At 36.5% G+C, this 144,179-nt stretch overlaps 1 long non-coding RNA gene across 1 annotated transcript; it reads left to right on the top strand.

Moving 5' to 3' along the window:
• Positions 1-32,478: 32,478 nt before the first annotated feature.
• LOC145694259 (uncharacterized) lies at positions 32,479-114,245 on the top strand. Its single transcript, XR_014132986.1, has 3 exons — positions 32,479-32,665; positions 52,553-52,636; positions 113,440-114,245. It is a non-coding gene; the product is annotated as an uncharacterized LOC145694259 (long non-coding RNA).
• The last annotated feature ends 29,934 nt before the right edge of the window (positions 114,246-144,179 follow it).

The following is a 144,179-nucleotide window of genomic DNA, read 5'->3' as shown; positions in this document are numbered from 1 at the left end:
GTGCTGTTTCCAAATCTAGTAACTAGTCATCAACTACTACAAGTTCGAAAATCATGACTTTCGAGGTCAAAGGTCAACATACTTAAAACCTAATAACACGAAAACTGAGCCACATATTGAGATGCCGTTTCCACATTGAGTAATAGGTCATCAGGTACCACAAGTTCCAAAATAGTGGCCATCGAGGTCAAAGGTCAACATACTTAAAACCTAATAACTCTTAAATGGATCCACATATTGAAATGTTGTTTCCACATTTAGTAATTGGTCATCAGGTACTACAAGTTCCAAAATCATGACCATCGAGGTCAAAGGTCAAAATACTTAAAACCTAATAACTCGAATACGGAGCCAAATATCGAAGTGGTGTTTCCCCATTTAGCAAGAATCATCAACTAGTACAAGTTCCAAAATCGTGATCATCGAGGTCAAATGTCAACATACTTAAAACCTAATAACACGAAAACTGCGCCAAATATCGAAGTGGTGTTTCCACATCTAGTAATTGGTCATCAGGTACTACATGTTCCAAAATAATGATCATCGAGGTCAAAGGTCAAAGTACTTAAAACCTAATAACACGAAAACTGAGCCACATATTGAGATGCTGTTTCCACATTTAGTAATTGGTCATTAACCACTGCAAGTTCCAAAAATAATGAACGCCCAATGAACCAATGAACGCGAATAACTCTTAAACAGAGCAATGTTTTGAGTTGTTGTTTCCAAATCTAGTAATACGTCATCAACTAGTACAAGTTCCAAAATAATGACCATCGAGGTCAAAGGTCAAAACTCGAAAACGGAGCTAAATATCGAAGTGGTGTTTCCACATCTAGTAATTGGTCATCAGGTACTACATGTTCCAAAATAATGATCATCGAGGTCAAAGATCAAGAAACCACATATTGAGATAACGTTTCCTCATTTAGTAAATTTGTGTGATCTATTCAATTTTGTACAAAGCAGAAAAAAAGTGAAGAAGGAATAAATTTGAGAACATAATTTTAACTGGCGCAGAATTTCTGTACCTTTTTGGGCTATTCGAAAGAAAGCAAAGATATGCCATATTAACTAGCTGAGAATTATTTAAGCAAAACGAAGAAAGCGAAGATGGACCATTTTACTCAAATTTGGATGGAGTATTTATATTTGTATGAACCAGAAAAAAATGAAGAAGGTTCGTTTTGACTAGTTCAATATTTCTGTACAATTTTGTACTACCTAAATAATCACAAGAAAATCAAAGAAGGGTCATTTTAACTAGATTAGCATTTTATACCTTTTTGTGCTATTTAAATAATAGAGGCAACAAATTTCAGTGGTCTATTTTATTTTTGTACCAATCAGAAGAAAAGCAAAGATATGCCATTCTCAGACTTTTATACCATTTTGTACTACTCCAATAAACGAAGGAATACCAATCAGAAAAAGGAAGTGAAGATCAGGTGGATTATTTTCTTTTGTACCAACCGGAAAAGAGAAGAAGAGCTATTTTAACTAGCTCATTATGTACTGTTTAAACAAACGAAAATTGAGCATTATGTAACTTTTGAACTACTGAAATGTTCTATTTTTGTATCGATTAGAAAAAACCGAAGAAGGGCCATTTTAACAAGTTCATAATTTCGATGTTCTACTTTTTATACCAACGAGAAAAAATGAACTAGCTGAATATACGAAATAATAAATTTAAGTGACCTATTCAATTTTGTACCCTTGAGAAATGTCATTTTTAACTGGCTTAGAATTTTACTACTCAAATAAACAATGGAGTATTTAGTTTTGTACCACCGAGAAAAAAGAAATTGCACCATTTTGCAGTATTCAAATAAACAAAGGACTTATAATTTGTGTCAAATCTAAAAAGAGTCATTTTAACTAGCTGAGTATTTTATACCATTTTTTATTATTTCAACAAAGAAAGGAAAAAGCAAAAAAGGACCATTTTATATCATTTTAAACTAATCTAATAAACAAAGGCATAAATATGAGTGAGCTATTTTTGTAGCAACCAGAGGATCATTTTATACCATTTTGTATTACTCAAATAAACGAAAGAACAAAATTGTACTCACCAGAAAAAGCGAAGAAGGTATCTTTGTACTAGCCCAACGAACGAAAGAACAAATTTGGTTGTTCTACTTTCCATTTTAGCTAGCTGAGTATTTAATACCATTTTGTACTGCTCAAATAAACGAAAGAAAATGCGAAAAAAAAAACAATTTAACTAGCTCAGAATTTATATACGTTTTGTACTACTCCAATAAACGAAGGAATAGAGTATGTAGTTTTGTACCAAGCAAAATAAGAAAAAGAAGTGAAGAAGGAATAAAATTTAGATGGACTATTTTCTTATGTACCAACAAAAATGGAGCAAATTTGAGTGGTATACATACTTTTGTACCAACGACAAAAGAAGAAACCGAAGGAGTACCTATTCAGTTTTGTACTAAGCGGAAAAAATTTGCACAAAAAAGCGAAGAAGGTAAAATTTAAATAGCTCAGTATTTATGTACATTTTGTACTACTAAAATAAACGAAGGAATAACATTGGATGTTCTACTTTTTATACTAATCAGAAAAAACGGAGAAGGGTCATTTTATTTAATTTTGTAGTACTCAAATATACAAAGGTATAAATCTGTGTGACCCATTGAGTTTTGTACTAAGCAGAAAATTTGTTGCCTCAAATAAAGAAACCTATTCAGATTTGCCGTCTTATTAAAAGCGAATAAATTTCTGTTCTACCTTTTGTGCTCTACAAATAAACGAAGGAAAAGCAAAGAGAGACCATTTTTAACTAGCTTAGAATTTATGTGCCTTTTGTAACGAAGAAACAAATTTGAGTGGTCATTTTAACTAATCCTGCTGCGAGTAGATCAACAGTATGGCATTAACGTAAAACGAAAGAAACGAATTGCGACTTTCATTTTCGAATACATATGGATTAGAGCAGACTCAAGAGGACCAAGCATTATTTTAAACTCGTATTCTAGCCAACAATTAGAAACCCACTAGTAGGGCATCGATTTATCGTTTGCACTAAACCTGTTATGCTTTGGAAAACAAAATCCATATTGGAGTATAACTTTAAAAACATACTCTTATGACCACCTTTTATACAACAAACAAGCTTCTTAGCCTCACTCCAGAAATTAGAAAAGAAATTCTTTCTTCTACGGTCTTTGGTATGCATTTTAGACTAAGAGCAGCAAGATTAATATTTGTATTCCCCTGCTGGATAGAAATTCGATTCTCTCGATCTTCTGTTTTATCCGGCAACTTTACTTGGAAATTATCCCAATAAGTATCAGTTAAATTTATCACATCTTAGAAATCGGAGCATCTGTAAAATATTCTTTGGTGAGTAAAATTGGATCCACTCATCGGTATAGTAGTTAAAGATAATTGCTTCCAATCTCGTAATACCCTGTAAACGCTTGTCTGAACAATGAACCAAATTTGCCAAATAAATTTGTTGTAAATTTTAATGGAAGAATTACCTGTGTTCTATCTAAGACAATTTACACCCACGGAATCATCATTGTTTCAAATAGTGTTAATAGGCTTGTCCTTCCATTTAAAAATTAAAATACCTGCAAAATCATGTGTAATGTTCTGTTTGTAGATGTTCTGAAATTTTTCTATTTGCACATCTGCTAATTCCATCCTAGTACTTCTTACTTATATCTCCCAAATACTGTACACCTCTTCCCCATTTAATTTAACCTTAAATCTGAGAAAGTAGATGGTATAAATGGGTTAAAAGAACTACAAGCTTCCTTCTTAACTCTTTGTCCTTCGTAACATAATTCCCAAGTACATTGTCGCAGAACGGTGGTGCAATTGGTTCACCACTAGCAAATTGTTATCAGGTAAGTTTTATCTTTACCTAATAATTTTCTCAGAGATCATTATTGCTGGTAGACTAGAAATTGTACACTACAATACACATTTAAAACTCTTGTGCAATGTAACCTATTTAAAAAGTTTTAATTTTTTGTAAAACCTACTCTCATTCGAAAAATAAACTGCACTACTACAGACTATTTTTATAAGTACAGTGCAATACCACTATTACACAATATATCGTTCTTGTAAAACCTACTATTAATCGGGGAATTATTGTTATCGAAGTATAATGTAATATCACCTAAATTCTCTTAAGTCTACTCCAAATAAGCATAAGGAGAAAGTAGTATTTCTTGCCATAATGGATTATTCTGTGTGTATAGCTTTATTGTGAGAAAAAAACATTTGTTATTCTTTTTCACAAAGTTTCCAAACACTGCGAGGTCCAGCAAATACGTATCAGGAGATATCGAAAAAAGGTCAGTTTTACAGTGAGGCTAAGAAGCTTGTTTGTTGTATAAAAGGTGGTCATAAGAGTATGTTTTTAAAGTTATACTCCAATATGGATTTTGTTTTCCAAAGCATAACAGGTTTAGTGCAAATAATAAATCGATGCCCTACTAGTGGGTTTCTAATTGTTGGCTAGAATACGAGTTTAAAATAATGCTTGGTCCTCTTGAGTCTGCTCTAATCCATATGTATTCGAAAATGAAAGTCGCAATTCGTTTCTTTCGTTTTACGTTAATGCCATACTGTTGATCTACTCGCAGCAGGATTAGTTAAAATGACCACTCAAATTTGTTTCTTCGTTACAAAAGGCACATAAATTCTAAGCTAGTTAAAAATGGTCTCTCTTTGCTTTTCCTTCGTTTATTTGTAGAGCACAAAAGGTAGAACAGAAATTTATTCGCTTTTAATAAGACGGCAAATCTGAATAGGTTTCTTTATTTGAGGCAACAAATTTTCTGCTTAGTACAAAACTCAATGGGTCACACAGATTTATACCTTTGTATATTTGAGTACTACAAAATTAAATAAAATGACCCTTCTCCGTTTTTTCTGATTAGTATAAAAAGTAGAACATCCAATGTTATTCCTTCGTTTATTTTAGTAGTACAAAATGTACATAAATACTGAGCTATTTAAATTTTACCTTCTTCGCTTTTTTGTGCAAATTTTTTCCGCTTAGTACAAAACTGAATAGGTACTCCTTCGGTTTCTTCTTTTGTCGTTGGTACAAAAGTATGTATACCACTCAAATTTGCTCCATTTTTGTTGGTACATAAGAAAATAGTCCATCTAAATTTTATTCCTTCTTCACTTCTTTTTCTTATTTTGCTTGGTACAAAACTACATACTCTATTCCTTCGTTTATTGGAGTAGTACAAAACGTATATAAATTCTGAGCTAGTTAAATTGTTTTTTTTCGCATTTTCTTTCGTTTATTTGAGCAGTACAAAATGGTATTAAATACTCAGCTAGCTAAAATGGAAAGTAGAACAACCAAATTTGTTCTTTCGTTCGTTGGGCTAGTACAAAGATACCTTCTTCGCTTTTTCTGGTGAGTACAATTTTGTTCTTTCGTTTATTTGAGTAATACAAAATGGTATAAAATGATCCTCTGGTTGCTACAAAAATAGCTCACTCATATTTATGCCTTTGTTTATTAGATTAGTTTAAAATGATATAAAATGGTCCTTTTTTTGCTTTTTCCTTTCTTTGTTGAAATAATAAAAAAATGGTATAAAATACTCAGCTAGTTAAAATGACTCTTTTTAGATTTGACACAAATTATAAGTCCTTTGTTTATTTGAATACTCCAAAATGGTGCAATTTCTTTTTTCTCGGTGGTACAAAACTAAATACTCCATTGTTTATTTGAGTAGTAAAATTCTAAGCCAGTTAAAAATGACATTTCTCAAGGGTACAAAATTGAATAGGTCACTTAAATTTATTATTTCGTATATTCAGCTAGTTCATTTTTTCTCGTTGGTATAAAAAGTAGAACATCGAAATTATGAACTTGTTAAAATGGCCCTTCTTCGGTTTTTTCTAATCGATACAAAAATAGAACATTTCAGTAGTTCAAAAGTTACATAATGCTCAATTTTCGTTTGTTTAAACAGTACATAATGAGCTAGTTAAAATAGCTCTTCTTCTCTTTTCCGGTTGGTACAAAAGAAAATAATCCACCTGATCTTCACTTCCTTTTTCTGATTGGTATTCCTTCGTTTATTGGAGTAGTACAAAATGGTATAAAAGTCTGAGAATGGCATATCTTTGCTTTTCTTCTGATTGGTACAAAAATAAAATAGACCACTGAAATTTGTTGCCTCTATTATTTAAATAGCACAAAAAGGTATAAAATGCTAATCTAGTTAAAATGACCCTTCTTTGATTTTCTTGTGATTATTTAGGTAGTACAAAATTGTACAGAAATATTGAACTAGTCAAAACGAACCTTCTTCATTTTTTTCTGGTTCATACAAATATAAATACTCCATCCAAATTTGAGTAAAATGGTCCATCTTCGCTTTCTTCGTTTTGCTTAAATAATTCTCAGCTAGTTAATATGGCATATCTTTGCTTTCTTTCGAATAGCCCAAAAAGGTACAGAAATTCTGCGCCAGTTAAAATTATGTTCTCAAATTTATTCCTTCTTCACTTTTTTTCTGCTTTGTACAAAATTGAATAGATCACACAAATTTACTAAATGAGGAAACGTTATCTCAATATGTGGTTTCTTGATCTTTGACCTCGATGATCATTATTTTGGAACATGTAGTACCTGATGACCAATTACTAGATGTGGAAACACCACTTCGATATTTAGCTCCGTTTTCGAGTTTTGACCTTTGACCTCGATGGTCATTATTTTGGAACTTGTACTAGTTGATGACGTATTACTAGATTTGGAAACAACAACTCAAAACATTGCTCTGTTTAAGAGTTATTCGCGTTCATTGGTTCATTGGGCGTTCATTATTTTTGGAACTTGCAGTGGTTAATGACCAATTACTAAATGTGGAAACAGCATCTCAATATGTGGCTCAGTTTTCGTGTTATTAGGTTTTAAGTACTTTGACCTTTGACCTCGATGATCATTGTTTTGGAACATGTAGTACCTGATGACCAATTACTAGATGTGGAAACACCACTTCGATATTTGGCGCAGTTTTCGTGTTATTAGGTTTTAAGTATGTTGACATTTGACCTCGATGATCACGATTTTGGAACTTGTACTAGTTGATGATTCTTGCTAAATGGGGAAACACCACTTCGATATTTGGCTCCGTATTCGAGTTATTAGGTTTTAAGTATTTTGACCTTTGACCTCGATGGTCATGATTTTGGAACTTGTAGTACCTGATGACCAATTACTAAATGTGGAAACAACATTTCAATATGTGGATCCATTTAAGAGTTATTAGGTTTAAAGTATGTTGACCTTTGACCTCGATGGCCACTATTTTGGAACTTGTGGTACCTGATGACCTATTACTCAATGTGGAAACGGCATCTCAACATGTGGCTCAGTTTTCGTGTTATTAGGTTTTAAGTATGTTGACCTTTGACCTCGAAAGTCATGATTTTCGAACTTGTAGTAGTTGATGACTAGTTACTAGATTTGGAAACAGCACCTCAATATGTGGGTCCATTTTCGAGTAATTAGGTTTTAAGTATGTTGACCTTTGACCTCGATGGCCGCTATTTTGGAACTTGTGGCACCTGATGACCTATTACTCAATGTGGAAACAGCATCCCAATATGTGGCTCCGTTTTCGTGTTATTAGGTTTTAAGTATGTTGACCTTTGACCTCGATGGTCATGATTTTGGAACTTGTAGTAGTTGATGACCAGTTACTAGATATGGAAACAGCACCTCAATATGTGGATCCATTTAAGAGTTATTAGGTTTTAAGTATTTTGACCTTTGACCTCGATGGTAATGATTTTGGAACTTGTAGTACCTGATGACTAATTGCTAAATGTGGAAACAGCACCTCAATATGTGTGTCCATTTTCGAGTAATTAGGTTTTAAGTATGTTGACCTTTGACCTCGATGGCCACTATTTTGGAACTTGTAGTAGTTGATGACCTATTACTCAATGTGGAAACAGCATCCCAATATTTGGCTCCGTTTTCGAGATATTAGGTTTTAAGTATTTTGACCTTTGACCTCGATGGTCATGATTTTGGAACTTGTAGTAGTTGATGACCAGTTACTAGATTTGGAAACAGCACCTCAATATGTGGATCCATTTAAGAGTTATTAGGTTTTAAGTATGTTGACCTTTGACCTCGATGGCCACTATTTTGGAACTTGTGGTACCTGATGACCTATTACTCAATGTGGAAACAGCACCTGAGTATGTGGCTCCGTTTTCGAGATATTAGGTTTTAAGTATTTTGACCTTTGACCTCGATGACCACTAATTTTCGGACATGTAGTACCTGATGACCAATTACTAGATGTGGAAACACCACCTCAATACGTTGCTTCGTTTTCGAGTAATTGGGTTTTAAGTATGTTTACCTTTGACCTCGATGGCCACTATTTTGGAACTTGTGGTACCTGATGACCTATTACTCAATGTGGAAACAGCACCTGAGTATGTGGCTCCGTTTTGGAGTTTTGACCTTTGACCTCGATGGTCATTATTTTGGAACTTGTAGTACCTGATGACCAATTGCTAAATGTGGAAACAGCACCTCAATATGTGTGTCCATTTTCGAGTAATTAGGTTTTAAGTATGTTGACCTTTGACCTCGATGGCCACTATTTTGGAACTTGTAGTAGTTGATGACCAATTGCTAAATGTGGAAACAGCACCTGAGTATGTGGATCCATTTTCGAGTTTTGACCTTTGACCTCGATGGTCATTATTTTGGAACTTGTACTAGTTGATGACCAAATACTAAATGTGGAAACAGCACCTCGATATGTTGTTTTGTTTTTGAGTTTGACCTTTGACCTCGATGGTCAGTAGTTTGGAACTTGTAGTACCTGATGACCAATTACTAGATTTGGAAGCAGCATCTCAATATTTGGCTCCGTTTTCGAGTTATTAGGTTTTAAGTATGTCGACCTTTGACCTCGATGGTCATTATTTTGGAACTTGTAGTAGTTGATGACCAATTACTAAATGTGGAAACACGACCTCAATACGTAGCTCCGTTTTTGAGTTATTAGGCTTTAAGTGTCATACAAACGACGTATCCCACATAAACTATAAGACCCAGGTAAAAGTAAGTGTGGTATTCGTAATCAGCATGGTCGGAAACCCCCAATGGGAAATGTAAATGTTTCTGCGCATGCGTGTTATTTGTACTAAATCGGATTTGGCATACGCAACCAAGTGTGTGTGTGTGTGTGTGTGTATACTATGTTATTTAGGGGATGAAAAATAGGTCATAGTCTGCTTCGGGGGAGTCGTAACATGAATCGAAACAGTTGCGTAATCGGCTCCTGAACCGGAACTGGCGCTGCAACTGGAACAGTTTGTTATGTGACTGTATTTTTTCTGCGCATGCGTGCAATGTGCAATTAATTGGAAATTTAATTTTACTGCGCATAATCAATCAAGTGTGTGTGTCTGTGTGTGTGTGTGTGTGTGTGTGTGTGTGTGTGTGTGTGTGTGTTGTTATTTTTTATTCTCGTAAAAGAGAACGGGGGTGTTATGTCTTATTTTATGTTTCTGCGCATAGCCGTAATCTGCTCCTGAACTGGAACAGTCTGCGGTCTGCTGTGTGTGTGTGTGTGTGTGTGTGTGTTCTGGCCCCATTGATAAAGAGAACGGCAGTTCTGCGCATGCGTGTAATCTGCTCCGGGGGAATCGGAACAGTTTGCGTAATCTGCTCCTGAACCGGAACCGCCACTATAACTGGAACAGTTTGTTATGTGACTGTAATTTTTCTGCGCATGCGTGCAATCTGTAATAAATTGGAAATTTAATTTTACTGCGCATAAGCAATCAAGTGTGTGTGTGTGTGTGTGTGTGTGTGTGTGTGTGTGTTTGCTATTTTTTTTTATTCTCGTAAAAGAGAACTGAGGTGTTATGTCTTATTTTATGTTTCTGCGCATAGCCGTAATCTGCTCCTGAACTGGAACAGTCTGCGGTCTGCTGTGTGTGTGTGTGTGTTGTTATTTTGTTAATGTCTGCTCTATTATGTTGCCATAATCTGCTCCGGCGGAATCGGAACAGTTTTGCACATATGCGCAGTAGGTCAAAAATTGAATACAAAATGGAGGACGATCACGTGGTAAAGGGAACGACTACACCCCATTATTCTTTGCTATGTTCTTTTATTAGCTCTGCTATGTTACATAGTCTTATGTACTTTAAATAAGGGGTGGAAACTATGCTCATAAAAGGGGAACGAGTACACCCCTGCTATGTTATATAGTCTTATGTGTTATCGATCTGCTATGTGTTCGTAAAGTGCTCATAAAGGGAATGAATCTTATGTAATATGTGCTCTGCTATGTGTTCGTAATCTCAGTGTAATTTCGGCTATGTTAAAATAAGGGTTGGAACGAGTTATCTGCTCTGCTATGTGTTCGTAGTCTCCATGATCTTTTATTAGCTCTGCTGTGTTATCAATCTGCTATGTTCAAAGTGCTCATAAAAGGGAACGAGTACACCCCTGCTATGTGTTATCGATCTGCTATGTGTTCGTAAAGTGCTCATAAAAGGGAACGAATCTTATGTAATATCTGCTCCGGAGGAACCGGAACAGGTCGGTAATGGAACAGGGAGTCGGAACAGGAATCGGAACCGGAACAGGAATCAAAACCGGAACAGGAACCGGAACTGGAACAGGAACCGGAGCAGTTTGTTTGCGCATGCGCAGTAGGAAAAAAAACACGCCCAAGTGTCCCCACTCTACTGATAGCTTAATTTCTTCTTGTAGTGTAACTTTTCAATACGAAGAAAGAAATCCATGCTTTGTGTGTTCTTATAGTATTCATAAATAACTGGGATAATTTCCTTTTTTTCTAATTTAACTTTATCAATACGAAGAATAACATATGTTTATAGAGTTTTTCTCAAGTGAGATAAACATACCTTTTTGCTTAGTCCAACTTTTTTTTTTAATACGAAGAATCGCTTCATGCTTCGTGTTCTCTTTGTTTTTCTTAAGATTCTTGTAGAAAACAAAATAATTCAATAAAAATGCGTGTATGTCGATTTCCTACTTCGTGTATTTAAGCGGACTTTTGTCCCATTGCGATAGGACTTTTGCCTTCTATACTGGGGTAAAAGTCCGACGTTGCCCATCCTTTTTTTAAATTGGTTTAGAAGTAATAAATTGGTACGCTTTCTAGCACCTTCAAAATATAGAGGAATGTTCACTTATACTTCTGTGGGAAATTCGTTATTTTGCCGTTATATCTTTCGGCTCCAGCGCAATTCAAACACCAAACTGCGGATTTTTGCCCCGCTTACTCTAGATAGCGCTCTGTTGTCCGTGGGCGCCATTTTTAGAACACCCTATATCTATCTAGCTAGCTAGCTATCTAATCTTCATTCTAATTTCTCTCTATCAAAATCGGAAGTGGTACAAATCTACTATAACTTCCGACCTCAATATTAATTAAGAAAAAAATCATGCCACACAAACCAAACTCCTCTATGTGGCATACATGTGACATTAGTACTTGTTGTTTCCTTACAATCGTGTAAACACAACTAATGATAGCAGGTGCTTTTGTAACAAGTGTAGTACGGTTCGAATACCGTCGGGATCCTATGTGTTCTGGCGTGTTTACTCTGTTTCCCATACCCGTGGACTTAGATTTTCATATTTTATGTGCTGTCAATTTAAAAGAGCCAATGTTTGAAGTAGGAGTGTGTTTTTATAAGCTGAGAAAAGCAGACAGAAATGGGATGGTAGCTCAGTGGTAGTTTAATTGTGGTATGTGGAGTCTCTGATTAGATCCTCAGCAAAGTAACTTCGTTATGAACATCATGTTTGTGGGTTTTCTCGGAGTACTCCCGTTTTCTAGCACATTCTCATTCCACCAATTATTCCATCGTTATTCACTTTTCTTGATCATTCTTCTCCCTTCGCCTAATGGGCATAATCGTGGGACGTTAAACTAGAAAATGAAAGATATACAAACTGCCCCTTTTATATGTAACTTCCTTTCGCCAGCGACACCTATAGGTACTTCCCGTTTTTATAAGTTTATTACAGTGAAACCTCTCTAAAGCGGACAGCCGTGGGAAATCAAAAATTGTCCGCTATAGAGAGGTATCCGCCTTAAAGAGGTTTCAATATTTTCTTACGTAAATTAATAATCAAGGTAATATGTAATTAGAAAAACAATTTTTGAATGATTCGTGTATTTACGAATATTACCAAAATGTTACGATATCTGCATTACCCTCCGCCATCCAATACTCTATGCTCGAGGCACAACATTGAAATAAGATGCTATAGTTCTCTGCACTTTACACTTATCACTACTTACTACGTTTTCAGTATGTCGCTTTAATTTGTGGGTTAATTGGAGTCCAGAAGTGTCTTTTTTGAGACAATATGCATAACCGCGGGCAAAAATACCAAACTTGTCTTCTACTTGGTCAGAGATTCCAGAGGGACAGTAGCATAACATGTCATCCCAAACGTCAGGCAACTGTCAATCACTTTTATGTCTAAAATAGCTTGGGTGGGAGTGGGATGCATGCAAAATACATGAGAGTGTTGCTAAACAGAGACGCTTCATCTGGGTTGCTGGGCAGACAGTTGAGGAAGCTAAATGTCACATTGTTTCCTTGGTGCCATATATGAAAAATGAATTTTTACTATACTTTTTAACTTGTTTCTAGAGAAAGTGTCCGTAATACGGAGGTAAATAATACCTATAAAAGACAGAAAAGACTGTCCGTGTCCGTACTAGAGAGTGTCCGCTTTAGAGAGGTGTCCGTTAGTAGAGATTTCACTTATTATTATTATTATTATTATTATTATTATTATTATTATTATTATTATTATTATTATTATTATTATTATTATATTATTATTATTATTATTATTATTATTATTATTATTAGTAGTAGTAGTAGTAGTAGTAGTAGTAGTAGTAGTAGTAGTAGTATTGATGCTTATCGCTTGTCACTTGTATATGTTTGTAGGTTTCGTTTTTAATTGTGCAAAACAGTTTTAGTATTTTTCTTGTATTTCCCCAGTTTCATACCTCGTTTATTCCAAACTAACTGAAATACCCTTTCTCTGCACGAAAAGGACCACTTCGAAAAAGGACTACGAAAAGTTTGTACTAGGGATGGTCAAAATTTTAAGGGTTCAGAAATTTCACTTTCCGGATTTCGGAAAAATCCGGAATTTAGAAAATTCCAGAATTTTTCCGAACTCGGATTTTTTTTTAAATTCAGGATTTTTCCGAAACCTGGAATTTTTCCGGTTTTACATTTCGGATTCCGGATTTTAAAACATCAGTTGAATTAATAAATAAAGAAGAACAACGCCTTCCACGTTGCACCCTGTCAGTTCCTGGATCGGCTGCGATGTCCCTTCTTGCCTACACTTGGACTCAAATGTCATCCGGATTGTCACCAACCAGCTTAACGACCTCAAAAACTATGTAGTCGACACTAATATCGACCATTTTGAGCATTTTATTTTCTCATGACCCCCAATCTCCAATATGATGATGGGGGCAAAACTTGGACTTGAAACGCGTCGGAAGTCTTATTGTTCATTTCAGCGACCCCGAAAAGTATGAATTTGACGCTAATATAGGTAATTTTGGATATGTTATTTTTACGCCCTTCCAATCCAGCACCGACGGGGGATAAAGTTTGACTGAACGGTGTCGGAAGTGTTATTGTTCAGCTCAGTGACCCCGAAGATTATGAATTTGACACTAATATACGGCGTCCTGGATATTTATGAACTCCATTTATTACATACATTTCTCAACCACAATTCACCCTCGGGGCCGCGGTAGCTCAGTGGTAGAGCGTTCACCTCTGGAGCTTGGGGTCTCTGGTTCGATCCCAGCTCATGCCGTGTGGACTTTGAGGTGGACAAACACCGTACTCGTGGGTTTTCTCGGGGTTCTCCCGTTTCCTCCCACTTTCTTCATTCCACCATTTCACTCATCTCTCATTATCATTGTCTCATTTAGCCTAACCGGCATAATCGTGGGACGTTAAACTTAAAGATTTCATTTTCATAATTCAACCTCCCCGTGCCGAAATTAAAAAAAAAAGGCTTCGTACAGAAATTGATTTTGTGAATATCTTTCCGTGTTGCAAATTAAGTGGTTCTAGACCACTCTTTTCTGAGAAAAGATGATGACAGACAGATACATGCGAGCATTATTTTATCATATTAGTACAAATACAAATTGTTTCTTTAAAACGATTTGTTTAACAGTTTAAAATTTTGTTGTACGAGGGATGATCGAAAAAAAATGGTTACAAAGCATAAAATTTTTGTTATTCCCCTTAACTTAACGAAAATTTATTTGTAGATTAATAACATGTCTCTCTTAGTGTAGGCTTGACGATTTCGCATTATGATAATGTATATCCAACAAGCGGACATTAAAAATGATGCCTCATCCGGAAAATTGATCAAGAGTAGAAGTGAGGTAAGTGGTGTGGTTCCTGTGGGCCAAAGACACACATTCATATCCAACTAACTAACTCTATGGTCTATGGAACCCGGAGGATCAAAGCCGCGTTCACAAAAGCTCTTCACTAACTTCTATCCTTAGCCAATTGGATCCAGTTTCTACTTTGTATTCCTATCTCTGCGAGATCCAACTTAATATTGTCCTCCCATCTGCGCCTAGGTCTTCCTAATGGTCGTTTTCCTATTGGTAAAAAACACACATTCATAGGTAGATTAAAGAGGTTCACGAGAAGGGCTAAATTTCAAAGCAACATGTAGTGAAATGCTGTCGTGCCTTTAAAGTAAGACAGACCAATATTGTTAATGAGAACCCTGAACACAGCGGTAGACTCAGTATTTCAACCACTGACGTTACGCTTAGAACGACTAGAGCACCTCTTCTACAGCCCTGATCTAGCCCCAGTTACTTTCACCTTTTCCCTGTTCTAAAGCAAAAAAAAAAAAAAAAAAAATATCTGGCATGTGATTAAGTCAAAACCGTTGTTTCACGTGGCTACGAGAACTTCTACCTGCGCGGATTTCTACGCAAATGGTGTAGAAAACTATCTGTCGTTATGATAAGAGTTTGAACAAATACTGTGATTATATCGAGGAATATTGTTGAATCCTCTATCATCAGGGGTGTTGATCTTCCATCTTCCAGTTATGTCTTACACAAAAGCCTTAATAGGTTTTTCCGACCCTTCATACTTCGTATTTGACAATAAACACGGAATTAAAACTAACTATATATATATATATATATATATATATATATATATATATATATATATATATATATATATATATATATATATATATATATATAAGAAATTCAACTAACATAATAAATAACATATTTAATGAATTTGAAACAGTCTCCGCTAATTAATTTCAGCCTATTTATATTTATATCATCTTTAATGTTAATTTTGCTTGATATCGGGTTCCTACCTATAACGTACTCAACAAATGCGATTTTAAGCCTGAAATGCAATGTCCCATGTTAATAGTGCGCTAAAATAGACTGTATTCAAATTGAGAGAGAGAGAAACAAGCCGGAAACTTAGCTCTAATCTGTTTTGGAAACAAGTTAAGCCCAAGAGACTCCTACCAAAGCTGATTGCCCACTTAGTGTTAGAAAATGGATTTCCCTTCGTGAAGAGGATCACGTGTGCTTGTTCGCGAAATATGAAAACTAAATCACTGACGCTTTTTAAAAACTCAGATCACAAACATTTTAGCGCCGAGGTCATTTGAGACGGAACCTAGTGCTTAACACCACCACCAACAACAACAAATAGAAAGAAATATTTAATTTAATCTCCCAGAGGATTAACGAAGGGAAATGACTATGAAAGTATTAGTGGAGTCCAGAGTTGGCAACTTTTGAAAGAGAAAATACCAGATACCTTCCTGGAATACGCATACTCTTTAAGAGGCCCTATCACGGCGAAATTAAAACACCGCTAATTTTACAGTAATTATGTGATATCTTCAAATAGATAAAAGATAATCGAAATGTGGAACAAGTTCGCTCTAGACAATATTATTTTACATGAGATACCGCTATCACGACTCACTGATCTGCATTCGATTTCCAACCATTTAGAAAATCGACTTTTATTTTCGCGTGTCTAAATGGCTGTAAACAGAAAGTTACTAGGTGACTCAGGATAACGATACCACATGCAAAATAATATTGTCTAGGGTATTTAAAGTCCAGTTTAGGTGTCGTTGGTCGGACATCGAACAAGGAGATCAAAAACCGAATTGTCCGGTTAAATATCGGACGGTTGGCAACCGTAGGGGAATGAGAACTTGGAAGCAAATGGGAGAATCCACGAACACAATATTGTCTACTACAAACCTACTTGGCCTGACATAGAACCCGGGACACTACACACTAGAGGAAAGTGATCTACGATTGATCCACCATATATTTTCCTACTGTTTAAGGTATAATTCGGACTACCACTTGGATTTATATGTAAGGTATATACCTGTACTGAGAATAGAACCCGAAATCTCTCACATGTACATGTGTATCAGCCACTTGGTGGCAAGTAGGAGCATATACTGAGGTTATGCTATGTGTTGTCTATGATTAACATAGATTAGGGTTTACGCGAGAGGTGGCGTAATCATAGCAATAACCAGCTTTTCTTAGAAAGCTAGACATACCAAATTTATGAACATTTAGTTTATGATGAAATTAATAATACAGTTTTGTGGGAATGATTTTAATGAATGTAATTTCACATTTATTTGTGTCTGTTGAAACTTCCCTAGTTCTGACTTACAGGCCCGTATCCAGGGGGAGTCTAGAGGGGCGGGCCCTCCTAAATATTTGTTTGTCCCCCTAAAATTTTCACGATAGGCTTGCAAATGAACTAGGACTGGCTACCGGCCTGCTGATTTATGGCTAGGTATTAACAACTATGAACTAGTATATACATTAGATTTATGAAGTAAAACCTAAATTACTGTAGAACACTAGTCCAGTCCAAGTAGATTAATTAGATCTGGTTCCAGCTCCGTATGATTTTCTCTTTTCAGTAAGTATTATACCTATGTTGCTGCAAGTACTGCCAATTTAGGAAAGCGATGTAATTTTGCTTACTTACTCGTACTGAGGTCATGCAGTTACTGTACTCTTGGTGCTATCGTAAGTACATGTATCTTTGAATATAGTTCTCTCATCATGCATGAAGTTACACAATGACTTGTTAAAGGCAGATGACTTTAGTACTTGGAAACAATTTCAAAGCCAGAATTATGTCACACTTTTTTCAGAGATAAAGAATGAATGAATTAATCACAATTAAGTTTTGAATGTTCAAAGATTTTTTACTGTTTTTGTAAGTTATTTGAAGAGTAATGAACTAAAAATATAATCACCGACAGAAGTTTAATAGTTAAACTGAACAGTGTCCGTGACACATTTTATTTTCACGCTCGATCCTAGTCATATGAACTAAATTCGCGCTTCTGATTGGTTGCACTTTGCTGTTGTCCAAACCTTCTGGTGCATGTATTTTGTATTATAATAGAGGAGTAGAAAAAAATTGAGTGTTGATAAAAATAAAAAGAGAATTATGTTTGGGTTACATTTCCAAAGATCGTAAGGCATATTTTTTTTCACGCACTACGTAAAAAAATATGCATTTTGGTCACAAGAAAGCGGGCGAGGTTCGAAGTTGGACCACCCGAGTGTGACGAAATGTCACGTCATATCAAGGCGATAAAGGTGGAACAAAACGAGCCCTGCCAGGCTTCTAACCCCTTTCGTTCGCTGACGCTTTCTCAGCTGTTTCGTAGCGTAAGTAAATGACTTTTATGGTACATTATATATTATAAAGGCGAATGAGTATTATTTTATCTTATTTTAATGTTAAAAGTGTTATATTTTTTTAAAAAATATATTAATAAATGCTTGGGTTGGCCTTGAACCCACGTCGAAAGCGATTTTCATTACTTTCCAGTTTGCTAGTACGTTCGGCCACAACAACCGATAGCAGTAAGCGTTTGTTTTGTGCTATATATATATGCTACGTGGCGAATAACGGATAACTTCAACCAATCAGAAACATTTATTTAGCTCGTATGGCTAAGGTCGATCGTGATTAAAATATATGCGTCCGTGGGCATTTACGCCGATTCCAAGAGTTTCAGTATTTGCGTGCTACCTAGCCAGCTGTTTGTCATGTAAGTTGGTCATGTAAAATATACAGAAAAATTTGGGCAAGAGAACAAAACCTAACCAACCTCTGCGGGGTTTCTAACCCGTTCCTACTACTACTACTAGTACTATTATTATTATTATTATTATTACTTCTATTACTACTACTTTTACTATGGATCCGTATAGTAAAACTGCAAGCTTATTTTAATGAAAAAAGTGTTATGAAAATTTTAAAAAATAAAACATCTTTGAAAGGGTTTGAACACACGCGAAAATCGACTTTCATTACGAGCATGTTACGCTAGCACGCTTGGCTACGAGGGCCGATAGAACTTGCACTTTACTTTCCGCTATATGTAGGTCGTGACGCTTGATGCCCACTCTGTATCAGCCAATAAGATCAGAGGATATCTGAAACTCTTGAGATCCACGAAAATGCCGTTCGTGGCAATACCACACAAATAATAGTAACAGTCCAGCAGTAAAATAAAAATTATTTTCATATTTTTACCTTGATAAATAATGATAGATATTCAGCAGAAGAGAAAATGGATCTGTTTGAAAACAACCAACTATAGACTTAAATTTCAATTTAATTTTTAAATTAAACTCGAAAATGAGTTCTCGTATTTCAATCTACTTCATTCCAAATAATTTTCGAAGTTCAAATCGGAAAGAAAAGGACATGCTTCATTATTATTTGTTTTCCTTTTTCCTTTTGCCCTGTAAATTGAGCTTGCACGTTGATTTAACCATTAAATTACTCCATTTTCCAACATCAGTATTTGAGCTTTTGTAACATGATCTAAAGTCAAGTGGAATTAAAAAAAAAAACTGCCTCCAACAACGTATCCGTGAGGAGATTGGAATAAGATCAAATTATGTTTTGCCTCTGAATATTGAAAGTAGCCGGCGTGAGTTTGTGTTCGGTATTCCGAACAGACTAATTGGTATTCACAACGATAGAGGAAACAGGAAAATCCTACAAAAAAGGAAACGGAAAATGCAGTTTTCATAACAAACTTTTTTTGTTAAAAAAAATGGAAATACTCCTTGGTTATGTTTGCTTCAAATATTACTTCCGTTTTTTTTTTTTTTTTTTTTTTGAAGGGTGCAGCAAGAAGAATACATACTAACCTCCGTATTTTGTTCCATAAATATAATATAATGAAAATAAAACGTACGGAAAATATTTTCCTTCACTAACTATATAACTATACCGTTCTATATATATATATAAATTCTACTTCAAAATGGAAACCATAATTACATGTTTCTAAATACACGGAAAGATGGTCTATGTATAATTAAACATTACAAAAAAAAATTGGCTCAGGTTATGTTTTAGTTAGAAACGTGTACCTATATTTTCAATTTTCTCTCTCTCTCTCTCGCTCTCTCTCTCTCGGGATACGCCTACACGAACAATATAGGCCACGAGAAGTTCACATACAAGGACTGTTCATTTAATTTGAGCACTGAAGATGTAAATAATCATAGGGACTATTTACATCGTATTTTGTGCTTATCTCTTTCAAAGTGTTTTCCTGCTGCATCTCCTGTCATCATCGCTGGAACGTCTGTTGTAGAATAAGCAGGAGTTCCATGCAAGTGCTGGATAGTGTCAAATCAGTTCCCTTGAAAAGTGGATTTAGATCAAATGAAAATGAAAATGAAACGAAATGAAATCCTTCAGTTTTACGTCCCACGGTTATGCCGGCTAGGCTAAAAGAGACGATGATGACGAGAAATGAATGAAATGGTGGAATGAAGAAAGTGGTAGGAAAATTGAGAACCCCGAGGAAATCCACGCACACCATGTTTGTCCACCACAAGGTCCATTTGACGCGAGCTGGGATTGAAGCAAGAACCCTAAGCACCAGACGGGAACGCTTTACGATTGAGCTACCGCGGCCCCACTTCGATCAGATGACTAGAGGAATGTTGTATGATAGAGATGCTTTTGGACACTAAGACGAACAACGTTCCTGAAGTGTGATACGGAGCGTTGTTACGTTGGAAGTACCTGTTCTCAGTTTTTCATTTGTACGACAGTTTACTACAAACGAAGTCGAATAACAGTTGTAACAGTTTTTTCGTTTATTAATTAATTTATTTTTAACAGTTTTACTACGTGGAACAAATTCTTGCTCCACGTTTTCGAACATGTCAAAAAAAAAAAAAAAAAAAAAAAAAAAGAGTGAGTATCGTTTCACAGTGTAAAACTAAAATTTTCAAACTATGGAATTTTGTACTCAAACTAGAAGTAGTGCATCTATAAGTACTGGTTACAATAGAGCAGGGTTTCTCGACCGGAGGTTGTCACTCCTAGGGAGGTCGCGAGAGGGTTTCATGCGGTCGCGAAGATAAGCGGAAGAGATAAATATAATTAGAATTTGATACCGTAAATATTTTTAAATATCATTTTGAATTTTGTTCTGATAGGCATATTTTTATTTTTACATATACTGTTAACAACAACAAAAAATAACATACTGTTAACAACGGATGCAGAGTTTTTTGATATCAATTTAAATGAAAGAGGTATGATATGAAACTAATGAGAACTGCAGATTGAAATACCAAAGAAATACAAATGCAACAAAACCTGCATATTGAAATTCAATGAGGTACCTGAGCATAGTGTGATTTCACTAGCCTGGCAATGTTCAGTTCAATCTTCGTGACGTACAGTCATGTCCAAAATGATTGTCACATATCTATAACTGTCTTCTTGTAAGAATATAATTTGATAATGATTTTGCAGGGTACTTTTATTACTGATACTATGTGTATAATCAGGAAATGTATATTTGTGGTAAATTTCATGGGAAAAGAATTATAAATACGAAAATTAGAATGAGTAAAAACAAAATGTTGCTAAATGGATAAGAAAGTTTTATTTTCGTTTTATTGTTCTTATTTACTGCTCTTTTGACATGAAATTTGCCTAATACATGTCTTTCCCGATTATACACATACTAACATTGTAAGAAATACCGCGCGAATTCGTTATGAAATTATATTTCTACAACAACATATTTATAGACATGCGACAACTATTCAATTTTTTAACAAAAATTAGAAATTACTTTTTTTATCAAATGACATAAAATTAAGGGAGTTATGAACTTTTAAAATTATCAAACAATCTCTATTTTAAAACAATATGATGCATCGGATTCGATATTTGTAGTATAAATGAACTGACCAAATTTGGTTTTAATCCATTCGCTTTTAGGGAAATTACTCTATCCGCTATATACAAGGAATGGAATCTACTATTATAAAAATAGATGGATATTGTGATACCTCCGCAATAGATATATTAAAAATCCCACAAAAGCTTATTACAAACTAGAAATTATAAGGAGGTCGCTGGCAAGACAATGTGAAAAATGGGGGCCCTGATAGGAGTAATAGAATCACTGCAATAGAGTAATAGAATCAAAGATAGAACTGTCCCTGAGACGCTGAAGTAATATCAAAAAAGCCATTACTCGCTATCTGTTCCTGTTTTCACTATATGAAAATCCGAAAACCAGAAATATTAGTAAATACAACTACTTCCGGGTTCAATATAGTGTTGGGGGTTATAATACTCACTTGAGACGCATTGTTGATTACAAAAACCGTTTGTTGGCCACTATTATCATTTCTGTTCTACAGTGATGAATTTTGCTCCATACGAAATAGTATTGAAACCAGAACTAATAGTAAATTTGAACAATTCCTGTTTTGATACAGTGTTTTCGACTCTCATGCTGTCTTAAGGCGCTCATGCTGTCTCATGCTGTTTCATACTGTCTCATGCTGTCTTAAGACGCTGCATTGTTTCTAAAAATTCGCTTCTCCTTTCTGTTACACTTTTCGTTCTATGGCAATAAATAATAAAGTGGAAGTAGTTAATTATAACTACATCCGGTTTGGATAGAACCTTAACAGAGAACATTGGATCTATTCTTTGGCCGAGGAGTCGATTGGAAAAAAACACTTCTTGATATCTTTTACCGTTTTGTTCCACGAAAATCTGTAACTGGAAATAATAGTAAAAAGAAATAGAATCATTTCCGATTTTGGTTATTGTTTTTTAAAGACATGATGTGTCGTCTCGAAACGCTAAATCATTTGCAAAATACCGCTTCTCGATATCTGTTACCATTTTTGTACTTTGGTGATAAACGTTAAAACCGGAAATGGTTAATTTTAACCACTTCCGGTTTGAATAGAGCTTCAATGGAGGAGATGGAACCTACTCTTGAGGCGCTGAATCTATTGCAAGAAACAACACCTTGATAGTACTTATTTGTTTTGCTCTATGGGAATCTGTATTGAAACGGGAAGCAATAATTAATTAAAACCACTTCCGGTTTCGTTAGAAAAAAGTGAAATGAAATCTTTGAGTTTTACGTCCCACGGTTATGCCGGTTAGACTAAAGGAGACGGTGATGATGAGTAATGAATGAAATGGTGGAGTGAAGAAAGTGGGAGGAAAGAGGAGAACCCCGAGAAAGCCCACGCACACCCGGTTTCGTTAGAGTGTTGTGGATAGTTGTTTTGAGATGCTGAATCGTTTGCAAAAAACACTCGTCGCTATCTGTTACCGGGTGATAAGACTTGAAACCGGAAACTGCTAATTTGAAACACTTCCTATTTGAGAAATGAAATGAAATCTTTAAGTTTTACGTCCCACAGTTATGACTGCTAGCTAGGCTAAAGAAGACGATGATTATGAGAAATGAATGAAATGGTGGAGTGAAGAAAGTGGGAGAATCCTGAGAACCCCCCCCCACACACGGTTTTTGTCCACCACAAAATTCACTTGGCGGGAGCTGGGATCGAACCCGGGACCTCACGCACCAGAGGAGAACGCTCTTCCACTGAGCTACCAAATTCCTATTCGAGTAGAGAGTTAACAGCAGATGAAATCTATTCTTTGAACGCTGAATCGATTGAAAAAAAAATCCACACGAATTTTGATAACATTTACGGTTTTTGCACTACGGAAATCAATATTGAAATCGTAAGTAATAGTAAATTTGAACCACTTCCGGCTTTGATGGAGTGTTTGAGTTAGTCACGATAGATTGGCTTGAGATTCTGAATCGTTTGCAGAAATCTACCTCTCGCTGTCTATCACGGGTGGATCCAGGACGGACTTTTTTTTTGTGGGCGGGTGGATTGTAATACTGCTACTTAGAGCTACTTTTAAGAGTTCCAAGCTCTGGGATTGGTTTTATTTATATATAAAATAAGAAAGTTGCCTCTTCTGGGCGATCCGCCCCTGCTATATATTATCATTTCTGTTCTATGGCGATATATGTTGAACCCGGGATTGATAACAAAATAATAATTTTGAAGTACTTCCAGTTTTGGTAGAGTGTTGAGGATAGTCATGATATGTTACCAGGAGCACCTCCAGAAATTTTATTGAGGGGTCCAAGCTTTGGAAGTCCAATACTACAAGCTATCTTGTCTATACAGAGTGTTTCAAAACAACACCGACAACGTTTGGGTGGTGATTCCTGACACAAATATAGGACAAAAAGTATAGACTAACCTGGGTGCACAAATGCTTCCTTTCGGAGTTATAGGCTGCCGAAAACATGAAAAAAAGAACTTGAAAGGTCCATAGCTCCAAAACTATGGGGCCTACCGTAATCGGGTCAAGACTTTACTAAAGAACTAATATGCGCTCTATTAAAAAATATATGCTTTAGAATCCTGCACCACTACCGTTACAATTTTTATAGAAATAGTTAGTGAGTACTTCAGATTATATGCCAGTAACAAAACTGCATGTACAAAAATTGTTGCGTGAGTACCTTAGAATTCTGAAACATGTATTTTTGGATAGAGAACATATTAGTTCGTAAGTAAAGTCTTGACCCGACTACGGTAGGTCCCATAGTTTTGTAGCTATGTACCTTTAAACTTCATTTTTTTTAATGTTTTCGGCAGCCTATAACTCCGAAAGGAAGCATTTGTGCACCCAGGTTGGTCTATACTTTTCGTCTTATTTTGGTGTCAGGAATCACATCCCAAACGTTGTCGGTGTTGTTTTGAAACACCCTATATAGTATTAAACCGGTACATTTCTGCACCCGAAAAAAGAAACAATAAGTTCTTTCAAAGTACTTCCTCCTTCATTTTCAGAACAAAATTATACAACTATGTAATTTTTATAAGAGAAAGAGTACAAATGAAGTGTAAGATCAAATTTTCCTGCTATATCAGACATTTGCTGTTATACAAGTATTTTTTTTTTTTACGAAGTGTACAAATGTATATTGTTAGGAAGTTTTTGGGGCGGTCCGGACCCGGTGGACCCCCCGTAGATGCGCCCCTGTTGGCCTATGTTACCTTTGGACCCTGAATCGTTTAACATCATTGCTGTGCTAAGAAGTATTTCGTTCTCTATTGATCTGCACGGGTGAATCTAGAATATAGAAACTGCGGGGAGCAGGCAGACTCCAGACTATAATAAGTATATCATGAGTTTACTATAAACTTTCAAAAATATGTCTAAATAATAGCTTATCTCTGTTACTCAATAAACTAGGGAGGCCTAGTCCCCCCGGCCCCGGGCTAGATCCACCGCTGTTGATCTGCTTTCAATTTCTCGTTTATCGTCGTTAAATCGAACACAAAATAACTGCGCCCTCTGGCTGGAAAATAATAAAGCTCTTCTGGAAACAAGAACGAACGACTAATAGGAGTGCTGATCAAGTAAATTAAGGGAACAAGAAACTGTAAATTTTTTTAAAACTTTATATTCTCATTCCAGCAACTTTATTAAAGCCTTTGTTTATGCATCTTTTGTTGTAAATCAATAATTTTATAGAAACACAACGCTTCGCCTGAAGGGGGGGGGGGGAGGAAACGCGATCTATTCTCCTTTTTGTTTCTTCTTAGTTGCCATTTCTTTATACTGCTTTTCCAAAGTTGAACACGTTAATGACATTTTGAATATTTGTGCTGATCGATTTAATATTTTGGATAACAGTACGTTGAATTAAAATCCCATTATTTTAATTCTAACGTTCGTTTTTCTTCTGTCTAGGATTTTTTAAAAACAGATCTAAAGCAATATATAAGATGATTCAAAATTGGAGAATTTACAATATTTAATATTCAACATAGGATTATCGTAACCGTTTTGACGAGAGGTGTTCGGAAAGTAAGGTTACAAAGCCTGGAGTGAAACGTGTATATCTTATTTCATACAACCAATACAGCAAACAGATAATACATATATTAGGTAATTTCTCGACATAGCCTCCATATCGGTTGAGGAACTTGTTGCATTGTGGGATAAGTTTGAAGATTTCCTCCTGGTAAAAGTCTTGCTTTGTGTGTTCAGCCATTTTTTTATTTTTTTTTATTTTTATTTTTTTTATTTATTTCTAGACACGTCAGGAAGTGTATCACCACCTCGTCTGAAGCGAAACGACGGCCTCCTAGATGCTCTTTCCGAACGACGTTCTCAATTCTGTCATCAGATGCTTTAGCGTGATATCCTGTTGTTCTGAATAAGCTCCTCCTCACGAGCTGTGTTGAAATTTGTTGATGTCGTGCTCGGCCAACCACTGCGCTCCTCATCGGTGACGTTTCCTCTACCAGCCGCAAACTTCTGACACTATTCTGCGACATGCTGATGTACAGCGGAAACCTCCACCAGTTGCCGGGGAGAATTTCAGCCACAGTTTCTTGTTTAGCCCACAGAAATCGAATAAATGAGCGGACTCTTCCCCGAGGCCTGTTTTCCAAACAAGTCGCCATTTCTATTTACCTACAACTAACGCCGTAGGTGGCGGATGGCTGAAACTCTGTACAGTTGCCAACTCAATGTATTAAAATTACCGCACACTCCATCATTCCTCTATAACAGACAAAACTCCAGAAATATCGTCCTTGTTACTTTTGTTTCTGGTCCTCCCTCACACAAATATACGAATAAGTACTGCAACTTTGGAGTGTGTGACACACATAATAAAATACAAGAAAAAACGTTGAACGATAATTAAAAATTAAATTCCAATATACTCGAACCTTTTCTGGTTTGTGCCTGAGAAACTACAAATAGATGAAAGTAACAAAACAGAACTAATTTTAGTGTTTTGCAGAAGAAAAGCGAGAAAAAAGAACCTTCGTGATTTTCGCACTTCATTGGTGTTTTCTTTTGAAAAACCAAGAAATGGACATTAGACATCACTCGCGATCTACAAAACTCATCAGGCCTTATGTAGAGTCGTTCTGACACGTGATTAGTGACATAGTAAAGAGTTCGACTAACATAAGTTTTCTGCAGTAGTCAAGCCTTTAGTATGATACTAATCATACCTCTAAACAACTCTGCATAAGGCCTATCATATTCTTATCAACCTTGCCCCATTTCGTACCTGTCTTCATACAATTCACAGATCGGAAGTCAATGCAAAAAAGAGCAATCATGTACTGCTATGCGAATTATTGCAAACTAAAACGCAAATTTTACATTCCGTTTAAGCAAACAGCTACGGAATGAGACCCCTTGATTTACTTAATATGCATGTGAAATATTTAGACCCGATTAATGGCCATCAGAATTGGGGTTTGGTTTACAGAGGTTTGCTTGGTCCGTTTACAACACAGACGTTATATGAGTCATGAACTTCTAATCTACCATTGGTAGAATCGGAATCATCGTAGTCTGTTCAAATTTCACTATTCTCTCAGCGGTAATCGAACTTGGGGCTTCGTTATTGATTATAATATTTTCAATTATTTTGAAGAAAAATCGAAAAAAAATGTAACGAAAAACAAACCATTGGCTTAATTTTTGAACTAAAATTTAAAAGTAGAATATACAGTGTGAGTAGTCACGAAATGTATGCTGTAAAATTTCTCATTTTGTTTTTCGAAACAAGTTGTTTTTTTCTTCAAAACAATCAACATCAAATAAGAAACAACCAACCTTCATCAACTTTGTTTCGTAAATATGTCCTTATGCTTTCCAAGACAGACTACTTTTCCTCAAAAATAATCAACAACAAACCTATGTCAAACTATTGAGTTTGGTTTTGAGTGGGAATTTGTAAGTAAAGGGACCAGGGCGAATTTGGCAAAAACCAAAAATATTTTCAAAATTTTTCTATTTTTCGAAAGAAACATTTTCTCTTCAAATCAATAAATAACAAACGAAAAACAAACGATTAGCTTCAGTTTTGAATCGAAATTTGAAAATGAGACCAGTGTGAAAATTCGTCACAAACAACTTTTGTAAACACTCTTTATGTTTTTCCAAAAGGACGAATCTTTCATAAAAATAATCAACAATAAACGCATATGAAATGATTGATTTTTGTTTCCAATCGAAGATTGTAAGTGGAAGCTCAGGGTAAATTTGGCCCTTTCCAACTTTATTTTGTAAATATCTCTTTGGGCTTTTCAAAACAAAGATATTCTTTTGGAAACAATCAATAACAAACGAAAAATAAACGATTACCTTCGGTTTTGAACCAAAATGCGAGAATGGGGCGTGTGTGAAGTTGCATCACCCATTTTTTAAACACTATGTATTTCCAAACAAACGATTCTTTCTTTAAAAGAATCAATGACAAATAATTGGCTTGAATTTTTAACCGAAATTGAAATTTGAATGACCAGGGTAATGTTCGCCACAACCTAATTTTAGTTTGTAAATATCTCCTTGCTTTTCTCGTAACAAATTGTTTTCTTCCTAAAGGAAACAGTCAATAACAAACGAAAAACAAAGGATTGATTTTGGTTTCGGATCAAAATTTGAAAGTGGGACAATGTGTAGTTGTTCCCTCCAACTTTATTTTGTAAATATTTCTTGAAGTTTCTCGAAACAAATTACTTTTTTCTTCAAATTAATCAATAACAAACAAAAAACAAACGGATGATTTTGGTTTTGAATCGAAATTTGAAAGTAGGAGGGCCAGTGTGAAATTGGGCCCCCAGTTTTATTTTGTATATATTTCTTTATGTTTTTCGAAACAAACGATTTTTTTCTTCAAAACAATCAATAACGAACAAAAAACCAAATGATTAATTTTGGTTTCAAGTCGAAATTTGAAAGGGGTTGAGGGCAGCTTTACACACGGCGGTTCGGATAATCTAAGAAATTTTAACAACCGGTTCGGTTGAACCGAATGATACAGTGTTTAAAATCAATAAAGGAAGAAATTTTTCGCAATCGGAGAATTCATTTCCAGCATAACAAAAATATTTTTCAGGAAATTCTGAAAAAAAAAAAAAAAACAAATTTCCAAAGAAAAAACATTGCTACTCTCTATTGTGAGTTTGTAAAAGGAACAATATTAATCAAACCATTGACCTTAGGACAAGGGAGCGTTTTTAATTTTTTTTTTTCAAATTTTGATGTTTTAATTTAGGTTTTATTATTGAATGAATTTGAGTTGGGAACTATTTTAGTATAACTTTTTTTTTTTGCTTGAATGGAAAGTTAACTTATTATAATGGAATATTTTAACAAAGGCAATTAAATCTTTTCATTCTCTCGTTTTTTCCTTTTCTAGTTACTTCTTTGAACTTTTTTTTAAAAAAGTGTTTTCTCTATCTCTTTTGTTTATTCGCGTTGTAAAAAAAAAATTGTAATTTGAGGTTCATAAATGTTAATCTACTGAAACATTATTTTATTTTAAAGATAGATTAACAGCTTATACATACAATTTATTTTGATTGCTCAATGCTTTTTTTAAAACAAAGAAATAGTAATTTATAAAATTACATAAACCAAGTATGAAAACAATAATTACTGACGTAAGTTTGCATAAACAAATTTATTTAGATTCTTTTTTTCTAAAAATATATACACATAAAATATTTGTTTGTTTGACTTTATGAAAAAAAAAATAAATAAAATTATTACATCATACATAAAATATCTATCTCATATCGTTACAATAGTTAAAAGACATTTTATTCTGCAATATCAAAAGTCGAGTAAAGCAACACTAGAGGTATTCAAACGGTATTAAGCATTCAAACGTATACTAGACCTAGTATCAATTATCCGCTTCGTTGGGTAAAAATAAGAAAAATTAGTATTATGCTCCGTTAGCCAGTCACTTTCTACTATTATTGAGCGCTCTCTGATATCGATAATTTTCGATCATATACAGGGTGTTTCAAAACAACTCTCAACAACTGCCAAATACTTTCTATGTTGATTTTAGCAAAGTTGTCAATAACAATGAAATATATTCAGTTCAGTGCACATATTTGCAATAATGTACATATTCAGTTCTTGTATTGAATAGAAGCAATTTGGTAAAACTTGAGGGTTGTCCCATATTAATTGTGTATACAGGGTGTTTTAAAACAACACCGACAATGTTTGGGATATGATTCCTCACACCAAGGTTACACACAAAGTATAAAACCAACTTGAGTGCACAAATGCTTCCTTTCTGAGTTATGGGCTGCCGAAAACATGTAAGAATAAACTTTAAAATCCAACAGCTCCAAAACTATGAGACCTACCGTAATCAGGTCAAGGCTTCACTTAGGAACTAATATGTCTGCTATCCAAAAATACATGTTTCAGAATTCTAAGTTACTTACGCAACAATTTTTGTGGAGCGAGTTTAGGGCACGAGCATATAATTTGAAGTACTCACCATCTACCTCTATGAAAATTGTTGCGGAAATACCGCAGAATTGTCAAACTTGGATATTTGGATAGGATACATACTACTTCCTAAGTGAAGTCTTGACCCGACTATGGTAGGTCCCATGGTATTGGAGCTAAGTATCTTTAAAGTTCCTATATATATATATATATATATATATATATATATATATATATATATATATATATATATATAAAGTTGTGGGGCTGAATTTGCATTTAAACAGCATCGAAAATGTCACTTTTCATCTCAGCGATCCCGAAAACTGTGGATTTGACACTAATATCGGTCATTTTCGATCACTTTTATATTTGTAGGCCTACAGTATATCACCCTTCCCCTTCCTCAAGTTGCGGGGCTGAATTTGGGTGTAAACGGCATTCGAAGTGTCACTGTTCATCTCAGCAACCCTGAAAAGTATGGATTCGACACTAATGTCGGACATTCTTGATCATTTTGATATATCTCTCCCTCCTCCTCCCCTAAGTTGTACCATCAAAGTACTGGAGGTAGATTACCTCATGTCTGTGTGTGGTTAGCGTATATGATTTTGTTATGGAAATCCCTGGCGGGAGGTTATGTGGTTCAGACCCCACGTTAAGCTGACGGTCCATGTCTTATAGCTTCGGCACTGAAAAGATACATTAAACTAAAATTCAACCAATTGAGTTCTTTAGGCTGCACAACTAACAGCCAATCAGTTTCAGACAATGTCGTGAAAGGGTGGCGCTGTCATCGCTGTTGCTCTTAACGTCACAAGCAGAGAAGCAATAAAGTCAGCTGGTTAATCAGGTCTATAAACTTTAGAGGGAAAAAATAAAGAAGCTTGAAAAATGTACAGTGAAACCTCTCTAAAGCGGACAGCCGTGGGGAATCAAAAATTGTCCGCTATAGAGAGGTGTCCGCCTTCAAGAGGTTTCAGTATTTTGTTATGTAAATTAGTGAGCAAGGTAATATACAATTAGAAAAAAATATTTTTGCATGAATCATGTATTTACGAATAATACATGCATTATCCTCTGTCATCCAATACTCTATGTTCGAGGCACAACATGGAAATAAAATGTTATAGTTCTCTGCACTTTACACTTATCAGTACTTCCTTCGTTTTCAGTATGGCGCTTTAATTTGTGGGGTAATTGCAGTCCTGAAGTGTCCTTTTTGAGGCAATACATACCTGAGGGCAAAAAGTACTAAACTTGTCTTGTGGTTGGTTAGACTCCAACGGAACAATAGCATAACGTGTCATCCCTAACGGCGGGCAACTGTCAATCACTTTTGTGTCTAAAACAGCTTGGTGAGAGTGGGATGCAAGCAAAGGACATAAGAGTGTTGTTAAACAGAGACGCTTCATCTAGGTTGCTGAGCAGACAGTTGAGGAGGCAAAATGTTGTCACAATGCTTCCTTGTATTGGTGAATTACTAAAATGTATTTTTACTACACTTTTCAACTTATTTCTAGAGAAAGTGTCCGTAATACGGAGGAAAATAACACCTATAAAAGACAGAAAAGACTGTCCGTGGCCGTACTAGAGAGTGTCCGCTTTAGAGAGGTTTTCCAATATGTTTTTTCCTATTCCAGTGTTTGGGGATTATAAAATATGTCCGTTAAGGGAGGTGTCCGCTTTATAGAGGTGTCCGTTAGTAGAGGTTTCACTGTAATAAATATATTGAATTAAGCTAATAAACTTCATTTATACAGGATGTTTGAAAAGTCCTCGTACCCTTAGGTTTGAGCATCAATAAGTTATTGGTAACATTGTTTTTGAGCAATTTATTTTGTTGTATGTACGTAACGGGTCATGATGGCATATGCTCAAATCTTTTTGATAGTGAATATCATTAATTCAACACTGACAATCCTTTCACGGTTGAACTCTGAATAGAGAAGACCCAATGATACACTTTTTTTTTTAACAGTAGGCGCTATTTTAGTGCTACACTAACTTGAATCCAGTCAGGTCCTGTTAGAATAAGACACAAACTAATACGCCACTTTTCTGCAACTCGCACATGCTCGCTTCAGCATAGGATCACAGTTTGCAAATATTCCGATCAGCCGTCTGCACATTCTCATTTAAAAATACCGCCTGTTTTTGTGATGTACTACGAAGTAACTTAATTTACAACTGAGACACAGACAAATGAAAAAAAAGAATACACACTAAACTTTGGAATAACATCGCAACGGGAATTTGAACTCCTTAGTGTCACTTTATATTCACTCAACACAAGAACTAAAAGGCCGAGTTCAGCGAAACAGAACAGATGAATGTTACGAGCTTTGAAATGGGACGCTGGTGGAAGAAGAGACAATCACATAACATACATATGCAAACTTGCACACAAGATACACACACACACACACACACACACACACATATATATATATATATATATATATATATATATATATATATATATATATATATATATATATATATATATATATATATAGAGAGAGAGAGAGAGAGAGAGAGAGAGAGAGAGAGAGAGAGAGAGAGAGAGGGTAAAAGTTTGGGTTGGAGAATGCCTTTACAAAAGATGACTCATCAAGAAGTTAGGATTAGATTTACTCAAGGAAACAGAAACAAAGTCCTCGCAGAAACAGGCTGTTTCACTGCCTTATGTCAACAAACAACTTTATATGCTGTGCGTTATCATCTTTCTCTCTGGCTCTGTCGGGCGATGTCTTTCTCCAGAGCAAAGAGGGGCTGTCTGCAAGTGATTTACGATGGTCGGCCTTTTGCTAGAACATGCAGTTGGAGTAGAAGTACATTTGCTTCACTCACAGGCTCTTTTCAAGTTTCAAAGAAGGTAAGAGAAGTTAATTTTGTATTCAGCAGGAGAAAAAAAAAAAGATAAAGAAAAAAAAGAGATTAAACGAATACAAGATAAACACAATTACTTGGCTTCCGAGTTCTTTAAAGCTAATCCAAAACATATAAAATTCATAAGTTTGCTCTTTTTCAATTTGCATTTGTTTACTTCTGTTTGTTTTACTTTATTATGAAATAGTCTCTTCGATCTGTGAATTTTAAATTATCATAATTATTTTAAACCCTTTTACTATCTCACATTTGCATGAAGACCATGCTGACATATAATGCTCTTTAATCGACGATGGAGCGCCCATTTTAGCCCACAAATCCCCAGTGTATCACAGGTGTCCCATTGATTTCCTGGTGACCTTATAAAGTTAGTTTCAAACGTTTTACACAAATACCTATTGTACGTTATAAGTTCATACATAAACCTTTGTAGCAAGCTTCGTTTCGTTCCTTTTCTTCAGGTTTTAGCAATTTTATTCAACTTTTCTTGTCAGTAGCTGAATGTGGCTCATGGGGTTCTTGAGCGCCTTTCAGCTTCCGGATATATTTTATTTATTCCTATGATAAGTAAGTATTTAAATCCCGAATAATTTATTTTTCCTGTATCTAAAAGGGTCAATAATTACTCTGGTGAAATAGTAATTGTCCATGTACTAAGTTAAAGTTGTAAACCACGTCTGTTTCTTGATGAGTCACAGGTGTCACATTGGGTTTCCAATTCATTAAAAAAAAAAAAAAACATTTTTTTGGACATTTCTGTTACCTAAAGCTCTCATTTAGTGAACCATAAAAGTTTTGTTCAAAAATTCTTACTTGAACAATGTTTGGGTTTTTGTGGGTTAGACTTCCAAACCATGTTAATCACAAGTATACGAAGACTTATAAAATAATGTTGTTCTGTCCATCCACAAGTAGGTAATTAGAACAAAAACGATACAAAGCAATTGTGTTTGACAGAAATTCAATTTTCAAGAATAGGTTTCTTCTTCCTTTAACCTTATATTTAAACCGGAAGTGGTAGAAATTTATCATTTCCGTTTTATCAAGGATGATTGATTCTATAAAGCAAAAACTACGAGATAGCAATAACCGATATTTGATATAGATTCAACGTTCTAAGGACTGGTTCCATTCCCCCTTATTCTTCTATTGAAACCAGGGGGCCGCGGTGGCTCAGTGGTAGAGCGTTCACCTCTGGTGCTTGGGGTCACGGGTTCGATCCCAGCCCCCGCCAAGTGAACTTTGTGGTGGACAAACACCGTGTGCGTGGGTTTTCTCGGGGTTCTCCTGTTTCCTCCAACTTTCTTCATTCCACCATTTCATTCATTACTCATCATCACTTTCTCCTTTAGTTTAACCGGCATAACCGTGGGACGTAAAACTCAAAGCTTTCATTTCATTTCTTCTATTGAAACCGTATGTTATAGATCACTTCCTTCTGATTTCAGTGTTGATTCCATAGAACAAAACTTTAACAGATACTGATAACTTGGTACCACCTTACAACACAAAAAAAGAATTACACAATTTTAGCTAGTTTTTTAAAATAAAAAAATTCCGAATGCTTTCTTGACAGAATGTATTTTAGTACTAGTATGATGTTGATAGAGAGCGTGGTCGTAAAACAAACATATTTTAGGTTTGCAAAATACTTATTTTTCTCGGTTTTCTCATAAACTACGCATGAAGATTTGTACTCACTCATATTATTTAGTTCAGATTAATAGGATCTATGTATTGGTGCATTTCTGATTTCTGGATATTGTTTCCTTAAACGTTAACAATATTGTATTTTTATTATGAATCTCGTTTCGTCTCGCTTTTATTCTTTCATTTTATCGGTACTGATACATGTACGCTCATGTCCAAAATCATTGTCGCATATCTATAACTGTCTTTTTTGTAAGAATATAATTTGATAATGATTTTGCAGGGCACTTTTAATACTGATACTATGTGTATAATCGGGAAATGTATATTTGTGGTAAATTTCATAGGAAAAGAATTATAAATACGAAAATTACAATGAGTAAAACAAAATGTTGCTAAATGGACAAGAAAGTTTTATTTTCATTTTATTGTTCTTATTTACTGCTCTTTTAACATGAAGTTTGCCACATGCATGTCTTTGCCGACAATACACATACTAACATTATAAGAAATACCGGGCGAATTCCTTATCAAATTATATTCCTGGAACAACATATTTATAGACATGCGACAATAATTTTGGACATGAGTGTACGTATACGAATACGAAGGGAAACAACGGAGCTAAAATTCTGCTCCGAATACTGAACAGAAGGTTATATGGATAAACAAATGAAAAAGTTGAGGAGGAACAGCTCGGGTTGAAAAGAGATAAGGGCACAAGAGATGCTATTGGATTATTAAGGGCGATCAGTGAAAGATTTGTAGAAAAGGGGAAGGAGGTGTATGTTGTATTTATTGATCTAGAAAAGGTCTTTGACAGCGTGAATTGGGCATTGTTGTTGGGAGTTCTAAAGAGGATTGGGTTGGAATGGAAAGATCGAAGACTCATAAGAAACTTATATATGAACCAACAAGTAAGTGTTAGGAAGAGGAAGAACTGATGGAGGAGAGTGCAATTGGAAATGGAATTCGACAAGGATGCTGTCTCTCGCCAACACTATTTAACATCTATCTAAAATACTGTATCATTATCTAGAAGATATAGTGAATATAGCCTCCATGATGAAGATAACGTTTCAGTAGGAGGTAGAATGATTAGATGCATAAGATTTGCAGACGATATGGCGCTTGTTGCAAAATCTGAAAAGAAAATCAATAAGATGTTAGAAAATCTGAGGAAGGGCTTTGAAGAATATGAAATGAAAATATATGTTAGAAAGACAAAAGACATGGTGATTGGAACGAAGAGGTCTGTGTCAAATATAAAAGTGGGAGGGGAGAAAATAAAACAAGTGAATAGTTTTCGATATCTGGGTAGTATTCTTAGTAATGACATGAAGTCCGAATGTGAAATAAAAGCAAGGATAGAAATGGCGAAAGAAGACTTTAGCAATAAGAGAGGCCTGTTTTGTGAGAGCTTGAATAAAGAGTTTAGAAAAAGACTCATAAAATACTTCGTGCGGAGTGTTGTATTGTATGAAGCGGAAGCATAGACATTACGTAAAAATGATGTAAAAAGAATGGAAGGCTTCGAAATGTGAGTGTGGAGAAGAATGGAAAAAATTAGTTGGACCGAGCGCAAAACGAATGAGAGGATGTTAGAAATGGTGAGGGAGAAAAGAACACTTCTAGATATTATTGAGAAGAGAAAGAGAAACTGGTTGGGACATTGCCTAAGAAGAAATTGTATCATGAGAGACATCCTAGAGGGGATGGTGAAGGGAAGGAGAGGAAGAGGGCGAAGGAGACTACAATTAATGGATGATATAAAAACAGAAAGATCATACGTGAAGACGAAGAGTTTAGCGGAGGACCGTGGAGCATGGAAGCTTCTCAGCTGCGGCAAGTGACCTGCCAATAAGGGCAGAATACCTATGATGATGATGAATACATGTATATTTTGAAATTAAAATTACGTTCATGTTTTCTGATTTTAGTATGGGAGAGAAGAAAAGAGGAGAGAGAGGGGTCTCTTTACCAGACACAATTATGGGATAAGAAGGTTTATATTGGGTGGCCTAACTGCAAGGCGTTAGCTGTCGCAATTTTTTTGATGCGGAGTGTACAATTCTCATGTTTAGACAATTATTTTTCCTTGTTGGCATTTTAAAGCATATTCTGTTTAAATGATAGATCAACACATAGCAAATTTAACTAGTTGCTACTTTTTTTTTTTACATTTTTTCTTCTTAATTGCACCGCGCTTTCCCCACATCCACATATTTAAGCGTGTTCAATTTATTGCTCCCACGGTAATTTCGATGACCATAATTTGATTGGATGGGCCCGAGGGAGGGAACTCTACTAAAATTATAAGCTTTAATAAGTTGGTAATCATTTTGATGTCAGGAGCTGAGAGTCACAAGGTAAATACGCTGCCAGGAATTCTACAAACTTCACACATGAAAAGATTTGACATTTTACCATGGCTGCCAACCATCACAAAAATGTTATCCTTTCTGTGAAGAAATGATCAATATAGCATTTCAGGTATGTCCTACTTCTGGATAAAGCAAGCAAAAGAGAAAGATTTATATTTCAGTAGCTACTGTGAACTCTTTATAGAGGAACTAAATACGAAGTGAAGAATTCCGTAAAGAGTCTTAATAAATATTTATGCGGGAATAAAAAAAAAAAAAATAAAATCTAAGATATCATGAATGAGACAATGTGAAAGTTGCACATACATAAACAGTATTCACAACAGTAATTTTGTAGTAGATAGAAGATACTGCATTGCTAAGTAGTCAATGTTTTTCCAGCTGCTATTCATTCATTCTTAATCAGTTCCTTATTTAATCCTACGATTCATAAGTAATCTGAAGACGTATTCCTTGAGAACAATCTGCGAGACTAGGAAGCTACGGAACCTGAATATTTCTTGACAACTAGAAGTAAATTCTTGGATTCTTACACAGCCTAAATATATATTCTGTGACAACCATGGGCACGGCATTGTAGCCTTACAGAGCTAAATGCATATTCTTTGATAACCATGGGCACGACATTGGAGCCTTACAGAGTCTAAAAATATATTCTTTGACAACCATGGGCACGGCATTGGAGCCTTAGAGAGCTAAAGATATATTCTTTGACGACCATGGGCACGGCATTGGAGCCTTACATAGCTGAAGATATATTCTTTGACAACCATGGGCACGGCATTGGAGCCTTACAGAGCTGAAGATATATTCTTTGACAACCATGGGCACGGCATTGGAGCCTTACAGAGCCTAAAGATATGTTCTTTGACAACCATGGGTACAACATTGGAGCCTTACAGAGCCTAAAGATATATTCTTTGACAACCATGGGCACGGCATTGGAGCCTTAGAGAGCTAAAGATATATTCTTTGACAACCATGGGCACGGCATTGGAGCCTTACATAGCTGAAGATATATTCTTTGACAACCATGGGCACGGCATTGGAGCCTTACAGAGTCTAAAAATATATTCTTTGACAACCATGGGCACGGCATTGGAGCCTTACAGAGCTAAAGATATGTTCTTTGACAACCATGGGTACAACATTGGAGCCTTACAGAGCCTAAAGATATATTCTTTGATAACCATGGGCACGGCATTGGAGCCTTACAGAGCTAAAGACATATTTTTTGATAACCAATGACAAGGCCCTTGAGCCTTATAGAGCCTAGAGTCACAAACCCGCCAGGAAGAAAGAAGAAAAAAGAAGTTAAAATGATAACAATTAAAAAAAAAAACATTTTTCTGACAGCAGTTTATGAGTTTACACCCCTGGACACTATACTTAAAGCAAACATAAAAACTGTAATAAGTGTAAACCAGAACTAAACTGAACAAAATCAAAAGTGGCGAGACAAATCATGAACCCGCACGCTAACACTCATCGTTTGGTAATTAATTACCGGTATTAAAATAAAATTTGAAACTAAAAATAAACTCACGTGAAAAACAAACTTTGGAAATAAATAAGGTGGGTGGAAGCTACGGGGTCATCAGTCAGGCAATATTATTTCAATTAGTCATCACCTCGTCACATAATCTACAATCAGGAAGATGGGACTGGAAGTAGTCTTCACCTTCTAAGTTGGTTTCCAAAGTTCTATCTTTCCGACTCGGTATTCGTACGAGCTGTGGATAGGGTAGCAAAATCGGTATCTCGTGAGGGGATATTTTTACAATACTATACTACTTGTTAAATCTTTGTGAAATAGAAATCTATAACTGTTAATAAACATTTTTCTTTAAGTTGAACCGAAATATAATTTTATAATTCAATAACATACCTTCTTTTCTTTGTTTTTAACTCAAATTCAAACTTTGAAGACACAAAACATTTAAAAGTTTGAAACACTATAGAAACGTATTCCTTGGAAACTAGAAGTACGATCGTAAACAAGAATTCCTTGAAAATTATGGACAAGACCCTGGAACTTTAATAAAGCTAGACATATTCCTTGACAACCTGGTGCAAGACCGGTGGCTCAGTGGTAACGCGCTTACCTCTGATGCGTGGGGTCTCTGGTTCTATTCCCAGCCAAGTAAGTTTGTGGTGGACAACATGGTGTCCGTGGGTTTTCTCGAGGTACTCCCGTCTCTTCCCACATGCTCATTCCACTAGTTATTCCATCATCTTTCACTTGCATCATCTCCGTCTCCCTTAGTCTAATACGCATAATCGCTGGACGTTAAACTGAAATATTTCCATTAATTTTCCCTTTTTCTTTCCATTTAGATCAAGTATGAAAAACACCAAGTACCCAGTTAATTATTTTAAAGAAAATGGCCGTGACTATAATGCTGCAAATTATGGATACGTTAAAATCCTTTCGGCAAAGTATACACTTTCAAACATCTAGTACCAACATTACCAGGCCAAAACCATATCCACGAAGAAATTAAATGTCAACTGAAAGCAGGGAATTTATGTTATTGTTCAACTCAAATTCTCCTATCTTCACGAATTCTGTCCAAGAATTTGAAACTTAAAATATCGTACGAAACGATAATTATACAAATGCCGTATCGTTGAAAAACATGCTCGCTTATTTCGAGGACAGAACATATACTGAAAGTCTTTAAAAATAAAATCTGAGGCGAATATTTGGACGCACCAGAGACGGAAATGGTGGAAATTTCATGACAAAGAACTCCGTAATTTATACCGTTTACTTAACGCTGCTGGGGTCATTAAATCTAGCACACTTAGAGAGCAGGTCGTGTAACTAGAATAGAAGTCAGAAACGCTTTCAAAATTTCGATTTGAAAATCTATCGGAAGAAGACCATTAGGAAGACCTAGCCGTAGATGGGAAGAAAATAAAGGATGTCCCATAAAGAACGCAACTTTTGAAATGCCCGTCATTTCTGTTCTAGTAAATTAAGATGGCAGCACTGAACGTTACACGATGTTCAACTGTTGTCTTTGTGGTTAGCAGTCACGGAACACCGAATAGTGCATGATCGTTATCTGTTTTCTGTACGGGTAGGAATGGAGCGCCAAATAATAACACATGATCGTTATCTGTTTTCTGTACGGGTAGGAATGGAGCGCCAAATAATAACACATGATCGTTATCTGTTTTCTGTACGGGTAGGAATGGAGAGCCAAATAATAACACATGATCGTTATCTGTTTTCTGTACGGGTAGGAGTGGAGCGCCAAATAATAGCACATGATCGTCATCTGTTTTTGTACGAGTAGGAATAGAGCGCTTCACGACGCAACAGCGTGTTGTAGTGAACTGGCTACCCAGCTCCTGTGATTTGATACTATGTGATTTCTTTCTGTAGGGATATTTGAAATCTCGTGTGTATGCCAACGAACTACGATCACTTCCAGAACTCAAGGCCGAGATTTAGCGTGTAATTTCAGAACTAGAGACACAAGTATGCCGAAAAGGCAGGGGCGGATCCGGGGGGGCCATCGAGGCGATTGCTCCCCCCCCAGAAGAGGACACTTTCTTATTTTATATAAATAAATAAGACCCATCTCAAAGTTTGGAGCCCCTTAGCAGTATGACAACCCATCGCCTCCTTCCCCGCAGAAGTCGATCCTGGATCCGCCCCTGCGAAAAGGTATGAACAATTTCATTAAAAGAACGAGAATATGCCTTCAGAATTTTGGAGGGCTTTCCAGTGATATCATATTTCATACATAATCACAGGTACCATAAACTGCAAACTATATATATAAATATGTAATATGTAAATTACTTAATTTCGTTTTATACATTTGTACTTTATTATGCACTCAAAAGTTCCGTTCTTTATTAAAATGGCTAATGACGAGTCAATGGAGAGCTTCTGTGAATGAGGTTTTGATAGGTTCGTATTCCATAGGCCATAGACATAGTCCAAATTTCAAGTTTTTTCTCTGTAACCTTAATTCGGGACAGCTTATTATAATAATTGGAGCCCCAGCCCCTCTTCCTTGTACGTAGTCCCGGATTCGATTCCCGGTGGGAGCTCCTTCGTGGCTAAGCGGTTAGCTTACGCGCCGTTGGCGTGGGAGACCCGGGTTCGATTCCCAGCGGGAGCTCATGTGGTTCGGATTCCACGTTAATCAGTAGGTCCATATCTCATATAGCCTCGCTGCTGAACGGGATGTTAAATTCAAAATCAACTCAACAACTCGATTCCCGGTGGGGGTACAGTTGAACGACCACAGTGGTTCGGATTCCGCTATAATCAGTAGTTTCATGTCTCCTTTAGCCTAGCAGGCATAACCGTGGGACGTTATACTAAATTAAACCAAAAACCTCCCTCTTCCAATCCGATCTTCCAAAAACCCTTTCTTACGTCATAAGGCCTATGCGTTGATCATGCAGTCAGTCAAGACTTCTTTTATATAAAGAGATTTATAAAACACAATCGTTGAATTCGGGCTGCTGTGACAGGAGAATCTAAAGGTTAATCGTTTGAAGAGCTTCCCAACCACTTTCGTTGATTTCCATCCCTCCACTTCCTTTACAAATCTGATTTTTATTTCCCTTCTCTTTCAATCCATTCTATCTCTCTTCTTCTGGCTTTCATTCCCCTTCTTCCTCTCTCCAGTGTCACATCTTCCGATTTATGTCGTACGAACCTATCTCCTCTCTTCCTCACTGAGTTCCATAATTCTTTTGTTTCTGTGAGATAGCAGCACGTACCTTTGGAGACCACAAAACAATGCACTGAATAGCAGCCGCATTTGCAGTCAGCACAAAAGTCTGTGGTTCAACTGAATTATTAGGTTTCCGTTGTGAGGAAAACCTTTGGATGGCAGCTGTAATTGGTGATTCTCTCTCTCTCTCTCTGCCTCAGAGTCATTGGAAGGCGAGGCTCCAACCAAAAGAGAGAGGAAAAAAAAAGACTATCGTCATATCCTCTTCTTTCTAACACCATCACCGATATCATTCTCTGTTGATGTAAAAACCAAGAATCACTAACATAACAGTACGTCTGTTGTAGATGGTGGTCACGCGAATCGATTATTTTTTGTATTATTTCTTTGTTTTTACTTTTTCCATAATTTCAATTGTGATTGAAAGTCACGTTGGTACGGGCATTAAAACAATCTATGTTAAACTTTATTTAAACAGCAAACCAAAGGGGAAAAGAGTGTGAAAATTTCAAGGTCTGTAGGTCAACACACTCACAGGTGAGACAAAGACAAAATACAGGGTGATTCGCATAAAATTGATATGCGTATGCCGAACAATTATTTGAAGAATGAGTAAAAAATAACGTAATCTTACCTAGTGTAAATACAGGGTTTTTCAAAAAAGGGCATCGGTTTTGTTACATCAAATTATGAACTTTATTTTTTCAAAACACACTAACAAAATTCATAAACATGTTCACCACACATTCCGATTTCAGGTATGGTGAATGACGTCGGGCATACGACCTCCTATACTGCGCTTTCATGCAATATGGTGAATGACGTCGGGCATACAACCTCCTATACTGCGCTTTCATGCAATATGGCGAATGAAGTCGGGCATACGACCTCCTATACTGCGCTTTCATGCAATATGGTGAATGACGTCGGGCATACGACCTCCTATACTGCGCTTTCATGCAATATGGTGAATGACGTCGGGCATACGACCTCCTATACTGCGCTTTCATGCAATATGGTGAATGACGTCGGGCATACGACCTCCTATACTGCACTTTCATGCAATATGGTGAATGACGTCGGGCATACGACCTCCTCTGCTGCGCTGGTATGCAATAACTGTGTTCTGAAATTTGCAATGACTGCCTGACAAATTTCCACTTGGATTTCGCCGACGACCACTACAACGATGCCAAGGACTTTAAATGTTCACTGTTGAACCCCTTTCAATGAACTTTTTCATAAATCTGTGAACTGTTGATTCATTCGGTGCTTCATTCGCCCTAGAACCGCGCGAACACGCCTAACAGTTGTTGCATAACTTTCTCCGTTTTGCTAATTTTACACAATTAGCACATGTTGCACTATAGTAAACTGCTCCATGGCTAGACGCAGACTGAAAAAATGGGAGAAATTCAGACTAAGGCCACAATCGGAATGTTTGTAGATAGAACAACAATACAAAACAATGTCCGCAACCAAGAAATAAAAATTTGCCAGACGATCCAAAACCGGCGCGCTTTTTGAATAACCCTTTACTAACCTGTAACTTTGCTAGAAGTGATCTCCATCAACATGCAGATATAGCTACTTTCATGAAATATTTTCAGTAGTCATCATCAACATAGATATTATGTCATTATTGGCTAGTTACTTGCTGCAGCTAAGAAGCTTCTATACACCACTGTCTTCCATTAACCTCTTCATATGGTACAGTTCCTTCTTAGCCAATGTCCAAACATTGCCAGTGGAAAAGATACTCCTGCTTTACAGCACACTAAATTTTTCATTTAATTAGTGCAAACAAGATCGATGTAGTACCCCTATTTAGTACCGAGAGACTATAGAAATGCTCATAAATTAAAATTATACTACAAAAATTGTACAAAAAGTCTCCAAATAAGTAAAACTCTGAAGATAAATGTAATCAGGGCGTTTGAAACGCCAGTCAAATAAAATAAACAAGAATAAAATATCAAAAGTCTTATTTATTAAATTATATGTGTTTGTTATATGTAAATTCTTAATATCACATTGAATTATATGTGTTTGTTATATGTAAGTTCTGAATATTATGTTGAATTATATGTTTGTTAAATGTATATTCTGAATATCACTTTGAATTACATGTGTTTGTTATATGTAAATTCTTAATATCACATTGAATTATATGTGTTTGTTATATGTAAATTCTTAATATCACATTGAATCATTTGTGTTTGTTATACGTAAATTCTTAATATCATATTGAATTATATGTGTTTGTTATATGTAAATTCTGAATATCACACTGAATTATGTGTGTTTGTTACACGTAAATTCTGAATATCACTTATTTTCATGTGTGTTTGTTATACGTAAATTCTGAATATCACTTATCTTCACTTTTTTCCTCTGGAAAATCTAGTAACCCTAAATACAACCCTCAATAATTCGGTCGTCGAAACTGTTTTTCTTCTTTCTTTTAATCAATCAATCAATCAATCAATCAATCAATCAACCAATCAATCAATCAATCAATCACGTATCTGTTTACCACCCATGAAGGGAGGAAGGATCTCCAACTTCCGCTTTGTTTTGTCTATTGCTGTAAAAATTTTTTGTGGCATAATTATTATTCCCGTTGCAGTTCCAAGTCTTCAGCAACATATTTGGTGAGAGTAAGGCAAAAGTGGAAGCTATGTGTTTTACCTGGAACTGACATGCCTCTTGGGGCTGTGAAAGAGGCGCCCTTTTCTGATGGCGAGAGTTACTAACAAGTGACGTTCCGAGGGTACGGGAACAAACAATAGTGGTGCTGTCACAGAGTGTTGCTGGGTATCGGTGAAGGTTTTCCATTGTATAATAGTTATCACTAAGACAGTATTTGATTCCGCAACAATAATGTATGAAATTTTAAATTTCTATTTGAGGTTTTGAATCGTAGAAAAGTGACAGCCGTTAATTGGTGACTTGAGTCATGGCATTTACACACACACACACACACACACACACACACAAACAAACAACGCTGTAATATATATTCATATTATAGACAAGTAAAGAGAATGTTCGAGGAAGCCATTGGTTTTGGAGTACAACATAGGAGCTGCTAATGAATATGCCATTAAAATCAATGTAAATTAAATTCGACAATACGCAATTCTAATTCCCAGAGACCCCGAGACATGTTTCAAAACGCTCATACTAGGCAAAGAATTCAAACTGTTTGCACTGTAATCTCTTCTATTGGTTTTCAACTTCTTTTGATCGACAACACACTTTACTAATACCCGCGACATCATTTATTTAATTATTTAATAACTTTTATATAGGCCCTACATAAAAATGCATGTAAGTACACGTATGTATGTGCATATGTTCCAGCATAACTCTAGAACGCCTAAAGTAATTTAAACCAAACTTATAACACGTATTAATTATAGTCTGGAAAATAGTACTGTGGGTATGACACCGCCTGACACAGCTAGGGTAGTTTGAGGGGTGCCATATAAAAGTTATCAAAAGCAATCGATATTAGGGATGAATTCATAGTTTTTAGGCTCGGTGAGATGAATAGTGACACTTACGATACCGTTTAAGTCAGAGCTCATTCTCCATTAGCACCGCTGGGAGAATGGTGATATGTAAAAATAATCATCCCTGGGGAGGGGGAATGATAATATGTAAAAATTATCGAAAACGACAATATTAGTGTCGAATCCATAGTTTTCGGGAGTCCTAAGTTGATTGGTAACAGCTTAGATGTCCTTTAAATCGAACTTTATATCGAATCCCCAGTGGGGTAATACTTCCAGAACACCTAGAGGATGAGAGAGGGTGACATTAAATCAAAAAGCGACCGATATTAGTGTTGAGTCTATGGTTTTCGGTTTTTCTAACTTGATTGATGACAGTTCCGATGTCCTTTAAGTCCACGTTCAGTCCCCAGGGGAGTAAGACCCCTAGCATTCCTAGGAGTGCGTAGAAAGTATAAAATGTGTAAAAATAAAGAAAAAAGACCTATATTAGTATCGAATTCACAGTTTTCGAGGTCCCTGAGACGAACAATGACATTCTTGATGCCATTTAACTTCACGTGTAGCTCCTATTAGCACCTAAATATAAAAATAGTCGAAAACGACCGATATTAATGTCAATTCCATAGCTTTTGGTGTCGCTTAGAAGAATAGTTACACTCTCGATAGCAGTAAAGTCCAATTTCAGCTCCACTGGAAAGGGGGGCTGAGAGAAAGTGAAGGTGTTTCAAATGACAAAGATTAGTGTCGAATTCATAGTTTTCAGGGTTGCTAGGCTGCAAGGTGATAATACAGATTACATTTAAGGCCAAGTTTAGGCAAGAAAGGTCATGTCAGCTGGATTGGAAATTTAGACACATACACATTTATATACTCATACATATTTTGACATAGGTGTATGAATGTATATCCTAGCGCAACTTAGGAACACCTGGAACAATTAAAACCAAGTTTGATTTACAATCTGGAAAAAATACAGGGGAAGTAAGACGCTGCAGGGATGGCAGTTGGAAAGAATGATATTTAAAAATAATCCAATACGACCGATATTGTTGATCAGTGTGCAAACCATAGCTTTCGGAGTCGCTGAAAGGAATAGTGATGCTCTCAATGCCATTTAAGCGCAAGTTCAGCCCCAATCGTAAAGGAGAAGATCGATTGAAAAAATATATTAAAAATGACTGAATTTTGTGTCGAATTCATAGTTTACGGGATCAGAGAAACAACTGATCTATTTGAAATGACTTTGGAACAGTTCTCACCTCAAACTGTTTAGTTTTAATCATATCAATTTGCTTCCAGGGCGTGTTCTGTGGGGGTAGGATGTTTTAAAAATTATGCCAAAATAGGGTATCTTCACGTAAATATAATTTTGTCAGTAGTTTCAGCAATACGACACTCTTGCTAATTTGGTATACTTCTGTGTACGAAATGATCTGATTAGAAAGAATGTAATGTATTGGTAATAGGAAACGCCATCACTTATTCACACATGTAATTGATATTGCAACCGCTGGTTTAAAGACCGCTAGTTACTACTGCTTAGCATTAACATTCTATATTTAATATTGCAAAAATAGCAGGTACATAAACGACCAAGCCGTTCATTTTTCAATAAAAGTTGATGACGCAATGTTCAGTTATTGGTTGACGGCGTGGACGCATTTTCCATCAGAGACGATAAAAAATCTTTTGAACTCAACGTTCCCATGGAAATCAATTTACGTAGTGCCTATGAACAGAGCCGCGTCTTTTTCCACCTTCGTTGACAATCCTGATGACAGTTGACTGTCAATCAAACTATGCTAGATATCCTCGTTTTGAGAAAGATTCTACGGAAATAGAAATTGATGGCCACTCTCAGCTGTCACAGTCATCGCCGCTCCTTCTAACGGGTTTATATATTTTTTTTACAAGGTTTGCGTGCATCACGTGATTATATACAATTACAACAAAGAAACTAGACACTTTATAAGAGCCCATTTCACTCAGTGTACTCTTAATAATCTCATTTATAATGATTATACTTATTTCCCAATAAAACGAGTGTTGACAGGTGTTGCTATTTTTGCTACTGTTTCTAAAATGTTTCTACTGTTCCTAAACTTTTGCTATTATTCCTAAGATTTTTGCTATTATTCCTAAAATGTTTGCTATTTTTTCTAAAACTTTTGTTATTCTTCCAAAAATCATTACTATTGTTACTAATTTTTTCTGCTGTTTCTAAATTATTTTATTGTTCCTAAAATTATTACCATTGTTCCTAAAAAATTCTCCAGTTCCTAATTTTTCTATTGATCCTAAAATTTTTACTATTGTTCCTAAAATTTTTGATATTGTTCTAAAAGTTTTGCTATTGTTAGTAAAATTTTTACTGTTGATCCTAAAATTTTTTCTATTGTTCCTAAAAGTTTTGCTATTGTTCCTAAAAGTTTTGCTATTGTTCGTAAAATTTTTAGTATTCTTCTCGAATGTTTGTATTGATCCTAGAATTTTTCTATTGTTCCTAAAATTTTTCCTATTGTTCCTAAGATTTTTAATATTGTTCCTAAAATTTTCTGCTGTTCCTAAAAATTTTGCTATTGTTCCTAAAATTTTTACTATTGTTCTTAAATTTGTTTTATTGTTTCTAAAATTTTTGCTATAATTCCTAAAATTTTTACTATAGTTCCTAAAATTTTTACTGCTCTTCTTAAAATATTTACTATTGTTCGTAAATTTTTTCTATTGTTCCTAAAATTTTTGCTATAATTCCTAAAATTTTTACTATTGTTTAGGAACTTTTGCTACTGTTCTTAAAATTTTTAATATTGTTCTTAAATTTTTCTATTGTTACTAAAATTTTTCTATTGTTCCTAAAATTTCTCTTACCTGTTGATTTCCTCTACTATTTATTTTAGCTCATTAGCTTATACTGTAAAATGTATATTTTAAAATGTTTTGTTTGAAGTAAATTGGAATTTTGTGGTTTGCTTTTACTGTTTTCTTCTTGAGGTCTTTTTAATAAAACACCTCCTTTCAGAGTTATAAACCACTATACATGTCAAACATCACGTTTTAAAACACCATGGCTTCAAAACTATTGGACCCATCGTAAGCACTTCAAGAAATTACACAGCAACTAATGGGCGTTCTATCTAAATATATATGTTTTATAATCTTTTTGTACCTGTGAAACGAATTGGGGGTAGGAGAATATATTTTTCAGTACTAATTGAGCATTCGTTTTGCTTATGCTGGAGGATTCTGAAGCAGGGATATTTAGATATAGCGCGTTCTGGTTTCTGTACAAATCCTTCAATCACTTGTGGCAGGTCTGATAGTTTTCAGCTAAAGCTTAATAAAACTTGATATTTCGTATTTTCGGTTATTTATAACTCTGAAAGGTGGTGTTTTTCGATCAATGCTTATTATCTAGAGTTTTTTTCTTCCTTTTGATATAAGAAATCACCTCCCGAAGTTTGGTAATCGCGTTTCTAAACATACATGATGGTATACTCTCCAGGGCATCCTTCAACCGCTATGAGGAATCAAAAGTTTGAGCAGTCTTTGTACCGTGTTTAGATTTACCTTGCGGTATTCGCTGACAACCAGGTTTTGTAACAGGAAAGTGTCATGTTCTCTAAAAATCTTTTTTGCCAAGACAATGCTGAAGAAAAAACTAAAAGATATCGCAAAATTCAGAAGTATTGAACTGGTCTTGCTTCAAGGCTGAGTATAATATGTGGTTTGAAAAACAGCATTATGAATCAAATAATCCTGTCGAAATTATTTGATGTTCTCCATGCCTATAATCCAGCCTTCTTCCCAACAGTTAGCAAGCTACTTAATATCTTAGATTGCTTTGCCTGTTTGAACTGCGTCCGTGGACAGATAATTTCTTCAATGAAAACAAGCAAACCCTGTCTCCGAAACAAAATGCAGGGGGAACGACTTACAGGACTTGCGGTCCTACAATCTATTCCCACCTGTCATCTAATGTTCAGAAGCTGATTGATGTTATGGCCAGTGTTGTCAACAAGTTGATACAGAAAGTAGCTAAATGAGAGATGAAATAACTCCAATTTTGGGTGAAAAGTTGCTAAAAAGAATTATTCCTGGAATTTCGTCTTTTTCTCTATTATATATATATATATATATATATATATATATATATATATATATATATATATATATATATATATATATATAAACAACTCAAGCCATAATGCTATCTATGCTACAAAAATGTAGACGTAAAAACGCAAATGAAAGAAACATATGTCACTAACAATAATATCACTCATTTTTTAACTTTATGATCAATTTCACAATAAAATCGAAAATGAGTTTAGAAAACGAACAAAAGTAAAAGTCTACAAAAAAAATCTTACGTCCACTTTATTTTTACTCATGCTTCTACAGATAATCAGATGATCAGCAATGTATAATTTGTGCCTCTAAACAGAAGTTCCGCAAACTAAGAGGCATTAAAAGTTGGAGTTGGTCCCCGTTAGAGGCAAAAGGATAATAATTGAGGCGAGAATATGGAGACGAATGGTATGTACTTTACCAGCTCGTCAACACTTGCACTGATTCAAGTAAGAAAAAGGAAAATAAAGATAGTATATATCTGAACTGATTCGAGCTAATAATACTTGATTAGAGGACAATTTGTTCGCAGCAAAGAAGTCGCCAAATTCTCCCTCAAAAATCACCAAAAAAGTCACTAATCGGAAAAATTATTTTTTTTTTCGCTATCTTGGAAATCGAATCCCCTAGATTTAGTGACTTTTCCCCCAAATTGGCAACACTGATTATGGCCGCTACCGGACAAAGAAAATTGCTTCTGGTGAACGGACATATGCATTCTTTTTATCGTGTTTTGTAGCTAGTGTATGCCTGTAGTTTAAAGAGAAGTAACCGAGTTATTTATTTATTTATTTACCAATAGTTAGTTAATAAATTGAAATTTAATGAATTTACGTATATGTGTGTTTGAAGATCAATATCAATGAACGAAAGCAGGGAATTTGTGTTATTATTCAGTTCAAAATCTTTTGTCGTCATAATTTGAAACGTAAAATATACCGTATTTTACGGACTATAAGATCACCTTAATTTTAAAGCAATTTTCTTTTCTTTTTTTTAAAAAAAAATACCGTAACATTTTTACCATTTTTATTATTAGGTTGCAAAGCCAGACTAAAAAAATCTTAGTTTCTAAAACCGAACTGATCTTTGAAAATCGCTGAAAATCGTCATCTGAACTTTCTTCTTCTTTCAATGTTGCCAGATAGGTTTCCCTCTGTATCAAATTTATAACCATTTTTAAGACTGACGAGAATTTTAAATCAAACACTGGATATTTTAATATTAATTTCGAATATAAGACGCGCTTGAATTTTGGAGGCAATTTTTCGAAGCAAAAACTGCGTCCTATAGTCCGTAAAATACGGTATAAAACGATATTTGTGTCTGTGGTTGTGTGTGGTTGCGACATATGGTCGCTTACTCTGAGAAAAGAACATAGACTGAAAGTATTTGAGAACAAGATCCTGATACAAATATTTGGACCCAAGAGGAACGTGAATGCGGAATGGCGGAAACTTGAAAATGAGAAATTGCATAATTTATACCCTTTACCGAACATGTAAGGATAATCAAGTGTAGGAGACTCGGGTGACCAGGTCATGTAGCCAGAATGGAAGAAAGTAGGAACACTTTCAAAGCTTTAACTGGAAATCCAACCGGATTCCCGGCAGGAGCTCATGTGGTTCGGATTCCAAGTTAATCAGTAGGTCCACGTCTCATATGGCCTCGCTGCTGAAGGGGACGTTAAACTCAAAAATCAATCAATCAACTGGAAATCCAATCGGAAAATGACTATTAGGAAGACCTAGGCGCAGATGGGAGGACACTATTAAGACGGATCTCGCAGAAATACGAAGACAAAATAGAAACTGGATTCAGTTGACTAAGGATAGAAGTCAATGGAGAGTATTTTGTGAACGCGGCATTGGCCATAGAGTTTGTTAGTTAGTTAGGTGTGTGTGCTTCCCAATCACAATGTGGTGACCTATATACAATACTGGCAGAATCTTAAAAACCTTAGTGGGTGGTAATCGGAGCTGTCCGAACAATCATATCCTCTTACTAGTGACATTGTAACTTAACTTATGTTCAACAACGTTGCCATAGCTTTGGTCCCCATTACTCTGTGATTAATGGCTTACACATGTGGGCTCTTTCTATATAGAGAAGGGGGAAATAAACAAACACTGACCAACTTGCCTGCATATATAGATCATTCCTTCTCAATGGAAAAAGAAATATTCTGTTGAAAGCAGATTGAAAGTGTCAAATAACAAAGCAACATCAAGCACTCGGAGTTTCCAGACTACTTTTTCCTTCGCCAAAACATTTGAGACATTCCATTCCTTATTCATGTGACGGAGAAGATCAGCTTTTGCTCGCCCCCTATTTTCGCCGAGAGCTGCCGTCCAGTTTGAATTTTGTTCCTCTCCAAAGGAAGAAGGAAGATTTTTCCACTCAAAGTATCAAATAACAAAACAGCACAAACCATTCTGAGTTTCTACGCTATTTTTTTTTCTTTTTTGCCAAAACCTTTCTCAAGTGACAGAGAGGAATACGCACTCCTCTGGTCGAGAACTGTAGCTAGCTAGAATTTCTTGGCAACACCGGATTTCGGAGAAAATATCTGTTTCACTACCATGTAGTAGGAGAAGAAGGTTAATAGGTGAATTTTCCATACCTCCCCCCCAAGGTTTTTAAGATGTTTCAAAAAGTTTAATATAAAGGAAATTTCTGAAGCAAAACCCTTGTAAGATTTTCTTGCTCTTGTCTTCCCCAAAGTGAAATTCTGGCTACGTGCCTGTGTGCCACTGTTACTTGTTGAAGTTCAGCAGTGTACAGTGGCGTATTTAGGGGGGGCTTCCGGGCTTAAGCCCCACCCCCCGAAATCTTACTTACTATAGTAAACTTTATGAAATATCTTGCAGAATTTTTACATTTTCAGGCAAAGCCCCCCCCCCCCCCGAAAGTTATCAAAGCCAGCCCGAAACAAAATCGTAAATAAGCCACTGGCAGTGTATATCAAAACTAGGAACGTGCTTTTCAACAAGTAAGTATCGAAATATAGAAACCTTGGTTGATGTTATCTTCCGAAGATGATGGAAGAAGAAAGAGTCACTAGATGAAAAGGCTACGGGTGAATGATGATAAACAGACGTGCGAATCAGAAAGAAAAAAAAGTTGAAGTGATGGTGAATGAAATTCAGTGGAAGGCAAAGTGGGAGGAAGGGAAAAGAACAGGAAGAGTAGCCTGTATTAATCAATATTCCCCTTAGAGTTTCTCTCTCTCTCTCTCTCTCGCTTGCTTTCTTCCAAACGGTGAGTCCTCTCTCACACTCAGACAGCGTTTACCTAACAAATTATACATGTTCCACGATTTATGCATTCCTAGCAAAAACTAGCACGAGAGAGAGAGAGAGAGGAAAGATCGGTAAGAATCATCCTTCTTGGCAGAGTTACTGCCTAATTTTACTGAATATTGTGATTTAGATGAGAAGGCAGACTGCAACTTAAAATACGTATTTCTCTTGTCTTTCTGTAGGTAGCGCTAAAGTCAACAAAGGCAGAAGACTCCGGCGGGAATAATTTATAACTTTTGAAGTAGAAGCATCCATTCGCTCTCCAGGTACACAAAAATGTAATTAAACATAATTTTATAATCTTTTGTCATTTTGTGCCTTATAAGGAGGATACTTGGCACACATCCAGGCTACAGTCACATAATTTGATGGAGAAAGCGTTGAATGAAAGAAGCAACTATAAATTATATAGGATTGTTCATAATTCTGTTCTTCTAAAGACTGGATGCGGAAATAATAATAGAAACTTAAGATTAAAACAATGTTTAAACATTACTATTATTAACGCAATGATATTTAAAATAAGAAACTAAATAATCTATATTACAGATATTAAATATGGAGGAGGCATGGCAGTGGCGTTGATTTCTGTATAACTTTGGGAAGATAAAGGTTGAGGCATTTGTGTTTCGTTGTTAGATATCAAAAAATAAAATGAAACGAAATCTTTAGGTTAACGTCGCACGGTTATTGCCCTGTAGACTAAAGCAGACGTTGATGATGAAAAATTAATGAAATGATGGAATGAGGAAAGTGGGTAGAATCGGAAGAACCCCGAGAAAACCCATGCACACGATGTTTGTCCACCAGAAAGATCACTTGGCGCGAGCTGGAATTGAACTAAGGACCCCACATATCAGAGGTGAACGCTCTTACCACTGAACCACCACAGCCACGTGTTAGATATCAAGATCCTTAGGAGCCTAAATCAAACTTTGGGAGGCGAACCCCTCGGTCGCCCGTGTGATATGGTGTTTCGGTAGTATAGTGCTCACTTCTTGTGCAAGTTGTCTCTGGTTCGATCTCAGGCCATTCTATATTGTGGTAGACAACACCGTATCTATAGATTTTCTCGGGATTCTCCCGTTTCTTGCATATTCTTATTCCAATAATTCCTTTATATAAGTACTCATATCAGCGTTTCATTGATGATTCACCTTCTTTAGACTACAAAACATAACTATGACACGATAATTAATCAAAGGTTTCATTTTCCTTTATTAAGAGATGATTAGAAAGTGAAGTTATAAAGCCTACAATGAAACGTGTATTATAATGCATACAATGAATTAGGGTTGCCAACTCTGGAAAATACAAAAAACCGGCACCCCCCTCAAAATTCCCCTATAATATAGGTCTAAGTGTGAAGTATTTCTATTCGGACTCATCCATGGGAAGGAAATGAAATATGGTGAACAAAAGTGCATTAGCACCTGAATTCTGGATATCCTTAATACATTCACTAATAAGCTTAATTGATGCATTGTGCTATAAATGAGAAACTGAAATCAACGTTGATCATTTTATTATATTCACCAGTAACTGCCACTTCTTTAAAATTATCGAAACAGATGAACAAAAGTATACTAATTTTTACGTTAAAATTCTGGATTTGGAAAATGAAATTTATTCTTTAAACTTACACTTCAACTACAGGAAATTGATTTAAGAAGTCCTTTTTCACTCTCAATAAATGTATAACATTCCTTACAAGTAACATTTCAAATTTTATCTAATACAGTCCCTGTCATTTCTTTAAAATGAAATGAAAATAAAATGAAGTCTTTAAGTTTTACGTCCCACGATTATGCCGGTTAGACTAAAGGAGACGGTGATAATGAGAAATGAGTGAAACGGTGGAATAAAGAAAGTGGGAGGAAACGGGAGAATCCCCGAGAAAACCCACGAGCACGGTGTTTGTCCACCACAAAGTCCACACGGCGCGAGCTGGGATCGAACCAGGGACCCCAAGCACCGGAAGTGAACGTTCTACCACTGAGCCACCGCGCCCCCGTCTTTAAAATTACCTAAACAGATTAACAAAATATATTAATCGTTGATAGATGGTTAAAGGTGATAGTTTTCGATTTACAGAATGAAAGTTATTTTTTAAATTATACTTCAAATTAGATGAAACTGCTTCGAACTAGATAAATAAAAAAAAAAGTCATAAAGGGGTTCGCAAGAAGTTTTGACCGGTTACAGGCTTTAATTAAAATAGCAGCATTATTCCCGGCCTGGCCGGTCAAAAACCGACCAGTTGGCAACCCTACAAGCAACACAGCCAACAATTAGGATATTTTTCGACATGGTCTCCATATTGGTTGAGGCAATTGTCGCATCGTGAGATGAGTTTCAAGATTTCTTCCTGGTAAAAATCCTGTCCTTGCGTGTTCAGTCATGTTCTCACACTTCGGAACGACAATTCCAATTCTGCCAACAGATGCCGTAACGTGAACCTCCTGTTGTCCTGAATGAGCTCTTCCACGCGAGCTGTGTTTAAATATGTTGATGGCGTGCTGGGTCGGTCACTGCCAAGGATGTTATAAAATAGAGGATCTGCCCATACAACAAAATCGTGAAGTCATACGTCACAGCTTCGCCACACTTACTCTGCCCACACTCCGAGCCACTAAGATCGCAATGTTTCGAGCCAACAAGCATGGCGGAAACGAGAGTAGCCAATCAGACGTACCAGCTCAGACGATGCTCAGTTGTTTTTCGGCTTCACTGAGTTCATAGGATGAAGATACGTATGGACAGATCCTCTATTTTATAACATCCTTGGTCACTGCACTTCTCGTTGGAGACGTTTCCTTTACTAGCGGCAAACTTTCGACACCATTCTGCGACATGCTGACGAGACATTACAGTCTCCGCGTAAACCGATACCAGCTGCCGGTGAATTTCAGCCGCGGTTACATGTTTCGCCCACAGAAATCGTATAACTGAGCGTACTTCTTCGCGAGACGAGTTTTTCAATCGAGTCGCTATTTGTCTTTACTACAACTAGTGCCGTAGGTGGCGGGTGGATGGAACACTACACAACTGCAAACTCCATGTATTAAAATTACAGCACATTCCTCATTTCTCTATACAACAGACGAAACTCCAGAAATATCGACCATCCAACCTTAGTTTCTGATCCCCCTTCGTAAATAAGGAGAAAAATTATCTCGAGTATTATGTAACAGATTTATTCAAAATAAATTTTGCTAAGAGCAGTAAAGAACATTGCATGAAACGTACAGTTATGATAAATGTACTTGCGTTTATAATAATAATCACTAATATCTAAATATGTTCGCCTAGATGGTTATGCAATCGGTAACTCTAAAATGTTATGAAGGTTTGCATATTCGTGTTAAGTCAAACGTACACTTATCTATGAATGGTTAGCTAACGATAAAATGACCGTTACCCATGTAACAGATTGACAACATTAACGATCTCAGTCGAAATAATTTGCAATAGCAAAAGCTACATATTCTTCATTATAGGCAACCAACATTTCTTTGCAATTGTGCAGGTTGCATAGAACCTAGGAAATGTTACAGAATTGAAACGGGATATTCATAGCCACCGTTGCCGGTGAAAATCTTAAAGGATTGACTCCATTAACGAACTCGGCTGAGATAATTTGCCATAACAAAGCTACATATCCTTTATTATAGGCAACCAACATTTCTTTGCTATTGTGTAGGTTACATAGAACCTAGGAATTGCTACAGAATTTAAACGGGATATTCATAGCTACCGTTACCCGTGAACATGAGAACGAATCGACTGCATCAACGAACTATGCCGAAATAATCACTTTCGCCGTCTGTTGAAAAAAAATGAAAAATGAAAAATTTGCTTTCGTTGTTGAGTTGTCATAGGCGCGCACTCAGAATTTTTTTGTTGGGAGAGCAGAGTAGGATAAAATCCCAAAAATCGGGTAAAAACACGAAAATGTTTATTCAATTTGCATGATATTATTAATATATAGGTATTCGAGATCACTGATAACAATTATAAGGTCAAAAAAAGTTTTAAAAATCAAAATGGCGGACAATTTTTTTAAAAAAATCCCCAAATGGACTCAATACTGGAGAAACAAATAATGATATACGTAATTGATACAAATTAAAGTTTAGTAACAACTATACGCAATCAAAAAAGTGCAAACTAAATAGAATTTTACCTATTATTTTAAATTTAAGTATCATAGTCTAAATAACTGGTTTACATGTCGGTCTTATATTAATCAAGTGAGCTTTTCCTTCCGCAAAATGTCATCTTGACTGTCAAACTGTGAGTAAGGAAGAAAATCGAAGTCGTTGGACAAAGTGCTCCGGAAATTCTGTAGTGAAGATGGCTTTTGTAAAGGGTCTGAATAGCAAACTTCTTGAAGGCAAGGCTTGTCAAGTAGTCGGACGTCTGCCTACATTGAAAGACTTCGAGAACTAGAAAATCGCGTGGGCCACAAAAGATTGTTTACGCTATTCTTCTTTCTCGTACGGGTTGTGTGGGAATTCAGGAGGTGATGATTTAGCTTCTTTCATCTCCAATATTTCTTCTTCGTTCGAGACTTGCTTTTCTATTTTTTTTTTTTTTTTTTACCTTCCTTTCTCAATCTCCGCTAAGAGTAGGTGTTGCTCTTCTTGATATATCATTTTGGCATACGTGTGTTTGTTTCTTTCTGTAGTGCATCCGACATCCGCTGTAGATGATAACGGCGAAAAAAAAAAACTTACGTAAATTTGCAATCTCTTTATGTACGAGGGTAGGTCAAAATATCCACAATTTTGACATAACATTATTCATGCTGACCTCTGGTCTCGTTTATTTTATTGTTATGGTGTTGTGGTCATGCTACGAATAGTTTTATCTTAATTCCTCCATTTGTCTTTCTTTTGTTGCAGATAGATCATGGCCGCTCTATGAGAAGTTTGCACCAACGAGGAACAACGAGCAGTTATCCAGTTGAAAGGTGTATCAGGAACTATGGTCAATTTCCAGTCGACGTGTCACTCCATCAATAGTCACTCGTCTGCCTAACACAACCGTGTCACATGTATTATAGGGAGCTGGCTTTAATGCGAGGCTGAGAAATTCAGAGTTGATTGACAGGTTCCCCACCCCGTCACCAAGAAACGGTCACTCGACGGTCCTGGGCAAGGTTGCCAGTGCGTTGTCAAAAAATTCAGCTAATACTCACTTAATTCAAAGAGTTTACGCAATTATGCAATCCCTATCGAAGATCCCTCTATACGTGGACACACGAAAATTAGGCTGTGATAAATGCTTCATTTTTTTTCTCCCTTGCTTCTTCGTCGCACTGCACTATGCCCTTCCTTATTACTTCTCTAGCTTCGCTGTGTATAGTTTGTCCTCTCTTACGCTGTGAAGCCATTGTCAAATGAATAATAAGCAGCAAAACCGCAACCACAACAGCACACAACAAATAACCAACTCACACTAACTCTTCAGAATGACATTCATGTGACAAATTTTAACTCTGGCAACGCTGACATATAGAAGTAGGGTAAGGGAGTATTGCAAGAGTCAGGCAGAAAAATTGTTGAAATTTTTCTCCCTTTACCTCAGCCTCCGCTGGTAAACAACCTAGCTCCCTATAATACGCTCAATATTGTCATTATTTGTGTCCGTACATGATCGTCCCGGCTCCTTCCTCGTGTGTAACACTTGTGCTACCATTTCTTCAGTTTCTTAATCCATTCGTATACACTTCATTGCGGCAAGATACTGTTCCGTATTGTGTCGAAAGTCTGATGGATTGCGGACCTTGATGCACCTTCCGACCACTAGTTACGACTACCTCGACTAAAGCCGTAACTGATAGAAATGTACTACCATTTCCAGTTTTAATATGAATTTTTTAAAAAAAATATCACGCTACATGAACCAAACTCTATCACGTGGTTTACAGCTGATACTGCTACTTATTTTATCTCGTGCCCCTGGGTTTTCTCGGGGTTCTCCAGTTTCCTCCCACATTATCATTTTACCCATTCCTCTATAATCATTCACTTGCTTTAATCATCGTCTACTTTACAATAAAGGCCATAATTGTGGGACGTTAAGCTGCAAGATTTCATTTCATTTTTTTCATTTTTTTATTTTCTGGACTCCGACAAAAATTAAATGAAATTCAGTCTTTCAGTTTAACCTCCCATAATCATGCCTTTTTAGGCTAAGGGAGACGCTGATTAAGGCAAGTGAATGATGATGGAATAATTGATGGAATGAGAAAGTGGGAGGAAATGGGAATAGCTTGACAAAGACCCACGTACACCATGTTGTCCACCACAAACTTACTTGTCCGAGGATCGAAGTAAGGAAACCCATTGCACCACAGGTAAGCCCTACCGCTGAGCCACCGTGCTCTCTACAGTCTGATCAAGTTAATGTTTTGCTAAACATTAAAACTTCACAATGGGAGTTGAATGGTCCCTTTTATACTTTTACCCGTTATTTTAACGAACTTCGAAACCAAGTAAAAATAATTGGGAAGCTTCAAAACCTCTTTCGCCAAATTGCATCAGAATAGATTTTTTGGGTGGAAATTTACGTATTTAAAATTGACTTGTTTTAATATCACATCCATACATGGACGAATTCAATTTGAATTTAATCTTCTATTGATTTAACACCTAACTTTCACTAACCTTCAGGCCCGTATCCACGGGGGGGGGGGGCTAGGGGGCCGCCCCAACTAAACTTTGGCTGGCCCACTAAAAGTTTCACGGTAGGCTTGTAAATGAACTATAATATGGTGATTAAGTATAATATGATTGGGTCGGGTACCCCCTAACTTCTACCGGGCCCTCCCCCTAAATTTTGGGGCTGGCTACGGGCCTGCTAACCTTTAACACCTAATTTTAACCCCGAAGCATAGGCTTATTTCATTTCCTTTGATTAAAACTCGCACTACCAAAGGACTACTTTGTGCCCACCTCAGTGTATTTTTTTTGTAATTAATCTTCTAATTGTTTCTTTAAAATTGTAAGAAAATATTTTTTTGCTCAACATGTTTAGTTAAAGCATATACAATACTTTACGTTCAAAAGAAACGTATGTGTGTCTCATAAAATTTGCTATTTTAAGTTGGTGGGCACAAAATAACCCCCCTTCCTCCCGGTGGTGTGAGATATGCCTGATATTTAGAAATGTCACTCCTAGATGGCAGCGTGATAAGTATCTGCTAGTCTTATGCCGTGTAGTGTTCACTTCAGTCCCTGTATAGTTTTGTGAGAGTTTCTAATTACGTAGTTTCTTTTGCGAGATATAATTAGCTAATTAATCTTAACTGGTGGACACAAAGTACCCCCCCTCCATTGCTACTCCGCGTTACAAAAAGTACCTAGGTAGTGCAAGGGTTAAAGAAAATACACACCAAGCTTTGAGCAAAATCCGATAAACTTTACGAAAGTAATCCTGGAACAGAGAGAAACCCACTGATTTGAATGGAGGAAGCTTGTTTACGCTTCGTTAATTAAATAATAAATGCTGGAGAAAAAAAAATAATAATCATTTATAATTAACTGAAACATTGAGGTCGAAACTAATAAGTGTACCAGCCAAATAAGCAAAATATGGAAATCAAAGATAAATTGTTGTAACACATAAAGATAATTGAAATTAGTTTAACCATTAAATTGTTATGAGTAAGTTCAACAAACTATGTAGAGAGAAAATTAGCAAATAGACAGAATTAGCAATTAAATTAAAGAGTTATGCAACTGAAAATAATTAACAAATAGCTAATTATTACCAGAACTCTTGATATCTCACAAATAATAAAAATATATATTTTCAAGGTAGAAAACACGAGTTCAACGTATCGTACAGAGAGCAACGAAATGCTCGTATTCTGATTAAGAGTCTTCATCCCGGCGAAATTAAAATAAGGCTAATTTTACAGTAATTATGTGATATCTTCAAATAGATAAAAGATAATTGAAATATGGAACAAGAGCGCCCTAGACAATATTATTTTGCGTGAGGTACCGTTATCACAAGTCACCTAGTGACTTTATGTTTTCAGCCGTTTAGAAACGCGAAAATAAATGCCGATTTTCAAAATGGCTCGAAATCGAAAGCAGATAAGTGAGTCGTGATAACGGTTTCTCATGTAAAATGATATTATCTAGGACGCTTTTGTTCCACATTTCAATTATCTTTTCTCTATTTGAAGATATCACATAATTACTGCAAAATTAGCGGTATTTTAATTTCGCCGGGAAGAAGACTCTTAAGTTTACAGTAAATTCGTGATAGAGTGCTTACCTCTGGTGCATAGGGTCCCTGGTTTGATCCACGGCCAAGTAAGTTTGTGGTGGACAATATCGTCTTCTTGGGTTTTCTCGGTGTACTCTCGTTTCCTCCCACATTCACACTCCACCGATTCTTCCACTATCATTTGCATTTGCCTTAATCACCTGTCTCCCTTAGCCTAAACGTCATTACGTGGGACGTTAAATTGAAGTACTTCCTTATTTTAGAAGGCAATTCATACTATGCTCTATGAGATATCCTCAAAAATTATGATGAACTGTTAAATTTTATTTTCTGTTTCACTAATACTCTTTCCAAAAGATGACATACATCGATCTGAACGAGCCGTCATCATAGATATTCTGCTCTTATTGGCAGGTCACTTTCCCTGCTGAGAAGCTTCCATGCTCTACAGTTTTCCGCTAACCTCTTCGTGCCCACCGTATATATATATATATATTAGTCAAAGAGCAATTACAAGTTAGTAGATAATAATGCAAATTTTGAACTACATCTTTTTAACAACAGTATGGACTGTCATCTTGCTTGGGTGATAATTAAAAACTTATTTCATCTTTATAGATGGTCTGATGATCGTACACGGTTCATTCAATAAGTTCCGGGACTACCTCGAGATAATACACACAACAATACCAAATATATATATATATATATATATATGAAAGTTCTTTACATACATCCCTTTCCGCGCCTAACACTCGCGCGATCGGTCGTAGAGTCTCTTGAACATAGTTGAAAGTAGTCCGTTAGAAAACAACAATGCACCGTAACACATCAGTTTTCTTTTGTACATCATGTTTTGGCTAAAAAATGGGTCACAGTTCTTGAACAACCCTTATATTCACCTGGCTAGGGCCCAGTGGACTCCATGCTCTTTCCAAAGCTCAACCTCTTCTTAATACGGAGCGTTTTGAGTCTGTTACATCGATTCAAGAAATATAACGGCAGCGCTGAATAGCTTTCTATCAGTTGATATTTAAGGGACACCTTAATATATACATATATATCCTCTATTACGATACGCACATCCACTAAATGTATTCTATGTGACCATAAACCAGCATTAGTGAAATAGCAGTTTCCTACGAGAGCGTTATCCAGTGCCGACAAAGTCATGAAATGACGTTTCCACACTATAATTTAGAATGTCCAACCATGATAACGGAGAAACCAAAAGAGGCAGAGAAATGAAACTTTGCACGAAGCAACTCGAGAAAGGAAGATACCTGCTAGTGTATTAACAAGCATCACCGTATGAACAGAGTTGCCAGCCCAAGAGAAAGTTATGTTTTTGTAAATCGAATGACCAAAATTAAATATCATCATTGGAAGTAAGAATGAAAATAAAGACAAAAGAGATGGTAAACACAGATCAGTGTTGCAAACTTTTCTTGTAATAACGTGAAACATGTGTTACATGCAGACGCCGTGGCTCACAAGGGAGTGAGGTACTAACGCTTTGTACACCTTAAATTAAATATTGACAAGAACTGTTTACGCTGACTCCAAGTCTAGAAGAATCTGTTGAACAGTGTTGCCACCAACAGAAGAGAAAGGTTGAGTTTGGAGAAGATACAATAACTCGGAAGAGGTCACTAGTGTAGTATGGTTTAAAACTTATAATGCAAGGCGGTAGAGCGTGAGAAGCAGTACTGTCGTTATGTGAGATCGATAAGTCACGTACTGACTGAGGTATTTCTTATCTTCTTAAAACTGAGAAGTATGGTTTGTAAAAGATGACAACGCTACGTGCGCCAACGGTATTTACATTTAACACATGTTTCTCATTATTTCTCGAAAAGTTTGCAATACTGATCTGCGTTTGCAAATCCCTTTTTTTCTTTATTTTCATTGTTGTTTCCAACGATGATAACCGGTTTAGGTCATTCTGTTTAAAAAACGTAATTTTCTCTTGGGTTGGCAACACTGTTCACCTGGTTATGTTCGTCAACACATGTGCAGGTGTCTTTCTTTCTCTAGTTGCTTCGTGCAAAGTTTCGTTTCTCTGTCTCTTTTGGTTTCTCCGTTATCATGGTTGCACATTCTAAATTATATTATAATGTTGAAACTTTATCGTCAAGTCGGCACAGGTTAACGTTCTCGTAGGGAGCTACTATTTCACTAATGCGTGTTTACGGTCACATAGAATTCATTTAGCGGGTGTGCGTATCGTAACATGAAATTATCTTACTTAATGGACACCCTAATAAAGATCTTCGGATATTTTACCTCCTCATTAAATTACAAGGTAGCTGCATTTCGCCCACTACACACTTAGGAAATTATCACTGCTTTCAGAATACGAAACTTATTTCACGTTATCCTTCATTCTTCACTAGAGTCCAAAGAGGAGTTTCTCCCTCTTTCAGATTGCTTGTCATTTCGCTTAACCGCTTTCCCCCAAACACCAAAGTATTTGTCGGCTTAATGAATGTCTCTTTGAAGCCTGGTCGCATTTGCGACCCAAACAAATGTACTCTAAATCCCGAGAGAGAAAGGGAGGGTTTCCTATCGTTGTTAACAGAGATAGACGCCATTGAGTTTGGTCCGATAAAGCACTAAAAGTTACTTATCTTGACCATCGCATTGTCATAAATACAAGTTTACCTCGCTTTAATTATTTCGAATGTCATTCAAAGAGAATAATAATATATAGTTCTTTAAGTTGCAACGTTCATGTTGGCCTAAAGATTGAGTCTTCAATTCTAAGCAGTGTTAATTTGCATTTCTTAAGATTGTAAATTGGTAGTTAATGTTGGATTACAGGAAACAACAGACCCTTGTATTTTGTTTGCTTTGTGATTATGTATTAAAGTTGCATAATTAGTCTTAATGAGCTAAGCCGATTAGATTTGAAAACATATAGATCGTTCAGTTACATAGAGATGGTTCAGTTACATGGTAACTCGTAAAGAGTTTAATCAATTACAAGTAATTTTCTACAATGAATGATATACAGGGTGTCTCTAAAGTCTTCACTCGATTTTAAATTCATACAATTTGAAAATGGTTAATCGTATTTAAATGAAATGCCTACCGTTCGAAAAAGGAAGTGTACGAGTTTCGTTTTGTGGGCGGGATTTGTGTTCAGAACCTATGAACACTAGTGAGATCTTCTGCCAACTATCAGTCAATTCGCGAATTAGCCGTCAGTCTTCAAGATATAGAAATATATTGGCTATCAACTTGGTGAGTACCATGGGACCGGAAAAGTACATATTGATCATTTGTGAGCTGGAAACTTGCTGTAACTACAACTAGTTCGCATTTTGTGACACTTATGTATATTTTTAAAAGCTAATACAAATTATTTGATTTATTGTGAAATCAGATTATATTTGTATGTGTGTATGAGCCTGATGCTCTATATGCACAAGTGTGTATGAATAGAGAATGAAATATTCTTAGACAATTTATTAAACACGCAGCCGAAAAATAATGTTCGTGGAGAAAGTGAATCGCATAGAACGGAGCCGTATGTTTCAGAATTCAACCAAACAGAAATAGAAATTGTTATGATGAAATTAAAGAAACACAAATCTCCAAGTGTAGGTGGAATTCAAATTTAGTTAATTTTAACTAGAAGAGAAAAATTGTGGAAGAGGTACACAAACTCGTTCTCCTTATCTGGAACAAGGAGGAACTTTCACAAGAGTGGAAAGAATCAATCATTGTCACAATTCACGAGAAAGGCAATCAAACTGATTGTAATAATTATCGAGGCACCTCTCTTTTGTCAACACAAAATCATCTCAACCATTCTGTTAGCAAGATTAACCCCATCCACAGATGAAATTCTTGGAGATTATTGGTGTGGATTTAGGTAAAAATCGATCAAATATCAACGAGATACGTACCACTGGACAAATAGTCGAAAAGAAAAGGGAACACAACATTACGGTACATCAATTGTTCGTTGGTTTCAGAACAACCTATTACTCAGTTGGGAGGAAAGCAACATATGCAATATAAGATGTAGACTTACGAATTAACATGTGATTCGGACCACATGAGCTTCCACAGGTAATCGAATTAGGGTCTCTGGCTAACCACACAGTCATGAGGGAGTTAAGAACAAAAGTCACAAATCGATATTCTATAGAAAGATGTATTTAATTAATTGTATTTATCACTAGTAGAAGTGGCAGTTTATTAAGCCAGATGGTCACTGCATTCAAAGAAAAGACCGCTTGGACGAAAAAATTTGCAAGATGAAAATCGATCTGGACGCCCATCACTCATCACGGAGGACTCGAAGACGTGAACAACGGAACCTCGCAAGACACACATGTAACTCTCGACGAATTGCACATTGTGTTTCCAGGCATTTCTAGTTCTTTGCTTGGTGGAATTGTGTCACCGAACATTTCGATTACAACAAAACTTGTGCACAATGGGTTCCCCTATAATCCGGACTTGGTGCTAGAGATTTCCACCTTATCCCTAAGCTGAAAAAAGTTTCTGAGCGGTAAACAGTTTGGAAGTGCTAAAGACATGGAGAATGTGCTGATCATATGGATTAATGAACTGCTGGCAGAAGAGCATAACATGCAAATTCTAAAGCTCGTGAACAAAAGTACTAGCACGACAAATATTTAAATGAAAGTCGTGATTATGTAAAGAAGTGAAGGAACCGTCAGGTAGGCAACAGAATTGTTTTTTCCAGTAAATGTTATGTTTTTCATGATTTATTACAAAACTTTTTGTTTTCTGAATAGCCCTCGTATATAAGTTGATAAAATAATTTTATAAACATTAAGAAGAGCATTTATCAATGTTTAAAGATAAATAAGTCATTACACAATATAAATTTTACAATATATATGGTTTAGATGTTGTTGTATGAAACCCTTCATAGGCGTGTCGCAGAAGAATTTTGGCTAACTTATAGCTGAAATTAAGAAAAAACTAAGAATAAATTTTGTACGTAAATTTTAAAAAGGAGACGAGATGAGACAAGAAAACCTTATTTCTCTTGGTAGGTTTCTGTTATTTGTGACAAATATAAATAATGTGGGTTAGTTTTCCAATTTAGAAAAAAAAAATCTATCATCACTTTGCTTTACAACAATAAAGATTTGATCAAGTTCGAACAAGCTCATTTAATAACTATGAACCTTTTCGTAGCTTTTGAGGTAATAGGACTCGAGAAACAAGTTATTTTTTCCCGTCTTTCGGTAGCAGTTTCCGACCTTTGTTAAATTTGACATTTTAAAATGCGATATAACTTGTTTAAGTTTTTTTTTTTTTTTTTTTTTTTTTTACATGAATCTTCTCAACAAGCTGCATGCATATTCTGCTGTGACATTTGGTTGACAATAACCTTACCAGATCAAGAGACAATATATTTTTCTTTCTTTCCTTGTGTTCTTTTTTTCTCTGGAAAATAGAAAAAATGTGTATTCCAGTATATAATGTGTTGTATTTTCTTGGAAAATATATGTAATATACTACAATCTTTTAAGATACCTGAATACAATAGGCGACCATTAGAAGTGGTTTTAGCAACATCTACCACTCTCCTTGTAATGAGAGTTAAGCTGTTTTCAGAAGACGACGTAGGTAGGGTTGCCAAGAATTTAAAGTTAAATCTCTGGAGTCACTTGGTAAGAGCAAGGAGGAAATTACATTTAAAAAAAAATACCGTTTTATCTTTTTTCTTGTCACCCTAATTAAAATATATACCTTTTCAACTTAACTTTTTCTTTTGGTTCAGCATAAATCATTAAAATCCATCAGTTCATTAAAGGTCAATCATGAAAGTAAGTTAAAGTTCGTGCAATGTGCATCTTTTAATGCGAGGGGCAATCAAAACGTTCCTGGAACTAGTTTTGGCATTTGTGATGCAGTTCAGTTGAGTTGATTTTGAGTATAACGTCCCTTTTCAGCAGCGAGACTATATGAGACGGGATCTGCTGATTAACGTGGAATCCGAACCACATGAGCTACCGCTGGGAATCGAACCCAGATCTCCCACTCCAAAGGCGTGTACGCTAACCGCTTAGCCACGAAGAAGCTCCATGTGTGATTCAATCACTATGAATAGCGTACAATACAGTCCTTAGGTTGTCTAATTATGAAATTTAAATTGTGAACAGGCTCATAACAGGCAGTCTACGAACTTAGCTGAACGGAGGAGTGTGTGGTGACAGTTAGCATAATGTCATGTGCAAATTGGCGAACATCTGCTTCAGAGGCTTTGATCGCCTTAAAAACAATTTAGCACCATCGCATGTTTAGCTCTTCCCAAAGCTAAAAATGGGTCTTCTTCGTTTCGCCAACGCAGAAGAGATCAAATCCAGTGCTACAGCTCAAGTTCCGAAGATAGAAAGAGGCCTTTTGTCAGTGTTTCCACCAATCGGAGGAGCGGTTTAACAAGTGTGTGTGTGTGTGTGTGTTCCGAAGGTACTAGGGGTGTTCCAAGAACCGGTTAACCATTTTCGGTTCGATTTGTAGTCTAAACCGAATCAATCGGTTTGGACTTCAAACCGGTCTGCTTCGGTTTGGGAACGGTTCGCTTTGGGAACGTTCGGTTCGGTACGGTTTGGGAACGGTTCGGTTTGGAAATGGTTCGGTTCGGTTTTGAAACGGTTCGGTTTGTAAAGTGTTCGGTTCGGTTCGTAGAATGGTTCGGTTCGGTTTAAGAACTGTTGAACCCTTTTTGAGGACTTTTGTTCGGTTTCAGTTCAATATTTGAAATCGACAGAAATGCAGTTTGCATTATTAGCAACCGTCCGCCCAGACATTATAATAAGGGTGAATGTTACGTTTTGTGGTATAACTTTATTCAGATTAAAATTATTTCGATATTACTGAAACAATTTAGGGGGCGTACTTATGTGGGTACTTTTACTGATACTTTGGATTTTGGAATAAAACTCTTAATATCAGTTAGAAGACAACTCTACGGCATGGGCGGATTTAGGAGATACCGTGGTAGGGGTGGCAGTTACTTGAAGGGTGGATGCTATTCCAGGAAAAGCTACGTTTAGAATGAAACATTAAATTCGTCTTGAAATGACTAGGGGGGAGGGCATGATTTACACCTGTATGTGGAATATATCGTGGTGTAATATTATCAGGTAATCAAGAAAATTTATGCTGTTTTTGAGAACAGTTACTTTTGTCGCGTTAGTGCAGTCAAATTGATTCTGATGACGTTACACAGTATGGTGTTAAATTCGTTGTACAAAAACAGAGGGGTGATTCCTGAGAGCAAATCATATAAAAAAAAGTTCCAGTACACATAGGACGAAAAGCGTGTCGTTTACGTGTTATAGGTCGCCGAAAGCATGGGAAAACAAACTTTAGAGTTAAATATTGCACAAACTACTACTGATTGTAGACGTGATGCGGCATGATATCGACAAAATATCCTAACCTGCTCTCTCCAAATTTGCAGTTTTCAGATTTGTGCAATGGCGGCACAGGGTATTCCCTGATATTTTATGACGTAAATTGAGTGGACAACAACATGTAAAGGACATTTCACTACCTGGAAATAATACTACGTGGCAGGTCAATACTCATACTTGAAGATAAAAGATGGCGGATGAAGTAAAAATTGCTGTGTGTGGTTACATACCTCCTCAAAAAATACTAGTAAAGTCGTTGTACAAGAACTCACTGGAAACTTTACGTTTCTAGAATGTAAAAATACGTACGGCACAAGTCGATAGGTGACAGAAAATAAAGAAATTCCGATTGCTGATCTGCTCATATTAATGATATCGCAACGCTTTTGAGAACGCATCTACCTTTACAACTAGTAATTGAACAAGAACTACAGACAAATAAAGAACGCCTAATAATAATAATAATATACATAACTGTTTTAGCACATTCATTTCGATCAGTACATCACACAAATGCGACTACAGTACGTTTTTTCAATCAATGTTCTAAACTGTCGGGTGTGAAACAAAATATTCCTTCCATTCACGATATTTGTACGTACTGTAACAGGGGCCGATATTTCTGGTTCCAAATCGTATAACGGGACTGCATACAGAAGGTAGTTGTAGGGAGCAAGGTACAGAGGAAGTCTTTGTTTACATGGAAAGAGGATGGTTGTCAAAACGGACACTGCAAAAGGTGTTCAAAGTTTCAACCCACCACTTCAATGCAAAGGTTACAGAGGCGTCGAAGGGAAAGACGCTGCGAACGCGTTGAAACACTCCTGCCGTTTCCTGAATGCTCCACTCTGCAGCAATAATTTGAGCAACCAAATCCTCCTCTGATTGCACAGACGTTGCGCAGATTAGTTGTTTCATATGGCCCCAGAAAAATAGATCTAAATGGTTAAGGTCGGATGAGCGAGGTGGCCAAGATACCGGTCCTTCTCTGCCGTTCATTTGTTCTGAAAGGATGCGTTGCGACAATTTCGCACCTCCACAGCAAATGTGCTGGAGCACCGTTGTGCATAAACCACATGTTTCGATGAACAGCCAGTAGCAAAGTCTCTAGTAGTTCAGGCAGAATCTCTTTCAAAAATATCCAATACTCCCACCCGGTTAGGCATTGTGGTAGTAGGCAGGGTCTGATGAGAATTATCAACGATTCATGCCCACTCATTCACAGAACACCGTTCCTGATGGGCACGAGTTGACATTCCATATGAGTTTGCCTCAGACCACAAATGTTGAGTGTGAGTGTTCATCACTCCATCATGGGAAAACATAGCTTTATCTTTGAAGAGAATACGAAACATGAAGCGGGATATATTAGCATGGTTCGCGTAACCACTGGAGATACTTCCGCCTACGTGGATGGCGTGTAATGCATGCACCGTTTGGACATGGAAAGAGTACATCTGATTTTCGTGAAACATGTTCCAAACCTGCCGATGATGGGTGTTAATTTCAGCAGTTATTACCCGTATGCTGGTGGACGGTTTTCTCTGATCTCAAGCAAGAATTTCCTCCTAAAAAGCCACAGTCCATACGGTTCTGTTTCGTCCAGGATTGAGCCTATGTGTTTCCAGCAATCCTGTTTCTTGTAATCTTCGATCTACACCTGAAAACGTTGCGTGGTGTGGAATTCTAAGATTAGGAAACTGTTGTCTGTACACCGTTGTGCCACACGGCCATTACCGTCCGCTTTCTCGTATGCCAGATCAATGTCTGTCAATTTGAATTGAATTGAATTTCTCTTTATTTCAGCGGCGAGGTTCAGCCGGAGGCTGCTCTGCCACCTAACCCTTGTCATCATTACAAAGAAAAGAAATAAAAAAAACAAAGATACAAATATGATACAAGATACAAATAACAACATAACATGGTACATTCAATAATACTAAGGATAAACAAAACAGTAAATGTAAATGTAAAGAAAAAACTAATACTGCTAGTCCAATTTCATACCAATTTCAGTCCAATTTCATACTGTAGTAAACCTTTCATGTGTACCAATGCTTTGTCTCTGAACTCTAAATAATAATGTTTGAAGTGATGATTTAAATTAATTGTATGGTTTGTCAGTGATTGACTGTGGTAGGGAGTTCCAGATTCTTACTGCCGAAATTGAAAATGCCTTCTCTGTTATTTTTCAAGAATGCTGGGGCATATTCAGTTTATTACTTCCTCGGGTATTGTAACGGTGAATTTGTGATCTACATGTTAATTTATGATGCAAGTAAGGTGGTGTTTTATGTGAATTTATTTTGTATAGTAAACAACAGTATCGGAGATATCGTCTTCGGTAGATGGTTAAGATATTGTTTTCATTAAGTACCGGCAGAATATGCTAAGACTTTCTGTAATTGAGAGAGAAGAGCAACGAGTAATTCTGTATTTTCTGAATTGCTCTAGTATTTTGAGTGGAGAGAGAGCTACTATATATTGAATCGCAGTAATCGAACAGAGGCAAAATGAGAGTGTTAACCAGATATAGTCTTGTTTCTTGCGACAAATAGCCTTTTAATTTATAAAGCTGTCCTAAGATGCGCTTAGCTTTAATACACTGTTCAGAAATGTGTTTATTCCAGCTAAGCCCTTGGTCTATTATTAAGCCTAGATCTTCTACAATTTCTCACGTGTATACTCCTTTATTACCTCTGTAATCACACTCGTTGGCCGTATGGTGATGAAATAAAGAGAAATTAAAGTGGGAAATGGTAGATGTTTCCTCGCCATTGTGTTCACTGTCCAGAATCGAAGATAGCGAGATTGCAACTTAGTGCAACTCTTCTGTCAGAGAATGATATTTATGTGTACGATTAGCAAATGTACAAAACCTACATCGTGACGGTGAAGATAACCACACCCAGAGCCGTAGCTACGGGGGGGAGGGGAAGGGGAGCTGGTAGCAAGAGGGCGCCGAACAAGCAATAAGAAAAAAGAAGTGTTGAAAATGAGTAAACGATGTGGTGCCCTGTAAAAGTATTGGCGCCCTATTAAATCAATATTGTTATCGGCTTGCAAAGAAATAGATTTGTTAAAAATTTTCTTGCTCGTTACGCTCGCAATCTAAACGTTTCAGTAAAACTCACAAGAAGGTTTTTCTTATTATTTACAGGAAGTAATTATATAATGATTTGTTAACGATGTGATATACAAGGTGCCGAGTATTGACTTACATTGTAGGTAGGAGCGTTTTCAAAATCAGAAAGTTTCAAAGACTGAAATATGTGTTCGGCGTTTTGATGATGATGAGTCTGGTTAGTTAATCACGCTTTTCTCATAATATTAATCACAACGGTGAGAATGAAAGTATGAAAAATGAGAGAAATGAAGACACATATGCAAGCTGCTCTTTGAGCAGGAATATTAAAAGTGAAGGTAAACAATAATAATAATAACATTTTCGAATTTGAAGCAGCTGTAGAATGGGGGCTTAACAGGTCAGAACTTAACCCAACGAATTTAATCTTTTTCAAAGACTGATCACTACCAGTGATTTTTTTTATTCCGTTGACATATGAAATCTTTTAATTTGAAGGAATTTATTGGGATTATTTCTCCATCAAATACTTGCATTGCCAGGATTTTTTTTTTGTGAATACGTGGTATCTAGTTGTGTGATATTTTTTTATCTACTCCTTTAATCTGCTAACTGGTCGTATGTTACGAGTGAGTTAAAGATTAAATTCAGCTCAATGTGGACACAGCTGAATTTGCTTTGACGGAGTTCGCTTAAGTTTTGGTTAGCCAATAGTATACGAAACCACGTTTCAAACCCTTTGGACAGTTTAGTTTGTCAAAGTTCTACGGACAGTTCTGAACTGTACGATTCGGTTCGGTTTGAGAACGGTTCGCTTCGGTTTGTGAACGGTTCGGTTCGGTTCGGTTCGGTTCGGTTCGGTTTGGAAACGGTTCGGTTTGGTTTCGGTTAACCGTTCCGAACCGGTTTAAGTGTCAAACCGAAACCGCGGTTTACGTTTTCAGGAACCGTCCACCCTAGAAGGTACCAATTTTGAAAATGGTTAAGTAAATATGTAATATTCCAATAAAGAGTTACAACAGAATTCCGGGAAATTTTTGACTGTCCCCCTTAGGTCTATAGGCTATGTAACTATCTAGAACTATGCAGGGGCGGACTGGCTACTAGTTGGCCCCGGCGGCTAACATATTGTGTTGACCCCGAATTCTCAATCTCCGCCAACCACCATTACCCCAATTGCCCACTGTTTTGTCACAATGAAAGTACAAAACTTTGTAATTTGTTGATAAAGAACTACAGACAAATAAATTTAAATTCAGCACTAGCGATTTCAGCATTCGTGAACAAAGGATACCATAAGCTGCAAACCAGAGTCCCCTGCACACAGACCGAAATATTTTCCGGGGGGGATATATCTTCCGTAACAAACACGACCAAATATTCTCGTAAGAACATGAATATCAAGTAAGCACTTGTTGCCCACGAGATATGTCAAGTACCCAGATTGGGTGTGTTTATGCAAATCATGTGCAAATACAGGGAAGTACAGGGAAATACAGGAAAGAAATTATCAATACTAAATCTTAATATTGATACCAGAAAGTGAAGTAATGAATTTTCACTTCGATTTACGTAATTTTATTCCAAATTTATTTGTATATCAAGTTCATACTGTAATAGCAATTGTAGTATATGAATGCACAATGACAACCGTGAAGCTAGATTGAGCTACAGCCACAGTTTTATTTAGAAGATGCACCTACGTACAAAGAATTTACTAATTTTTCACATATCAATACTGCAAATTCAAGAAGTCCGAATTTATAATCCACCCATTACAAGAGCACTAACCCCCGTTCCCACGATAATTTTCGAATCGACATGATAAGGATATACACTACCTCACAGTATGACTTGGACCACGGCTCGATTTCCTGGCTGATACCACCGGCAACTATTGAAAGACGAAAGCAAACACTCATGGCTGACGCAACGGGATCTTGTGGCAGAGGGTACGGCGCAACGCCTTGATATCATAAATCATTAAAGTGATCTCAGATAACTTTCTGCTTCATTTCAAATTATTATTTTTTCTAGGCCAAGAAACTAAACTTTCAACAATTGTATTATTGTCAGGCCACTATACTTTGGGCTCCCTTTTATATTCCGCAATACGAAGCGAGTTGGATTACACTATTGTTTTTGCTTGCACTGATATGACTCTGAAGCTGGCATGAACCATTCTTACTTTAAGGGACATGAGTGACAAAATTTTAACGAGCGTTCGGTGCGAGTGGTCCCGGGTTCAAGTCTCGGTGGTGGCACTCGGTCAAAAAATGTAAAAAGCTTTTTCAGGCTAGCCATCCTGAATGACGTTTTCCTCATTCACACCAGGTAAATGCCGGGATCTTACCTAATATATATGTAGGTCAAGGGCCGCTTCCTTCCTTGCCTTTCTCCGGATAGTGTGTTCACCGAGGGACGTCATCCCTCAAACGTGACGGGCTAACATAGCCATCGATATCGACAGCCCAGAAATATCAAAAGTCCTAAAATCATAATCCTAAAATTTTAATGAAATACTCTAAGAGCTTGATGGATCGAGATTGCCGCTGTAACTGTTTACAAGAATATTTATTAATTGTTATATATTGCACTTTTCCACATTTCTTTCTCTTCCTCCTGACCTTCTCTCTATTAAAATTTTCATTTGGTCCCCGTTTGATTTGGCCTCTGTCTGGGCGGCGATCGCTGCCTAGCCACTTGGGCCAGTCCGGGCCTGGGACTATGGGATCCGGAAGTTCAATGCTCGGAAATTCACCCTCACAAAACCTCTCCACTGACTTCTGTCCTTAGCGAGCTGGATCCAATTTCTATTTGTATTCCTATTTCTGCGAGACCTATGTTAATATTGTCTTCACATCTGCGCCTAGGTCTTCCTAATGGTACAATCGCCAGCAAAAATATCTGCCATAAGTGCTCTATTTCCATTGCTTGTGGTCCAGATAATTTGCAGTTGAGAGAACGCCTGGACAGATGCAACCCAAATTACACGAACCTTTTCTCGGCACTGATAGCAGTTGGTAGCACTGATCCCGGTGTTTATGCACATAAAATTATTGACCAACGAAACAGTTCTCCATTATAAGATGAATCTCTATGGTTCGGATCGTGCTGTCCAATTAACACCATATATTACTATCAATATTGCTGCGTATGTAATGTATCATTTTTTTATGTAATGTATGTTTAGAGAAATAAAACATTGACCACGCATGAATCAGAAAATACTTGAAAGTAGATAGAGAAGATCTGGCTTGTTACACTGAACTGTAACATTTGAAAAAGTTTGAACCTGGCTGGGATTTGAAACTGGGTCCGCCAAATAGAAGTTCAATGCGCTAACCATGTACCTACCGCGTCACTTCAAATTTCACTCGAACTATTAGCTAGTTAAAATCGTTGCATGTAAGACTGTACACAAGTTTCACACTTTGCCAATCTCTTTTTTTAATTCGCCCCAACCGTAGTATTGTAAGACTGTACAAGATACTAATAATCGTATAAGCAGACATTTTATGTGAGTGTCACAATGACTTATTCAAAATTTCCTTCTGTAAGTCAAAACAACTTCGTTAATGAGGAAAATATCACAAAACGTTCTTCAAGTTGAGGCTACCTCATCGTTTTTAACGATGGTCCCGATTTACATCATTATTCTTCGTCATCTTAACTTCTAATTTCTACAAAAGAAAAGGCGGGAGACATAATTTTCGCATTCTTCGAATTGTATTAACACGTGAAGAAATAGAAAGTCTATTTGTATCTTCCGTAACTACTAGTTTATTTTCTTATCTTTATATGAGGAATTTGTGGCAGATTACTGACGATTGTGAGGTAAGACCCCCTGAGGGTTCGAATCTGTCTGAAGAGCAAGGTCGGAATTTTAACTGTCCTCGATATTTGTATTCGGGATCCTGCCCTGTATGGAAGAAGTCTTAAGGACGTGAGGTGCCACTGGCGAACAATACTACGTTTGGAGCGAATTTTAAAAAAAGATTGGCAAAGTGTGAAACTTGTATGGCAGAGACCCGAGTTCGAATCCACGACAATGTTGTTAAATGAATCATTAAAAGTTCCAGTGTTCCCGACTCACACCCAACCCCCTTACCTTCACAGTATAATACCAAGAAGGAAGTTCTACCTTCATCTAATTCCTTCTCCCAGGAAGTTTCTACCTTATTGAGTGGTTCTTCTAATGAAAATGTCGAGGCTTTAGTATCCTCTCAAGAAGAAATAAACATCAGTGTCAATACATTGGACTCTAATTATGAGCAAAAACGAAGGAAAAATAATAATACAGCTTTATTTCTGAAGATGCCCCCGGAACAGACCGAAAGGAAATAAGAGAACACTGTTCCTAGGTTCATTCTACCTCTGACTGAGAACTGTCGTGACGAATAGTGTTTACATCCTGTACAGATACCTATTGTTCTTGTCTTTCTTTACGACTCAAGCAGGGTTTGTTTCGCTAGCCAGTACTGTAGTATTTTTTCTTCTTTTGGAGTCCCGAGTGTATTATTTTTAGGGCATGTTCTTTTTACAACGTGTGTGGTGTTTATAGTTTTGACGGGTCATGTTCCATTCATTTTAGTACTTTTATTATTCTATTATTTTTGTATGGTATATAATGCCCACAGTGAATTATTTTCAGGTGCTTTCGCTCAATATACACTGGATTAGTTCAGGGCATAATAAGACTCTACTCAAACACTTTATTAACAATCGACGTCCAGATGTCTGTTGTATTCAAGAAATAACGTACCCGACATTAGATTTTCTCAGGGACTATGATTCAATTGTAAAAATAGAACGCACCATAGAGGTTGCGCTTCTGATTCAGAAGGGACTTCACTATGACAGAGTGGTACTTGCTCGCGATGGCCGAGCTATTCGTTGTTATATTCAGAATATTTGTTTTTCTAGGTCTGTAGGCCCTTCTCGCTTTGTACGTACACAGAAAAGGGAGGAATTTTAGTACGACCCCATCATTATTGCCCCCAGGGATTTCTTATAGTATTTTGGTCGGTGATTTTAATGCTTCTATCCAACACCTGGACTCACGAACACCTGCCCCGCCTTGTCCTTCGTTGGTTGAGCTTGTCCGAGTTATGAAATTGAAAGACTCTTTATTTAAGTCTGAGTCACAGTATGTGTTTACATATATCTCAGTTACTTCTAAAAGAAGTATCGATAGTGCCTACATTACAGATAACCTTTGTTCTGCGGTCCTACACGTTTTTGCAATCCCTCTTGTCTTTTCCGATCATGCCACAATCGAAATTAGTTATAAATTACCTTTTATGTTGCCACCTTCTAGAGGTATTTCTCATTGGAAGATGAATAACGAGTTAATGTTACGAGACAAGGTACGGGTAAAATTTTCTCCTCGTTTCCTCTACTGGTGTCGTATGCAGAGATATTACAACTGTAAGCTCATGGTTGACACTTTACTGCAAACCGAAAATTCGTAGCTTTTTTCAGTGGCGCGGACAAATTGCACGTGCTGGTGATCACCATTTACACGAATTCTTGTATCGAGCACTTTGCGAGTTCTGGGTAGTCTCTCCTTCGCTTACCAACCTTCGCATATCAATAGTATCAAACAGCGTTTAACACATTGACAGCCATGTAAGCCATATGTGGCTCACACTAAAACTGACCTATGACCCCGTGAGTCATATGTGGCTCACGCGTTGACTTCTGTTTGGCACTGATGTGAGGCCCTACGAAAAGGATTATGTTTTCTATTTCAACACGTTTTTTTGGATCAAATGTGTGACTATATTACATGGCTTTTAGCTTTTCGAATTATACATTCACATTCACGGAAAACATGTGAAAATATTAACTTGTTGAAAATGTAGAAATGCAATTTGTTTGGGCATTCATTCAGCTGTAGTACTTTACAGTTTAGAATTTAGCATATTCAAATAATACATACCTATAGACCTCAATATGCAATATAAGCTTTTTTGAAGCAGATATGACTCCTGTCGGGAAAAAATGGATATACCACATGTGACTCACGGGGTGTCAGAACAACAAATATACATCTAGGCCCTGTGTGTCATATATGGCTCACATGAAAAACAGGGAAATTGACACTTTGTTAATAATACATATTGCATACCATTAAAATATAAAAGAATTATATTTTAATAGTATGCAACAATGTATTATTAATAAAAAGTGTCAATTTCCTTGGGTTTTATGTGAGCCAGATATGGCTCACAGGACCTACACGTAAATTTATTACTCTGGTCGAATGAGTCATATGTGATTCACTCATTCTTTCCAGCCAGGAACTAGATCTGGTTCAAAAAACTTCGAATATTGAATATTGCGGTCTCTAGGTGCGTATAGTTTGAATATCGCTTCGTAGCCTGGTGGTGACCACAAGGTAAACATACGCTAGCGCGTGGTCTATCCTCAACAATGACCATGGGCAGTCAAAGCGTTAAAACGATTTATTCCCATGATTTCCTCCAAGGCTATTTGTCACATGATTTTTATTACCGTTTCCCTAATGAAAGTATTTCTATTTATCAAGTCAATTTCCTTTTGCGACAGAGACGTTCTAAGGCATTTCATTCTCTCGTTCTGGGAGACGGTACGTCCACCACTGACGCTACACAAATATTAAGTTAATTTACATGCTGTTATACGGATTTTACGACCGAGCGTTCCATGGGTGCTACACAGACCCCGGATTTTCGGTCTATGATATCTCATTCACTTTCAGAGCACGATAGCCAGACTCTTACGCATCCGATTACTGCGAATGAAATTTTCGCTGACCTTAGCCGGGGGCGGGGTCGTAGTTCCCCTGGGGAAGATGGTTTGGCACTTCAGTTCTACAAACACTATTGTACATACCTCAGCACTCATATCAAGTCTTTATTTAATGCTTTCTTATGTGATGAAATCTTTAGCCGAAACACTGCAATTATGGTCCTCATTCCCAAACCACTGCTGCGAAAGTGGTTCAGGAGTTTAGGGCCATTTCTTTATTACCCGCTGATTTTAAATTATTTACGAAAATCCTAACAGATCGTTTACGCCCTCTCACGCTTCATTACATCAGCCCGTTTCAAGCTGCTCTTCACTCTAAACAAAATTTTACGAATATCTTTCGCTCTTTGCGGGATCTGTTTTCCTAATTCCATTCCGGCAAGTTCCGTCCGGTGTTCTAGCCGTAAATTTAGAGAATGCATACGACAGTCTCGACCACAGTTTTCTTATGCAAATTCTCGAAGTTTGGCTGTTTCCGTTAGCGTTTCACGTAGTCTTTGCGAATTTATACTCTATGGCTACTTTCTGAATTCAAATTAATGGACATGTTTCATCTCTTATCCGTATGAAGCGGGGTCCTCGGAAAGGCTGTAGTTTATCAACTACTCTTGATAGACCCTTTGTTAAGGAAATTGGTATCCTCACATCCACCAAGTCCTTCTCGTTTTAAGAAAGGCGTTTGCCCATGACGTCACTATTACCGGTGTGATTCGAACGCAGATGGCGCGTGTCTTCGATGTGTTACAGTGCTATGCCTGTTGTTCAGGATTACACTACAATCACGAAAAACCCAGCTACTCCAATTCAATTATTTTCGTTTACCCACTTCCGATACCAGGACCCCAGAAATGCCACATGTTACCTCTGCGGATTTTAGGTATCCCATTTACGTCAAACTCTACCCATTTGTATGAGGAAGTTTGGTCACCACTCTTAACCGAGATCCGTCACCTGTTGTATTCTCAACGATTTCGTCGTCTTTATTTCTTGCATCTTATCCGATTTGTTAATATATATATATATATATATATATATATATATATATATATATATATATATATATATATATATATATATATATATATATATATATATATATATATGTATATATATATATGTCGTTTCCAAAGTCAGGTACAGAGCGCACATTTATCCATTACCGGAAATCTACGAGAAATGATTTGAATCTTTATTTCTGTGGAATATTTGGCGCGGTTTCTTCTTTTGTCTCCCACGCCCGGCCCTTTATCTTCCCCGTTCTATGGGAGGATTAGGACAGCCGCCCCTAATGCTGAGTCCTTTACACAGTGGATCCGTTGTTTTTGATCAAGTTAGGAGTTTACTCTCAACCTCCCGTTCATTCAATTCTATGACTGTTGCCCGTCTTACATTATTTCATCAATACAGTACTGGACCTATGCAGGCTTGGCACTATGCCCTGGCAACATACTTCACGTATCTTTTACCATTTACTTGCGTCTTCTACTTACGATTCGACTCTCTTACGGATTCCCCAGCGTTTTCCACAAATTCATTGGTCTCAAGTTTGGGCTAACATCTCTGCCCCCGTTTTGCTTTCCGAGAATTATTTCCAGGTAACCTGGTTTCACGTGATTCATCAGTTAATACCCACCCGTGCTCGTCTCTTTAGCTGCATCGTCTCCCTGACACGCAGTGCGTTAGGTGTATCCAGGAAGACACGCTGTTCCACCGTTGCGTTGGTGCTCCCATTATTTGGAATTGCCTCACGACATTATTAGGAAGAATTTGTCGACGACTTCCATTTGTTCACAGTGTCTTACATTTTGACTTCCATTTTTTCCCACCTACAAAGCATCATGCCTTTCTTTTTCTAGTCACATGCACCATCGTTTACATTCACTGCTACGCCCCATTGATGTATGCTCACACTTACTGCGACTTTCTTAAATGCACTCGTTAAAAGCTCTTTTCTTGTGTGTTGGACAAGCTGTATTTTAGTAGATTTCTAGGAGTAGTACTTCCGTGAGTTCTCCCTTTCCTGTTCATTACTTCTAGCTTAGCCTGCGGAAATGCTTTCATTTGTTAATTTAGTCTTAATTATATATATATATATATATATATATATATATATATATATATATATATATATATATCTTCAGTACTTGTTATAGTGTTTTGTTACGGAGGCAATCGTCTTCTGTAAAGTTTCTCTAAAGTTCAGTACAGTCCAGTACATGTATAATAAAAACTCAGTAGATAAGCGGTTAGCGCATTCAATTTCTATTCAGTGGACCCGGGTTCAAATCCCGGCTAGGTTGAAACTTTTTCAAATATTTCAATTTCAATACATACTCAGTATGACAAGCAAGATCTTCTCCTCTACAGAAAGAAAAAGATGTTGTAATGAGGAGAATTGGAGAGGTTCTGTCAATGGAGACAATGATTTACAAACTTATTTCCAGCAGTTGTTCTAGATTTGGTATTTTAATCTACTTTTAAGCATTTTCTGATTCATGCGTGATCAGTGTTTTTATTTCTTTGAACATACTATATATAAAGAAATAATACCTTACATACACAGCTATATTGAGAATAATATATGGTGTTCATTGGACAATACGGTCTGAACCATAGAGATTCATCTCAGAATGGAGAAATGTTTTTGCGTTATCTACTCACAATTTTACTTGGATAAAAACCTGACTCAGTGCTACCAACTGCTGTCAGTGCCGAGAAAAGTTACCTGTAATTTAGGTTGCATCTGCTCAGGCGACTGCAAATTGTCTGGACCCCAAGTAATGGAATTAGAGTACTTAGAAGGGAGATACTTTTACTTATGGATGTACATTGAGCTTAGCTTAGGAAACTTTTTGCTATATTAAAATTTTGTAGAGTTCACAAAGCACATTACTTTTGATTTATAGGCTTAAGATTAGAAATAAGAAGATTTCTAGACTTTCAGCATCCAAGGCCATGTTAGTCGTCACAACATATAAGGGATGACATCCATTGGCAATCACACTGTCCGAAGAACTGGAGAAAAGGAAAGAAATGGAGAAGGAAGGAAGCGCCCTGGAATTATTATGAAAGGTACCATCCCGACACTAGCCTGATGTTAATAAGGAAAAAAAAACAGACTAAGAATTGCTGGAATAGAAAAAGCTGTTACACTTTTTCGACTAAGTGTCCCCACCGGGAATCGAACCCAGGTTCGGTCGCACACTTATAGGTTAAGTAACTCTGATGAAATTATGGAGGAGAAACCAGGCATACATGCATATTTTCGACCTTTTCTTTGTAAAAATTCTGGTAATGTACTTGAACTGTGTCTAGGATTTTTTTAAATTAAAAATTACGATGTTTTTTAACTCTGATAGATAAAATTCAAAAGGAAAACATGTTTAAATTTAGAACCAGAACTGAAGTTATCTTTCTTTGAACCTAAATAAATGAGAAAGTGAGTGAAATTCATTTTCTTCCGTTGGTTCCTTTCATGTTATTATTATTATAGCAGCTTGATGTTATGGCGAAGTAGAAAATATGAAATTCTTTTGTTTCAGACTCAGGAAGGAGAGAGAAAAAGTTACATTGGAATGGGAAAACACTAGAATCCAATTTCTTTCTCAGTTTATAATGCCTTTTCCGTTCTGTGCCGTCGCCGTCTTTTTTTTTTTTCACTCGGCAAACAAAAATAAAAGACATTTTTATAACACACGTATATATCTATGTCTGTATGTGTATCTGCAGAGGTAAAAGATGGAAAACTAACTACGACAAATCAAATTTTGCCTCTGGTTATTTCCCTCTCTTTTGGGCCCGTTCTTATTTTTTGTTCCATGCAACACTTTTATTTTCAATTGCCGCTGGTTATTTTTCTTCAATACTTTATTTCGTTTCTTTTCTTTTTTGTCTTTGTATTTTAAAGTTCCTCCCCGATGCTCACTGTCATGTTCCAACGACGAAGGCACTCACCAAAGCCCTCGCTTCTGAAACATCAATAACAAACAAACGTACAGCATAGGCACAGCCAACGAACGAGGCATAACATGTATCTATGCACTCTGAGCACGAACTGCAGCACAAGGTTCTCTCTCTGATGTTTGGCTTGTGTTACCGTCACAACGCCTTTCTCTCCCCCCCCCCCCAGTCGTTTAAAAAAAATTGTCTCGTTTGGCACAACAACAACACAACAAGGGGACGGAAAAACGTATACGCAGATATTTTGTGTTTTGTTTGTCAGACACGATTATTTTATCTCTCTGTCCTAAGTTTTTGTTTTTCAGTGTCATGTCTAAACGTTCAAGTCCTTACTATCAACAATCCTGTAATAATTCAGTGTAACAGCTGTTTTCCTGTCGCTCAAAGCACTAAATGTACTCCAACAGTACGAAAGTGAATTACATAAGACAGTACGTAATTAGTGTTCATTCATTACGTATGTATTATAGAATAAACCCGAAAATGCGCAGTTCTTACTTTTTTTGAGCAAATGTAGATTTTCAGTATCTGAAGATATGGTACAACTGGAGCAAGTTCGTGCAAGCTACTTACTCCATCCACAATGTTATGGCGCATTCACATACTGCATGTCAAGGCAGGGTACCTCGGTGTAACACGCCGATTTTGATAAGATTGCACAGACATACAGATCATCAAAAAAGAAGCGACACGTATTTTTTTATATCGGCCAACAAGCGTATTGAAAGGGTCAAATGGGGGCATAAAAATGGGGTCAAAATGAGATTTTATGCAATATAGCGAGAACGAGAAGAGATATCGGGAAAGGTTAAATGTACGAAATACTACCCATAGTTGACGCAAGCCATTGAGGTAGAACTTACCCATGTGAAGAAAGCAGAACATCCGGAAATGGACCAATAACATGTACAACATATTCATAATGTGCTACAGAAATGAGTGAAGAGGGTGGCAAGGAGCAGGAAGAAAGAAAACACGAAAATGTAAAATACGTGTTTTTGCTTTGGGTGCATACGTTATCCATATGCGAAAGAGACGCAAATTTATCTCACTGCACGAAGATTCATCTCTACAAGCATGAAGGATGCAAACGCCGTTCGTATAGGCAGCCAGTGAGACAATACTGCACAGTGGGTTGCATATACTGTACAATGGGAGCCACGGTGAGATACATATTGGAAACGGGAATGTTTGTAGCTAGTAACACACACACACACACACAAAATGCATTGCACAGTAGAATGTAATAGCAGGTGGTCCATATGTAAGATAAAGAGCAACAGCAATATCAGTTCTACGCATGAGTATCTACATTATATCATGAAAATACGCGTACATATGTACGTACTACATAAAAGTCAGCAGAGGTGTATGCTGAAAACAAGACGCTCACTCCTGATAAGTAGCACAAAAATGATATTTCAGGAGGAAATCGTCCAAACAAAAACAGTATTTGCACCACGAACACTTGATGATGGATGGGTTCTGGCACTCTGCTTCTTCGCAGACCAATGACGTCAACTGATGAAAACAAAACTCCACTGGATTTGGAAAATAATCTGGTCGTGATGAAAGATATCCAGAACAAAACCATGCGTATTGGAATAGATGTATGTACCGTGGAGATGAAAGTTGATTATGCATAAGGGATTGAAGTTTCAGTATATTGTCTCTGCTGTATAGATTGATGTTGAGTTGCTGAAGGCGTACCGCATCAGATACTTTGCGTACGAAGTTCTTCCAAATTCTGAAACCATACACATCCAGAGGTTGTATTAACCCAGTTGTGTGTGTAGGTATCGTCATAATGTTGCACTGCTTGTCCTGTGGCATTATTGTTGCCAAGTCGGATCGATCATAACCCGTCCACGAGTCGACTAACAGTACCGTTTGCTCATTGACTTGTGGAAGGAACACTGATTGGAACCACGTCTTAACGATCTGTTTTGTCACTTTCCCAGATGATGATGCACAAATATATAAGTTTTGTGGGCGGAACATTGTTTGCTGAATCCGTGGCCCAAACGTACCATGAAGTTCTTTCAAGACTATGAGCATGGGCGACAGCAATCTTCCACTGGCAGATATAACAGGCTGTATTGTGTAGCTATGTGTGATGGCAGGTAGAGATTGCATTGTTGCTGTAATATGCTTCTCGTCTCGCAAAGCCAGAGAGCGTCCAGAGTGAAATTCTAAAGCAAAGCCACTCTGATCTGTGTTATATACGTTATCCTCGCCATGAGCAGTAATGAGTGATTGTACATTTTGGACGAAGGTTTTAGCGCTTTCGTGCACTTGTGTGGCCTTCGCTGTAATGCTATGTGTTACAAATTTTGTAACTTTGCGTGAGACGATACCGTGACGTGTTTTAAAGCGCCATAACCATTTCTTCGAAGCTTTGAAATTAGCAACGGCTGTTGTTTGGTTTGCTTCTAACGCCCAACGTTGCAAGTCTGTGTCATGGACAATTAAATGCCGCTGTTTTGCTGTCGCAAATTTTTCATACACAGTTCGGTCTATCACGTTTAGCTTTTCACGTTTGGTTCCACCTTCTGTGATCTGTTTCTCCCATCTATATAGATTTGTTCTGCATTTGACACGCTTGAAGTGTTTCTGTACAGATTTCCAGGACATCTTTCTCTTCTTCCCTCGTTTCCAAAACGATACTGCCTTCCGCTTGTATCCCATGTCCACAATATCTCTGCTCTTGACTCCAGTTGTATGTACGTTGGAGGTCGTTGGGCCATCCCACTCATCCATCTCATCTTCACTTGCCATACTTGGGATGTCTGATCTATTGCTGCATAATAGGTCTTCTTCAATCTCAACATACATGTGCCCATTCGTCTTGAAACTTTCTAGGATGTTAAAAATATAGTCCTTGCTTGAGCTTCATTTCCGTTACCGTTCGTGGTGTCCGGACATATTGTGTTGCCTGATATGCCTCCACTAGCATATCCACCACATTCAGGGGATTCACATAGACCATCTTGCGACCACAAACGTCACAAGCCCACTTACACCTCACCTGAATTTTGTTACACACGCACAAATACGCACAAGCACACACCACCAGTTACACAACAATCAAATACCACTCCAGCTACCACACTGTCCAATGTTCACCACTAGGTCTCACAAGCAGTTAAACGTCGCCTTGCTTGTCTTGTTGAGAATAGTACCTGTGAAAGACACAAATGCACATACACTTTGCTGGCTCTACACCTCGCGTTTGGCAACTTTGTATACTCAAACCAGCTCGTATTGCATACGCCGCGTCCAATACTCTCACTGTTAAAACTGATTTTGTGTACAACGTCATCTGACCTCGTATTCCTTCATCTATTAGTCGTTTCTACCACTCAACTTGAGGTTTTGATCTTATATGCAACCCGCTGTGCAGTACTGTCTTGCTGGCTGCCTATACGAACGGCGTTTGCATCCTTCTTGCGTGTAGAGATGAATCTTCGTGCAGTGAGATGAATCTGCGTCCCTTTCGCAAACGGGTGACGTATGAACTCAAAGCAAAAACACGTATTTTCCATTTTCGTGTTTTCTTTCTTCCTGCTCCTTGCCACCCTCTTCACTCATTTCTGTAGCACATTATGACCATGTTGTAAACGTGATTGGTCCATTTCCGGATGTTCTGCTTTCTTCACATGGGTAAGTTCTACCTCAATGGCTTGCGTCAACTATGGGTAGTATTTCGTACATTTAACCTTTTCCGATATCTCTTCTCGTTCTCGCTATATTGCATAAAATCTCATTTTGACCCCATTTTTATGTCCCTATTTGACCCTTTCAATACGCTTGTTGGCCGATATAAAAAAATACGTGTCGCTTCTTTTTTGATGATCTGTATGTCTGTGCAATCTTATCAAAATCGGCGTGTTACACCGAGGTACCCTGCCTTGTCAGTAATCGTCTACTGAATAAGTGTCACCCACTACTTACACCCAATGACCGTCATACACAGAAAAAGTTCTGCACCGTTATGCAACTACTCATGTTTGAGGATCACCACTTTTCCCGAAAACCTTATTTTTACAGACAGGGTGACATTCTATGTAGGTGTAAATGCAAAGGTAAATGCATACAATGTGTGTAGGCCTATTTGGGGAACAAAAATCCGGATGAATTTCTTGAGTTAGTTCGGTACTCTTCTCAAGTGAATATGCTTTGCAATGTGTCAATAGAAAAAGTTTACGGTCCCTTGTATCGTAACCATGGAGGAAACGGTTATGGGAGAATCATTTAACTTGAGCCCATGCTGCAATATTGCTGGGGTAATTGTACACGCCGATGCCGAAATACGTTCAAGCAGGTCAGTACAATTAACTTAGCTATGTTACAGTATGTGTTCAAGTGCACAAGGGAGAGATGGCAACTCTTCTCGAGTATAGGGGGCGGACATGTCGGTCTGCTGTGAATTTCAAAACACTACATCTCAATTCTTGTGCTCCTCCCAAAAAATGGTTAGGGACTTCTCAAGCACCCTACATATAAAGGAGTTCTGGTTAGTAAACCAAACTGGTTAATAAAGATGAAAAATCAGATAGAAGTGAAAGTGCCGGGATCTGCTTTCTAATACAGACGTCATGATATGACGAATCCATGCTAATTTTGAAAAAAAAAAAAAAACTTTAATACAAGTACGCCTCCAATACATGACAAACGCCCTACTAAACCATCAGGTAGTCATTATTGTTACATTGCAAAACCAATCATTAAGATAAATCGTTAATAGGGATACAGTCGTCACTGAGCAAGAGCATAACGAGAAAAGGTTTAAGCCCGGCGTGTACTTACAGTTTAATCTCAACCACATAGGAAGCTTTCACTTGGAATCGAATCTGGGTTTCCTTCACCAAAGTCAGGAATGTTAACCGTCTAGCTACAGAAAGAAGTTTCAAAAATCCAAGAAGTAAACTTATCATCAAACATCAGTAATCACAAGAAGTAAACTGATTATTACAATTCGAAAATCCATAAATGGAGCTCCTTCGTGGCTAAGCGGTTAGCGTACGCGCCTATGACGTGGGAGACCCGGATTTGATTCCTAGCGGGAGCTCATGTGGTTCGGATTTCATGTCTCATACAGCCTCGCTGCTGAACGGGACGTTAAACTCAAAACAACTCAACTCAACTCAAAAATCCATGAAATAAACCGATTATGAAGTTTATCAAGTTATCAATCAGAAAACGTAAACTGGTTATCCCTAATTGTTATGATAACGTTTTGAAAGAGATTTATATTAGTCATGACTGCGGTATATTATTTATTGGAGGAAATATAAGGGGTTTTATATTTGTGTCGACAAAGAGAAATAAATAATAAATCACAACATTTCCTTCATTTTGAATTTCATTTTGTGTGTGTGCGTGTTTTTGAATCGTAAATGATAATAGAAACCAATCTCGTTCTCTCATTCGTGCGTTAATAACACCTGATTGAACCAAGCAGAAAAGAAACACGAAACAGTAGAAATAGAAGAGAGGAAGGGTGAATGAAAACTACGAGAGAGAGAGAGAGAGAGAGAGAGTGAGAGAGAGGAAAATAATTTTCCGAGTCACTTGAGTGTCCCTCGCTCGTCGCTGTCTGATCGCAACGCTTAGCAAAATTGCCTCCAATTTCCGTTTTCCTTGAATGCAGTAATGGCGTCTTGTTGACTTGATAGATTTTGTTTGCAATGCAATTACTGTCCCTAAAGTGCTCCTTGCTATCAAATAAATGTTTTCGGTTATTTTTCTTTTTTTACTTTTTCTTTTAGTTTTATTTTCTTCAAGTTCTTCATTCCTTCTCTTCCTTCGAAATTTAATGCAGTTGTCGGAGTAGAAGAACTACTTACTTGTATAGTCTGGTTAAATTAAGTTACCCGGAACAAATTTTCACCGAAAGGAAAAGGATTCTCTGATGAATTTCTTTTCTTTTATTTTAATAGCAATTCATTGTGCCTATATAACTTTCTTTCTTATTTTTTTCCTACGAGTTTTCTTAAAAGATGTATTCGTGAATATTAGAGAAGGATCTTCAGGAATGGTGTAAATGATTTTTTTTTTAAATATATAATTTTAATTGAAATGCTCGGCGCAAACAATGGTAAGTAACAAAGTACATGCCTTGGGGCACTGATATATTTTTATTACGAGTATTTCCTCGTATTTTATAGCAAGTGTGATTCATATGTACAGTCATGGGGCCGCGATGGCTCAGTGGTAGAGTGTTCACTTCTGGTGTGTAGGTTCGGTCCCAACTCGCGCCAAGTGTGCTTTATGGTGGACAAACACCACGTGCGGGGTTTTCTCGGAAGTTCTCCCGTTCCCTCCTACTTTCTTCATTTCCACCATTTCTCATCATCACCGTCTCCTTTGGCCTACGTAGCATATCCATGAGACAAAACTTAAAGGTTTCATTTCATATTTCTCATTTGTACAGTCCTGTTTAAAAAACACACCTCTTTCAAAATCTTCTATTAGATGGAATTAAATTCGAAATTCCTTTTGACATTCGAATTGAGTAAGTCAAAGCATACAATTTGATATGTATGATTGAGGAAGACAGTAATAAGTTTTTTTTTTTAAATAAGAATATTCAGTTACTATTTTACAAATACAAAATTCCATTAGAAGTATAAATATGAGTAATATATTTGCAACGGGTGTAGAGGGAGGTATTCACAGAGGAGGGATAATTATGTAAATGTCACGTATCAAGTTTTCCGCGTTGAGCCCTTTAATTATACGGAAGTTGTAATTAAGGTCCATCGCTTGAAACATAGGTTAGATACTTCTTTCTCTCTGCCTTTACCCATGTTTATATGGTATCGGGGCTAACATCTTTAATTTTTTCTCCTCCACATTCCTCTATCATGAGCGTCCTCTATTCTCTATCTCCTCTTCCTCAAATCATCTTGCGTTTTGTCCTTCTATCACATATTGGATCTTCCACTGTTCCTTTTACCTATTATCTTCGGCTCTCCAATTATCTCTTGGCCAGACGACGTCTTTGCAACATAGTCATTGTTTCTTCGTTTTACACCTCCCAGCCATCTCAGTCTCCATTCTTGAAACTTTTTACTCAAGGGTTTCACCTTAACAGTTCCTCTTATATGATCATTCCTCTTTCCATTCTTCTTCGTCACAGCACTCTTTCACCTTAACATTCTCATCTTTTTCGCTTCCATATACTTTTCTTGGGCCCTTGTGATTGCCCAGGTTTCTCTACTGTACATCATTATCGGTCTTATTACAGTTTTAAACATACGATTTCTTAACCTGCAACTTACTTTCTTGTCACACAGCACCCCACTCATCCTTTTCCAGTTTAGCCAGCCAGATTTTATTCCGTGTTGGATTTCTGTACGTAACCCACCGTCTTCGCCGAGGTACTTAAATTTCGAGGTAGCCACTATCCTCTCTCTTTGTAACCGTAGGAAGCTTCTATCTTCTTTCTTGAGAGGCATATATTCTGCCTTTATTCTACTTACTCTCATGCCTCTGTCATCCAAACCCTTCTCCATTCATCCACTTTTTTCTCTGCCTTATCTTTGGATACTTCGCATATAACGACATATCAATGTTGCCCTACGTTTTTCCTTCCTCGGCAAAACATTCATTACAAAATTGAACAAATATGGGCTGAGAGCTAATCACTAATCTACAGCAAAATCTTCTGTCACACCCACATCGCTCTTTACTTGGGTCTCTACTCCCTCGTATATGTCTCTAATCAGCTGTACATATTTTCCGAAAATTCTTCTCTCTACTCTGTCGTATGCCTTTTTGAAATCTATGAAAACGAGGTGTAAGTCTGCTTGCAATTCCCTATATCGTTCCATCAATTACCACAACGCAAAGATCGCGCCAACTGTTCCTCTTCCTGACATAAAACTAAATTGTTCCTCTCCAACAGTCGTATTCTTTCTTCAACTATTCTTTCTCAGATGTTCACTGTGTAAGATATTAATTTAACTGTTCTGTAACATACAGTCTTGCACATCATCTTTGCCTTTATTAATTGGTACTAATATACTTTCCCTCCACTTATCAGGTGTCTTCTCCTCCTTCCAGAACCTTTTCGTGTGATCCTATAAAATATTTATTCCTTCTTTGTACAGGCTCTTCCTTCAAGCCTCTACGAGGATTTGATCAGCACCCACTGTTTTACCGCCTTTCACCTTCCTAATTGCATTTCCACTTCTATCCTGCTTATCTCTTCCACCTCTCTTTCCGTTGCCATTCCATTCTCATGTATTTTCCTACGATTTTCCTCATTTATTATCTTCGTAAAGTAGCCTCTCCGTTTGTCAATTGCTGATACTGTAGTACTTTACCCACGTTTTTCTTTATCTGCTTGATTGATGTGATGTCCTTGAATGCTTTATCTCTTGCTTTGGCTATTCCCACTATTCCCGCCTTCTTTTCTAGCTCTGTATAAGCCTCGTATGTGGCTTTTGCTTTCCTATTGTCACAGCTCTTTTGACTTTCTTATTTTCTAGCTTGTGTGTCATCTTATCTTCCATGCTTTATGTTTTATTCCATCTTTTCTTAAGCTATTTCTTATACTTTATTGCCACTTACACCTCGTTGCATCACCAAACCTCCTTACCTTCTGTGATCGTCCTTTCCCTGATGTTTTTCTTAGCACTTCTCCGACTTTTCTCAAGGTATGACTATTCAAGGTCCACCATTGGTGTGGAACATCTACCAATTTTATTTGTTGAAGAACCGTTTCCTTTAAACTCGTTCCTTGGGCCTTCTTCTTTAAGTCTTTACCACTTTATCTGTTACTCATTCTGTCTTGTGTGCTTTGTACATTTCTCTACCGTTATCTCATAATCAGCAATAACCAATCTATGCTCTGGGGCCGCCCTTTCTGTGTTTATCACTTTGCTGTCCTTTACTGCCTTAAGAACCTGACTTACTAAAAACAATACAAAATGTATCATTTTTGTGTTGCTTGTTTTTCATAAATGAAAGGAGATAATGAAATGCAACATACCACAATCATAGATAATGTTATTCTACAACAGAAAAAATATGAGCCTGAAGAATTTTTAGTGTTACTATCCAATAGAAGTTACAGTGTTGCCAGAATAACATTTCCACCAAAATCTAAGTTAAGGGAGGACTAGTGGAACGAACACAACTGCATTTGATTACGTATCATGTTGTTTTGATATCCTGTGAACTACTTTTTAAATAACATTATTATTTAATTTTAATAACTATGTTAAAACTGTTTTGTTGATTACAAATTGAATACAAGTATTGTTTTGGGAGAAAATGTTATCTGGCAACACTGAAAATTCTTCAGGTTCATATTTTCTATTGTAAAATAACATTATCTATAATTGTATTAAGTTGCATTTCGTTATCTCCTTTCACTTAAGAAATACAAGCAATAGAAAAATGATAAATTTTGTATTATTTTTAGTAAGTCAGGCAGGCGTTTCCTACGACAAAATATAAATCGATCTGACTGTATCTACCGCCACTCTTGTAAGTTCTAAGCTGGCTGTTTTGCTTCTCGAAATATGTATACAGTATGGCGCTAAATTTGCTGTACAAAAGCAGAGGAGTGGTTCCTGAAGTAAAACAAACAAAAAAGATCCAATAAATATAGGGCGAAAACTCTATCGTTTACGTGTTATAGGCTGCCGAAATCATGAAAAAATGAATTTTAAAGGTTCATAGCTCCAAAACTATGGGACCTACCTTAGTCGGGTCAAGACTTCACTTAGAAACCAGTATGTGCCGTATCCAAAAATGCGTGTTTCAGAATCCTGAGGTGCTTCCACAACAATTTTTATAGAGGAAGTTTGACTACGGACCTATGATATAAAGTACTTTCAAACTACCTCCATAAAAATCGTTGCGTGAGTACCTTAGGACTCTAAAACATGTATTTTTGGATAGAGCACATACTAGTTCGTAAGTGAAGTCTTGACCCGACTACAGTAGGTCCCATAGTTTTGGAGCTATGGACCTTTAAAATTAATTTTTTTCATGTTTTTGGCAGCCTATAACATGTCAACGATGGGGTTTGTGCCCTATGTTTATTGGAACTTTTTTGTTTGTTTTACTCTCAGGAATCACTCCTCTGCTTTTGTACAACGAATTTAGCACCATACTGTATATTAACTATAGACAGGTCGAATGCTATTTTTTGTTTTTTTTTTATCTATTATTCTTTCACTTTCTACGTTTTCTCCAAAGCTTCACTTTTCTAGCTTTCTTTTTTCCTCTCCTCCTTACAGGTTAGCACTCCTAATTAATTATAATTTTTATAATGTAGAAGGTGTTCATAAAATGATTAATGAAATAACTCTTTACTATTTAACTTAGGTGTAACTTGTGCCATTAGGAAAAGATCCTGTTCCCATGAGGTGCGTAATTGTAGTGCCTTAATGTATTTCACAACACCATTATATAAAACGAAGTAATATATAATATCCCCAATTCGTTCAGTTATATGTAGGGTGACAAGAAGTACTGGTTTTCGAGGTACAGTATTGTTTTTTAAAGAGTTGTCCTGCGTGTTGCGAAGACGTGTAGAAAATCGAGAAATATCCTTTTTTTTTTAAATGTCCTACGAAATGTCCTGAATTAACTTATTTGCAATACTTTAATGTTTCATTCTTTATTCCCAACATTTTGAATCAGAGACACTCTTTTTCTGAATGATAGACCATTGTGTTTTCAACACTCCTCAAAAGATTATTTTTGTGTTTCATTAAAATGTTATACTTCAACATACTTGACTTTTCTTTTTTATTAAAGTGACTCTTGCATGTTACTCCATCAAATTGTGCTAAATTGTTTCATCAATCTTGCATTTATCATTCATGAAAGTACTTGGTGCAATGTTGAATTGTTTCAATACTTTAGTGGAGTATTTTTTTAAAAACAAAATGAATCATTAACTTAAGGTTAACTTTAAATGAAATAAGGACATACATATTACTGACGAAGTAAACTATTGTATCTGTGTCCTAATTTTTGCTTGTCAGAATCTGAAATGAAATGATAAAATAAAATCTTTAAGTTTTACGTCCCACGTTTATCCGGTTAAGTTAAAGGAGACGGTGATGATGAGAGAAATGAAGGAAGTCGGAGGAAACCAGAGAACCCCGAGAAAACCCACGAGCACGATGTTTGTCCACCACAAAGTCCACACGGCGCTAGCTGCGATCGAACCAAGGACCCCAAGCACCGGAAGTGAACGCTCTACCACTGAGCCACCGCGCCCCCTTGTCAGAATCTGGTCACCGTAGTTATATGTAGAAATTATTGTGAAAACATATACAATTCTTTCTTGTTCCAAAAATATTTAATCACATAATAATTGAATTACTCAATAGTCGTCATATCATCGCATGAGAATCAGAATAACGTAACTCCATTTTCCTAGGTTTACAGGCGAGAGGACAAAAATATTATTATTTATTTATTTTTAGAAAGACGTGTTTTTAATACGATGGTAATTGAGCTACATTTCAACAGATGATCGACAAGGAGAACAGATTGCGTTATGTTCCATTTGCACCAAGTGGAGCTTTTAAAATTATGTCCAAACATGAAGAAAACGGAAACCGCATTTTTGGAGTTACTGGTTCTCATGCGACGATATATCCTTGTTTTTTCTCTTCATGACGACCAACAAGTCCTAATAACTAAATAAAATTGATTCTTAATTCTGGCATATTTCATTATTATATAAACCTATTATTATTATTATTATTATTATTATTATTATTATTATTATTATTATTATTATTATTATTATTATTATTATTATTATTATTATTACGGAATATGCGTGAAGCATAAGGAACTCATTGCAAATCTGGATAGTTATTTATTGTTATATTTTTCACATGGTCATACACACCATTAATTTTCTGCTCTACTAGAATAAGCATGATATGTCCTCCAGTTTTAGATAGATAGATAAATAGATAGATAGATAGATAGATAGATAGATAGATAGATAGATAGATAGATAGATAGATAGATAGATAGATAGATAGATAGATAGATAGATAGATAGATAGATAGATAGATAGATAGATAGATGTAGTGCGTAAACTACATCTTTAAAGAACTACTGCAGGAAGAAATCGCATGACGTGAGATCTAACAAACGGTGGATAAAGTTCCTACATTCTATCTGTATCGTAGCAGAATGCCTTCTTTTACTGTCTTAGCACTTTGAAAAATTGAAACTTCCCGCAATATGCATAAACGAATTATTAGTAAAGTTGACTGACCTCGATCCAAATAATATTAAGGAAGTCTCATGGAAGGTCTTGAAAGATATCATACACACATAGGCGGATCTTGAAGGTAAAGACTAGGGGAAGGGACAGCCAAAACTGAGACAATGATACGTATATCATGAGTTTACAATAAACTTTAAAAATGTCAAGTGAACTTTGTAGTGGACAAACACCGTGTGCGTGGGTTTCCTCGAGGTTCTCCCGTTTCCTCCCACTTTCTTCATTCCACCATTTCATTAATTTCTCATCATCACCGTCTCCTTTAGCCTAACCGGCATAAACGTTAGACGTAAAACTCAAAGATCTCTCTCTCAACGTGGGATGTAAAACTCAAAGATCTATATATTATAAATGCTAGGTTTTCATGTTTGTTTCCAAAGAAAAGTTTATATGTTTGTCTCCAATCCTTTCCACAATGAGATCTCGGAAACCACAAGTGCTAGAAACATACCGTTCTTGCTGATTGATTTTTAATTTTGTGTAGATTGTCCAGTTCTAATTGAATATTTAAAAACATGATTGTTCTTTCTTTATTACATTTTCAGGGGTACACTGAAACTGTTGAAAAAGCAGCATATCCTACGAATTGTACATTCCAACACTACACTTTTGTATACAGAGGTTATATATCTCTCAAGCGTTTGTTTCATGGCCAAATAAAAATGAAAAACAAAGGATAACCATTTCTTCAGTCTAATATGAATTTTTATTGTTTGGAGTGTTTTGCCCAATGAACACCATATATCACTAACATTACAATTAATTGTGTATGTAGTCGCTTATTACATACTGCATGCAAGAAGAAAGATAATACTGATTATACATGAATTAGAAGCTCGAAACGAAAGTAGGCTCAAATCTTCCAATGGTGCGAGATGTTTAAAAATTATCGGAAAAATCTTCCCTTTATGATACATCCATTGCCGATTTTTATGAAGAGTCCTTCACTTGTATCTGTAAAGGGACATGTACAGATGTGAGAAATGGCAAAGAGATTCATGCACATATGTGAATCATGCGCTGTGCAGAGAGCGCAGGTTCAGCTAGTTTTGAACTTTAAAAATATACAGGGTGTTAAAGAACTATACCGACAAACTGTAAGAGGTGGTTCCTCACATCAAAATAAGAGAAAAATTTCATAAGAACCTATGGCGGAAACTGCATAGTTTCAGAGCTAGGGCTGTCCAAAATCGCGAAAAAGCTAAATTTCAACAAGCCCTATTTCGAATTCTAGAAACTGTGAATGGTGGTCGTTATCAGCGAGAAGGAAGCCACGCATACACAATCCAAAAGTGCATATGTCATCAATTTTCAATAGCTCTACAGGGAATTTTCTACAGCGTGTAATTGTCAGATATGCTCTCAATAGAATTTTCAGATATACCCTGATTTCGAGGAGGATCCAGAGTAGGCAGAAAGTAAGCCTTGACAGCAAAGGACATCCAATGCTTCCGATTGAAGTCGAAAGTGTTAGGAACCGGCAGCTACATGTTTTATTGTGTTCCGAATAACGTGTGATGCGATGTTTTTCGTCACCTTATATTTCACATTTTCTTCACTTATAAGCGCGAAAAAAATAAAAACATCGCAGCATGCGTTTCACGAGTACGAGAGACCGTGCTGCTGACGATCCTTAACACTTCCAACGCCAAAGGATTCCGCGTTCACTGAAATCAAAACTTATTATTTGCCTACTTTGGACCAATCATAAAATCAGAGCATATCTCAAACTTTGGTTGAAGGTATGTCTGGGAATTTCACCCTGCAGGGAATACTCTGTGCACCCATTAAACATTAACGAAATGTGCAATTTTGGACTTCCTTTATGCTAATAAGGACCACCATCCACTGTTTCTCGAATTCGAAATAGGGCCTCTTGAAATTTGGCTTTTTCGAGATTTTGGATAGCCCTAGCCCTGAAACTTTGCACTATTCCCCACAATTCTGTATGAACTTTTTCTTTTATTTTGATGTAAGGAATCACCTCTTACAGTTTATCGGTATAGCTCATTAATATCCTGTATAAATAATAGCTTTATACTAGCTTTATAACAGCTGTATAAATAATAGCTTTATAATAGATTGAGTGACAAAAATAATCTTTATTTTTGTCATTCAAAAAACTGGGGGCTCAGGTCCCTCGGCCCCGGGCTAAATCCCCACTGTGTACACAAATATTTGGATGTTCAGTGATATACGTATACTTCTTGTAAGAATGTAGCGCTAAGCAGTTAATGTGAACCTATAGTATTTCATATCTGTGTACAGTAGGAAGACCATAAAAGCAGTATCTAGCTTTCTAATATAGCTCTTCCAACTGCTCTAGAAAGTAGCGAGGATGTCTTTGGCGCAGGGGTCCTGGGTTCGATTCTCAGTAGGAGAGCGTTGAATGCAATACAATGGTTCGAATCCCATTTTAAACTATGTAGATTCACGTCTCATGTAGCCTCAAATTCTAAACTTCAACAGACAAACAAAGAATACATGCTAAATACTTGTGTCAGACAATCATTATTATTATCGAAAGAGAACTGAATATTATAGAGAAATAATTGAACCGTATAAAGCACTACAAATAATTTCGCTCAACCCGTCATGTTGCACTTTTCCACTGTTACTTGAAGCTGAATGGTGGTTGTCAAAGCTTTGAATGAAAATACTAACACAAGTGAAACGCGAATTCTTAAGACAAGACACTTGCATTCAATTGCTTTCAACACAAAAATGAAGTTCCAGATGACGTCATTTACACTCAATAATCATGTTTAAAGCTTTCTCTGATAGCAGGCAAGTGGCATAAGATGTTTGAGAGTTGAACAGCTGTACTTCCTCACGAACAAACTATAACAGTGTAATGTGCAAAGTAGATGCTTTATGAGAGTTTCCCAGTAAAAATCCAGAATTTATTAGCTATTAACTTCAATAAATATACCGAAGTGAACATGAACAGTATACAACTGACACCTGGTGAACAAAGTTGCAATTATCAGGTTTTGTCTAACGCTATAGTATTCAAGATGGCGTAGGACGAGTTCAGTCCAACGATTGAACGTGGGACGGTGGAATTTCTTGTAAAAGAAGGTTCAAATTCTCTGCAATTTATCGTCTCTGTTATATGTGTTTGGAGAACAGACGGTAGCATGTTCATAAAGTGATGTAAACGTTTCTGCAAAGGTAATGAAACCACTGAGGATTACCTCGATAAAAATGATGCAGAAATTATCTATTACAAATGGAGTCATATGCGGTACAGTGTCGAAGATGTGATATTGAACGATCAGGAAGTCACTGCACGTGAAATTGCGAACTACTGATCGCTATCTGTTTTAGCAAGAGTTCTGCGGACATTGTCATAAGGTATCATTTCAGTTCAAATCTTTAGCCTTTCAAATTCAGTGCCTAAACAACTATAGCTTGATCCAAAAGATCCAAGACTTGAAGTTTTCCGTGAATTGTTAGATAGGAACGAATGTGAAGCAAGCAGTGGCGTATTTAGATTTTGTTTCGGGGAAAGGGGGCTTTGCCTGACAATGTGAAAATTCTGCAAGATATTTCATATACTTTACTATAGTAACTAAGATTTCGGGGGGGGGGGGCTTTGCCTGAAAATGTGAAAATTCTGCAAGATATTTCATATACTTTACTATAGTAACCAAGATTTCGGGGTGGGCTTAAGCCCGGAAGCCCCCCTAAATACGCCACTGGAAACAAGTGATTCTCTATGAAATGAAGTGAAATGTTTCAGTTCAACCTCCCATAATTATGCAATTTAGGATAAGAGAGATTATGATTAAGGCAAATGAATGAGTATGGAAAAAATAATGGAATGAGAATGTGGGACGAAACGGGAAAACCCCGAGAAAATCCACGGATACCATGTTGTCCACCAGAAGTTTACTTAAGCGATTCTCTAAGACCAATCATTACAACCAAGGAGTGACAAGTGTATCACTAGACGTCCGAAACGAAGAGAGTGTCGCCACAATTAAAATTTCGAAATTCCAGAAGGACATACAGAATAAATGTACAGAAGTATAGTAGTAATGGGGACACCCTGCCTAACTTTGGACTTTGACCCCGACCTTTGTGACGTCATAGGTCAAAGGTCAGTGACCTTGGCCCGGGGTCAATGACCTAGGGGTACCATGGCCCACCCCCTCTAAATTTTGGCAGGGGTACCATGGCCCACCCCCTAAATTTTGGCAGGGGTACATAGGACCACCCCCCTTAAATTTTGGAAATTGCCAAATCTAAAAATTGGGTATGGTAGCCTAGGACCACAGTATGTACCTCTATCCGTATTGGGGGTCTATGTCGTTCCCTTTCATGGGTAAAAAAATTGCCAAAAAAGTCAAATTTCGGGGGTTTTTGACCTAATTTATCCCCTTGGATGAGGTGTTATTACCCTATATGGTTATATGGGCGTATACAGGGGTCCATTCCCTTTCATAAGACATGGGTATATTAATGCACCCCTTGAAAAATTTGGGAGGGGTACCTTGGCCCACCCCTTAAATTTTGGAAATTGCCAAATCTAAAAATTTGGTATGGTAGCCTAGGACCATAGTATGTACCTCTATTAGTATTGGGTGTCTATGTCGTTCCCTTTTATGGGTAAAAAATTGCCAAAAATTCAAATTTCGGGGTTTTTTGACCTAATTTATCCCCTTTGATGAGGTGTTATTACCTTATATAGTTATATGGACGTATACAGGGGTCCATTACCTTTCATAAGACATGGGTATATTAATGCACCCCGGGAGGGGTACCTTGGCCCACCCCTTAAATTTTGGAAATTGCCCAATTTAAACATTGGGTATTATAGTATAGGACCCTAACATGTATTATGATAAATTTGGGTGGTCCACCTCGTTCCCTTTTAGGGGTACAAAATTGCCAAAAATATAAACGTAAGCAATACGTTGTACCACGTGTTTGGTTTTTGGTCCATTTTATCCCCTTGGATGAGATCCTATGATTACAAGGGATCTATTTCCTATCATAAGACATGGGTATATTGTTGCACCCTTCTTAAAATTTGGCAAGGGGTCCACTGAAATTGTCCAATTTAAGCATAGTACAGGACTTCAATATGTTTCGGTGGTCCTATTGCCAAATTTTTAAGTACAACCACGTGTTTGGTTATTGACTCAATGTATCCTATTTGATAAGGTATGGACGGGTATCCCCTTTCAATTTGGTATAACCCCTCGGGTGTAGTACGGTCACGTGATCGATGATTTGGTTTTGATGCGCGACGAGGTCCCTGGTCAATGTTCTCTAGGAATTAGGTGGAAACTTTGATAGGAAAGATTCATGGCATTTAATTTTTTTTGCAACTTTCAAACTAAAAAAAAATCAAACCAAAGTTTTTCAAAACAAAAATTTGAAACGAAAAATTTTCAAAAATTTTCAAACAAAAAAATTTCAAACAAAGTTTTCAAACAAAAATTTTGAAACGAAAAATTTTCAACCAAAAAATTTGAAACGAAAATTTTTTTTCAAACTAAAGAATTTTGAAAACAAAAAAATGTGAAGCAATATTTTTTTTGAAACGAAAAAATTTTCAAACTAAACATTTGAAACAAAATTTTGAAAACAAAAATTTTCAAAACAAAAAATTTCCAACAAAATTTTCAAACAAAAATTTTGAAACAAAAATTTTTTAAACAAAATTTCGAAACAAACATTTTTAACTAAAATTTCAAACGAAAAAATTCCAAACTAAAAAAATTCACGTTTCACGGTTAACCGTCAAACTTTATCCGGTTTTTAACTATTCGATTAACAAATAAACGGTTTTCAACTATTCGATTAACAAATAAACGGTTTTCAACTATTCAATAAACAGATGAACGGATTTTTCCTTTTCACACCAGTGAGTGTAAGAATTGTTGTACTCGCTTTAAATACGCATCATTTTTGAAACAAGGTGTTAGTGTTCATCATGGATACACAGTGGAAACATCCATTTACCTGTATTCTCGCAGGGCCTAGTGGGTGTGGAAAAACGTATTTTGTGAAGCGATTACTGTCACATCTCCCAACCATGATCAATGCAAAATTTCGTAAGATATACTGGTATTATGCTGAATGGCAAGACATGTATGCAACAATGCCGGTTCCAGTAGAATTTCACGAAGGACTTCCACGAATGAAAGATTTTCAGCCTCAAGATGGACCACATTTGATTATTATTGATGACCATATGCGAGAAGTGAATAGTGATATTGTTGATATGTTCACAAAAGGATCACATCATCGAAATATTAGTGTGATTTTTATAACACAAAATGTATTTCATCAAAGTAAAGCAAATAGAAATATGAGTTTAAATTGTTCGTATTTGGTGTTGTTTAAAAATCCACGTGACAAGTCACAAATCAAGCATATGAGTTATCAAATCATGCCTGAGCATCCACTGTTTCTACAAGAAAGTTATGCAGACGCAACAAGAAATCCACATGGCTATTTACTGATGGATCTTAAACAAGATACACCCGATGAAATGCGATTTCGTACAAATATTTTTCCCGACGATTTGCATCATTATGTTTACGTACCAACAAAACATGTTTAAATTATTGTGCATGTGAAAAAAATGACTTAGTCTGTCACGATGTCTCCTACAGTGAAACACGCTGATCTGCTACGTGCTCTGCACAAAGCTAAACCAAGATTGCGTAAAGCTATTATTGCCAATGCAGACGCTTCATTAATTCATAGTATTTGTGAATGTTGTTATAATGTCTTAAAAGGCAATGTTCCACTGACAAGTGCGCAGAAGTCAAGATTAAAGCGTTACAAGAACACGCTCCGCTATCTCGTAGACAATACAAAATCATTGGATAAAAAGAAGAAACATTTAGCCGTACAACAAGGAGGATTCTTACCTGCATTACTTGCACCTATTGTAGGAAGTGTGTTATCCAGTATTTTGTTTAAACAATAAACATCATGGAACATAGCAAGAAGATGGTTTTAGTGCCACCAGAAATGCTTCAACGAATGCATGCATCATCATCCCGTGCGAGTGAAAATCGAGAATCTAATCTCGATCGTGAAATGCAATCTATATTGAATACATCGTATCCAAGTGATGAAGAAAAATGGAATCAGTACAATAAAATATTACAGAAATATCTTTATGTGATACGTAAACAAGAAGAACCAATACCACTTACAATTACATCAATGAAACCTGATAGTGACGTCCCGAATGTTGACGATAGCACGAAACAAGAAATTTTAGCCGCAATACCACAAATGTATCGTAAGAAAGCCGAACTACTATTCCGTCGTTTAAAACAAGATGACGCAATTACGTGGGATCATAAAGGAACAGTGTACATCAACGACAATAAACTACATGGATCCAATATTGTAGATTTAATGTGTGATGTGACTCGACCGAGGAAACATTCTAATCCTCAAGGCTGGGAATTGTTTTGCAACTACCTTGCATCGTCAAACACACCTCAAGAATTGATTGGTAATCCACGAAGATTAAACTATATTGTCAAGCATAATAGTACAACAGCATCTGAAGGATCTGCACCACCAAAACCGGCACCTGAATTATTTTCTTCCGGAGAAGAAGAAGAAGAAGATAATGATGATGATGTTTTAGAAGTCCGACCAAAAAGAAAACGTATCATTCCACAATGGTCAACGTACAAACCATGAACAAAAAGTTGAAATCCATTTATTACAATCCAGCACACCATGCATCATTTTCTACTGCAAAGAAATTATGGCAAGCCACAGGAAAATCTATACCTCTAGCCAAAATAAAACTTTGGTTAAACAAACAACCTACCTACACGTTACATCGTCCTGTACGTCGTCGTTTCCGTAGAGATTTTTATCTTGTCAACAATATTGACGATCAATGGGAATGTGATTTAAATGATTTACAATCACTTCAAAACTATAATGACAATTACCGCTATATTCTTACAGTGATTGATGTGTTTAGTCGGTACGGATGGGCTGTACCACTAAAATCAAAAAGTGCCGAGGATATAGTGAATGCATTTGAAATGATTTTCCAGGACAGGAAACCAATTGTGCTACGTAGTGATCAAGGAACTGAATTTACCAACAAGACAGTACAAAAGTTTCTCAGGAAACACAACGTGCAACATGTTACAACAAAGGATCCAGATATTAAAGCCAGCATCGCAGAAAGATTTAATCAGACATTGAAACATCGTATGTGGAAGTACTTTACCAAATATCAAACATACAATTACATCAAAGTATTGCCTTTACTTGTAAAAGCATACAATGAAAGTCGGCATTCCAGTATTAAAATGGCATCTGCAAACGTTTCTCAGGACAATTTACTGGAGGTGTGGCATAACTTATATGACAAAAAGCTACAACGTTCAAAACAAGATACGGATTTATCTGTTGGTGATACTGTTCGTATAAGTAAAACAAAACGTATCTTTGACAAGGGTTACCTCGAGAACTGGACTTGGGAAATATTCAGAGTAAAAGCCATTGTACCAAGAAACCCACCAGTGTATCGACTAGAGGATTTAAATCATCAACTCATCGATGGTGTTTTCTACAGAAAAGAATTACAACCAGTACCGCTCCCTTCGACGTTCCTCATCGATAAAATATTACGTACAAGAACAAAAGGTCGCAGAAAGGAGTATCTCGTCCAGTGGAAAGGATATCCTTCCTCATTCAATTCGTGGATCCCAGCAACTTCATTGAAGAAGAAGAATGGAACCTGATCAAGATTTTTACGTTACACTTCCCAGTAATAGTTCCATGGATTATTTTCCAGAAAATACATTGACTTCATATATTACGAAATTACAACGACGTGTAGAGTTTCGCCAGAAATGGGATGTGGCAATTGTAGAGATTCATTATCCACATTCTTTACTGAACATTAACAGTAAAAACAATAAAATATATTACAAATCATCAAGTAGTAATGATCAAGAACCGTGGAAGGTTGTAACGATCCCTGTACGCTATTATAACAATATACGGGATCTTATTCATGCAATTAATATACATCATAAAGAAACCAATTTATTTATATCTCATGACGCAACTAATAATATATGCCTCATAAGACATCCCAAAAAGGAAATCCATACTTCTGTACAAATCTCACCAAGTGTTAGTTTAATGCTTGGATTTGAACCGAAAAGTGATTTAAAAGATATGGAAAAGGGACAATATACACCGGATGTACGATTAGGCTTACCATCACAAATGTACGTCTATTGTGACATTATTGAATCTGTCATTGTTGGAGATACAATGGTACCCTTGCTACGAATTGTCAACATGGATCCTGTGAATCATACTTTTGGAAGTCATGCAGTACAAATCTTTAATCCTGCACATTATGTTCCGGTGGAAAAAATGAATTTTGAGCAAATACAAATCGATATAAGGGATAGCACAGGTCATCGTATGCCATTCACCTTTGGAACGGTGTGTACAAAACTACATTTCCGTCGTCGTCGTCATGACTGATCCGTACTTGCAATACTACCAAAAACAAGCGTTGTCCGGTATCGGCAACGTCTATGTGGGAAGTCCCTATCAAGCAGGACATGGCATTGGAAGTTTCCTTGGTGGCTTATTTCGTTCAGTGTTACCACTTGTGAAGCAAGGCGCTAAAACTGTGGGAAAAGAATTATTAAAATCAGGTGCCAATATGATTAATGATGTTGTGATCTCGAATCAACCGCTGGAAGAATCGTTTCATCAACGTATGCAAGAGGCAAAATCAAATTTACAAGAAAAAGCTAAAAATAAGTTGAAAACTATGCTGGGAAGTGGATATCATAAACGAAAATGGGATGACTGCTCTCAGTTTGAGGTTGACCTTCCAACGATCAACAACACCATCAATCCTACAAAGAGACGTAAATTATCACATAAGAAGAAGAAGAAATCATTGGCATCGTCACCAGATATTTTTGATTAATTCAACGATGGCTTTCTTACATCATCAATCCTGTGAATGTGTAAAAAGTGAATTGGACATTTTTTCAACGTTGCCCACGCAAACCAGTGTTCTGGACAATCGTATTATAGGCTACAAACCAATTAGTTCAATAGCTGAAAATTCACCAATAGAATTTGTAGTGAGTGGTAGCAGTGATGAATATATTGATTTACCACAAACCTTATTATACATCCAAGCACAAATTGTGAAACCAGATGGTTCATCCTTCACCGAAACGGATAAAGCAATTGCACCTGTCAATGATTTTCTAAATGCTATGTTTAGTGAAGTACAAATCTACTTGAACAATAAACTGATTTCATTTCCGTCACATAATCATCCATATCGTTCGTACCTGGAAAAACTGCTCAATTATAGTGATGGAGCTAAAAATACACATTTACAAACAGCAATGTGGTTTCAAGATACGGCTGGTCATATGAACGCAACCACAAGTGAGAACAAAGGATTTCAACAACGCTATGAACTGACAAAACAAAGTATGAAATTCGATATGATTGGACATCTTCATTGTGACATTTTTAATCAAGATAAATTTTTAATTCATGGAGTGGAATTACGTGTGAAACTTATTCCTGCAAAACCAAACTTTTGTCTCATGGCCGGTGAAAGTGGTGTCAGTGCAAAAATCAATATTCTAGATGCATCGTTGCAGGTGAAAAAAGTTAGCATCAGCCCTAGTGTTAAATTGGCACACAATAAAATTTTACAATCTACACCGGCAAAGTATCCTTTGACAAGGGTTCAAATGAAATCATTTACCATCCCGAAGGATATACAATCCAAAACTATTGATAACCTGTTTATGGGAACATTGCCAAATCGTATTATTGTAGGATTTACATCGAATGAAGCATCCAGTGGAACTATTACCACCAATCCATTTGAATTTCAACATCTAAACATTAATTTCTTTACATTGTACGTGGATGGAAAAGCTGTACCTTCAAAACCATTGCAACCCAACTTTGAAGAAAATCTCTACATTTCATCGTACCACACATTGTTCTCAGGCTCTGGCATACATTTTACCAATACTGGAAATACAATTTCAAGAGCCGACTACAAGAATGGATATACACTGTTTGTATTTGACCTAACTCCCGATTCTTCTGCTGGAGATTGTCACTATTGGAATTTACAACGACATGGCGCCATCCGATTGGAAGTTCATTTCCAAGAGAAATTAGCAGCACCTGCAAACTGTATTGTGTATGGGGAGTTTTCCTCACTCCTAGAGATCGACCACCAGCGCAACATTATCCTGGACTTTTAAATTACAAGGTACGTATACGTTATGTATCATTTCCATTCACGATGTTGAATACATTACAATTAGCTAGTGCTTTACACGGTAGTCCATTATTCAGAAATCATTTTACCGGGGTATTTGCAAGCGATGAGTTGCCCTCACGGATTTCTCTTCCTCTGGCAATGATTGTAAATACAGATCCATCTACAAAACTAGGAAGCCATTGGATTGCAATTTATATTGATCATCGCGGTGTTGGAGAATATTTTGACAGCTATGGCCTTCCTCCTTATGTACCACAACATGTTGCATTCTTAAAACTTCATTGTATGTACTATAAATATAATAATAGCCAAATGCAAAGTCTTGGTTCATCCGTATGTGGCTATTATGCTTATTTTTATTTGTGCTGTAAAGCCCAAGGAAAATCTCTGCGTGAAATTCAATACTTGTTCACAACAGTACCCACGGTTAATGATCGTAGACTGCTGCAATATACCTTCCAGGTAATTTTATCATATTTATCATTGCAAATGTATTGTTTAATCATCATCTATTTCTATACTAATCATCTTTTTCCTCGTTCTTTTTACAGAATTCACAATACGAAGTTTTGCAAACGGGTGCTATGCTGCAAAACATGGAAACAAATCATCACAATCAAGAAGAGGAGGCGGTCTAATGAAGAAACCCAGCTCAATATACAAACATTGTCATTAAGAAAGAAAAAGAAGAAACCAGAAATATGAATAAAATACAATTTATGCTGACCTATGTGTTTTTATTGTTCATTCCACATACAACGTTATCAGATTCTCCTAAAGAACTGTGCGATATGAGACGAGAACCCTGTGCAAAGTTTCCACCTAATTCCTAGAGAACATTGACCAGGGACCTCGTCGCGCATCAAAACCAAATCATCGATCACGTGACCGTACTACACCCGAGGGGTTATACCAAATTGAAAGGGGATACCCGTCCATACCTTATCAAATAGGATACATTGAGTCAATAACCAAACACGTGGTTGTACTTAAAAATTTGGCAATAGGACCACCGAAACATATTGAAGTCCTGTACTATGCTTAAATTGGACAATTTCAGTGGACCCCTTGCCAAATTTTAAGAAGGGTGCAACAATATACCCATGTCTTATGATAGGAAATAGATCCCTTGTAATCATAGGATCTCATCCAAGGGGATAAAATGGACCAAAAACCAAACACGTGGTACAACGTATTGCTTACGTTTATATTTTTGGCAATTTTGTACCCCTAAAAGGGAACGAGGTGGACCACCCAAATTTATCATAATACATGTTAGGGTCCTATACTATAATACCCAATGTTTAAATTGGGCAATTTCCAAAATTTAAGGGGTGGGCCAAGGTACCCCTCCCGGGGTGCATTAATATACCCATGTCTTATGAAAGGTAATGGACCCCTGTATACGTCCATATAACTATATAAGGTAATAACACCTCATCAAAGGGGATAAATTAGGTCAAAAAACCCCGAAATTTGAATTTTTGGCAATTTTTTACCCATAAAAGGGAACGACATAGACACCCAATACTAATAGAGGTACATACTATGGTCCTAGGCTACCATACCAAATTTTTAGATTTGGCAATTTCCAAAATTTAAGGGGTGGGCCAAGGTACCCCTCCCAAATTTTTCAAGGGGTGCATTAATATACCCATGTCTTATGAAAGGGAATGGACCCCTGTATACGCCCATATAACCATATAGGGTAATAACACCTCATCCAAGGGGATAAATTAGGTCAAAAACCCCCGAAATTTGACTTTTTGGCAATTTTTTACTCATAAAAGGGAACGACATAGACACCCAATACTGATAGAGGTACATACTGTGGTCCTAGGCTACCATACCCAATTTTTAGATTTGGCAATTTCCAAAATTTAAGGGGGGTGGTCCTATGTACCCCTGCCAAAATTTAGGGGGTGGGCCATGGTACCCCTGCCAAAATTTAGAGGGGGTGGGCCATGGTACCCCTAGGTCATTGACCCCGGGCCAAGGTCACTGACCTTTGACCTATGACGTCACAAAGGTCGGGGTCAAAGTCCAAAGTTAGGCAGGGTGTCCCCATTACTACTAGTATCCACAAAAATAGTCGTTCTTTAGCACGCTAACATGAGATCGTGCATGAGCGCCAAAACTATGTTAGTTATTGAACCAATTTAATTAGAACTTGCTGTCACATACGTCGTACAATTCTGACTTTGCTCCGAGTGATTGTTTTTAGCTTCTGAAGAAGCTCTCGGAAAACAAAATGTACATGGATGGGCGATGTAATTGAGAAAAATCTCCAATGGTTTAGTAACAACCAACAGAATTCAACATTTTCGGAATAGGGAAGGTAGTATATATGGCGCATGTAGTTTACAAAGGAATCAAATACACTTTTGGTCATTTTGGTCATAGGCTTATTTCATGTTTAAGGTCTTTGCCTGTAGTTCCTTTCAGAGTTTAAAATATTTATGTTCAGATATTGTACGAGGGTCACCGCAAAAGTCATAGTAAGTCATATACGTATATTACAAAAATGGGAACGAAGCAAGAAATTCTGAAGTACGCAAATGGAAGTACACTACTACTTCAAGTACAGTAGACTACATATGTAAACGTTACATATAGGGAGTTGGACATATAGGGGACATACTTATCCCCATCAGAAAATTGCACTAGAAAAATGAGTACAATGAAGTGTTCGTTTTATATCTATTTTACCTCGAATTGCATTACAAACCTTATGATTACAATTGAGGAGTGTATTTCCAAAACATGCCATATCCAAAAATGTCCGGATTTTGAATTGAATATCGAAGAGTGTACTATGGAACCTCTTACGTCAAATTTTGTATTTTTTTTTTTTTTTTTTTTTTTTGGTCAAAACATTATTTTCTATGGTAAATTCTGTTTGAAATATCACTTGCCATAGTGTTTCAACGTAAAAAGATATAGTTTTTTTGCCCTTTCTGAAGAATTCTACCAATCAGATTTAGCAAGTTTTATAAATACACTCCTGAATTGTGCATATGGCCTAGAAACTCATACCAATGGCACCTAAAGTCCTACAAACTAGTTCCCCCAAAATTCACCAGATGGCAGGGTCAAGATGCTGCAGTAACATCACATAGCCGAACTGTGAACGCACTGTACTACTTTCGCACGTCCCTGCAAAGACAACTACGTCAGGCTATTCGGAGAAACGCTCTGAAGGTCTACACGATGCGTTTATCCTCCATGACAACGCGACAGCTCATATTGCAGCGTGTATGCAGAATCTTGTTGCGCAATGGGGATGGGAAATACTGAAGCATTCACAATATTTCCACCAAAAGTGAGTGGTTATGGAAGTTAGCATTTTAAACAGATATTAACTGAATGCTCGAATAAATTTAATTTAAAATTACAAGGGGAAAAAAACTTCTGCCTGGTTTATACACTCGCATTAATTTCTTTCGACAAAAAAAAAAAAAAAAAAAAAAGTTTCGTTTTCTCATTTCCGAAAAGAAAATCACGCATTTTAATACATGCTAAACATTCAATCAGCAAACTGAGATTCCACTTCCGGTAGATTTTGCAATTGAAGCTTGAAGCTTTGAGGGCTTTTAAAATAAATTTTGAGTCTCGTTTCTCCAGATTTTAGTGCAATTGCAAATGACATCAATACTTTTCAAACTAATTTTAACGTCGATATAGAAGCTCTTTCTCCAGACCTTTAAATGGAAATGATTGATTTGCAGTGTAGCAATATTGCTGAAGAAAAATGTTTAAATTTATAATTCCTAGAATTTTATAAGTCTTTCATTCATGCGATTTGATGAGTTGCATAAATTTGCTCGTGGCATTGTTTCCACTTTCGGAACTACTTGTCTGTGTGGAAAAAAATCTCCAAAATGAAATATACAAAAAAAAAAAAAAAAAAAAAAAGAAAGAAAAGAAAAAAAGAAAAGAAAAAAGAAAAAAAGAAAAAGAAATATTTACATATCGGAGTTAACTGATGAGCATTTGAAGTTGCTGCTGATAGTTTCCACTAGTAAACCTAGGTTCACTAGTAAGCTTTCATCTCTGGTGCATGAGGGCCATGGCTCGATCCTATCTCGCGCCAAGTTAGCTTTGTAGTGGACAACCCTGTGTTCTTGGATTTTCTCGGTGTTCTCCCGTTTTCTTCCACCATTGCATTCATTTCTCATTATCAGCGTCTCCTTTAGCCTAGCTGGCATATGCGAGGTACGTAAAACTGAAAGATTTCATTTCATTTCAACTTGAACTACAGTTAAAATGTTCAATTTTATAATGTACGTCAGTTACTGTGTTTCGTAATTGGTTGTATAAAGTTATCTGATTATTATTTTGGATGATTTACTTAGTAAGTCTTACAATTTAATCAAAATAAACTGTGGTGGAATCGGATTGGAGGTTCTCGCGGGCTGTAGTTTATTTATTTATTTAATAAGGACAACACAACAGGCATGCATAATCCCCAGTTATAGTGTCGTGTACATAATTACAAGTATATAACATACACTATTATACATAGCATATATTATTATAGCCCTACATACACAAATGTACATTGTTTAATTATCTAGAAATTATTGCCCGATAATTATTTTCGGACAAACTAAAATACATCTAATACATGAAATCTAATCATTTCGTTATATGAAGCATACATTCTCCACAAAGGAGACGTATGCAATATGTTAGTTCTTGCTTTTCTACAATAGAATGTCCCAGTGTTTGCTGTTCTAGCCTTAGCTGTTGGGACACGTAATAATACTTCTGAAACTAATTCTGGAGAATCAACTTTACTGTTTAATAATTTATAAGAACAACAAATCAAAAACCCATCTCTTTTTTTCTAGTATTTGAAAACAAATTCGTTACTGAGTCATCATAGGGAACACACTTTGAGTAGAAACCGGTTTTCTTGTATCCAAGCATTTTTAAGAATTTAAACTGTATATTTTCTATTGCATCAGAGTATTTAGTGACATTTGGTGTCCAAACAGTACAACAGTATTCTAATTTTGACCTCACATACGAAAAATGTAACCTTATAAATGTTGATTCTCTGTAGAAATCCTGTCCTATCCTATAAATTAAACCTAGGTTTCTATATGCACTACTCGTTATTGCGGCAATGTGTTGAGCAAAGGTCAGTTTGCTATCCTCTGGAGTCCTCTGTGCTATACAGTTTAATGTTTTCGAAGTTTTTACTAATGTTTGGGCATTTAATACACTCCTCTACTTCTCAATATGTCAGGATTTTAAATTATTTTCTATTGTTCATGAGTAGAAGCTGTAAAATGAACTGAAATCTTTGAGTTAACGTCCCACGTTTATGTCTGTTAGGCTAAGGGAGATAATGATTAAAACAAGTGAATGCTGGTGGAAGACTTGGTGGAATGAGAAAGTGGGAGGAAACAGGAAAATCCCGAGAAAACCCACGAACACGATGTCGCTCATCATAGTCTTATTTCGCCGGGGATCGAACCAGGGACCCCATGCACCAGTAGTACGAGCACTACCACTGAGCCACCGTGCCTCTAAAAGCTGTAAAATCATATTCAGTTTTAAGATATAAGTATTTAAGAGTCTTCATCCCGGCGAAATTAAAATACAGCTAATTTTTACAGTAATTATGTGATATCTTGAAATAGATAAGATAATTGAAATATGGAACAAGAGCGCCCTAGATAATATTATTTTGCGTGAGGTACCGTTATCACAAGTCACCTAGTGGCTTTCCGTTTTCAGCTGTTTAGAAACGCGAAAATAAATGCCGATTTTCAAAGTGGCTCGAAATCGAAAGCAGATAGGTGAGTCGTGATAACGGTTTCTCATGTAAAATAATATTGTCTAGGGCGCTCTTGTTCCACATTTCGATTATCTTTTACTTATTTGAAGATATCACATAATTACTGTAAAATTAGCGGTATTTTAATTTCGCCTGGATGAAGACTCTTAAGGGCTTTCTTTTGTTCGTGCTGTCTTTCGAGAGTGTATGCCGCATTATAAATGCGCACTTTAACTTTGGTATAACTAAAACCTAACAAAATACTTGCGCAAATATCCTTTATATTCTTATATGGATAATAATAATAAAAATAATAATTTTTAAGTAATACAAATATTTCCTTGAGCTTCAACTCCCAACTTTTGCTGAGAGAAGAATTTCTTTCGCTTAGTTATAACCCATTCATATTCCAGCGGAAGTTATTCGTGTTGCTTCTGCTAAGAAGTTTCTGCCATCCATCCAGCGATTCGAACGAGCTCTTGAATATTTCATCTGGATGGGTGAGCATAAGGTACATCGAATAGTTATTATGTAAATTACAATTTCTTGCTTTCGATCATTACATGCTCACCACTTGTTCTAGATTCTGTTGGAAGCTATCTGATTATCCGTTCCGTCATTTTTGTAACCAAAGATTTTTTTTAAAGGGTAAATAGACTACCATTCATGAATGATGGACTTGGCTCCCTGGAGCTTCAGAACTGCAAAAAACGTTTCTCTTGTAGATCTCCATACAATTTATTCAGGGATATGTATGACGGTACCACTTTTAAAGTTGCTTTTGCGAGTAGGCACTCCAGAAGGTAATATTTCTTTAAAGAACTTTAGGTAGAAGTTTAGGAAATATAATAATTTTATTTATGTAAAGGGTTTTCCACAAAAAGCGCAACTTTTGAAATGCCCATTATTTATGTTTTAGTAAGTTGGCAACACTGAAAATTACCCGATTTTCATCTGTTGCCTTTGTAATTAGTAGAAGCACTAAATAGCACATGATCCGTATCTATATTCTACATGAGTAGAAATGAAGCACTCACCACAATTGTAATAGGTTTTCATTATGACAACAGGCTGTTCCGTTGTGAAGCGTTCCATTCCTACCCGTACAGAAAACGGATAATCATTATGTGCTATTCGGTGCTCTGTGACTACTAACCACAAAGATCACATATGAAAAACGTATAACGTTCAGTGCTGCCAACTTACTAGAACAGAAATGGCGGGTATTTCAAAAGTTACATTCTTTAAGAACATCATTTACATAAACTGAAAAACTCACTCTGATTCATTCAAGACCAGAGTTCCAAAACTGTTAGATTCCCTTGCAATTTTCTATAAAATATTGTCGTTGGACCCTCGTAGAAAAGACATGATTTTGCGAAATTCAAACCATAAAGGAGAAAAGGTGCTTGTTTAATTTATTTATTGCTATTCTTTGGATCTCAATACTAGGCGTAAAACACCGAAATTAGATAGAGATAATATCCTTCTATCCTAAGCTGCAGATAAAACGGAATTTTGACAAATACTATCTCTAAAGGAAAAACGGGGACTCGAAAGTTTTTCCTCTGGATTTTCCACAGTAAAAAGTGTTGAAACTTTAATATTTTGTACCATATTCCCCATATGCTTTAGGCTATCGATGAATTGTATTCCCCGTATACTCTAGGCTGCAGATAAACCATACTTTCCGTATACTCTAGGCTGACGATAAACCATATTCCCCATGACGGTAAACCATATTCACCATGTACTCTAGTCTGACAATAAAGTATATTTCCCATATACTCTGGACTGACGATAAACCTTATTCCCCATATACTGTAGACTGACAATAAATCATATTCCCCATATACTCTAGGCTGGTGATAAATCTATAATAGCTGACTGACTTGAACCATGTCGTTACCCTTAAAGGAAAGCACACATGTTCACTCACTGAGGTAAATATCTTTACAACTTATTTCTGGTTGTTATGGGTTTATTTAAAATAAATAAATACAACTGGTGGAAAGAATAGTAAAGATCCTAATTTTATATTACAAGAAGAAATGGGTCTGAGTAATTGCATATTTCTGGAACTATGTAATTTATGACTTTTAATATTGGTAAGACTACTTCACACTTTAATAACTCTTAAAGATTAATCTGTCAGCAAAACTGAAATTTAGAAACTCAAGTGTTAACATCTTACAGGTCACGAGCACGTCACAAGGAGGCTTTTATTTTCAAGAAGACGCGCTGTTCAGCTATATGATGGTATTGCAGCCATTTCTTACAAACAGCAATTTCCGCAAACGCCGTGAGAGATGAGGTTCATTACAACATTTGAAAGATGCCTGTGTGTGTTAATGAGAATAAAGTAAAACAAATGTACGGAATGATTCTCATTAAACGTTGTTAATAGGAGACCAAGAAAATAGAAGTCTTAAAGTTTCAAAATGAAAAATTCCACCTTTACACAAGTAAATTGTGTCTTTTGAAAGATTAAAAAAAAAAAAAAAAAAAAAAAAAGTGCCAAAATGAATTCAATTATTTTTGCCTTTCTTTTGTAACTACATAGCTATCCGTTTTGTTTTCCTTCGTTTGTTCTTTATTATATTATCTTATTTCTTCTTCTTCTTCTTCTCCTCCCCCTTTGTTGGACTTTTATTTCTAAGGAAATGAATGAAAGAAACGTAAGTAAATGAAGAAAGCCTTTCTACTTTGAATAACGAAAGTTCTCCATCTTTTGTTTCTTTATGGGTCTTTTTTTTTATTTTATGAAGGTATTTTCAGAAGAATAGATATAAAAGACGTCCGAAAATCAGTGTTGCCAACCACCTCTCAAGAAAAAAAAATGCTAGATGGTCTTCAGAAATATGCATTTTCAGCGACGGACCAAGGAAAAATTTTCACCCGGACAAAGTGACTTATGGCACCCCTAGTCCTAGCATATATTTTATATTTTATTACAGTGATGTTAATATTTTAAAACCATTTTTCAAACAGAAAAATGATAGTCAAATACATGACATACGTATGTATATTTAGTGTTTAAAAACATGCATATGATATAAACTACATTGTGTTTTATTATTATTATTTATGTACCGATATGTATGAAAAAACAATATCGAACAGCATTTATTGAATACTACTAATGGTGACATGATTACTGCTATATTGTAGATTGTTTTGTTATATCAATAACATCAGGAGTCATTCTACCATATATCCAATTATGTAACAATAAATTTATTCCAATAACTTGAAATACCAATAAATATATTTCACATATGTACTGGCGCAAATCCCAGGGAATGAGAGGGATATGCCACCTCCAATCTTGGAACTGAGGGGGTACTGTCCCCCCAATAATCCGATTTGAAATGTCTATTTTGGGGAGAAATTTGTTGATTTGTTTCCGATTGCCACAAAGGAAAGTAAGATGAATTTGATGTTCTCCCAGCATAAGCCTAAATCTACCAGACTCCCAATGTTGAAGACAACTCTGCTCCCTATGATCCTTCACAGCATTGGTTTTCAACTTCATAAATATTTTGAACATCGCTTAAAAAAAAATGAGAACGGACTTACTCCCCCCCCCCCCCCAATGTTGAAGGCATATTGCGCAACTGTACATATGTTTGAAAGTGTTTTACGCGTCGGGAGAAAGGATTCAAAAATAGTGGCTGAATATTTTTCTTGTAGTGTCGCTTCTAAACCCCTCCTATCTTGTTGCAAAGTGCTGTTATATTCGATTTCACAAACATTGTCGAAATGAATGATTTGGCAATAACTGCACATATAGCAGAACAATAACATCATCTAGACACTACTTTCAACATAGGCCGACAGTTTGGCGCGGCGGTGTCATTTCTAAGAAATCAAAAAGTAAGTGTATTTTACATTCATTGCCTGGGAAAAGTTCACAAAGAACATGGCTCGCTATAAACAATACCAACCCCCCCCCTCCACTCTTTCTTCTACATATCATGTCTCCGTTTGTCGATACAGCTCCCCTAGCAAGGGCGCCGATTTCTCTGTAAATTTGGGGGAACATTCAGATGCAGAAAGCATATATGAGGATTTTAAAACAAATTGCATTCAAATTATGCCAAATATTGTAAATTTACAAATATAGTAAAGGGGCCCACATGAGATTTGGGGAGCCCGGTCCCCCTTGCCCCCCGGGATCGGCGCCCTTGCCCCCTAGTACTATGAAACTCTCTTCTTCCATTGGGGAATGGAAAAATGATGCAATTGATGCTACTTTACATGAATATAAACCAGAAAAATCAGTAGAAAACACGTTATAAAGTTTATTTCTTGACGTTCGTTTAGGCGCCCTCCTAAATGTGGCGCCCCGGGCAGTGGCACGGGTTGCCCAGCCCTTGATCCGCCCCTGAACATTTTTACGCAAAAAATAGCTCGATTTTGGACTGCTAACCTATAACTAAAATTGTAGATTTTAAATCCCCTTTTGTATGTGTAGAACTATAAGTGAGTTATACTAAACTTTGAAATGCTGAATTGTATTTACTGAAGACTTACAAGTAATATATATGACTTGAAATTACAATAAAATCCGTCAACAACTCATCTAATTTGTGAAAGTCAACAGCCATAATAATCAATTGAATTCAAATAAGTCATCATTGATGCCGTCGCAGCTAGCCGAAGCGCTGAAATTGGATGCACCATCGTTGAATTGTGGATTGATTGTATAGGCTTCCATTATCCCAATTTTGTAGTAGTACTTCTTCCGACAGGTCATAGTCTTTACAGCACTTCTTATTTCTCCGTAAACCTGCACGAATCATGACTGCATTGAATGTTTTCAATCTCATCCGTTCAAAATTCACAGAAAATAAAATTCACTTTTAATTTCCATTTCCAAGTGGGAAAAGAACATAGTAGCAAGGGCGCCGATCCTGGGGGGCCGGGGGAAGCACCCCCCAAAAGCTCATGTGGGCCTCCTACTGTATTTATGAATATACAATATTTGGAATAATTTGAATTCAATTTGTCTTAAAATCCTCATATATATAACTTCTGCATCTGAATGGGCCCCCCTCAAATTTACAGAGAAATCGACGCTCTTGCATAGTAGGATAGTGTGAATTCTTTGAAGCCATGAACTAAAATTTATAATTAGATATCCTATTTATTTCTTGTAATAAACTAAAACAATTTACGTGGCTTGAACAACCGAAGTTACTAAATATGTATTATATAATTCTTTTTTGCAATGCTATGCGAAATTAAAATAATTAAAAAGTAGCGTACGGAGCCGTTAAAGGGGCGTAAAATTCTTTCTAAGTTGACAAGTATTGTTGAGTAGCTGTAAATCTGTGGAGTGGGGAAGAAAAGAATTTCTTTTTAAAAGGGGGGGAGGTGGTTGCTTAATAAAACATCCTCTGTTTTAAGAAATCAATTAATACTAATGTATTAATATTACTAGAGGAAAGTGCCCTAAACCGGACCCCTCCCCCTAAAGTGGACCCCCGGTCTCCTGCCTATACGTTCTCCTGAACTCTAGCAGGACAAAGTCTAAATAGTAGTTTAGACTTCTACCACTCTCTAACAGAGCGCACACGTCGCACGCTTCACTTGTTGCTTATCAGTCCGTCATTACGTGTTTTGACAGTGGAAAAAGTTTCTACGTTGTGCTAAACTTTTTATAATTTCTCCTGGATATTAGTAGGTAAGCCTTTCGACCTATATACATTCTTAAATGGTAAGGTTTTGGGCTAATGTTTATCACTAAATCGCTTCGTTTAGATGTTTGGTTAAAAATCTATTGAATTAACAAACTGTAGGCTATAGTCGCGCAAACCGGACCCCCTTCAGTTGCCTAAACTGGACCCCTAGTTGTACACACTCTTAGAGCTATATTCTCTTTGAATTATGTTGCAGATTTAAAGATGATAATGGGTTCTCTCAAACGTTACTACAGCGAGGAAATCAGGCATTGGTTACGGCATAATGAACGTGCTGTCAGTGCTTTTGATGAAATGGAGCTGTTTGGCAAAGCCTATATTAGATTACAAACAGCTCAAATAGCAAGCAACGGATTTAAAGCAACAGGCATATACCCGTTGAACAAGAAGCCGTTTTCAGATGCTGAATACATTGAAGAGGCAAACAGAAAACGAGATTTCTCTTTTTATGGATCTGTATTCAAGAAAAAATCTGAAAATCAGAACTTTCCATATAATAGACAAGAATGTGATGAAGACGAACTACAAGTTATCGTAGAGTTTGATCCAAGTCAGCCATCAACATTTTCGGCAGATCAGATCATTTCTCTGTCATCAGCTACAGTTGAGGATTCTCATGGTTCCACATCTACTAAGACAAATCCGTTTGACATCATTCCCATTCCGAGGATCAAAAAAAGAACTTCGAATAGGGGAAGAAAGGCTTGCAGTTCTACGGTAATCACATCTACGCCTTATAAAGCCCAACTGATGGAAGCTAAACGAGCTAAAGAAGCAAAGGAAGCTGAACAGCAAGAAAGGAATCATGCTGAAGGACGCAAAAGCAATCGCGGCCGGGAAAATCGTTCAGCAGTAGTGTCTATGAAAAGGGAAACAATTTCTGAGAAAGCACCTTAATTTTGAGAAAAATGCGAGAGTCAAGCACAGAGGATGAAAACAGCGTGTTCTCAGGAATATCTGAATTGGAGTTTTTCCAAGAAGTTTTCCCATCCAAAGATGATAACGCCTGGTGTATGGTTTGTGACAGAAAATTATCCGACGATTCTAGAGGAGAACTTTGGGTGATGTGCGTTCTGTTTGCTGTGGGCCCATGTGTATTGTGCTGGGGCTGAAAACGACGTGTACATCTGAGATTTTTGTTGCTAAAAGATTTAATTCGTTTTCATATTTTCTGTGTCTTCATATACACAGATACATGTATGCTGCATATTTTTATTAAAACTAAATCATGTGTTTGTTTTATTGCACTTATACTTTAAAACTAGATTATGTTTGCTGAGATTTAATACATTTTTCTAATTTTGTTTAGTATTATTTCGATAACTTTTGCAAGGGGTCCGGTTTTAGCAACTATTTTTCAAATCACCAAAGTGTAAGGTTTTCGAAAACATTTTTTTAAAAATAACAATTGCTAATGATTTTTTCTGAAAGTAGAATGTAAACGGTGCATAACATTGTAAAGTAAATATTTCATGCTTTTAAAATAGTTTCTTTAAGTAATTTATATTTAAAAAAAAATAAAAACAAAATGGGGGTCCGGTTTTGGGTACTTTCCTCTAATATTAATCGTTTTTTAAGTTTACACTTTACTAGCTGAAATACTCATTCTTTGCACGGGTCAGACAAAATATCTATGTAAACAAACTATAACGAAAGACATATCCCGGTAAATGCCCCGTGAGACCCCCTGGTTCCAGTTTGAAAAAAAAAAAAAAGAAATAAAACGCCTCTGGCTTCGAGCATCACCATTTATCTCAGCGACCGCGAAAACTATGGATTTGGCACTAATATCGGTCATTTTGGATTATTTTTACATGTCGCGGTATTCCCCCAGTGACACCGGCCCGCAGCCGAATGGGGTGAATTTGGAAGTTAATGCGATCGGAGTTTTATCATTGATCTCAGAGACCGCGAAATCTATGAATTTGACACTAATATCGGTCATTTTCTACTAGTTTTACATGTCCCGGTAATCGCCCCCTCCCCCTGAGGTACCTTGGTGCGATTTCTGGGGTCTAGACCAAGGTAAACGTGACCCAAATTTGTAACTCTCGGTCCACTTGTCTGTTCTCCAGGCCGCACACAGACAGACAGACCTACAAACAAATTCTTTATTTTATTTATGTAAGATTTAAAAAAAAGTATTTTGAGAATTTATTTAACGGCTAATAAAAAGGCCAAAAATGACAAAAGAGTTTCATAAAATAAATTATTTTTAAGGCTATAAGCATTTCGTAGATTTATATGGCTAAGTGCCTCTCCAGATATGCTAGACTTAGCCAAAAATTGGCCAAATTGGCATCACTGCCGAAAACACCCGAAGTTTAAATTCTGAAGCGTTTATTGTTCTGGATAGAAAGAATAAAAAAAAGGTATTTTTACTGTACGCTATTTGACCTACACACACACACACACACACAAACGCACGCACACGCACACATGAAAGGAGAAATATGGCAGAGAAGACGGAATCTAATTACCTTGCAATTAGAGCTAAAATTGTTAGAAGCTGAAAGCTTCAGTACGAACTGAAAGGGGAGTTTTTTCTTTCGTTCTTTCTTTCTTGTGCAAAAATTACAGTCATTGCTACGAGTTAGAGTTTAACAAGAAAGAAACTATAATGAGCACATAAGTTTGAAGTTTCGTACGTACTTCAAAAGTTCAAAGTTCAGAAAGGAATAAGAATTGCTCTCTCTCTGTCTCTCTCTTTCATACACTCTCTTTATCTCTCTCTCTCTTTCCTTTTATTGTTGTTTCTTCTCCCTATAACTTCCATTTTTGTTTCCTTATTAGTAACAACCTACTTTTATTCATAGAAAAAAAGAGGTAATAGCACGGAGTTTAAAGTCGTTAACTAAATTTCTCTTTTATGTAGGTATTTTGGGATTCTATAAATCTTTTTTTTTTTTTTTTTTAATTCTTGAACATGTTAATAAGTAATTCGAAGTATACTTGTCTATTGCTTCGACGCCTTCCAATTTTTAACTAAATTTATATCACAATATTTTGCGAAAATTGGTAAAGGTGGCAGAGTCGTGTTGGCAGACGAAATGAATATACCGGTCGCTTTATGAGCACGTACAGAAAGTACTATAGTTTTGAAACTAGCCGTATTTTGATATTGTACAGGGTGAACCACAGAAAATTGGACAAATTAAAAGCTTCATTAAAAATAGGATAGCCAGACCTAGGAAAATTTTACTAGCCTCCACAATATGTATAAGTATTACCATTAATGGTATAATTTGTAAAATATCACGTCATTATTTTCGACATATAACAAATTCTTCAAATGTCCTTCAATCAAATAAATCCATTCAGGGGAAAATTCGCCTCATCAGACATCATCCAGCAAGTTTTCATCGCGATTCAATTTGTCTGAAAACAGTTTACAAAAGTCTTTTCTAAGTCTCTTGTCAACCTGCCGTAGCTGCTGCACAGTCTGTGTCTTGTATGGATGATAGTGTAGGTCTTTCAAAATGCGACGCACTAATGTTTGCGACATGTACAGTGTTCTTGCATGCAGACGAGCTGATCTTTGCTGCAAAGTCTGCCGTACACGATTGATGATTTCTGGTGTATGGACTGTCATTGAAACCTTGAAGGTTTTTTTTAAGCCTCTTGCCAACGACAGAACAATTTTCTGTCCATTGTTTCACCAGTCTGGTAATTGCTTTCCTGTTTGGAAAGCTGGTCCTGCCTACCCACCTGGTAAAATGCCGGTCCTGCCTACCCACCTGGTAAAATGCCGGTCCTGCCTACCCACCTAGTAAAATGCCGGTCCTGCTTACCCACCTCGTAAAATGCCGGTCCTGCTTACCCATCTGGTAAAATGCCGGTCTTGCCTGCCCACCTGGTAAAATACCGGTCCTGCCTACCCACCTGGTAAAATGCCGGTCTTGCCTACCCACCTGGTAAAAGGCCGGTCCTGCCTACCCACCTGGTAAAAGGCCGGTCCTGCCTACCTACCTGGTAAAATACCGGTCCTGCCTACCCACTTGGTAAAATGCCGGTCCAGCCTACCCACCTGGTAAAATAGCGGTCCTGCCTATCCACCTGGTAAAATGCCGGTCCTGCCTAACTACTTGGTCAAATGCCGGTCCTGCCTGCCTACCTGGTAAAATGCCGGTCCTGCCTACCCACCTGGTAAAATGCCTGTGCTGCCTACCCACCTGGTAAAATACCGGTCCTGCCTATCCACCTGGTAAAATACCGGTCCTGCCTACCCACCTGGTAAAATAGCGGTTCTGCCTATCCACCTGGTAAAATGCCGGTCCTGCCTACCCACCTGGTAAAATAGCGGTCCTGCCTATCCACCTGGTAAAATGCCGGTCTTGCCTAACCACCTGGTCAAATGCCGTCCTGCCTGCCTACCTGGTCAAATGCCGGTCCTGCCTACCCACCTGGTAAAATGCCGGTCCTGCCTACCCACCTGGTAAAATGCCGGTCCTGCCTGCCTACCTGGTAAAAAGCCGGTCTTGCCTACCCAGCTGGAAAATACCGATCCTGCCTACCCACCTGGTAAAATGCCGGTCTTGCCTACTAGAGATGCAAGGGCTCGGAAAAAAAACGGCTTTTTTGGAAAAAAACTCGGTTTTTTCTGCTTTGCTTTTTTGCTTGGGAAATTTTGGGCTTTTTTCAAAATTCTGCTTTAAATCGATAAAGCAGACTTTGTTTCGCTTCTCTATAACACAGAAAGTCATTTAATTAGTGGTTGATGCCGATAATAATATAAAACCTCGAAAGTAAACCATGAATTTCGAAAAGATATTTTAAACAATTTTACTTCAACATTTTTACATTATGAATTCCAAAGGATTAACCAATGTATATAATAAACACATTTTAACTTTCTATATACAAAAGTAAGCAGAGTTGGCAAGAACAATGGTTGTTTCTGAAAATGCCAAAAACCCGTTTTGGGGGGGCAGTTTAAACCAGGCTTTTTTGGGGTTTAAACCAGGTTTTTTGATTTAGATATTTTGCTTTATGTATTTGTATTACATATTCACAGAAATAAGTTTGTTTCGCCTTGGTGTTATTATTCAACAACGGGGTTATGCTGGAAGAGGTCCCATAAGCTTAAAGAAGTCCGGTCAGTAAATTTCTTAACTTGAGAAACTCCCGCCCTAGCCATCGGGAAAATCCGTCATTCTTTTAAATGTAAAACAATAACGGGAAAATCCTGTAAAATTTAATTTGCATGTAAAATTTAAAGGTCAACGTATTATAATCAGTACGCTAAAACTGAGTGACACACAATCATAGTCAACGTCTTGCGAATAAAATCAGAAAAATAAACACACTGCTGAACAAGACTGCACTTATTTAATATAAAAACACATTTACACGTGACGTTTCGATCTTCTATCCAAGATCCTCATCAGACGTACACTCACGTACACTCACGTACACTCACAAGACGTACAGTCTTGTTCAGCAGTGTGTTTATTTTTCTAAAACTGAGGTATTAAATTACAAATTTAGTATGTAGGTATCATTGAAAGTCCAATCCAAGCTAATGTTGGAAGCTAAGTAGGAAATCGATAAATTTTACCAATTTTAATCAATATATTTAAGCAACCTTCGCTTCTTTATAAAACAACAGGCATGCAGAAATATATAATTTGGTTTCATTTTGTATGTTTAGGCTTAACATCCTTACATAATACCGAGGTTATCAAGGAGAAGACTTTCGTTTAAAGTGACATCCGAAAGAGTACTTGATTTACACATGAAAGAAGGGTTGTGGTTCGACCGACAATTGAACATGGGACACCTTGATTAAAAGGTGAAAAGGAAATAAGACTAATGCAGATGGTTTGACATGTGAAACGTCACTATGAAGTTCACACGATTCGCATTTTTGTTCTTTTAATTTTTTTAGTTTAAACCAGTTATTTAAAAAAAAACAGCTGGTGTAAACGAGCCAACCCTAAGAGTAAAAACTTCTTTCAAAAAATACACAAATAACTAGCAAAATTGTATGTAGTATTTTTACTTCAAAATATTCCATACCCTCTTTTTGAAACAAAATAAAATTAAAATAAAACATAAGAGAAATACTTAGATTTGTATGATACAATTAAAGGCTGCACATGGTTCTATATTCTTGAAATTCTACAGTCAAGTTTTTTATAACCACCATCAAGGACGCCCATCAGGGGGGTTAAGGGGGCGCTTGCCCACCCTAGAGGAAAATGTACTTCAGAATATTGAAACTCCAATAGGATTTTTACATTAGTTACAGCAAAATTTGGAACTATTTTTGAAACGTCGCTTATACTTCCCCTCCTTGGAAACCACAACATGGGCGCCCTTGACCACCATCACGGTTTACCCAGTCCTCAAGTTTTCTGAATTTTTAACAAGAGGGATTCAACATATCATTACGGAACAAAAAAGAAAAAAAAAGACTACGGAATATATTTAAGTTAAGCTAAATACAACTGCACAACAAACGTGACTGAGTGGTTGGCTTTTGCGCTTCTATCGGGAAGTCCGGGATTCAACCCAGCATTCGACCATTCTGACAAAGCCTTCCTTCATTCCATCTGAGAATGTAGAAATAGTGAGTGTACTGGCCGACTAGGAGTGTAGGAGTTGGCCGACTTCCTTTCTTATTGTTTTTAAATCGTTATTATTACTAATTACCAGCAGTGACGGTTTTGCGAAGGTTAGAGGATCGGTCTTTCGGACTGAAGCCTGTTCTCCAAAGTTGTGGAATGTCTAAAACGAACGAAATATCTAATAGTTATGCCTTTACTCATAAACTTTAAGCTCCCGTCAAATAAAAATTACGAATGTTTAGAAAAACTAAACATCAGTAGTAAGAAAACTCCTCCCAAAACACTTTTTTAAATTCGCCACTGATTCTCAGTATAAAATGATCTTCAAGGTTGTATCCGGAAGATTATTGCTAAACATATAAACGAAACGAAATATTAGTTATGCCTATACTCATAAACTTCAAGCATCTCCCAAATAAAATTAGGACTTTTTAGAAAACGAAACAATCAGAGAAACCCCTCCCAAAGTACTTTTCTAAATCCGCTATTGATTATTTGTATAAATTGGTATTCAAGGTTGTATCTGGAAAATTATTGCTAAATCATTGCACAACTACAGTATAACAGAAATGTGGAAATACGGTTTGACGGACATATTGAAAAACGTATGCTTTGACGGATATATAGAAAAACGTAAGTTTAACTTTCGTGCTAGAAGCTGGAGTACTAAGCTCTTAGAAATGAAACACGGATGACAAACTAAAATGATCTAGAGAAGGAAAAAAATGTCGATAACTCAAAAGTTAAAATAAAGTTAAATAACCTGTAAAATTGCCCTCAAATACTACATTCTTCATGTTAGCTTTAATTCGTAAAATATGTGCTCCATCCATTTTGATGGTGAATTACAGAGCTAAATATGGCATTCAGGTCGTGGAAATCTTATCTAACTATAGAATATACTATAAGAAAGCTATTTAAATAGAAAAATCATGAAAATGAAAAAAGCCAAAATTTCCAAAATTCTCGGTTTTTTTCCAAAAAAGCCGGCTTTTTATGTGAAAAAAACCATCGATTCAAAAAAGCCGGCTTTTTTGCATCTCTATATGCCTACCCACCTGGTAAAATGCCGGTCCTGCCTAAGCCGCAGCTCCCGCTGAACAGCAATTATATTCTTCTCTAGAACAAAGGTTAATGGTAAACTAAATGATAAGACCTCTGTGATGTAGATGGCATGACACCTAGAACCACCGTGCGCTTCAGTTTGGTAGTGTTGCCACTTTCAAGTGTCGCATTTTCCCTGACTCTCCCTGTATTTGACTTTGTAGACTTTATTTGTAGCTATAGTAATTATTAACAAATAAAATAGACTGTGAAAACTTTGTATACGTAAAATGTGTCTGTGTGTTTCGATTTTTATGCTTTTAATATGTTTTTCATGTTTCCCGCCATAATCATAGAATACTTTGAGATACATTGCTTACAATTTTCGTGATAATAATGGTTAAAATATGGATAGTTAGTCTGTATGTTGTAAGTTGTTTGTAATTGGCTATGCCTCTGAAAAAAGTTGCCACAAATCTATATCATATACTAATATTGTTTGCATAGAACTCTGAGATAGATGACCCAAAATTTGCGATAGATGACCCTAATAGATGTACTGATTTAAATTATCATTTAACTTGGGGGGGGGGGTTGAGATTGTCACGTCGTTGAGGAATAGTGGCAGGAAAAGTGTAATACGCATTAGCATATTTACCTGATCCTTCCTCATTACTAGTCCAAGACAGTTTGAACTACAGAAGGGCGCTGAGAACATGGCAATCTACTGCACTGGTAGATGCTTCTAGTTTTACACACAAGATGAGATGCGTCTTTTAAAATTCGAGATGACACGAGATGAGAAATATAACAACTGAAGGGGTAATTTGGAAAAGGGCGTATCGACCTATTTCCGGTAAAATGAGATATACATATTTTCTGCAAGTCCGTATGTGTCTAGGTGGTGTTAAAGTAATATCTCTGCTCTGTAGCGAACGCATGTCTTCAAAAATAGTGTGAGAATACGTTGGTATTCTCGTCTTGCTTTTGAGAAGAGACGAGAAATTTCATGTATCTTGTAGTCTACACGAGTTCACTCAAGTCTTAGTTCTCAAACACTGTTCGAGTATTACATGATTCATAATAAAAACACTGTTAAATTAGGGTCACCAGACGTACTCATTTTCCCAGTACAGTACTGTTTTTTAAAAAGCTCTCTTGAGTGTTACGAAGACGCCTAAAAAATCGAAAAATGTTCTTCTTTTTTAAAAATGTCCTGCGAAATGTCCTGAGTTAACTTATTTGCAATATTTTAATGTTTCATTCTTTATTCACATTTTGACTTACAAGTGCTCATTTTCGTGAATAATAAACATTATTTTGCAATACATTGTTTTTATTGAGAAGGGCTTGCTGAGATATTGATAAGGTAGGAAAGATTTCTACTTCAAGTTTGTTTTTACTGAGAAGGGCTTGATGAGATATTGGTAAGGTAGGAAAGATTTCTACTTCAAGTTTGTCTTTACTGAGAAGAGCTTGTTGAAATATTGGTAAGGTAGGAAAGATTTCTACTTCAAGTTTGTTTTTACTGAGAAGGGCTTAATGAGATATTGGTAAGGTAGGAAAGATTTCTACTTCAAGTTTGTTATTACTGAGAAGGGCTTGTTGAGATATTGGTAAGGTAGGAAAGATTTCTACTTTAAGTTTGTTTTTACTGAGAAGAGCTTGTTGAAATATTGGTAAGGTAGGAAAGATTTCTACTTCAACTTTGTTTTTACTGAGAAGGGCTTGATGAGATATTGGTAAGGTAGGAAAGATTTATACTTCAAGTTTATTTTTACTGAGAAGAGCTTGTTGAAATATTGCTAAGGTAGGAAAGATTTCTACTTCAAGTTTATTTTTACTGAGAAGGGCTTTATGAGATATTGGTAAGTTAGGAAAGATTTCTACTTCAAGTTTGTTTTTACTGAGAAGGGCTTGATGAGATATTGGTAAGGTAGGAAAGATTTCTACTTCAAGTTTGTTTTTACTGAGAAGGGCTTAATGAGATATTGGTAAGGTAGGAAAGATTTCTACTTTAAGTTTGTTTTTACTGAGAAGAGCTTGTTGAAATATTGGTAAGGTAGGAAAGATTTCTACTTGAAGTTTGTTTTTACTGAGAAGGGCTTGTTGAGATATTGGTAAGGTAGGAAAGATTTCTACTTTAAGTTTGTTTTTACTGAGAAGAGCTTGTTGAAATATTGGTAAGGTAGGAAAGATTTCTACTTCAACTTTGTTTTTACTGAGAAGGGCTTGATGAGATATTGGTAAGGTAGGAAAGATTTCTACTTCAAGTTTATTTTTACTGAGAAGAGCTTGTTGAAATATTGCTAAGGTAGGAAAGATTTCTACTTCAAGTTTATTTTTACTGAGAAGGGCTTTATGAGATATTGGTAAGTTAGGAAAGATTTCTACTTCAAGTTTGTTTTTACTGAGAAGGGCTTGATGAGATATTGGTAAGGTAGGAAAGATTTCTACTTCAAGTTTGTTTTTACTGAGAAGGGCTTAATGAGATATTGGTAAGGTAGGAAAGATTTCTACTTTAAGTTTGTTTTTACTGAGAAGAGCTTAATGAGATATTGCTAAGGTAGGAAAGATTTCTACTTCAAGTTTGTTTTTACTGAGAAGGGCTTGATGAAATATTGGTAAGGTAGGAAAGATTTATACTTCAAGTTTATTTTTACTGAGAAGAGCTTGTTGAAATATTGCTAAGGTAGGAAAGATTTCTACTTCAAGTTTATTTTTACTGAGAAGGGCTTGATGAGATATTGGTAAGTTAGGAAAGATTTCTACTTCAAGTTTGTTTTTACTGAGAAGGGCTTGATGAGATATTGGTAAGGTAGGAAAGATTTCTACTTCAAGTTTGTTTTTACTGAGAAGGGCTTAATGAGATATTGGTAAGGTAGGAAAGATTTCTACTTTAAGTTTGTTTTTACTGAGAAGAGCTTGTTGAAATATTTGTAAGGTAGGAAAGATTTCTACTTGAAGTTTGTTTTTACTGAGAAGAGCTTGATGAGATATTGGTAAGGTAGGAAAGATTTCTACTTCAAGTTTGTTTTTACTGAGAAGGGCTTAATGAGATATTGCTAAGGTAGGAAAGATTTCTACTTCAAGTTTGTTTTTACTGAGAAGGGCTTGATGAGATATTGGTAAGGTAGGAAAGATTTCTACTTCAAGTTTGTTTTTACTGAGAAGAGCTTGATGAGATATTGGTAAGGTAGGAAAGATTTCTACTTCAAGTTTGTTTTTACTGAGAAGGGCTTAATGAGATATTGGTAAGGTAGGGAAAATTTCTACTTCAAGTTTGTTATTACTGAGAAGAGCTTGTTGAAATATTGGTAAGGTAGGAAAGATTTCTACTTCAAGTTTGTTTTTACTGAGAAGGGCTTGATGAGATATTGGTAAGTTAGGAAAGATTTCTACTTCAAGTTTTTTATTACTGAGAAGGGCTTGATGAGATATTGGTAAGGTAGGAAAGATTTCTACTTCAAGTTTGTTTTTACTGAGAAGGGCTTGTTGAAATATTGGTAAGTTAGGAAAGATTTCTACTTCAAGTTTGTTTTACTGAGAAGGGCTTAATGAGATATTGGTAAGATAGGGAAGATTTCTACTTGAAGTTTGTTTTTACTGAGAAGAGCTTGTTGAAATATTGGTAAGGTAGGAAAGATTTCTACTTCAAGTTTGTTTTTACTGAGAAGGGCTTAATGAGATATTGGTAAGGTAGGAAAGATTTCTACTTGAAGTTTGTTTTTACTGAGAAGAGCTTGTTCAAATATTGCTAAGGTAGGAAAGATTTCTACTTCAAGTTTGTTTTTACTGAGAAGGGCTTGATGAGATATTGCTAAGGTAGGAGAGATTTCTACTTCAAGTTTGTTTTTACTGAGAAGAGCTTGTTGAAATATTGCTAAGGTAGGAAAGATTTCTACTTCAAGTTTGTTTTTACTGAGAAGGGCTTGATGAGATATTGGTAAGGTAGGAAAGATTTCTACTGTAAGTTTGTTTTTACTGAGAAGGGCTTGATGAGATATTGCTAAGGTAGGGAAGATTTCTACTTCAAGTTTGTTTTTACTGAGAAGAGCTTGATGAGATACGAAAGATTTCTACTTCAAGTTACAACAGTGATGTTAGCCAAGTTTAGTGGAAGTTCTCTCGTGCCGGCCTAAATTTTCTCTCATTGATTAAAATAATACCACCTTCCGAAAATCGATTTATAAAAAAATCTTTAGCCCAACACGAAGTTTACCTTTCGTTCATAAAAATAAACCACTTTGTCATTCATCAAAGCACTTGGAGTTGTGTTGAATTTCTTCAATTCTTTTGTTCAGTGCTTTTTCTATTTAACAAAAATAAATGATTAAATTAAGGTTAACGTTAAATGAAATAAGGACATGCGTACTGCCGACGCAGTAAATTATCAAATACTATTATATTTGTGTCCGACTTTTCGCTTGTCAGAATCTGGTCACCCTATGTCAAATGATAAGCTGATTGTACAAACATAATGAGGAACATTTATCAACATTTAAGGACATGCAAATCATTACACAATAAATTCCAACAATAAATGTGGTCCCTTTGCAGACCTGTTGTTAGACGCAAGGATTCCGATTACTTTTAGATGAAATTAAGAAACATAATCAGGGCATAAATTTTGTACAGTCCGCAGCAAAAAAACGTGCAACATGAGCATGTAAGTTTATTGTTAAACGACGAAGTCTTTTGCTCCAAAATAAGTATGCAAGGGAGGACGCCGAGGTTTTTCCTAGTGTGATTCGTGCCATTTAGACCATTTAGACGTTATGTTGATTCCCTGCGCTGTTAGACGTAATTTCATAATAAACTTACATGCTCATGTTGCAGGGTTTTTTTTTGCTGCAGACTGTACATACATTTATAAAATGAGACGAAAAAACTGTATCGGGAATCGAGACGAGACGTTACTTCGTTGACGAGACAAGACGTGAAAACCTTATTTATTAAGATAGATTTGTCTTAGTAGGGTAAAACGAGGAGAGAACCGCAGGTGAAGAGATGCCGCACATGCTGTAATTTGCCTCCCACTACTCAACGTCAAACAACTAGATGTTGGTCGTGAGAAAATTTAAAAAAATAAAAAATAAAAGTTTAGGGTTTTCTTCGAAATGCTCGACGTCGCCCTTACTGTATATTAACGAAGCTTTCACCATCCGCGCTGATAAAGTAGCACAAAGTAGATTGCTTTAAAATGAGATGTTAGCGAGGGACCATACAAATGGGAAACTATATTGTGTAGTTTCCTCAATACATTTGGAAAATTGCCTCCTACACTTAGCTGTACCAGTCTGAAAACATTGTCATTTAAGTCGGACACTGTTTAAGCCACATCAAGTAAACTTTACAGAGTGATAATAGCTATAATGTAGGTGATTTTGAAGCAAGATGATTAAGATCGATAAGTCCTTGTAAATTGCTGATCGAAAAGCTCTCCCACACAACCATTATTAGCAAGTTCAATAAATTTCCATTCCTTGTTTATTGCAGTACGTTCTACGCAAGATAGTCAATTTTTGTGGTTTTTGATGCTTAAATCAATGTAATTAACAAAGACTTTTAATATGCGAGACAGTAAGATACTTAAAATCTAACGATATTTTATGTAAGTTCGAGATGTCACAACAGTCCCTTTTATTTTTCAGGAGATATTTTTCTTAGTATGGTAAAACAAGGAGAGACGCCGCAGGTGAAGAGATGCCACACATAATATAGTTTGCATGATACATATCAGATGGCAGCAACATTCTGCAGGGATATATAACTGTCGTTTATTCCACCAAGCCAGTGATATAGATATCAGTCGAGCAAAGTGGGTAGCTTTCATAGCAAAATTATCTGATGAAGTAATCTTCGAAATTTTATTGAAGATAAGTTTGACAAATAACAGTAGAATGCATGCTAGTTTTTACTTGATAAATATTCAATACCATGCTTGTTAGAGTATTATACTTGCACCGAAACTACAAAACTATTAAGAATCAATGGATGCGTCATCTCTCCTCGTGTTTTTTATGACACTCAAAATTCAACTTTTTCGTAATTTAAAAAGATCAATTGAAACCCTTTCTAATGGAACTCTTTTACTTTTTGTTCTTAAAATGCATAGATTGTAGTTAAATTTTCATGTAGATAATTTTTCACAAAAGTAGAGATGTTCTTTTATTATGTGGATATGGAAAACTGCAGCGTCTCTCCTCGTTTTACCCTAATCTTTTCCTGGTAATTTGATATCATCCACGAACAAAGAAATATAATTTTCCTTGAGAAAGTATAAGAGGAAAAAAGACTTCGGAAAATTCCAGAGGTATAGGAAATTTTTCGCCTTCCCTTCAATTGCCACCGTAATGTCTATAAAGCTTGTCAATTACTGTTGTAGGTCATGGCTATCGCATTAATTTTGTGTAGGCGATTAGTATTAACTTTCTTAGTGGATAATCTTCATACGGTTGGATTTAATCCATGCAAGTTACACCTTTCATGCTACATAATTCTGCTGTTGACTCATTTTCAGCCATTTCTTGACATACCTCCTTTTCCCCTGTGATCTTAATTTCCTTTCCACTTCCAGTCATTATTGGCCCTCCACTCTGCCTTTTCTTTGCATATTCTTTGGTTTATGGAATTACTCTATTTTATTTCTAAATTCTTTGCTTTATTTATTTAATTTTTTTTAGACATAATGTCTGAACATGTAACCGATTGTGCAGATAGCGGCTCTTTATTATTAGGACTGGCGTTATAGGGAAGAGCTTGATAGATATGAGGGAAAAGCTTGTGTAACAATACACATTTTTCCCTCATATCTATTCCGTCTATCAATACAAAACTTAGTACACTCATTTCCTAATCTTCATAGTATTTTTAGAGATACATTTCGATTTTGTTCTTCTACCGGGGGCCACTCCGAAAGGGCCAAAGTTGATCGTAGTGATTTCTGCAAGCAATTTTCCTGACATTCTTCCAATTTTCCCTGTTCAAGTACATTATGGGCCCCAGTGCATAGCACCTCTGGAAAGCTTGTTTTATGCTGAAGAGAATGAACTATAAACCATGACTTTCCAATGAACAGTGTTGATGCAATAGCTATTTCACTGCGAGTCTACGATTTTCTTTATACTAACAGGATTTATGGGCCGTTGTCCATGGCACCTAATTTTTTGTGCATGAACATATCTTTGTTATGTTTACAGAATGGACTAGGTTTGATTTGGATGTCCGGATGACGTGTTCATGTCCGTTCCTTGTGATCTAAGTTGTAATTTGGGTATGGCTACACTATATGTAGTTCTCCAGATATAAGGTCTAAAAGATTTTTTTTTTTGTCTGAAATATATTGGATATTTTGATCCCAAAATCTTGAAATTCTATATTAAAAAGGTGTTACTTTGTGTTTGCGTGTTACTCCCACGATAAGATACAATAACAATTTATTCCATAAAGTAATGCAAATGTGTGAAAAGTATGATCCCTGCAGGATAATAAGTTTAAAAGATGACGTGAAGTGTTACTGTATACACAAAAATAATAAAGAAAATAACAAAGTTATGATACAAAGTTTGTGAAGTTTCGCATGGTTTGTATGCTGTAAAGGTTGCTTTTTTCTTCAAAGGACAAGGTTCGAGCTTTATGGGTAAGTTTAATGGTTGTTTCAACTTTGAGGATGCTGACACAGCCAAGGAGGTGAAGCCAGAATTATGAGCGAGCACGGTTAACATACGAAGTTCCTCGTCTGCACACACATTGGTCATTTTATGGAGTGATAAAAGTTAAGAAGCGGATAAAGGGAAGATGAAGGAGGCAAATAGATAAAGAGAGAAAAAGAAAGCAAGAAATCCATTAAGAAATAAAATCATGTTGGAAGTGCTGCAATGAATTTTAGTGACGCAGTAAAAGATATAACTTAATTTCTACTTGAAAACAGTCATTTTGTAAGAGATTAGCGAAATGTCATAATTGTTTGAACACAATTCTACAAGGTTCTTACTGTACAATGAAATATGATAGCAAAGTCTCTGTACATCACGTAAAAAGATGGTATTATTTCAATTTATATATAAAATACTAGGTTTATATGTTTGTGGTCAAGAAAAGTTTATATATTTGTGGACGTTTGTATGTTTGTGGCCAATTGTTTTGACAATGACAACTCTAAAACCACACGCCTTAGAAAGATGCCGTTTTCACTGATCGATTGCAAATTTTGTGTACATTGTTCAGTTCTAATTGAATATTTAAAAATGGCCGTTATTTTTTATTACATTTTTTTAGGGGCACTGGAAGTGTTGAAATTTTAAAAAGTGTCATATCCTACGAGTTGTACATTCCAACACTACACATTTGTATACGGGGTTAGTATATCTCTCCGGTGTTCGTTTCATGGCCAAATGATGATGAAAAACGGAGGATAATATTTTCTACAGTCTAAGATGAAACTTTATTGTTTGGAGTGTTTTTTCCCAATGAACACCATATGTCACTGACATTATAATTAATTGTGCGTGTAATTATCTGCTTTACATACTGCATGCAAGAAGAAAGAAAACACTGATCATATATGAATTAGAAACTCCAACCGAAAGCAGGCTCAAATCTTGCAAAGGGTATGAGATATTGAAAAATAATGGAACAAATCTCTCCTTTATGGTACCCCTTGGTTATTTTTATCAAGACATCTTTCACTTGTGTCTGTAAAGGGACATATATTGATGTTGTGAGGAATGACAAGGAGATTCATGCTCATATTTGAATGAATGAGTTGGGCCGCGGTGGCTCATTGGTAGAGCGTTCACCTCTGGAGCTCGGGGTCCCGGGTTCGATCCCAGCCCCCGTTAAGTGAACTTTGTGGTGGACAAACCCCGTGGGTTTTCTCGGGGTTCTCCCGTTTCTTCCCACTTTCTTCATTCCATCATTTCATTCATTACTCAGCAGCACCGTCTCCTTTAGCCTAACCGACATAAGCGTGGGACGTAAAACTCAAAGGTTTCATTTCATTTTTCATATTTGAATGATGCGCTGTGTATAGAGCGCAGGTTCAGCTAGTTAATATTGAAAAATTACGTAATAATAGATTTCTTCCCGCATTTGGTAGAGAGATTAGAGTGGAGTTTTATTTAACTGTCCTAAATTTGTAGGGGATCATTAAAAATGTTTCAGTGTTCGTGTGTTGGATGTTAAAGATTCAGGGATTACCTAAATAAGATTGAATATAAATACAAACTGCTCTATAATTATTTGACAATACGAGTCTGGTTTTGTGTCATTTTTTACAAGCTACAACATTTGAAGTGAATGTATAATGAAGGAACCATTAATGGAAACTGAGGGTTTCAAGATTGGAGGGCAGTTCCTTAACTTCTCTACGCCCGCCAAGGATTTGAATGAAATCATACACTATCTCATTGGAGACCACGATGACCACCCTAATAATTACAGAGTCATGATTGGTACGTCGTTGGAAAGCTCTTGGAACACTTCCCGCCCGATTCGTAGAAGAAGAAGAAACAAAATGTCCTAAAATATGAAGAAATAGAATTTGGAGGGCGCTGGCAAACTTTGCATTCACTCTACGCAGACAAAATGATGGTAATGTGTAGGCAACACACTTGTGACAATAATAGTATAAAAAAATGGTAATCATGGATGCAATACAAAGCGAGATAAAAATTCAGGAGTAAATTCCTAAAAACGCCCTGTTTATCATTTTCGAAAGGCTGTTTCAGATCTTTGCGTTGGCTGCCCTGGCTTCATACATCATTGGAAATGTTTTGGAACACAGATTTCAATGAGGTAACATTTGTCTAATTCCCGCCCAATTCGTACAATAAGAAGAAGAAAATGTAATTTACTGTAATAAAAAATATAAATGTAAAAAAACTGGGATTAAAAAAAATGGTCAACTTTGCCCCCTTCTCCTCCATATAACCAACAAGTACACATACAGAGTATTCCCATGTAGTAGACTACTTCATTACCTCACATACCAATTTTCAAGAACGTACCCCAAGATGGGGGAATGCCCCCAATAAAACTTGATGCAAAAGTAACAAAAAAACTTTACCTTCTTCCCCCTCCGCGGTGGTACTCCCACATACATAGTGCATACTGGCGAAAAGCTTCATCCTTCAGAGATTGGTACCAAATTACCTTCCTAGTTTAATTAGGGGCTGAGCTATTGAGGTTTAAAGGCAGTTGCGTCAATGGGCGTTTAAAGGTTAATGGATAGGCAAGGTACACTCATGTCCAAAATTATTGTCGCATGTCTATAAATATGTTGTTGTAGGAATATAATTTGAGAACGAATTCGCGCGGTATTTCTTATAATGTTAGTATGTGTATAATCGGCAAAGACATGTATGTGGCAAATTTCATGTCAAGAAAGCAGTAAATAAGAACAATAAAACAAAAATAAAACTTTCTCATTCATTTAGCAACATTTTGTTTTATTAATTCTAATTTTCGTATTTATTTTTTTTATTCCTATGAAATTTACCACAAATAGACATTTCCCAATTATACACATAGTATCAGTATTAAAAGTACCCTGCAAAATCATTATCAAATTATATTCTTACAAGAAGACAGTTATAGATATGCGACAATCATTTTGGACATGAATGTACATATAAAGTAGTTTTGACAAACCGAAGTCCTTTAAAGACAGATATCTAAAGATAAGACACGTATCTATCCATAGATCTCATCAAAATTAATAAAAATAAATCATTGAAGATAAATTATCATGCGTAGTTTTTCGAGAAAATTGACCGCTAAAGGAACATGTTCGTGACTAACAAGAACAGAGAAAAAACACTCCACCCAGTGAGGTGAAACTGATATTAAAATTAACCCCCATCGAGCCTTTCATTGTGACACAAGCAAGAGGACAGTGTACACTGTACTTAATAAGATATAACCCAAAACTATCATTAATTTTTAAGATTTAATTTCAAATATCCTTAAATGTATTATTTGAATGTATGTATGTATGTATGTAAGGTAGTAGGTACAACAATTTAGTACATGGGACTCGGTTTTCTTCCACAACCTTTTCCTGTTAACTCATTATGAATGTGGTCCTAAGACCAATACGAAATTCTTTGTGTAGTTTGGGTATATTAGGTGTTCTCAGACCCAGATAGCCAAAGGAAAGGTTCCACAGAGCTCCAGGCAAGCTAAGTGGAAAAGATTTAGGAATTCTCAGTGATCCAAGTAAACAAAGAGAGGTTGGTATCCCGCAGAGCTCCAGGCAAGCTAAGAGAGAAGGAATAGATGTCTATGGAGACCTTGGATGGTGTTTTATACTCTCTTCTGAACAGTGGTGGTGCTAGTTTTCCTCTAATGTCACATGACCTGACGATGATAGTGACATCTGTCGTCTGCTTGCTTTGTGGTAGTTGTAGTAAGAGAACTCGTGATATTGTTTACAAATAAAAAAGCACGTGTCGGTGTTCATAAATATAGACCACGTGTAGGATATTACAATACTATTGAGTTGAATTGGCAGAGCAATTCATTCTCGGGAGAGGTAAAAATTTTATGTAGTACACGACAGTTAATACAAGAAAGTAATCGCCGGTAAGTCGAGTTTTACGCTGAAAACTAGTATGCGTACGAGAATTATGTGTCTCATGTTGTAACTTTCAAGACATGAATTAGCTTTGCTGCGTTTAACAGAATTTATATGCTGAATAAAGATTGCATATATATATGCATCATAGTTATGAAAACATGCGATGCTTGGGAACATCCTTCACCCACCCTGAAGATTTTACATCTAATTTTTAAGATAGAGAACGCTTGAGATTTTATTAGCAATTGCTCTCTATATATATTGAATTAATGGAAAAATGAAATCGCTAACAATTTTCTGATTTTATGAATTTCAAGTAAAAAAGAGAGTAAGATTCATTCTAAAAATAAGAAACTCTACCATATGTATTCGTTACTCAATATATAATGAATACGTTACAGAGGAAGACACATTTCCAATCCAGTTTTCATTCACGTCCTTTGTAAGACACCAATTGTGCCTAACTCAATAGATTGGAGTTGGGTACACGTCTCCGCTCCGGTTCATGTCCGGTGCGACATGCTGTTTCCGATAAACGACATCAGAAGAGATTATTTTTCGTCGGAAAGAGAAGGAAACCGGAAATGCTAGGGGAAATATCCCTGTGGTAAAACAGAACATAATTGAGAGGAGTTTTTCAAATTTCGCACAAATTTGCATGTATGTATACACATATATACTTTCTTTCTTGTGTACAACCACGGAGTAGTATGTTCTGAAAGTCTATTGTAAATATTATATAGACAGTAATTGCTTCGGAATGGAATAAACACGGAATGTTCTTGCTATTTTAATATTTTTAATTGTGTTCCATATGGAACGGCACACATGAAATTTTATTATGAATATTTTTTATCGACTTTTTTTTTGTTTCGCATATCTTTGAATTCGATGAAGAATTTCTTTTTTATTTTTAATATAATTTCAAACATTTATATTTTTACTCCACTGTTGCACGCAGATAAAGCTACCAAAAAAAGAAAAAAGAAAATGCATGTCCTTCTGGGGGAAAAAAATTGGTATCGTCCGACAGCGGAGTAAAAATGTCAATGTTTGAAATTACATTAAAAATAAAAAAGACATTCTTCAACAAATTCAAAGATATGCGAAACAAAAAAAGAAAGATAAAACATATTTAAGAGTCTTGGTCCATCACTTATAAAGTTTCTAATCGTTTTTAAACATTGCTACTTGAAATCATACTAGCATGCAAAATTACCAGGGTTCCACATTATATGAAATATACAACATAAACATTTTAAAAGACAAAATATTAATAATGAAGCTAATCTAAATAAAATGCTAAGAATACCGTAATTGAATTTGCAATCATTTCTGAACATATAAAGATTAGGTGACCATATAGACTAGGTAAAAACATAGACTTGTTCAGCTGAAATATGCAGAAAGGTCATCAAAGAAATACGTACCCATAATACGACACAGAGATGTAGCGGTTTATGTTGAATATAACAACACTTTATTAACAAAGTCATCTTAGATTTCTCTCCAACAAAACAAGTGTTTTTTCGTGATTAAGAGATGATTAACCGGGGGACGAACATAGGACCTGAAAATCGGGTGGTACCCCAGGGTGTCTATCGGTTACGAAAGTCACGAATGTCACGAAAAGGTCACGAAATCAGAAAACGGCCATGAAAGTCACGAAAAAGTCAGGAAATTTAGCTTTTGGGTCACGATTTTTCTTTAACTGTACAAATGTAAGTACAGATTGGAAAATTTTGTTCTATAAAACGTCAAAATTGACCATCAAAAATGTCTATGGTCGACTTTAGACGCTACCAAATCGCAAGCCAAGTACGTTCGTATCGTATGGATGAAAATTCGGCCTAATTCGCATCCAAATTCGCTCTTGAAAATGTCAGGAAATTTTATGATTTGGTAAAGAAAAGGTCACGAAAAAGTCACGAAATTTAATTGTGGAATTTTAGTAGACACTCTGTACCCGCTAAAATCGGTTAATATGGCAACTCTAAACACAGTGACATATCAACATTGGACGAACAGCCTAATTTAAGTACTCTAGTGATCCAATTAATGATTGTGTGACAGGCCCGTAGCCAGTCCCAAAATGTAGGGGGGGCGGTAGAAGTTAGGGGGGCGACCCAACTATATTACAGTTCATCACCATATTGTAGTTCATTTGCAAGCTTACTGTGAAAATTTTAGGGGGCAGTGAAAATTTAGGGGGGGTCCTAGCTCCCCGTGGATAAGGGCCTGTTGTGTAAATAACCGAAACGGCAAGAAGAAAGTGAACTGAGAAAGTGAAGGCTAAAGTAAGTGAAGTGAGTGACAATTCCAGAACAACAGTCAGATAAGTATAATTTCTACAAGGTAACTATAAAATAACTGCATTGTATATCAAAACTCTTACAGTGATTCAAAGATACTCACATATCTTATCCCAACACATATTAATAAAAAAAATTAATGTAATAAAAATTTAAGAAATTTCCTCCCTGTAAAGTTGCTTGGTTACATTAAATGCTGTTAATTTTATTTTATTATTGTTGGTTACATTTTTTGTTTTATTATTTTTGTTTTCCTTAGAATTTCAAACCTGCTCTACCCCAATTTTCTACCTCACATATTACATTGGTGTCAAATGGGTACAACAACGCCAAACAATTTATATGACTTCGTTGTTTCTTTTAAGAGTCTTCATCCCGGCGAAATTAAAATACTGCTAATTTTACAGTAATAATGTGATATCTTCAAATAGATAAAAGATAATTGAAATATTGAACAAGAACGCCCTAGACAATATTATTTTGCGTAAGGTACCTTTATCACAAGTCACCTAGTGGCTTTCCGTTTCAAGCTGTTTAGAAACGCGAAAATAAATGCCGATTTTCAAAATGGCTCGAAATCGAAAGCAGATAAGTGAGTCGTGATAACGGTTTCTCATGTAAAATAATATTGTCTAGGGCGCTCTTGTTTCACATTTCGATTATCTTTTATCTATTTGAATATATCACATAATTTCTGTAAAATTAGCGGTATTTTAATTTCACCGAGATGAAGACTCTTAAGGTAAATTTTGAACTGTTTTATTGGAAAATGTAAGTCCAATACAATATCCAGTTTTCTTATTATAGAGTGAAATACTAATAAAGTTCTTTATATGATAAATATGTCTTTTCAATAATAGTACTAACAACTTTGGATCATCAATAAATATTTGTTTATGATAATTACTAGCAATAAGATGCTAAAAAACTTGAAGAAAGGCTGCAGAGAATATGGGATGAAAATAAATGTTGGGAAGACAAAAGTCATAGTGATTGGAATGAAGCGGTCGGTGTCAAATATAGAAGTTGGAGGGGAGAAAATAGATCACTAATTTTCGATACTTGGGTGGTATTATTAGTAATGATATGAAGTGTGAACGTGAAATTAAAGCAAGGATATTCATGGCGAAAGAAGCCTTTAGAAGAAAGAAAATATAATTTTGTGGGACCTTGAACAAAGAGTAAGACTCGTAGAATGGTTCGTGTGGAGTATTATGATGTATGGGACAGAAACATGTACATTACTGAGAAATGATGAAAAAGCCTGAGAGCTTTCGAAATGTGGATATAGAGAAAAATATAGAGAATTAATTCGAAAATGAACGAGAGAGTATTAGAAATGGTGGAGGAGAAAAGAATAATTTTAGATATTATTAAGGAGAGGAAGAAAAACTGGTTATTAGAGGATATGATGGCAGGAAAGAGAGGGAGGGGAAGAAGGAGGCTACAATTGATGTGTGATATCAAAACAGAAAAGTCGTAAATGAACATGAAGAGATTAACTGAAGACCATGGAGTATGGAAGTTCTCAGTTGTTGCAAGGACTTGCCAATAATGGCAAAATATATCTACGATAATGATGATGTTAAGTTAACAATTCAGTTAAATAAAAAATATATTTTATGCGATACAATTTCTTATTTTGTGATAATTTTAGGTATTAATTCCTTTATGACTAAGGGGCATATACTTATGAATTTATGAAGTATACAGTGAAACATCACCTAAAGAGTACAATCCTTCAACAATAGCAAATACTACAATCAAGCCGCTCTATTAACCGTCTTCTGATCGCGTGGCACTAAGGACTAAATCAGGAGACAGTACCCTTGTCGTTGACCGCTGATGATTTCATGTCCTTGAAAGGAGTCAAGATTGCGACGTCAGGCCAATAAACAAAAGCCATACATCTGTAGCTGATTAGTGAAGTCCAGGGGAGTGCACTAAATTTTGCAACAATGCATTAAGTCCACGTGTTTCCAGATCAGCAAGAGTAAACATGTGGGTTGGTATTGACAGCGACGGAAGTATACACACAAATTATAATTGCTAACATTATGCTGAGGAACAAAAATGTTTACAAAAAACTTATCATATGTTGAACTGCTTATCTCTATTTATCTTAAAAAAATCCCTTGCTCATAATTAATACATACTTTTCCAGACCATAACTACGTAACTATTGAAGTAATCAAGTTCCGATGACGATATTTGGAAGCTACATGTCAACGTTAGCCTAAATAGCAAATAAATAAATAAATAACTTCTTGCCTACAATTCTTATGGTCCTGAAAGGGTTAATATTGCACGGTATTCAGGTCATACAACCTACATAAAATATTACAATCGGGTAGTGTCTTATGGATGAATAAAAAACAGAACTGAAAACTTACCTCGGCGCCCTTTCCTCGACTTCCTCTCTTGCCATATGGTGCAATCGAGCCAACGGTGCTTTTTCTTCTGTTGGGGTCGAGAGACGCACCCGGAACCTCTTTCTTTCGGCAACAACAGGGGCAGCATCGACAACAACACCTCATGAGGCGGTTCTTACACGTGTTTTCGCTGTCGCTCGTATAGCCGCTGCTGTTACTATGAACACATTTGCACCACGGTTTCTCGCGACCGCAACAGAAGATTTTATAACACAGCCAACGAATACCTTTTCTCTCCTTCGTGTCCGTCGATTTGGATTTGCTTTTGCTTTTTTGAACGATACCTTTGTCCTTACGAGACTTTCGGACACAAATGCGTTTCCAAAATGGCCGACAACAAAGCTTATCACAGAATTTCGAACACCGACCGGTTTTTTGCGAAGCTTTCGATTCTTCGTTACTGCTACTCTGCGAACTTTGATTGACCAACCTGGAAGAAAAAAGAAAATAAATAAATAAATAAATAATTTAATCTCATATAAACAATGAAGAATTTTAATCCTTACATATATTAACACATTTAAAGCAATTAACGTATATTGCATTTTTTTCCCCCTCGTAAGGTAATATATCTCAAACTGTGATCAACAGTGTGGTTCTAGGTTCGTCACAATAACGGGAATAGATAGAAAATATTCTCTAATTTTCCAAACAGCCACATAAATTTTGTAGTAGAACATAACAAGTGGCAGTGTCTCGTGTACATTACGTGAGGTAGTTTGGTTTGTATGACGTTATAATTTCTCAATCAACATTGAAACTACGTAGAAGAGGTAGTGGGTTCCAACGGGTTCCAACAACTTTTGATTTTAGTAGAGATGGAAAATAATGTCAAGTTCTCTCTTTTAGGGTAGAACTGAAAATGGTATACGGGAATTTTTTGGACTTTCTCAATCACCATTATGTTATAAAAACTCATCTTAAATACAGAAATAATATTAATTATAATATAAGTTACTTTTGGATATTTAGTAGTTTGCTTTTGACATATTAGGAATCCAGAGACCATGCATTCTAGGGTGACTGGATCTAAGGTACTTTGCGGTCAAGGAATGTGTATAGATACCTCTCAGAGACCAGGTGTCCTAACAAAGGAAATAAAACTAAGAGAACAGACGTCCTAGAGAGTGGTGAGGTATTTTTCAGAGACCAGACGTCCTAACAACAGAAACTCTCATAGGCCAGGTGTCCTAGAGAGTGAAGGTGATGATCAATTGGTACGGATTGATGCCTTCTGCGGTGTGTTAGCTTCTTTTATCCTGTAATATCGGCTGACTTCGCTGATCTTCGTTATTTGTCGATTGTTCACGATGATCGACAATGTCGTCTTCGTGGCTGTCGTCTGAAGTTGCTTACAGCCTGCACGTGGTGTTGGAAGCATGTATACAACTTTGCAATATTTGTGAGACGCTTAAATGCAGAAAAGCACTTCTCCTTGTCTATTAACGTTTTCGTTTTTACTTTATATTAATCAACATTGAAAACGGAAGTGGTTGACTTCTGCCACTTCTGGTTTGAGTAGAGTTAAGAGAGAAGATGGTAATTACTCTTAGAACCTTAAATCGATTGCTGAAACAACCGCTTCTCGCAATTTCTTATCCTTTTGACTCTAAATAGATCTATGTTAAAATCGAAATTTGTAGGTATTTCTATCACATCTGGTTTTAGTACAGAGTTTAAGATGGAGAAGAGATGTATTCTTGACACGATTAATCGATTGTAGGAATCTTCTGGTCACTATCAATTACCATTTTTGCTCTATACCCCATCAGGATTCTGCCGTCTACAGTCGGACAATTTGTCCATGCTGACCAGGTGCCGCGGTCGGATTGCCAGCGCCGGACGCCGGCGTCTTTCAGCGCGATTTTCGACCGCGACGAATAGTTACCTTGCCGAGCAGTCGGCAAACAGCCGGAAATGAGCATCAAATGCGCCGGCGCCGCCGTCTAAAGGATGCCGGCATAAAGAGTCGGCAGATGGTCGGAAAGACACCTTTCCGACTGTTTTGCCGACTCTGACGGTCGGCAACAGTCGGCAAAGAGTCGGCAAAGGGCATTTTTTTTTTTTTTTAGGATTTTCGACCGTTTGCTGCCTCGGCAAAAGGTCGGCAACTTTGAACAAGTAGATCGTCGTGCCGCCGCGGACGAGTGCCGGCTGCCTCCAGCGGCCCGCCACCGTCGACGGCGGCAAACCCTCTTTCCGACCGCGACTTCCTGATGGGTACTCTAATAGCATTTTAGACTTTTAATAGAATTACTCAAGCCTTCAAGGCTAAGACTGTAGGTTTGCACAAGCTTGCATTTGCACAGCTGTAAACCTATCCAAAGCTACAGTAAACTTGCTAGTTCCTCGATTGCAAGGTTGCTTCAGACTTGCCAATAATACGTAATGTAAGGTTAGATTTAAAATTCCTTTAAAATGGTACACCTGTTAAGTGTGACTTAAAATGTACACCTGGTAAAGCCATGCCCAGAGAGAATCTCTAAGCTTAAGTCTAAGCGTATGTGTTTTTGCGCAGCTTTCTTTCTTACATCTGGTTTAAGCACATACAAATTTATACGTTAAGACTATCTAGATTCGATGCATTAAAATTTACATTTTACAAGGCCGTACATAGGGAGAATCTCTAAGGTTAAGCCTGTCAAGGGAAATTAAGGGTAAACTTAAAAACGTACTGTAGACCTGCATGTTTACTGGGAAGTGATGAACGTTAAAACCGGAAATATTTGATTTCTACCACTTCCCGCGGTTTCAATATTGTAATAGACCTATCCTACACGTGGTTTATGTTTGTGAATATCAATACATGTCTCTTATTTATAAACAAAAGCACGTGATCTTCTACTACAATTACTAAAACAAGAAGACGACAGGCATCCTTGTCATCATTTGCTCATGTAACAGAAGAGGAACACCGGCGTCACCGCTATCCATAGAAAGGTATTAAACTGCATGTAACGTGTCGATGGACACAAGTTTTGGCTGGTCAATTTCTCTCTTAGCTTGCCTGGAGATATGAGGGAATCCTAACCGCCACAACATAGCTTGCCTGGAACTTTGTGGTTTTCCTACCTGCCTAGCTTACCTGGAGCTTTGCGGGACTCCAACTTGTCTTTGCTTTCCAGAGCACTGATGTTTATAACCACCTCCACTCAGCTTGCCTGGAGCTTTGTGGGACTCCAATCTCTCTTTACTTGCCGGAGTTCTGAGGTTTTATAACTACCTCCACTCAGATTGCCTGGAGCTTTGTGGGACTCCAATCTCTCTTTACTTGCCGGAGTTCTGGGGTTTTA

This window comes from Thermobia domestica, chromosome 9 (assembly GCF_964235325.1).
Source record: "Thermobia domestica chromosome 9, izTheDome1.hap1.1, whole genome shotgun sequence".
NCBI lineage: Eukaryota > Metazoa > Arthropoda > Insecta > Zygentoma > Lepismatidae > Thermobia > Thermobia domestica.
The sequence above is the reverse complement of the archived record's forward strand: the minus strand, read 5'-3'. Positions and strand labels throughout refer to the sequence as shown.